The sequence below is a fragment of the Cherax quadricarinatus genome, chromosome 18 (assembly GCF_038502225.1).
Source record: "Cherax quadricarinatus isolate ZL_2023a chromosome 18, ASM3850222v1, whole genome shotgun sequence".
NCBI lineage: Eukaryota > Metazoa > Arthropoda > Malacostraca > Decapoda > Parastacidae > Cherax > Cherax quadricarinatus.
In genome coordinates, this window is record NC_091309.1 from 14,307,471 (window position 1) to 14,429,785 (window position 122,315).

The window sequence follows — 122,315 nt, forward strand, 5'->3', positions numbered from 1 at the left end:
TAATGTTTTATCACTGATTACATCATTGCTTAGTTAATCTTAAGTTAATTTTAAGCCAGCCCGTAATGCTATGCATATAAGTGGCTTTGGCATGCTGCTCTTACCTGTATTTTTTTGTACCTCTGTATGTATGTTCAAATTACTAAAATAAATAAATAAATAAATAAATAAATGTTATGTGGCATGGTTATTGTCCTGTCCAACATTTAGAACTTTGCATTTGTCTATATTAAACTGCATCTGCCACTTCTCCGACTGCTGCATCAGTCTATTCAAATCTTCCTAGAGTGCTCTAATGTCCTCGTCAGAATGAATTCGACGGCCTCTTTTGGTGTCATCGGCAAACTTGCTTATGTCGCTCTTTATGCCCTCATCTATGTCGTTTATGTAGATTGTGAACAACAGGGGGCCCAACACTGACCCCTGTGGAATATCACTCGTGACGCTTCCCCACTCTGATTTCTCCCCATTTATTCAAACTCTCTGCTGCCTATTTGTCAACCATGCCTCTATCCAGGAAAAAATTTCTCCTCCTATTCCATGTGCCTTAATTTTCCTCAATAGTCTCTGATGTGGGACCCTGTCAAAAGCCTTACTGAAGTCCATATACACAATATCATATTCATTACCATGATCTACCTCCTCAAATACCTTAGTGAAAAAAGTTAATAAATTCGTAAGGCAGGAACGCCCCTTTGTAAAACCATGCTGAGATTCGTTGATTAATTTATGCTTTTCAAGGTGGCTACGAACTACCTTGGCAATTATTGATTCCATAAATTTTCCCATTATGAAGGTTAGGCTTATTGGTCTATAGTTCGAAGCTAAGGACCTGTCACCTGCTTTGAAAACAGGTATCACATTTGCAATTTTCCACTTATTTGGCACCATAACAGTTTGTAGTGATATGTTGAAAAGATTAGCCAAAAGTTTGCTAAGCTCCTCTTTACATTCCTTGAGAACCCTTGCGCACAGTTCGTCAGGGCCTGGGGATTTGTAAGGTTTTAATTAATCTATTTGCCTAAGGAGCATGTCACTTGTGACCCTAATCGTGCATAGTTTTTTATCATCCTGTTCTACATAATTTATTATTTCTGGAATATCAATAGTATCTTATTCTTATTCCCTTTTTTTATTTCTCTCTTAAACTGAATATATTGATTTCTTAATTGTACCTCTCCTCTTTTGATTTGCCTATATATGCCTCTCTTTTGACCAATGAGATGTTTTAATCTATTGTTCATCCATTCAGGATAATTTTTCTTTGATCTGATTTCCCTATTTGGAACATAAGTTGTCTGGGCAGCTAGAACTATGTCCTGGAAAACGTCATATCGGCAATCATTACCACCTACCTGACCCATAGTCAGGTCCTTCCAGTTCAGCCCACCTAAGTAATTTTTCAGTCCTATGAAATCAGCCAAGCAGAAGTCAGGGACAGAGACTTGATAGCCATTATTAGGGGAATTCCATGATATATTAAAACTGAGTGATTTGTGATCACTTTCCCCAAGCTCATCATTAACCTCAGGATTATTAATTAGCATATCCCTGCTGGCAAGAACCAAGTCAAACAGGTTATTTCCTCTAGTTGGTTCTGTCACAAACTGTTTTAAAAAACAATCCTGAATCGTATAAAAAAAATCACTTGACTCTAAATTTCCTGTCAAATTGCTCCAGTCAATCTGTCTGTAGTTGAAATCTCCCATTAGCACAACATTTTCGTATGTAGATGCCTTACGAATTTCGTCCCATAGAAGTTTACTGCACTCCCTATCAAGATTTGGGGCCCTGTAAATCACACCCAAAATTAGTTTTTCACGGCCCTCGAGAAGCTGTAACCAAACAGATTCAGTGGCTGACGCTGCTAATTTTATATCTTGTCTAACACAACAAATTAAACTGTCTCTGACATACATCGCTACTCCACCACCCTTCCTGTTGACCCTGTCAGTGTGGAATAATTTATAGCCTTGTATGTGACATTCAAAGGGCATCTCCCTATCTTTCAGATTGAGCCAGGTCTCTGTTATAGCGATAATATCTATGTTTCCTGCACTTGCAATTAATCTTAGCTCATCTATCTTATTTCTTACACTCCTGCTATTAGTATAGTAGACCTTAAGGGAGCTAGTCCCTTGCTGCCCTCTGCTGTCTACCTTTGTTTGCTGACCTAATCTATTGTCTTTATTTATAACTTCATGATGAATGTCTTTTATACATTTACTGTTGTCAACCCTAGTGTTTCAACCTGGCTATTTCTCACACACACCCATACCTCTATCTTCTATCAATTTAAAATCCTAGGTATTTCATCAATGGCCCTCTCAATCGAGTTTGCAAGTGCTACCATCCCTGCCCCAGAGAGATGTACCCCATCCCTTGCATACATATCATGTTTGCCACAAAAGTTGTCCCAGTCGTCAATGAATGGGATTGCAAGTTCCTTGCAGTATCTGTCTAGCCAGCAATTTACACCAATTGCCCTAGACAACCATTCACTGTCCACTCCCCTTCTAGGCAAAATGCTACATATGATTGGGACCCCTCCCTAGACTTAATTAAATCTATAGCTGACCTGTACTTATCTAGCAGCTCTTCTCTCCTACCCTTCCCAATATCATTTCCACCAGCACTGAGACAGACAATAGGCTTGTTCCCATTACCTGCCATAATATTATCCAACCTGTTGACTATATCACTAACACCAGCTCCAGAGAAGCACACTCTGTCTCTTACCTTCTTATTCCTATTACAGAAAGCACGGTCCATATATCTTACCTGTGAGTCACCAACCACAAGGATGTGCTTACCTCTATTTGCAGGGAAAGTAGTACCTTTACTTTCACTGGCCACTGAAGTACACTCCTCCTGAAGAACAGAGAAGCGATTTCCTATCTTCAAATCTTCTCTCTTAATTTTCCTTATTTTGATGCTCTTCCCATTACTGGGAACCACTTGCCACTTGTAGTAGGTGCTGGGCTGCACCTCACTGCTGGTAGCCGTTACTACCTCCCCACCTACAGCCTCCTCACAGCGAGAGACAGACTGCACCTCGCTGCTGGTAGCCTCGTTCCCCTCTACCATTCCAGCCACCTCCAACTCACTCCCAAACCCACTGAGGTGAACCCAGTGATGTTTCATTGTGTATGCACTGAAAGTGTTTATTAATAAATGCTGTGGGGATTAAAGTGGTCTCGTAAGTGTACAGATGAAGTGCAGTCTTATTGACAGACGAGTGACAGACAAGTTGCATATTTATGTAACACAAGTGATAACAGTGAAGGACCTCAGGCTCTAGACTGTGTCGGGTTACTTCCCCCTCCCCAACCCCATCCCCAACCCCCTTCCCAACCCACTCTCCAACCCCCTCCCCAACTCCCTCCACAACTCCCTCCCCAACCCCCTCCCCAGCAACCACCCCAACCCCCTCCCCAACTCCCTCCCCTGTCACTTAACACACTTCGACACCTACACATCCCCTGCTAGGCCTACACACACACACATACACACACACTTTACGAAGTACTTCTTCAGCCTTAGAGTTATCAAGAAGTGAAACAATCCGGAGAGTGAAGTAGTGAAGGCAGAATCCATACATAACTTTTAGAAGAAATATGATAAGTCTCTGGAAGCAGGGAGAGAGTGGCCCTGGAAGCGATCAGCGAAGAGGAAGGGGGCCAGGAACTAAGATTCGACCCATGCAACCACAAATAGATGGGTACAAATAGGTGAGTACACACACACACACACAAACACACACACACATACTGGAGAACGCAGCACCAATTTGGAACCCACACCTGGCCAAGCACGTCAGGAAATTAGAGAAAGTACTAAGGTTTGCAACAAGGCTAGTCCCGGAGCTAAGGGGCATGTCCGACAAGGAGAGGTTAAGGGAAATCGACCTGACGACACTGGAAGACAGGAGACATAGAGCGATATGATAACGACATATAAAATACTAAGAGGAATCGACAGGATGGACAGAGACAGGATGTTCTAGAGATGGGACACAGCAACAAGGGGTCAAAACTGGAAGCTAAAGACTAAGATGAGTCACAGGGATGTTAGGAAGTACTTCTTCAGTCATAGAGTTGTCAGGAAGTGGAATAGTCTGGAAAGTGATGTAGTAGAGGCAGGATCCATACACAGCTTTAAGAAGAGGTATGATAAAGCTCATGGAGCATTGAGAGAGTGACCTAGTAACTACCAGTGAAGAGGCGGGGCCAGGAGCTGGGACATGGCCCCTGCAACCACAATTAGGTGAGTACACACACACACACACACACACACACACACACACACACACACACACACACACACACACACACACACACACACACACACACACGCGCGCGCACGCACGCATATACAACAGGCCTAGTGTCGAATCGACATGTGCCTAGGACAAAATGGTAACACACACACACACACACACACACACACACACACACACACACACACACACACACACACACACACACACACACACACACACACACACACACACACACACTAGACTGCAGGAAGGCCTTTGACACAGTTCCCCACAAGAGATTAGTGCAGAAGCTGGAGAATCAGGCGCATATAACAGGGAGGGCACTGCAATGGATCAGGGAATACTTGACAGGGAGGCAGCAACGAGTCATGGTACGCGAAGAGGTATCACAGTGGGCGCCTGTGACGAGCGGGGTCCCACAGGGGTCAGTTCTAAGACCAGTGCTATTTTTGATATATGCGAACGACATGATGGAAGGAATAGACTCTGAAGTGTCCCTATTCGCAGATGATGTGAAGCTGATGAGAAGAATTAAATCGGATGAGGATGAGGCAGGACTGCAAAGAGACTTGGACAGGCTGGACATGTGGTCCAGAAACTGGCTTCTCGAATTCAGTCCTGCCAAATGCAAAGTCATGAAGATTGGGGAGGGGCAAAGAAGACCGCAGACAGAGTATAGGCTAGGTGGACAAAGACTACAGACCTCACTCAGGGAGAAAGACCTCAGGGTGACCATAACACCGAGCACGTCACCGGAGCCACACATCAACCAAATAACCGCTGCAGCATACGGGCGCCTGGCAAACCTGAGAATAGCGTTCCGATACCTTAATAAGGAATCGTTCAAGATACTGTACACTGTGTATGTCAGGCCCATACTGGAGTATGCAGCACCAGTCTGGAACCCACACCTGGTCAAGCACGTCAAGAAGTTAGAGAAAGTACAAAGGTTTGCAACAAGGCTAGTCCCAGAGCTCAGGGGAATGTCGTACGAGGAAAGGTTGAGGGAAATCGGACTGACGACACTGGAGGGCAGAAGGGTCAGGGGAGAGATGATAACGACATACAAGATACTGCGGGGAATAGACAAGGTGGACAGAGATAGGATGTTCCAGAGAGGGGACACAGAAACAAGGGGTCACAACTGGAAGATGAAGACTCAGACGAGTCACAGGGACGTTAGGAAGTATTTCTTCAGTCATAGAGTCGTCAGGAAGTGGAATAGCCTAGCAAGTGAAGTAGTGGAGACAGGAACCATACATAGTTTTAAGAAGAGGTATGACAAAGCTCAGGAAGCAGAGAGGGAGAGGACCTAGTAGCGATCAGTGAAGAGGCGGGGGCCAGGAGCTGAGTCTCGACCCCTGCAACCACAATTAGGTGAGTACAATTAGGTGAGTACACACACACACACACACACACACACACACACACACACACACACACACTCACCTACACCACCAGACCTGTGACCACAACCGCAGCGGCCGGAAGCCACCTGCTTCCGGCCAGACACCACATTGGCACTCAGCAGGCAAGGGTGCCACGGCACTAGTGACGTCACCATGGTAACTACTACACCAGTAGGTGGGTCCTAGTGGTTATTGTTGTTGTTCTTGTGGTGGTGGTTATGGTGGTTGTGGTGGTGGTGGTTGTGGTGGTTGTGGTGGTGGTGGTTGTGGTGGTGGTAGTTGTGGTAGTTGTGGTTGTGGTGGTTGTGGTTGTGGTGGTGGTTGTGGTGGTGGTGGTTGTGGTTGTGGTGGTGGTTGTGATAGTGGTGGTTGTGGTGGTTGTGGTGGTGGTGGTTGTGGTGGTTGTGGTGGTGGTGGTTGTGGTGGTTGTGGTGGTGGTGGTTGTGGTGGTTGTGGTGGTGGTGGTTGTGGTGGTGGTTGTGGTGGTGGTTGTGGTGGTGGTTGTGGTGGTGGTGGTTGTGGTGGTGGTTGTGGTGGTGGTTGTGGTTGTGGTGGTTGTTGTGGTGGTTGTTGTGGTTGTGGTGGTGGTGGGTGTGGTGGTGATAGTTGTGGTGACGGTGGTGGTTGTGGTGGTTGTGGTGGTTGTGGTGGTTGTGGTGGTTGTGGTGGTTGTGGTGGTGGTGGTGGTGGTTGTGGTGGTGATGGTTGTGATGGCGGTGGTGGTTGTGGTTGTGGTGGTTGTGGTTGTGATGGTTGTGGTGGTTGTGGTGGTGGTGATGGTTGTGGTGGTTGTGGTGGTGGTGGTAGTGGTGGTGGTAGTGGTGGTTGTGGTGGTGGTAGTGGTGGTTGTGGTGGTGGTTGTGGTGGTGGTTGTGGTGGTGGTGATGGTTGTGATGCTGGTGGCAGTTGTGGTGGTGGTGGTTGTGGTGGTGATGGTTGTGGTGGCGGTGGTGGTTGTGGTTGTGGTGGTTGTGGTGGTTGTGGTGGTGGTGGTTGTGGTGGTTGTGGTGGTTGTGGTGGTTGTGGTGGTTGTGGTGGTGGTGGTAGTGGTGGTGGTAGTGGTGGTTGTTGTGGTGGTAGTGGTGGTTGTGGTGGTGGATGTGGTGGTGGTTGTGGTGGTGATGGTTGTGATGGTGGTGGCAGTTGTGGTGGTGATGGTTGTGGTGGTTGTGGTGGTGGTGTGGCGGCAGTGGTGGTAGTGATGGTGGTGCTTGTTGTTATTGTTGAGTTGTAGTGGTGATGGTTGTGGTGGTTTTGGTGGTGGTGGTTGTGGTGGTGGTGGTGGTGGTTGTGGTGGTGGTGGTTGTGGTGGTTGTGGTGGTTGTGGTTCAAGTGGTGGTGGTGGTGGTTGTGGTGGTGGTGGTTGTGGTGGTGGTGGTTGTGGTGGTTGTGGTGGTGGTAGTGATGGTGGTGCTTGTTGTTGTTGTTGTTTGGTTATCTGAGAGATCGTTCCTCCGTCCTACAACTCCATCGTAAAACATTATATCATAAGGTAAGATATACTTGTACTTAGGGTTTTCCCACCGATGATGCAGTCAAGGATCAACTTTTGTGTTCTCAGAAGCAGCCAAACTTGCTTTATGTTACACTGTACACGCCTCACCCCGCCCTCCAGCACCTCACCCTGCCCTCCAGCACCTCACCCCACCCTCAAGCACCTCACCCCACCCTCCAGCACCTCACCCCACCCTCAAGCACCTCACCCTGCCCTCCAGCACCTCACCCTGCCCTCAAGCACCTCACCCTGCCCTCCAGCACCTCACCCTGCCCTCAAACACCACCTACTTTGTCCCTATTATCGAACTCGCCCCTATTTTCGAACTGCCGGGTACCGGACCTGTCCAGCAGCCCGCTCTGTCCGCGTCCTCACGCAGGCAGGCGCCGTGAGTCAGTCTGGTTTTGTTGATGCTTGAGTGAACACTAACCTGCGCTCTCATTCAAACATTTTACGATTATTTCATTGTGTTTAGTGCTTGTGGGACTGTGAAATAAGCTACAATGGGAGCAAAGAAACTTGCTAGTGGTACCCCTGTGGTAAAGAAAGTGAGAAACACCAAAGATGTGAAATAATACGAAGTGGAAATAATACGAAGTGGAATGATGTCCAAGTGGAATGATGTCCAAATGTTTGTGGAGAAGTACCACCCTGAGCAAGCTGAAACAAGCCATCTTTGCAACTAGTTCAGTGACAGAACCATGTCCCATTTTAGGGAAATCTTAAAGAGGCACCAGCAACAGAGGACTGTGGACTCTGTCTAGGAACACCCTCTTGTACTCTTCCGAGTATTTCAACCGTGGTTTCTCTTGGAGGATCCTGTTCCGCACTGTTTCTGTTCTGAGAATCAGCTTGACCGGTCGTTTTCTCCCCTTCAAGTACCCCCCTATTCTCTGAAAATTTACAATCTCGTCCATGTCTTCTCCACCTATTTCTGTGATGTGTATGTGTGTGTGTGTACTCACCTAGTTGTGATTGCAGGGGTCGAGTCATAGCTCCTGGCCCCTCCTCTTCACTGGCCGCTACTGGGTCACTCTCCCTGCACCATGAGCTTTATCATACCTCTTCTTAAAGCTGTGTATGGATCCTGCCTCCACTACATCACTTCCTAAACTATTCCACTTCCTGACTACTCTGTGACTGAAGAAATACTTCCTAATATCTCTGTGATTCATCTGTGTCTTCAACTGTGTCCCCTTGTTGCTGTGTCCCATCTCTGGAACATTCTGTCTCTGTCCACTTTGTCACTTCCTCTCAGTATTTTATATGTCGTTATCATGTCCCCCTTATCTCCTGTCCTCCAGTGTCGTCAGGTCGATTTCCCTTAACCTCTCCTCGTAGAACATACCTCTTAGCTCTGGGACTAGTCTTGCTGTAAACCTTTGCACTTTCTCTAGTTTCTTTACGTGCTTGACTAGATGTAGGTTCCAAACTGGTGCTGCATACTCCAATATGAGCCCAACGTACACAATGTACAGGGTCCTGAACGATTCCTTATTAAGATGGCGGAATGCTGTTCTTAGGTTTGCTAGGCGCCCATATGCTGCAGCAGTTATTTGGTTGATGTGCGCCTCAGGATATGTGCCTGGTGTTACACTCACCCCAAGATCTTTTTCCTTGAGTGAGGTTTGTAGTCTCTGGCCCCCTAGACTGTACTCCGTCTGCGGTCTTCTTTGCCCTGTGTGTGCGTGTGTGTGTGTGTACTCACCTATTTGTGGTTGCAGGGGTCGAGTCACAGCTTCTGGCCCCGCCTCTTCACTGATTGCTACTAGGTCCTCTCTTTCCCTGCTCCATGAGCTTTATCATACCTCGCCTTAAAACTATGTATGATTCCCGCCTCCACTACGTCACTTTCTAGGCTATTCCACGGCCTGACTACTCTATGACTGAAGAAATACTTCCTAACATCCCTTTGATTCATCTGAGTCTTCAAACTTCCAATTGTGACCTCTTGTTTTTGTGTCCCATCTCTGGAACATCCTGTCTTTGTCCACCTTATCTATTCTGCGCAGTATTTTATATGTCGTTATCATGTCTCCCCTGACCCTCCTGTCCTCCAGTGTCGTCAGGCCTATTTCCCTCAACCTTTCTTCGTAGGACAATCCCCTTAGCTCTGGGACTGTATGTGTGTGTGTGTGTGTGTGTGTGTGTGTGTGTGTGTGTGTGTGTGTGTGTGTGTGTGTGTAGACAGATATTAGGTAAGTTTAAGCCCTGAAGTCTAGAAATTCAGTGGCTAGAGGCTAAGCGGCGGGGTTATGAACTGTGGATCGACCCCCATAAACACAACTGGGTGAGTACATACTCATTTGTTTACTTCCCACTCACAACAAACAGTAATGTGAGGTAGAGTGTGTCAAGCAGGAAGTGTTCTGGCCTGGCCTCACTGCTCAGAGGTAGGACAAGCCTCACGGGTGAGAAACACTAAATGACGGTAAAATGGTGTCTTTTTACACACATTATTCAATTTTCCAATTAGTCCCATAGTTGCCTTTCATGTCAGTCACTTGATGACCCTCACTTAGATTTTCTGTACACAAAATACAAGAGTGAAGGAATGCTGCAGTAAGCCTACTGGTCCATGCTAAGCAGGACTAACTTACACCTACTCATATACCCGTCCAACCTATGTTTAATTAAAGCTACCCAATTTTCTCGCCTCAGAGACGTTACCTGGGCGTTGGTTCCACTCATCTACAATTCTATTACCAAGCCACAGAGATAAAAAGTTATACCTATTGGTAAAAAAGAATGAAAAGATGGGGTGGTAGGGGAAGTGGAATATTCAAGCGGCTTTAGGAAGAAATCCAAATATTATTCCTTGAAACCTTTTTATCCACTTCTCTGAGGCTGTGGGTCCCACAATTTGCACCAAAGATGGATCCCATTCTAAAAGTTATCTGTATATTTCCGCCTCAGTCAAAGACCCTATTCAGCAAAAAGGTCTTTGACTGAGACCAAAATATGTAGTTCTCATTTTACCCATGTTTCAGTTATCTTTTCAAGTGTTTTTTTTTTCACTTTCCATCAGTGTTTATGAGTCTGTAATCCAGATATTCTTAGAGAAACATTAACACAACTCTAAACAATCACAATTCAGTGTTTAACAACCTCCTCCATAAATCATCTAACTTAGCTAAAGAAACGAAATACAACTCTTGTAGTAACTCTGCAGAATTGCAAGATTGATCACCTTGTTTAGTTGATCACCTTGACGGATGGACGAGTGCTGTGCAATTATCATATTAGTGAGATAAGTGCATACCTCCAGTGTCTGTCCAAGGTCATGTCACTCTGTGTTGAAAGTGATGTCACTGTGTTCAAGGTGATGTCATTCTGTGCTGAAGATGATGTCTTTCTGTCCAAGATAATGTCACTGTGTTGAAGGTTATGTCACTCTGTGTTGAAGGTGATGTCACGTCATAATGTTGATATAAACCATGGAGCGGGTGAGGGTTTGAATCCATGGCGAGTAAGGTTGATAAATCTGCGACCAGTGAGCCAGCTAGTAACGCTCACTTATAGCGATGAAGAATGAGAGAGTTCCCTAAGGGTTACACCTCACACACACTTCATTCACGATGCGTTTGAATAGTCTACCACTGACACAGCTTCTCTTATATCGATATTTGCAAACGATACAAAACTGACGAGGATACGAATGAAAAAAAAAAGTATAAGGATTTATTTAGAGAGAGCTCACGCCTGCAGGCTATGAACTGTTACCCTACCTCAGCTCGTTTCAAAGTCTGATACTGGTCATGATATACTACTACCTACACTCCAGGGTGCGACCCACAACAGGTGAGTAACATCCAGGTACCTATTTACTGCTAGATGAATATGAGCGGAGCATGCAAGAAGGCTTAAGCATCACCTTGCCGGGGATCAAACTCAGGATCCTCGAAGAATAAGAGTCACAATACCTTGGTTTAAACACTTTATCAGTAATTCATATGCTTAAAGTGAAAACCAGAAGACGTTATGAACTGGTACCTTTGAACGAAGTCCTTCGATTGTGAGCCAAGCGCTCTTTTTGGCACATGGGTAATTCAGCTCATTGCTTCCAAGTGCAAACTAATGGAGGTGAGACGTGGAGAGGAGCAACTGTAAGCAACGCACCGGCTAGGAAGAACAGGTCCAGGACTCAAAGTAAAAGACCTGGTGGTAGACACCCCATCTCGACCTCTTGAGGAACAAAGATAACATCATCATCGTGTGCAAGGCAGGCTGCCTTCACCCGCCTCAATCATATAAAACATTGTATATCATAAAACCGTGTATATGCAACACCAGTTCTTGAGTGCGAGGCACCAGTGTGAACACTCTCCACCACACACCCAAGTCATATATACATGAAGAATATTGAGAAAATAAAGTAAAAGAAGCTGGTCGTGGAGTTAGAAAGACCGAGAGAACATTACATTTTACAGAACACAAGAAGATATAAATCAAAGGACCCAGATGATAGCTGATTGAAATGCTGAGGTAGTAGGAGCTGAGGCTCAACCCCAGTAAGTACAGACTGAACAGGAGTCTTAATATTCTCACATAATCCCTACTTCAAGGACGCTCTGCCTAATTTACTCTGTACCACGATATTATTTATTTATTTATTATTATTATTATAAAATTCACGGTGAAGTGCTTAACCGCAAGGGTCATACAGCGCCTTGGGAATGGGAGGCAATCAGATTTTGCCCAAGAAAGGGAAAGGTAGCTTCGTTGTATCAAGAGTCTTTCCTCAACATTAACGTAACCCTCCCCTTTCCCCATCCCAGGAAAGGTCTGCACCTGCAGGAAAAGTTAACTGCTTAAACCAGTGTTATTATTCTCGTTTAACCAAATGAATAACAACAAGATTCTCGACATAAACCCCAACGAAGAGAGTTCTATACAAAATGTAAAGACAACTACACCAACTTATACACACGTAAAAAAATGAAGTCATTATATAATTAAACACCGGAGAAGCATTGTTCCAGCGGGCTCAAGGCCTCACTCTGTAATTATAACTTTATGTCAGGAGTCCTTGCTCAGCACTGCGTTTTTATATTATGTTTGCTATCTTGGAGGACTCGACGACAGCCACCTCCACTTAGTTCTTGGTAGGTAGACAATCAATATTGTAAAATAAGAATATAAGAACGGAGGAACACTGCAACAGACCTACTGGTCCATACTTAGCATGTCCTTGTGGGTAGTTTGGATGACTGTAGGTAGATAACCATTCATGCGAAACATGTAGTTTGAATGACTATAGGTAGGTAACCAGTCATCATCCAAAATGAGAGTTGTTCACAGTCCATATACTATTATCTATGTCTGGACAATATATATGTATGATGACTAAGACACGTGTGCAGCAATTGGGTATTTGTAGTGTTGAAACGTTGTGCCTACACAGTAGGCTTCTTCAGTCAAATACAGAGGTAACTAAATATGGAGACAGGAGAAGTAGTGGGTAGGCAAAGTTGATGTGATCAGTCCGTCAACGTTCAATTAGTAGCTTTTGAGGTGGTCAGTTCCTCAGGCTGTAGAATATAGTTCAGTGCCACAGACTGAAGCAATGTGAAGGTGAAGCATAAGGATGGAGTCTTATATATTAGGGAAGGTGAGGCACGGAGAATCTTGACCGATCACATCACTCGCCACTGCTTCTGCCCGCTTCATAACTGAAGAATTGATTCCGAAGCCGTTATCTACACTGACTGAAGAAGCCTATTGTGTAGGTGAAACGTTTCAACAATATACCCAATTGTTGCACATGATAATTGTTGCACATGATAATTGTTGCACATGATAATTGTTGCACATGATAATTGTTGCACATGATAATTGTTGCACATGTGTCTTAGTCATCAACCTGTCAGTACTGCATAAAATTTTCACAATTACTGGGGCTCTCAGTACTTCTTTCATCATGCTATAAGCATCTTTATTTATGCATGTTTCTTCCTTGTGTGTGTACGTTCCTCTCACTTATGTTTATTGTCTCCCTTTGTTTTCAAACGCAGGAACACATCTTATGTGTTAAGCGTGTAAGGCAGCCTCCATGTTCTCTGTTCCACACACACATTCACACACACACACACACACACACACACACACACACACACACACACACACACACACACACACACACACACACACACACACACCAGTGAAGAGGCGGAGCCAGGAGCTATGAATCGACTCCTGCAACCACAATTAGGTGAGTACACACATCAGATGGATGTTAAACTGAGGCTGTGAGGGAGGCTTCACGCTCAGTGTTGATGCATAAGTCTGCTCATGTTGGGTGCACAAACAGGCGGGGACGCGGGTTCCTCTTAGCACTGCGGCTCAGACAATAGCTAGGGGCGCTGAGCACGGCCAGGAGGTAGAGGAAGAGGAGGAAAAGGAGGAGGAGGAGGAGGAGGAGGAGGAGGAGGAGGAGGAGGAGGAGGAGGCGGTTGTAACCAACAAGGGGCCCAGCACTGAACCCTGTAGGAGGCCACTTGTAACTGCTCCCCATTCTGATTTCATCCCATTTATACAAACTGTTCCAGATAAGCGATTCTGGCGACGTATACCTTTTGATTACATATTTATGTTAAGGGCTAAACCTGTGTGAGAAATTCAGAGCAGGGAGTGGAGGCTCGATCCTCCGCCTATTAAGCCCGGGGCCAACCCCGGCACAGGTCTTCTTCAGATGGTGACTCGTCTCTGGTAACAAAAACACAGGGTCCATACACAGCTTTAAGAAAATGTACGATATGGTTCTTGGAGCAGGGTGAGGGTGGACCTAGTAGCGATCAGCGAAGAGCCGGCCAGGAGTCGCACTACTGTGCGTAATATAGCCTACGTATACCTTGGGAGGTTGAGTCCTAAGTGTCACTGTTTGCTGACGGCGTAAAACTATTGAAACGAATGAGAACAGGAGAGGACAATGATAAACTACAGACTGCAGATGTGGTCAAACAAGTGCCTTTACGAGCTTAACTCAAGCACAGAACGAGCCGAGAAGTTGCATACATCAGAAACTTATACACGGCATATGTTAGGCTAATCACTGCTTACGCGAAGCAAACATGGAGTCCACACCTGGCCAAGCACGTGAAGAAACTGGAAAAAATCCAAACGGTTTGTAACCAGGCTAGTAGTGGAATACAGATGAATATCCTATGAGGATAGGTTGAAAGAACTGAACGTAACCTCCTTAGTGGAAAATATCAAGGATAGGGGAAAATGATTAATTTGTACAAAATCTTAAGAGAAATTGATAGGGACAGACAGTATGAATTAAAAAGACCAGGTTCAAGGGGATATAGGTAGAAGGCGAAGACATGGATGAGCTAAAGGAATATATGAAAGTATTCCTTAGTCTCAGGGTGGTTGACAAGTTGAATAACTTAGATGAGATAGTGGTGGTGGCAACCTCAATACATAGTTTTAAGAGTACAGTAGATACGATAAGCATATCAAAGTGATCTAGAAGGCGGGAACAGGAGCTAAATCTCTATCCCCGCAAACATAATTCGGTGAGCACACATACACACGTGCTGTGAATCGACCCCTGCAACCACATACAGGTGAGTACACATCTACCACGAAGCAGACACTCATCCCCCTCCCGGCGGACCAAGCCAGCCCAATACACTGCCGCCGCCGCTACAAGAAACACAGCGATTACCTAACAAATATGGCAAGCTGGGGAATAGGGGGGGGGGGTAAGGTCGAGCTCAGCTGAAAGGTCAGCCACTGGTTCTCTAGCTGAGGTCATTTGGGGTCACACGCACATATGACCAGTACAAAATTCTTCCTTAGACCCCACACGACTCTTTATATTAGATATTCCCAAAATGGTAGCTTTAAGAGGTTGTTTTTCTTTTCTTCCTCCAAGGTTTTCCTTCATGGCTTGAGAAAGCATTTATCTACCGGCTGCAAACTTTCAACACTGATATATCCCACTAAGATAATAGGTTGGTCTTGTTACTGGAGCGTGCAGGCGTCAATTTGCCGATCATACTTTAAAAAATGTGATATTTTCTTTCCGTGATATATCTTGTAGTTATGTGGTTCAGAGATCCGATAAGCTGATAAGTTAGACACATGTGCAACACTTCGGTATCTTTAATGAGGAAACGTTTCGCCACACAGTGGCTTCATCAGTCCTATACAAAGAAGACTGGTGAATATCAGGAGTTGGAGGTAATCAGCCCCTCAGTCTGGAGTCGATGTAATCAGTCCATCAAGTTTGAGGTAATAAGTCTATTAATCTTGATTGATGGATTGATTACCTCAAACTCCTGATCTTCACCATTCTTCTTTGTATTGGACTGATGAAGCCACTGTGTGGCGAAAAGTGTTGCACATGTGTCATGATACATCTTAAGCCTCATGTGTACGACTTTAATTGTTACTGGCTGATACATCTTATAAGAAGAAAATTGTATAAATTTAGGCTCTGTTGGTAGAAACTTGCCAATTTACTAACATTATTTAAAAAGCCGAATTGTATGATTCCGCATTGTAACTGGAGAATGACTCTTCTGGTCGTCTTCAAACTTTCAGCACTGGTGTGTTTTCCTCAAGGGATGATTCACCTTGTTATTCAGCTGCGTAAAACCTAATTTGCGCTGCATGACCTCTACGGGTTTAGCTCTTTCCACGAAAACAACAATACTACTACTACTAATAATAATAATAATGTAATGGGAAAATAAACAATATATATATTTACACAGGAACTGCTATACCTGTGACATGCCTGACGCCGCTTTCCAGAGTTCTCTCGCACCTCGATCTGAGGTCAGGCTTTCTTGTTGACTACCTGGTTAACCAGACTATTACTGCTAATTGACTGCAGGGCTACTTAGCTATCACAACCTGTCTCATTTGCCAGTTGAAGGTATGATCGCACAACCTGCCTGACCCGGGTTCGAGCCCTCGTTATCCCTTGTTCCTTTTATGTCGCATTTTAAGTAAAACAGTTGCTGAAAAACGTTCGTGGTGCGGCGACTCAATGAAACGGAAGCTAAAAAACGATCGTGGCGAAGCAGCTCAATAAAATGGTGGCTGAAAAACGTTCGTGGCGAAGCGGCACAATAAAATGTTCGTGGTGCAGCGACTCAGTAAAACGGTCGCTGAAAAACGGTCATAGTGAAAGTTAAGGATTTTTTTTTTTATACGCTGAAGGCGGAAAAGCCAGAAGAAGTTTAATTTAATCTCACCTTGATGACTTCCTTCAACAACTGAAAAGATTAAGTTCCTGGTAACATGCAATAAAAACCAGACAATGCCGACGCCATTCCCTAACATCTAGCACACGACTGAAAAAAATCCGTGCAAGGAGAAAGTTCTCACAAATATACAGTTACAATGGTCTGGAATTTGCAGTTTTTGTGTAAAGAGCAAGAATACCTTCATGAAATACCCGATAATTACATAACCCATCATGTCTCGGGAGGTCCGCGTCTTAATTAAGGGGCCAAGGTACAGTCCAGTCGCTTATAAAGCTCCTCTATATAGTAAAGATTTTTTTGTAAATGCGCCTACTATGATGGCTTTTCCACGTGATATTCAACTCTGGATGTATTTTTTCAATCACAGTTACCAAAACACGCACTACATAAGAGAGCTTACTGGAGCTCACCAAACAGTAAATCGATGATTTTTTGCAGTTCCCAGTCGTCGAATCTTTTATATGTTAAATAGTATTTATATTCGACACCACTGAGCAGGTCATCGTATGACTAGGCTCTGCATACCTGTAGTTATCTGAAATTACTTTCGCAGCCCGGTCCCAGACCAGTCCACCTGGTTGCTGGCCTAATCGATCAGGTTGTTGGTACCCGCCACTCGCAGTCCGATGTATGCACCACAACACAGCTAATTAGGAACTAATTTGAGGAATTTGTCGAGTTCCTTCTTGGAAACAGTCAGGGGGTCAGTTGGTAATCCCCACTTATGTATGAAGGAAAGATGTGACGAAGAGTCGTGGTCACTTTACACTTATTGATTTCTCTCCCTCTCTCTCAGTGCACTCATCCCTTCACTGCTTTTCACCAGAAGTATCCTGCATTTCTGCCAAGCCTCTATATTCATATGTAGTAATTTCAGTGTAGATTTGGGACCAATACATCCAATCCTGACAAAATAAAAAAAATCATCGCTTTCCTTTGGGTAAGTATCATCCTTATTAAACAACCAAAGTGAACAATATCAGTGAGCCATGGAAGGTTGAAAAAAAATAAGAACTGAAATCAGGAACCTGAACACAAAATCATTCACAAAATTGTAAACCACGAACTTGAGACCAATTAATGGGCACGCAACACCAGCATGGAGGTCTTGCCTAGTCAGGCTCATAATGAAGCTTGAGAAAGTTTAAAGATATGCCACTAAACAGGTCTGGAAACTGAGACATGAAATGCAAAAAAACGATGAAGGAGTTTCACCTCGCGTTACTAAAGGAAATATAATAGAGATGCGATAACAACGTTGAACATCCTCAGCGTCAATGCTAAAGCAGAGAGAAACTAGGAGGATGACCGGTGCGAGAAGACCCGGGGAAAGTTAAATGCCAAAGTGAGTCAAATGAATATTAGAAATAATGATAAGTAAGAGACATGTGCAACAGTTAGGTATCCTTATTCCGAAACGTTTCGCCTACACAGTAGGCTTCTACAGTCGAGTAAGAACATAAGAACATAAGAACGAAGGAACACTGCAGAAGGCCTACTGGCCCATGCGAGGCAGGTCCAAGTCCCTACCGGCTTAAGCCAATGCACCCAACCTAGTCAGGTCAGGTCACATTGACTTAAGGGAGGAACACGGCAACCGACCTGTTAGCACAAGCTATCAGGTCTAACTCACACCCACCCACATCTACTCATGTATTTATCCAACCTATTTTTAAAGCTACACAACGTTCTGGCCTCTATAACGGTACTTGGGAGTTTGTTCCACTCATCCACAACTCTATTACCAAACCAGTACTTTCCTATATCCCTCCTGAATCTGAATTTTTCCAACTTAAAACCATTGCTGCGAGTCCTGTCTAGGCTAGATATTTTCAGCACACTATTTACATCCCCTTTATTTATTCCTGTCTTCCACTTATAAACCTCAATCATATCCCCCCTAATTCTACGTCTTTCTAGAGAGTGCAGTTTCAGGGCCCTTAGTCTATCCTCATAGGGAAGGTTTCTGATACATGGGATCATCTTTGTCATCCTCCTTTGTACATTTTCCAGAGAATTTATATCCATTCTGTAATACGGTGACCAAAACTGTGCAGCATAATCTAAATGAGGCCTAACCAAGGATGTATAGAGTTGAAGAACAACCTGAGGACTCCTATTATTTATGCTTCTTGATATGAAGCCAAGGATTCTATTAGCTTTATTGCGAACACTTATGCACTGTTGTCTTGGTTTCAGATTACTGCTAACCAGAACTCCTAAATCTTTTTCGCAATCCGTAATATTAAGATCTACATTATTTAGTTTATATGTGGCATGGTTATTGTCCTGTCCAACATTTAGAACTTTGCATTTGTCTATATTAAACTGCATCTGCCACTTCTCCGACCACTGCATCAGTCTATTCAAATCTTCCTGGAGTGCTCGAATGTCCTCGTCAGAATGAATTCGACGGCCTATTTTGGTGTCATCGGCAAACTTGCCGATGTCGCTCTTTATGCCCTCATCTATGTCGTTTATGTAGATTGTGAACAGCAGGGGGCCCAACACTGACCCCTGTGGAACACCGCTCGTGACGCTTCCCCACTCTGATTTCTCCCCATTTATGCAAACTCTCTGCTGCCTATTTGTCAACCATGCCTCTATCCAGGAAAAAATTTCTCCTCCTATTCCATGTGCTTTAATTTTCCTCAATAGTCTCTGATGTGGGACCCTGTCAAAAGCCTTACTGAAGTCCATATACACAATATCATATTCATTACCATGATCTACCTCCTCAAATACCTTAGTGAAAAAAGTTAATAAATTCGTAAGGCAGGAACGCCCCTTTGTAAAACCATGCTGAGATTCGTTGATTAATTTATGCTTTTCAAGGTGGCTACGAACTGCCTCGGCAATTATTGATTCCATAAATTTTCCCACTATGGAGGTTAGGCTTATTGGTCTATAGTTCGAAGCTAAGGACCTGTCACCTGTTTTGAAAATAGGTATCACATTTGCCATTTTCCACTTATCTGGCACCATGCCAGTTTGTAGTGATATGTTGAAAAGATTAGCCAAAGGTGTGCTAAGCTCCTCTTTACATTCCTTTAGAACCTTGCATACAGTTCATCAGGGCCTGGGGATTTGTTAGGTTTTAATTTATCTATTTGCCTAAGGACCATGTCACTTGTGACCCTAATAGTGCACAGTTTATTATCGTCCTGTTCTACATAATTTATCATTACTGGAATATCGCTGGTATCCTCCTGTGTAAAAACTGAGAGGAAGTATGTGTTAAAAATTCTACACATTTCCTTATCACTGTCAGTGAGCTGACCCGAGGAACTTTTGAGTGGGCCTATCTTGTCCCTGATCTTACTTCTGTATACCTGAAAGAATCCTTTTGGGTTAGTCTTCGATTCTCTTGCAACTTTAACCTCATAATCTCTTTTTGCTTTTCTAATTCCCTTTTTTATTTCTCTCTTTAACTGAATATATCGATTTCTTAATTGCCCCTCTCCTCTTTTGATTTGCCTATATATGCCTCTCTTTTGACCAATCAGATATTTTAATCTATTGTTCATCCATTTAGGATCATTTTTGTTTGATCTGATTTCCCTATTTGGAACATAATTTGACTGAGCAGCTAGAACTATGCCCTGGAAAGCATCATATCGGCAACCATCACCACCTACCTGACCCCTAGTCAGGTCATTCCAGTTCACCCCACCTAAGTAATTTTTCAGTCCTATGAAATCAGCCAAGCGAAAGTCAGGGACGGAGACTTGATTGCCATTATTAGGGGAATTCCATGATATGTTAAAACTGAGTGATTTGTGATCACTCTCCCCAAGCTCATCATTAACCTCAAGATTATTAATTAGTGTTTCCCTACTGGCAAGAACCAAGTCAAGGAGGTTATTTCCCCTAGTTGGCTCTGTCACAAACTGTTTTAAAAAACAATCCTGGATCGTATCAAGAAAGTCACCCGACTCTAAATTTCCTGTCAAATTGCTCCAGTCAATCTGTCTATAGTTGAAATCTCCCATTAGCACAACATTTTCGTATGTAGATGCCTTACGAATTTCGTCCCATAGAAGTTTACTGCACTCCCTATCAAGATTTGGGGCCCTGTAAATCACACCCAAAATTAGTTTTTCTCGGCCCTCGAGAAGCTGTAACCAAACAGATTCAGTGGCTGACGCTTCTAATTTAATATCTTGTCTAACACAACAATTTAAATTGTCTCTGACATACATCGCTACTCCACCACCTTTCCTGTTGACCCTGTCAGTGTGGAATAATTTATAGCCTTGTATGTGACATTCAGAGGGCATCTCTCTATCTTTCAGATTGAGCCAGGTCTCTGTTATAGCAATAATATCTATGTTTCCTGCACTTGCAATTAATCTTAGCTCATCTATCTTATTTCTAACACTCCTGCTATTAGTATAGTAAACCTTAAGGGAGCTAGTCCCTTGCTGCCCTCTGCTGTCCCCCTTTGTTTGCTGACCTGTTCTATTGTCTTTATTTATAACTTCATGCTGAATGCCTTTTATACATTTACTGTTTCCAACCCTAGTGTTGCAACCTGCTTGTTTCCCACACACACCCATACCTCTATCTTCCATCAGTTTAAAATCATAGGCATTTCACCAATGGCCTTCTCAATCGAGTCTGCAAGTGCTACCACCCCTGCCCCAGAGAGATGAACCCCATCCCTTGCATACATATCATGTTTGCCATAAAAGTTGTTCCAGTTGTCAATGAATGGGATTGCAAGTTCCTTGCAGTATCTGTCTAGCCAGCAATTTACACCAATTGCCCTAGACAACCATTCATTTCCTACTCCCCTTCTAGGCAAGATGCTACATATGATTGGGATCCCTCCCTTAGACTTAATGAAATCTATAGCTGACCTGTACTTATCTAGCAGCTCTTCTCTCCTACCCTTCCCAATATCATTTCCACCAGCACTGAGACAGATAATGGGCTTGTTCCCATTACCTGACATGATATTATCCAGTCTGTTGACAATGTCCCCAACACCAGCTCCAGGGAAGCACACTCTATCTCTCATCTTCTTATTCCTATTACAAAAAGCACGGTCAACATATCTTACCTGAGAGTCACCAACCACAAGAATGCGCTTACCTTCATTAGCAGGGGCAGTAGTACCCTTACCTTCACTGGCCACTGAAGTACATTCATCCTGGAGAACAGAGAAGCGATTTCCTACCTTCAGATCTTCACTCTTAACTTTCCTTACTCTGATGCGCCTCCCATTACTGTGAACAACTCGCCACTTGTAGCAGGTGCTGGGCTGCACCTCACTGCTGGTAGCCGTTGCTACCTCCCCACCTACAGCCTCCTCACAGTGAGAGACAGACTGCACCTCACTGCTAGAAGCCTCATTCCCCACATCTCCAACCACCTCACACTCTCTCCCAGGCCCATTGAGGTGGACCTTCAGCCTCCTAATCTCCTCCTGGAGAAGCAAGACCTCCTCCTTCAACTCTCCAACCTCAGTTTTTAAAACACTGCAGAAGCAAGCCATGCTTTGTAACCGTCCACGCTAATCCCCAAAGCAGCTCAGGGTCTGTGACCTCACGTGACGACTGACCACTGAACACTGAACAGAAGAGTCAGCAGAAGCAGATGTGAAGACGATGTAATCAGTCCATCACTGATAGACTGATTACATCGTCTTTACATTTCCACTGCTTCTGCTGCCTCTATACTCGACTGAAGAAGCCTACTGTGTAGGTGAAACATTTCGGAGTAAAGTTATCTAACTGTTGCAAATGTCTCTTACTTATCAACCTGTCGGTACTGTATACCATTTTCAAATTCATTAGAAATAATGCCGTCAGTACAAGGAAGTGAGGTAGTGGAACTCAACGGAGGTAGAGGAAGTAGATTCCATACGAAGGGATGTAGGAAAAAACTTCTTGAGTGCTGGGAACTCATTAGAGTGATTAGACGACGAAATGGTGGTGTCAAACTCCATACTTGATTTCAGTGTAACTATAATACAACCCATGAGTTTAGGAAGGTCATCACACCAGTAGACTATCGGTTACTAGGCGGGTCTCAAGAGGTGAAGCTTTTTCCTGGCAGTCTCACACAGGTAAGTACGTACGTACACACACACGCACACACACACACACACACACACACACACACACACACGCACGCACGCACGCACGCACGCACGCACGCACGCACGCACGCACACACACACACACACACACACACACACACACACACACACACACACACACACACACACACACACACACACATATATCAGGCCTAGTGTCTAATCGACATGTGCCTAGGACAAAATGGTAACTAACACAGGCGGGTGAGGATCATCCTCATCATCAGCGAGGCTGCAACAAGGAAGCAGGCTGGCAGGGAGGTGAGGACAAGATACAAGGGAAGGAGAACGGGGGGGGAGGGGGGTCCCAGGACTCGCTTGCCACCTGACGGAGGGATTATATGACACTGCAGGAGATAGTAAGATCTGAGGGATAAGAGTAAAAGAGGATATTCAAGAAGAGGGGTAAGGGAGAAAAGAAGAGACTCTGGAGGGATACGGGAGTGGAAGATGGGGTAAGGGCTCAAGGGAAACAGTGTGGAAAATTGCATTTAGCTGAATGTATCATTATATACATAACAGTAAATGAACAAAGATAATTATTATTTATCAGTTAGACAAGTAGGAATTTGGGACACCTAGGTCGCAAAAAATGTCCCCCCTCGATACCTACCACTGTCATATCCACAAGTTGCTCTGGACCTATTAATCATAAATGAAATATACATCACCAGGAATGCTGGTAAATATATAAATTTGTGGACTGTATATTAAATTAAAAAATGATTATATATAAATACACATTTATATAACAGAAGAATATATCTTAATCATAACACTCACCAATTTGACTGGAGATTAAGTTGTATCATACTCAGAAAACCTCTGTCTATACATGAAAATAACAACTGGCCAGAGTTATAACATAACAGACTTATCTGAGGTTCCTGGAGCTGTCTTGTCCAGTCGCCTGATATCTCAAGTTATGCAGGAATGCACATCCAACAACTTCGCCTCCTATTTGAGAGGTGTCAGCCCAATTTTAACCTCTAGAGCACGAAAATTCCTTCCCATTACACCAACGTTTACTTGGCTCATTCAAACCAAAATGGCGACTCTCCTTCTGCCCAGGTGCAGAAAATTTCCATTTTCTATGACAAATTTTTATTAAATACAATATAGGCCATCTATTTACCTATAAATTACCGTATTTTCGGAAAATATATACAGTATTTTCCACACACAGGAAAATGAAAGAAGGGATTCAAGACAACAGATCAGTCTGAAGTCTGGTAGGGATGGCAAGGAGGAAGAGGAAGTCGAGGGGGAGTCTGAGTTTCAGGAGATTAGCATTTGGGATGGGAGGGAGGGGGAAGACAGAAGTAGTCAGGAGGGGAGGCAGAAAGCTCGTGCCTAGAAGAATACACGATAAAAAACTGTCTGTATATTTTTTGTTGAAAAGTACAATTAAGCACTTGGATGCAATGGAGACCTTCAATAACGACGTACTCCCTCGCAGGAGCTTTATCAAGTCAATGACTGACTTGATAAAGCCTTTGCGTAAAAAATTTTTTGTGACTAATAAAGTTGTATTACTACTAGACATAAGATACGAACAAAACAGTTGTAACTAAGGGAGTAGGGACTCGGGGCCTTCTACGAATGACGCAACCTGTACAAAGAAAGCAACAAATTATTTGATGATGTAATATTTCAAAGCTTTCAAAAGTAGCGAAGATATATCATCTGCAGGATGTTGTCAATACACAAATATACATTCGTGAAATGTATAATTCATATATACGTACATACATGTGTATACATGACTCGGTACATGTGTGCATGTATGACTTATGCAAGTGTATGTACAATTCGATCATAATAAATGAGAAATAAATTCCATAAGTATTCTTGTTGTATGAATCACATTCTTCCCAGAGAATGACACTGATATCACGAAAACACTGGCATTTTTTTTTTTCTTCCAGTGTGGTTAAATTACGTACAAAAGCACCACATTTTTTGTAGATGCATATATGTACTCACCTAATTGTGGTTGCAGGGGTCGAGACTCAGCTCCTGTGTGTATGCATATATAAATGTATTCTTTATTGTTTATGGATGGTTGTCCTTTCTTTCCCATCTTCTTCCTGGATTCTTTCTTTGTCCTCAGTGATTTAACGTAAAGGATATAAATCACAATACCATGGCTGGAACAATTCACAAACAACCCGCATTTCCGAGAAGAAACTTTAAATGACGTTTGGGTCTGTCCTAGACCATTATCAAGTGATATTCTTTACATAATACTTGGCTAATAGCCCCACACAAGCCGCGGGCAAGTAATGACAACATTCCGTGACTTGAGTGTTCTCTGTTTATCCCTTTCAACTCAACTGAGGAAGTTACCTCTGCTGCCTTGTGTCTGTCGTGTTCACCTGCTCTACTTATCCTCATTACAACCGGAAAGGCTTTCTGCTCCACCAACATGTTACAAGGGTTCTATTGAAAGACTGTTCCGGGAGGACAAAAACGCATAGGATTGCAGGCACGAATGTAATTTTAGTCCAAATTTGATTATACCGAGGGGAATGCGATATTGTTTCGCATCACGCATCTCTGTGTACGACATACGACCTGATCTACATTGAAGCATGTAAACATCTTCTGACGCACAGTACTGCTGGCAAACACTTCTCTTGCAAACTTTGGAAGTGCAAAGCAACATAATCTTTTGGTGGACACAAACTGGTTCACCACAGTAGAGCCCAGCATTTTAAACGTGATTTTGACATTTATGTATACTATATTTTACTTAATTAGATCCAGCAATCACATGTTTCTATATTTAATAAACAGCTAACTTGATTATTTCACTAATATAAATACAAATTATACTGATCCATAATCAGTGAGATATTCAAAAAATATGTGTACAATTAATACAAATTTTATGTGTAAATGTTGTTTACCCAGGGAGTAAAGTACCAAAAAGTGTCTGTGCTGCTGTAGGCCTTCATCGTTTTTTCCTTGTATTGTAAAGGGTTCTCCAATACTAGTGTGGAAAATTTAGGATTTTCCTAAATACAACATGTGTGAAATTTAATACAATAATTGTGGAATAAAATGTGATACTGACTTGACTCTTTCGAGAAATTTCGAGAGGGGGGTGGGGGTGTAGAACAGCGGCAGAGGGACACAGGGAAGAGACGCCATAATGAATTTGATGTGTGAACACTTTACTGAACTGTGCAATGTAATCAGGCGCTCTCGAACGTCAATTGGTGTATATCAGCCTCAATCTGTGATTTAGAAACTGCTGACACGTTCCTGCTGAAGAATTGGGATAGTGTGGTAAACCCCTACATTTTGGCAACAAGAACGAAAAAAAGAGAATGCCATTTGTAATTTGTGTAAGTTGATTGTCGTGGGAAATTCTGCTATAATTCAGCGTCTTCCAAGCCAAATTGGGGGGTGCCGGCCTGAATTTGTAATAGGAACCCGCGTTAACGTCCCCTGCTGAAGAATTGGGACAGGAATTTTGCGGGACCTCAAGAATTACGTGTGGATGGCGGAAGATAAGGGATATGACCATCATTCACAGGGAAGTGTGCCACTAGTCCTTGCATTTAGATCTCTAGCTGGCCAGTGTAGGGTCTAGGTGTCAGGCAGGTGTGGTGTGATCCACCTACAGTAATTAAGTGGTAAGTGGTAATACAAATTTCTTTCGTGTACCCAGCAAGCCTAATCATATGCAGTCCACAACTTTAATTTACCACAGTAGCTGGTTTTAATACTGTAATTATTAATTTAATATTAGGTCTAACTTTTTTGTATGAGAGTGGTAGGGAATGGGCATCGAGGGCGTGACAGTTTGGTGACCTACTGTGACTAGGTCCCACTTATCTCACCCAAATTACTTGCACGTAATAATTCAGGTAATACCCTGTAAACAGGTAATTTGTAAGCAGGTAATTTGCTCACATAATAATAATAATTCATAACTAGACATATATATCATGATTATTATTATTATTATTATAATAAAAAAAAGAAGCGCTAAGCCACAAGGGCTATACAGCGCTGATATATATCATGAAACTCTAGACTAAGGCGCTTCGCTGCCATCTTCAAGCATATAAACAACACTTAGGGCTCCTGTGTACGGATTACATGCACCTAAAATTGCCACGTTTTTTTCATATGTATCTCACAAATTCTTGTTCTGTCAGATGTCTTGTGTGTTTGGTGACCACAATGAAAGTTTGTGACACGTTTGTCCCACACAACTGCGTTATCATACACGGTATCTAGTGAATGAAAACGGTGTTAGACTCAAGTTTAGTGGACGCAATTGCTCGAGTTACGTGGCTGCTCACTCTACATCCGTTACCCCTCAAGGAAGGTTCCTTGATGTTGGTGAGGGGCTCTTGATTTAGGGAATTGGATCTGTGCTCCAGTTCCCCGAATTAAGCCTGAATGCCTTCCACATCCCCCCCCCCAGGTGCTGTATAATCCTCCGGGTTTAGCGCTTCCCCCTTGATTATAATAATAATCTACATCCGTTGCTCACAGCATTGTCTATAAATTCTTTTTATAAGAGTGTGCTGCCTTTTTTTTTTTTTTGCTCTTCTTTTTTTTATTGGCATTTGTTTCATAAATAACCCACACTTAATTTAATTGGAGAGAAAATTTAAGACAATTTCGGTTCGTCCTGGACCAACATTAAGTTGTGAATTGATAATGATCCAGGACGGACCGAAATAATAATAATAATAATAATAATAATAATAATAATAATAATAATAATTATTATTATTTCTCCAAGTACGTACATGGTATACAGGAATAGCAGACATCAATGACATACTACTGTATGGAAAGCCTCTTGTTATACAGAGCATTTCGGGCAAATTAGGCCAATTTTGTCCCAGGATGCGACCCACACTAATCGACTAACACCCAGGTACCTATTTTACTGATAGGTGAACAAGGACAGCAAGTGTATTAAGGAAACACGCCCTAATGTTTTCAACCGTACCGGGGATCGACCCCCTGACCTCAGTGTGTAAGCCGAGTGCGATAGCATCAAGCTACGTCGTCTAAGCTTCCTCTCCAAGGTGCTGGTTATTTGAGAAATGTTTCAGCCACAGTACTGTAACTTATATACTTCGTTGACTTATTTTTCGAGTGTTAATTACAAATTAGTTTTGGCTACAAAGATTGGCTATACCCAAGGTGAATGCTACCTTACCTGGATCTCATCTGGGAGTTCGGAGATCACCACCTCCACACCATGACCAGTCCTTGTTGATGGCTAGATTAGTTAGCTAGATTGTCTGTGCTTGCAGCTTGTGGTATGACTTAGGCATCACTGCCTAACTGATGAGGTAAAGTTTTCAGAAACATAAGCTCCCTTTTGAAGATAAGAGTCCAATGTTCAAAAGGACGATGTTGAAAACTTTTGACCCTTAATGCTTATTGAGTTCTCTACTGTATCTCAATTTTTCACTGAGGCTACATTGTCTTCCCGAGCATGCCACTCTCAAGTGGCCTCCACACAGAATGACACCTTATGATTGTTTTTTTTTTTCCTATGCCAGGAATGAGAATGAGAGATAAGGTCGTCTGATATTTATATGCGTATTATACAAAAGACAAATACGTAAAAAACATTGTAAACCTCGCTGAAACACAGAAACGGGATATAAAAACAAGCTTTTCGACCCGAGTAAAGGAAGGTAATTTCTAATGTTTTGGATCAAATGCTGTTCACCAGCAGCAAGTAACCTCCCTTGAGGGGAGAATATAAACAAAGAACGAATTTAGCAAATTACATATAAAAAACTGGATTCGGTTTGGTAAGTGGCTGTTGGAGTTAACAACTTATCATGCAGATAAGTGAAAGTTTATATATACTGTGGAACCTCGGTGTTTGAACATAATTGGTTCCTAGGTGGTCAAAATCAAAATCAAAATGTTTATTTCCTTGTAAAGTTTACTATGTGTGGTTTACATGTTATAAGATATTAATTACAAAGGAGACTAGCATGCCTAGGCATTTCGGGCAGACTAATAATAATTCTTACTCTATATTGATATAGGTTAAGGAGCAGTGCATTTTAACATACATTATTAGATACATACATAATTAGATAGATACATAATTAGATTTATAATAGTGAGGTAGAAGTGGTAGAAGTGTTCGAATTGCGAAAAGTTCAATGTCCGAAACAGTGTTTCCCAGGCTTTAATTTTCAGCTTCACTGGATGTTGAAGTGACTACCAGAAGTCTCCGAGAGTTAGGTCAGCTTCAAAGGTCATTTCAAAGCACTTTTGAAACAGAACTCGTGTAAAGATAGATAAGATATGAGGTATCTCATGCTATCTTATCTTACCCAAAGGTGTGACTCCAAAAAAAAAAAAAAAAAAAAAAAGTAACTAACATTCATGGGTTATCCTGGGTTATTAATTCTCTGGGTTATCCTGAGTTGCTAACCATCTGGGTTAACAACCTAAATAGTGTTCTTCAAATTACGTAGATTTAAAAGTAGGATAACACAAAAGCAGTTTGACTTGTCAAATGGAGTCCTCATATTTCGTCACCAAAACGATCTTCAGCGCACGCTGAAACGCTGAAAGAAGTCGCGTTGTTTGACTTTATTGGGTTATCCTAGGTGAAATCTACATGTACTGTCGCAAACGTACTTCACGCAAACATAAGTAAATAATTACGTACATGTGGCCCACCGTATAAGTAAGTGAGAGCAGCAACAGTGACGCAGGAAGCAGAGATTCATAGATCCCGCCCACCATTGTCCAACTCATTGTCTCTCATTCACTGGGAAATAATTACTACTCGCATCTCAAATGAGTCTGTCATCCCGTTACTAGGACATCCGTTTTCTATGAGCGAATATAGAAAACTCTGCATATTGACTCGACCTTCTGCTGCTCTTCTGGCAGGAGGGTTATAAGTAAGTAAGTTTATTCAGGTATACACAAATACAGAATTATCATACACAAATACAGAATTATCATACATAGCAGCATGTGTGTAGAGAACCTATTATAACCCAAAACAGTCAGACAGAGTGACTTATTTCCATTGGGGTCCTTTTACCTTATTATTATAATATAAAGGTTATAATATTTTCTTATTATTCTACAATGAAGATAACATCTTATTATCATACTAAAAAGACTATCTACTACACCAAGGTCATTAAGACTATCTACAATACGAGGGTTAGTTGAAATAATTGCTAATCCAAGACATATTTACGGGGAAATAGAGCGTTCGACCCGGAGGACGTTCTTGTTACTTTGTAGACCAGGTGACACACAGATGGTTGGTTCGTTTATTAGGTGAAACCCTTTATGCACCATAAGGGTCATTAAGGCACCACCACTAATCAAGAATGCTTAAATCCCTAAACAGGAATTAAAGTAGACTTTCAGTGTATATGTACTAAGAGATACACACCTCTTGATATATATATATATATATATATATATATATATATATATATATATATATATAACAACACTGCGACTGGCCGGGGGCTCGAACCCGTGTTCTTTTAGCCGCCTCATGGTGAGCGTAAATTCACGACGCTCTAACCCACTGGACCATACAATCTTGCAAAGATCAGCAGAGCTGGGTGTTGTACCGTGATCCAAGGACATACTATGGTGTGGGTGCCTCAGAGCTAATTTCATTATACTCCCCGTTTGGTGTACTAGCCTCCACAAGCAGTATGAAAAATTTTATAGGGACTACCTGTATGTACCTCAACATTACATTCATACAAGTAATCTCAATGGGAGACAACAACCATATTGTTTACCGTAGTCACCCCGTGTAGCCATGTGAGAAAACTTAGCCGCCCCTGGTCACTGCAGGTGGCTCCTTCGACCTCACAATCTTATCCATATCTATCCGAGACCAGTATGAATTGGATAGCACCCGCAAGTACGGAGCTACTAATTAATTGTGGACTGTATAGATTATATTAGTTTAACTGAATGAAGGGGGGGGGTAAGTTACACATGGATATATCCATCAAGGAAAAAACACTTGTATATAATACCACCACTTACCAGATATTCTCTGGTGGTCACTTGATGTAGCTGGATCACCCACAACCTATCCAATTAAAACATACCTAACTGGCCAGTATCAGTTGCTATAACTAGAAGGGTTACTTAACTGTGGGTGATTGATGCTCCTTATTTCCTCCAGTCACCATCTCATTTCGATGTCCTGCTACACCAACACAGTTCTTATTCCAGCAGGACGAGGTATCCATTGGTTTGTCCTGGTTTAGAAGTCGTGACTCCATAAAAACTTCACTATCCTCAGGACAGGAACCACGAGGTCTACACGTGTTCACTTGGAGAACAGCGACTTATTTCCCTTCAACATTCTCCTAACTTAGTGTTATTATCACCGATTATATTACAATTCACACGATGATTTAACGCCTCGTAAATTTTACACACGTTGAAGGTCGACACATTAAGATTTGAGACCGATGAGTAAGGATTAAATCACGGGCATTTTCCCCTGAACACTCCATGGCATCTACCATTATTCACTCATTTTACCACTTATTACAGCGGTCCCATAAACCATGTTCCCTCTCTTCACCAGGAACTGTTACGACACTTCCTATTATGAAGTGAGGCCTAGATTAATCCTTAGGCCGCCATGAATGCCAATTTCCTGGTCCCATGGTTTCCCAGCCTCTTAACTCCATTCAAAACACTCCCGCTCCCTGATGCCCTGTCTCGACGTCTCCCCTGCCCATCAGCGCAGGTGCAGAGCTTCCCTGTTGGTTCTATTCCATTTTCAAATACATTTTTTGACCCATATCAACACATTAAACACCTATTAGGCACTATAGCTTTGGAAAATTAAAATATTTTCCACAAGCATTATATATAGTATTGTAACCACGAACGAGTGGTATTGATCAATAACAGCACTGCGACTAGCCAAGGAGTCGAACTCATTCTGCTTTGGCCTGTCTCATGGTGTGTGAAAGACAGATGACGCTCTAGTCCACGGGACCACACAATTCTCAAAAATGGCGCATCCAGCCTCTGTCTTTCGCTCACCATGAGGCGGGCCAAAGCAGCATGGGTTCGACTCTTTGCTATATATATATATATATATATATATATATATATATATATATATATATATATATATATATATATATATATATATATATATATATATATATATATATATACACATACAATATAGGGAAGTACCACCTGTATGGCTGGAATGGGGACCCTCATCCTTAGAGAAGATAATAAACGTGCCTAAGGGAAAACTCAAGGTTCTCCCCGGAGCTGTTTGAATATTTTCTTCTCCTACCACCCCTTATATTTGATTTTCTATGTGAACATTTATTAATAAACAGAATACATTTACAGAAAAGCATAAACATGAATACAATGGTACAATGTATTAAAGATCGTGAATTTCCTCCAGCTCCTCTGAGGCCGGACGCGAGCCAAATATGCAGCAAGCATTTCCCCTTTGAATGGCCACGCTGAGGCGCTGGAACATGAAAGTGGCTGCCCTTGGGTCCCTGGTGGTGTCGATGAGTATATATATATATATATATATATATATATATATATATATATATATATATATATATATATATATATATATATATATATATATATATACATATATATATATATATATATATATATATATATATATATATATATATATATATATATATATATATATATATATATATATATATATATATATATATATATAACTACAACTGTTGGTATAGTTATTCTGGAAATCCGTCACCGATTTTGGGGAGTTTTTCAATCTTATCCTTGTGTATTTTTTATTGTAACTATTATATAATTTTATAAGTCTGTAAAGTTATATGCAGATAAGTAAAACTCATCTTATCTAGGCTAGACTTACATAATTTACTACCAGTGTGGCGATCGTGCTTGTGGAAATCAATGAATGCGTAGTGGAGTGTATAACCACACATATAGTTGTATTATTGTATTACGAAACAAATAAGGAATCTACTTTGTAGTGATCTTTTGTTATTTAAATGTGGTGAAAACCTAACTGGTGTAGACCAGAAGATGTTTAACTACTTAACAGGTCATGTTCTTATAAGACCGAGTTTCAGTCGGATGTTTCATTACTTGACGCACAAAACACCACCATCTTTGTGTGAACCTTAAAAGATGTACCTTTTAAAAATTCTTCCCCCATTCTTACGTAACCAATGTATTTTCTCACAGGTACCTGCGCATGTTCATTTTAGCGTCCACCAAATCTGTTTTTCCTTTTCAGTCCTCCTCGCCACGCCAGTCTCTGACCCACGATCGTATTAGCTAATGGGTTAAATATTCTCTTGATCTTGATCCACCATCACTATATTTAGTTCAGTGACTGATCTGTGTTTATCTTGGTTTAAATTATTATTACATAAGTTTTACAAATAAGAGAATTTTGACTTGATGCAGCCTACACAAAACCAACTAGATTTAAATAAGGCGTCAATGAGGCTTCCTATATACCGAGAAGTGTTCTTACCTATTTGTGGTTGCAGGGGTCGATTCATAGCTCCTGGCCCCGCCTCTTCGCTGAGTGTACTCACCTATTTGTGGTTGCAGGGGTTGATTCATAGTTCCTGGCCAGTGCGTAGTGTGTATATAATAAAAGTTTACTTTAATCACTGTTTTTGTTACTGAAACAGTCTTGTATGGTGGTGTACAGGTGAAATGCAACGTTATAATCCTCGTGAAGTCGATATGATTTATGCTTAAGAAATTAACGAGACATGATAATGCAGTTTAAAACATTAGCCATCTCAAGTTATCTGATGTGGGACGTGCGACTGACAAATTCATAGTTACTTTTATTAAAACCATGAGAAACTAATAACTACCATCACCCGAGTTCAGGTTCAACACATTAGAACACTGCTAAATAAGTATAAGGAATTATATTCTGAGTGGTTCGACCACTGTGCATCGTACCTTTGTTATACATGACACCTGTTCTACACACACACACACTCCTCTAAATCATTCCACACACCAACACACACTTTTTCGTCATAAGAGTAGATTATTATTATATACACAAAATGGCTAAATATGATTGAAGCAAATAAGAGAAGGAAATATCAGAAGACGTATTCTTACGGTTGTTTTTTTCATGACATATGCGAGAATATATTTTTACATATTTTACAAAATTAGTACAACTACCTTGTGCGACTGCCCTGATCCACACGACCTTTTACAAGGCTAGTGTAAGAACCATCTATGTACACTTAATTAACACCCATCACGCTAACTGGTCTTCAGGTCATACTCATCACACAGAATAAGTTTAAAGACTAATGAAATTTGGAATGCAATAAGTTTACTATATAACTGGACGCAAATGTATTCGGACACTAGATTAAATAGCTTGAATTACAGTAATTTATGCTTTTGCAATGCGGGGGTCAAGTGGATAACGGCATTGCCTGTGTGTATCAGATGTTAGTTAGCATCCCAGAATCTCGGGCAATGTATTGCTGTGGAACAAATCAAGTTGACTAACATACATATACGTGTAAAAGAAATTACACACTTTTTACTGCGTTATAACACTCATTTTCCAGAGACAAGGCATCACAGTGGATCATACAAACCATTTGTAATTTTTATCACTGGCCATCGCCATATGTGCATGAAATCATTTGGGTAGCAGATACCCTCGATAATTTTTATAATCTCAGTTTGTGTCAGGTTATATAAGAAACAACAGCGCAAGAAAAAATTAGTCAATGTCTTACCTGAAGTGGCCTCAATCCTCATGTGAAGATTCACTCTCTACCACTGATGGCATTGTCACCTCACTTCATTATTAAAACACTGTTGTATTACATCAAGAGAGCGGCGAATACACCGTCTGTGTCACGTCCAAACATTTTGCAGGAAGACAGCAGCCACATAAGAAAGAGAAAAGCAGAGTGAAGTCTGTGCAGAGTGCATGACCCGTGGGCCGGTACTAAAGCGTTTGGCTGCTACCTGGAGCCTTCACTACAATGGAACAAATCCAATCAATACTGGTGCATTATTTGTATCTTTATATCCCTTATATAATTTTATTAACATTCTCGTAATTTCTGTGTAGTGTAAGGGTCTGTGGTAGCTTTGTGTAGGGCTGGGAAAGAAGTGGTTACTACCCATCCTTGGGCCACTTTACCTGCGAGGAGTTTGCTAACATGCAGAAGCTAATGCTCCCGTGGCAGTGATTATCGGTGTGCGCAAAATTACTCGATCAATAATTTCCAGGCAGAGGCCATGGCACTCATGACTCCAGTATAAACCTCGCCTGATTGCTAAATATTTCCTTAAATGTAGCAACAACATATCGTTTAACACATTATTCTTGTTTTATTGATTTAAAATACAGATATGCCTAAATATAATAATGATTGGTGCCGGGTCATCAGCTCCAGATTATTTTCATTATAATCATAATCAAGCAGCTCCAGAGCATGGTTTGACTGGCAAAATGGTGCCACTATTATTATTATTATTATTGCATTCATGAGACAAGAGCTAAACCCATAGGAGTCATACAGCGCTTGAAGGAAGAGAATTATTATTATAATTAAAACTAAGCGCTAAACCACCAGGGTCATACAGCTTATGGAAGGGAAATAAATCAAGATCGATTCAAGGAAGGTCAGATCCAGTTCACTAGATGAAAAGCCTCTCACAGGCATCGAGGAACCTCTCTTAAGTGGACTAGAGCTAAATAAAGCCTAATGAAGGAAGCTGTAGTTAATAAGGCACTATGGCATAATGCAATCCTTGCTTACAAGTTTCTCTAGACTTGAGAAAGCTTAGTAGCAAATTTCAGCTTTAGGTTGAAGGCCATTTCTTTCACCAAAAATTCATACTTAGGGAAGTCACGACAACGTTTTGGTCCTTCCTGGATCATTTTCAAATCACATGTATTGTGATTTTTTTTATTCTTCCTTGTTCTCGTAGTTGGAAGTTGCTTTAATTCCTACTACACATCTGTTGCATCAACACTAGTAAGTAAACTACCAGCTGCATCAAATACCTTTAACACAGACTCTGATAAGTTTCAAACATACTATACCAATAAAGGGGTAACCCCAAACAGTTGTCAACTAGTAAGTGTATCTCATGCCTTTATTCAAAAAGAACTAAGCAGGTTAAACCCAACTAAGAGCACAGGCCCTGATAACATCCCGTCTAAGTTCCTAAAAGATGGTGCTTCTGAACTGTCAATCCCTATTGCTCACATAATAAATATATCAATCACCACTAATACCGTACCGGAGGGGTTCAAGGAGGCCAGAGTTATTCCTGTCTTCCAGAAAAATAGTAGGTCTGATGTCAGCAACTATAGGCCTGTTAGTATACTCCGTATAATATCCAAAATTCTAGAGAGGGCGGTGTACTCTCAAGTAGTTAAGTACTTTAATGACAACAACATTCTCCATAGTTATCAATCGGGCTTTAGATCTTACTCAACCGACACCTCCCTAATTAATCTGATGGATTACCTGAGAATTGAAATGTCAAAGGGTAACCTCATAGGTGTGGTAACCTTAGACCTGCAAAAGGCCTTCGATACTGTCAACCACAATATATTATGTAAGAAACTTCAAGCTATCGGTATAGGTTCTGTAGACTGGTTTAAGTCCTACCTTAGCAACAGGAGACAAATTGTCAAAATCAACAAAACGGAATCAGAACCCCTGCCGATAACATGTGGAGTTCCCAAGATTTAGATTTTTTAGATTTTGCCACCGAAGTGGCTAGTTTATTGTTGGTTTAGAAAGACACGTAAGCAAACACTATAACATATTTATTAGAAAACGTTTCGGTCCTGGAACCTTGATCACTTCTAACATACAGAGGTAGATAGACATTATATATATAGGCGGAGAGTGAGATGTGACGCACGTGACCTGAGGAATGTCATAAGAACATAAGAATGGAGGAACACTGTAGAAGGCCTACTGGCCCATGCGAGGCGAGGGTAGACGATGAAATCACGTGACTCCTGTGTTGTTGGGTTGGTGCTGCTTAAGTATCATGTATGCCAATGTTTTTGAAATTTTGTAGTTTCCAGTGTTGCGTTCTATAGTGTCGGTGACGGTGATTAGTGAGGCTTCTAGGCACCGTCGGCGTCTGAGGTCTGGTTCGGTGAGAACGAGTTGGGCCTCGTTCCATTTCATCAAATGCCCCGTGGAGTCTCTGTGGAGGACACAGGCGTACCTTACATCGTCTCTGTTAGAGGCATTTCGATGCTCATTCAGGCGGACTGCAAGATCTCTGCCTGTCTCGCCTACATATCTCTTGGGACAGAACCCACAGGGGATAGTGTAGACGCCTGCTGTAGAAGTTAGAGGTGTGGGGCTGCGTTTAGTAGTGAGGTCTTTGATAGAGGATGTGTTTATGGTGGAAACGTTGATGTTACTCATACCAAGTGCCCGGCGAGTATTCGTGGCAACATCGCCACATGGGAGTACTATGAACTGTTTAGAGGGCTGTTCCATGGGCGGTTTGTTGAGGATAGCTTGTGCCTTGAGTCTGCAATCTCGGATGAAGAAAGATGGGAACTGAAGACGTGTAAAGGCTTGTGTTATGTAAGCGCAAGAGATATGTAGGCGAGACAGGCAGAGATCTTGCAGTCCGCCTGAATGAGCATCGAAATGCCTCTAACAGAGACGATGTAAGGTACGCCTGTGTCCTCCACAGAGACTCCACGGGGCATTTGATGAAATGGAACGAGGCCCAACTCGTTCTCACCGAACCAGACCTCAGACGCCGACGGTGCCTAGAAGCCTCACTAATCACCGTCACCGACACTATAGAACGCAACACTGGAAACTACAAAATTTCAAAAACATTGGCATACATGATACTTAAGCAGCACCAACCCAACAACACAGGAGTCACGTGATTTCATCGTCTACCCTCGCCTCGCATGGGCCAGTAGGCCTTCTACAGTGTTCCTCCATTCTTATGTTCTTATGACATTCCTCAGGTCACGTGCGTCACATCTCACTCTCCGCCTATATATATAATGTCTATCTACCTCTGTATGTTAGAAGTGATCAAGGTTCCAGGACCGAAACGTTTTCTAATAAATATGTTATAGTGTTTGCTTACGTGTCTTTCTAAACCAACTTGTCGGTATTTATTACCAAGGTTTATACCAACTAGTTTATTGTGCACCCCATATCCATCCTGTGGACGGTAGCGCGAGAGCATATGGATACACAAAAGGCCTAGGAACTAGGCCCCAAAGGGTTAACAGGAATACATATGGATTTATATCTACATATCTATAGTTCACTTATCTGTTACAAGCAAATTTAGGAAATTTGCTTAGTATATCTGGTATCTTATTTTCATTAATAAGATATCTTGACATGTCACATAGGTTATTATACTGTCTCTGTATTCTTCAATAAGTGGACAATTAAGCACATAGTGTTCAATTATTATTATTATTATAATCAAAGGGGAAGCGCTAAACCCGGCGGATTATACAGCGCCTGGGGGGGGATGTGGAAGGCATTCAGGCTTAATTCGGGGAACTGGAGCACAGATCCAATTCCCTAAATCAAGAGCCCCTCACCAACATCAAGGAACCTTCCTTGAGGGACATAGTGTTCAAGACAGTGACCATATGCCTGATCACATAATTTACATTTAGTTTGATCATCATCTGTGTGTCTCCCAAACTGCCAGAAGTACTTGTAACCAAGCCTAAGCTTGGCCACTACAACATCAGTCAGTCTGTTCACGATGGAAATAAATGGTATAAAATACCGACACAATGGCAATATAAACACAAATGCAGTATAATGTGATCCTTTATTGACTACGTTTCGCCCACACAGTGGGCTTTTTCAAGTCACAAACAGAACTACCTGGGGTGGAAGGAACGCGAGTATTTATAGTCCGGCTGAGGTCAGGTGAAGAATGCTGCATCTGATGATGTACCGAGTTGGGTTGTAGAGTCTAAAAACTTGGGTAGCTTGGAAAGGAGACTGGACAAGTTTGTGAGCAGACCTTCTACAGTGTTCTTATGTGGGATAGCGATGAAGAAGTTTCTTGGCAAGTGGTTCAGCTATGTTATAGAAGCCACTATTCTGGTTGAAGTTGTCGGATATAGAATCCTGGAATCCTGGAATCATCACTTATTTCTATATCCGACAACTTCAACCAGAATAGTGGCTTCTATAACATAGCTGAACCACTTGCCAAGAAACTTCTTCATCGCTATCCCACATAAGAACACTGTAGAAGGTCTGCTCACAAACTTGTCCAGTCTCCTTTCCAAGCTACCCAAGTTTTTAGACTCTACAACCCAACTCGGTACATCATCAGATGCAGCATTCTTCACCTGACCTCAGCCGGACTATAAATACTCGCGTTCCTTCCACCCCAGGTAGTTCTGTTTGTGACTTGAAAAAGCCCACTGTGTGGGCGAAACGTAGTCAATAAAGGATCACATTATACTGCATTTGTGTTTATATTGCCAGTCTGTTCACATTGCAAGTTGCTCCATAAACATACTTATCTACGTTCATGTTATCATAGTGGGTTATAGATCTACTCAGGCTTCTAACTGCATTCCTATAACAATCATTTTCATTATTTACTTCTCTCCTAATATTATTCCTAATGCTAGACACAGTTATACCAAAGTTATATTCTACATTCTCCTTCTGGGTACTCTTCTTGGCTAACATATCAACTTTATCATGAAGGAGTAATCCAATGTGTGATGGGATCCATAGCAATTGTACATTAATTCCTTTAGGTAGTATTCTGGGTCCCTTATTATTCTTATGTTATGTCAATGACATGCCTATCAGTGTCAAGTGCAAACTCCTACTGTATGCAAATGATAAATTAGACACGTGCAACTCTTGGGTATCTTTATTGAGGAAACGTTTCGCTTGCCTAATTCTTGGGCACGACCTACTTCAACATTGAACAAATGTTACACGACCTATGACTGCTGCACCTCTCCTGCCAACGGTTTATAAGCTCCTTCTCAGCACGTATGCCGTATTATTATTATTATAATCAAAAAGAAGCGCTAAGCCACAAGGGCTATACAGCTCGTATGCCGTATTCTATTCAAGATTGATGGACTGACCACATCGACTCAAGGTTGAGGGACTGATTACCTCATTCTCCTCCTGTTCTTCAAGATTCTCCTTTGTATGGACTGATGAAGCCACTGTGTGGCGAAACGTTTCCTCAATAAAGATACCCAAGAGTTGCACGTGTCTAATTTATCAACATGTCGGTTCTCTGAACCATTCATCTACAAACCTGTCAGACACAGCAACTTCTTGGGATCTTAATACTTGGGAATTCTTCGCTTGCCTAATTCTTGGGCACGACCTACTTCAACATTGAACAAATGTTACACGACCTATGACTGCTGCACCTCTCCTGCCAACGGTTTATAAGCTCCTTCTCAGCACGTATGCCGTATTCTATTCAAGATTGATGGACTGACCACATCGACTCAAGGTTGAGGGACTGATTACCTCATTCTCCTCCTGTTCTTCAAGATTCTCCTTTGTATGGACTGATGAAGCCACTGTGTGGCGAAACGTTTCCTCAATAAAGATACCCAAGAGTTGCACGTGTCTAATTTATCAACATGTCGGTTCTCTGAACCATTCATCTACAAAACTGTATGCAGATGACAGTGCCCTGTTAGTGTCAGGTAAAGACCCACAAGATATAGCTAATGTTTTAACTCTGGAACTGGAGTCCTGCAGCAAATGGTTAGTAGACAGCAAACTATCATTACACCTCGGGAAAACTGAAGCCATTCTCTTTAGCACGAAACATAAACTGAGAAGGGTAAATAATTTTAATGTCCAGTGTAATGGGGAGCCCGTCACTTTGGTTTCATCAGTAAAATATTTGGGAATCCCCTTTGACCCATGCATGTCAGGAGAATTGATAGGGAACAGTGTAGTAAAGAAAGCGAATGCCAGACTGAAGTTCCTGTATAGACAAGCACAGTGTCCACCTACTGAGGCTCGCAGGACCCTATGTCTAGCCCTTATACAATGTCATATGGATTACGCTTGCTCTTCATGGTACTCTGCCTTGACAAAAAAACTAAAAGATAGACTGCAAATCACCCAGAACAAAATCGTAAGATTCATCCTGGACCTGGGACCAAGAGAACATGTAGGCCAGGATGAATTACAGCAGTTGGATATGCTGAATGTTGAAGACAGAGTAAAACAACTGAAGCTAAATCATGTTTATAAAATTGCTCACAAACAATATCCAGAATATCTTGCTGTCAATTTTGTCAAGGTTGGGAACCAAAGCAATCATAGTACTAGGGGGAGAGAGCACAACTTTGTAGTACCCACAGTCAGTGGCCAGGCTTCAAACACCTTTTATTGTACAGCAATAAAGGAATGGAACATTACCCGCACATGTCAAAGCCAGTCATAGCATGAACCAGTTCAAAAAGAGTGCCAAAAGGTGTCTGATGAATGTAGCTACAGAAAGGGAGGGGAATGATTTTCTATTTTTTAGCTAACATACGCGTAAATTTTACCTTATTTATAGTAATGACCCTCGTATTGTAGATAGTCTTTTTAGTATGATAGTAAGATATCTTCATTATAGAATAATAAGAAAATATTATAACCTTTATATTATAATAATAAGGTAAAAGGACCCCAATGGAAATAAGTCACTGTCTGACTTTTTTGGGTTATCCTAGGCTCTCTACACATATGCTGCTATGTTATGATAATTCTATGTAACTGTATTTGTGTATACCTGAATAAACTTACTTACTTACTGGAGACGTGGTTTATTATGTCAGCTCTTTATTATTTTCTTCCAAGTGCTGTGTGAGCAGAATCGGTCAAATTTCTGCACTGGGTTTACCTCTTCTGGCATTCATTGGCTCTGGAAACTATCATTGTGATGTCCTGCCATACATTCACTGGCAGAAGCTGAGTGTCATGTTCTAGCCTCATAAGGTTCCTTCATTGGAGTGAGGGATCTCTTTATTATATTAATTGGGGAGAAGACTGCTAAACCCATAGAGATTATATAGCACCTGGGAAATGGGAGGCATTCAAGCTCAATTCAAGGAGAGAATAAGACATGGTCATTAGATCAAGAGACCCTCACCAGCATCCAGATACTTTCCTTGAGAGTACTGGATTATTATTATAATAAAAAAGAAGCGCTAAGCCACAAGGGCTATACAGCTGAGAGTACTGGAGTAAAAGAGGAAAGGGGCATTCCATTTGTGCGAGATGGGAAGACGTGCAGTAGAAACAATAGATACACTTTCACCAACATGGACATCTTCGTATTATTATTATGTTAATCAAAACTAAGAGCTAAAACCAAATATATCTTTGTAAAACAGAATACTTGTTACAAAGACTGTTTTATGAGTAACATAGTGTTCATGATTAAAGATTTCATGTTGCTGCAGTGTCTGACAAGTTGGATGCAACTGTTAAGACATCATCTGCATCTCCAGCAGAGCACTATCCACCACAGAATAAGGCCTTGAACCTATGACTAAAGTTTGCTACAGGCATCCACAACCTAAATACAGGGGTACTATGAACGTAATTACTGGTACAAAATCTTTCCAGATTATTATTATAATCATGGGGAAGCGCTAAACCCGTAGGATTATACAGTGCCTGTGGGGGGGGGGGGGGATGTGGAAGGTATTCAGGCTTAATTCTGGGAAGTGGAGCAGATTCAATTCCCTAAATCAAGATCCCCTCACCAGCATCAAGGAACCTTCTTTGAGGGGAAGACTTTCCAGAAAGGTATCATAAAGGGTATGCTCACATCTGAACCTGTGATATATCACAGGCACGTTTTAAGCCAAACCAGCAAACACCATATTACAGATACATTCTTGGCAACAGAGGTACTCAAAAATAGGATTAGAGCAAACATGCTGACCAGAAAACAGGAAGCATTTCAACATAATTGTTCAGTGTACCACTTGCTAACTCCATAGACCCACGTTTTCATTCACCTCGCCTCTCTTTCGTCCAGGGTACACTCTGCACATACATATAACAGGTACATTGAAGAGCCCATAGTATGCACAACTCAACCCATAATGGTCATATAATATTCAGGGAAGAGGTTGCCATCAGGTTCAATCCAAAGAAAGGTAGGATAGGAATACAGTGGACCCTCGACCAACGATATTAATCCGTTCCTGAGGGCTCATCGTTAGTCAAAATTATCGTTACTCGAGTTAATTTTCCCCATAAGAAATAATGGAAATCAAATTAATCCGTGCAAGACACTCAAATGTATGAAAAAAAAAATTTTACGTGAAATATTAAGTTTAATGCAATAGAATAATTACAATAACAATAGATTAATAACAATAGAATAATTGACACTTACCTTTAATGAAGATCTGGTGATGATTGATGGGATGGGAGGAGGGGAGTGTGTGGATGGTGTTAGTGTTTAGAAGGGGAATCCCCTTCCATTAGGACTTGAGGTGTCAAGTCCTTGAGGACATTGTTTTTCCTGAACACTCTGGGAGTTTCAGAGTGATACACCAATAAAGGCTTCACTTTGCAATCACCACTAGCATTAGCACACATCAACAGAGTAAGCCTGTCTTTCATAGGCTTATGTCCTGGGAGTGCCTTTTCCTCCTGAGTAATGTAGGTCCTGCTTGGCATTTTCTTCCAAAACAGGCCTGTTTTGTCACAATTAAACACTTGTTCAGGTTTCAATTCTTCAGTGTCTATGTACTCCTTGAATTCCTGCACATATTTTTCAGCTGCTTTTTGGTCCGAACTGGCAGCCTCACCACACTATGTATGCCACTATGACTCTTAAATCTCTCAAACCAGCCTTTGCTGGCCTTAAATTCACTCACATCACCACTAGTTGCAGGCATTTTTCTAATTAAATCGTCATGCAACTTCCTAGCCTTTTCACATATGATCGCTTGAGAGATGCTATCTCCTGCTATCTGTTTTTCGTTTATCCACGCCAATAAGTCTCAACATCTTCTATCACTTGCGATCTGGGTTTTGAAAACATAGTTGCACCTTTGGCAAAAACAGCTTCCTTGATTGCAGTTTTCTTGCCTAAAATAGTAGCGATGGTTGATTGGGGTTTTGTGTACAACCTGGCCAGCTCGGAGACACCCACTCCACTTTCATACTTAGCAATGATCTCTTTCTTCATATCCATAGTAATTCTCACCCTTTTTGCTGTAGGGTTGGCACTAGAAGCTTTCTTGGGGCCCATGGTGACTTATTTTACAGGTGCAATCACTAAAAACGCTGTGATAATACGAAATGTTCCAATTGTATGTTTGGATGGGACCGCGGTGGCTGGCTGACTTGTAAACACTGGCCACAAGTGGATGCATCTCAGACGGAACGAATCTCGTTGGTCGAGTTTTTTAGAGCTAGTTGAGGCAAAATTTTTGTGTTAAAATGTATCGCTAGTTGGATTTAACGTTAGACGATGCCAGCGTTGGTCGAGGGTCCACTGTAATATTTTCAATGAAGAGAGGTTTACCACTGTCAAAGCACCTACCTCCCTTGAGAGGTGGATGTATGTAGGGACAACAGTCAAAAGGGGGGATAAAATTAAACACCGGTGTGATTTAGTTGATTTATTTGGTAGAAAATGGTCATTCGTGGGATTGTACATATAGTACCACAGAAGTTTCTGCATAAATGCTTCAAGATAAGAATTTTTAAGGAGTGCAAGTTACACAGCTTCGAATCCTGCACTTTTTTTGCCATTAGCAGACTGAAATTAATTAGCTACACATTGCACAACTCCAAAATTAAAAAAAAAAAAAAAAAAAAAGTGGTATTATTTGAAGCTACTACTGTGTAATGTTTATAAATTGTTCAGGGGAAGCTCTAAGCTGTAGGGGTGACAGTGCCTAGGGAATGGGAAGCAATCAGATTTGACCCTTGGATGGGAAGGACAAGTCCAAATTCTTCAGATCAAGAGCTCCTCATCAGCATTAAGGAACCTCCCTTGAGAGGTCAATATTATTATTTTCATGAAAGTGCTAGGCCCATCAGGGTCATGCATGGCAGAAGTGATTGCCATTTCAAAATCATTAGGTACACAAATACCTTTTACCCAACACTTACCGGTAAATGCTTCCAGTGGCTGCTGGAGTTTCTTAAAGAAATGGAGTTTTTTTTTTTTTTTACAAAGATGATATTCCAGCAGGACTGGAGTTTTCCAACAAGTTTTTCAATGGATGCAACCCACAATAATCAGCTAATACACAGGTGCTTATTTCTACTGCAGGAAGGGGCAGCTGGAGTGTAAGAAAATTTTCCTAAATGTTTCTCCATGCTAGAGAAATTGAGCCCGGGACATTGACATTCCGAGTAATACTCTAATCAGTAAGCTATGTGAAGGTGAGAGAGATGGTGAAGGGAGGGGATGGGAAAAAGAGTTGGTGTTGAGGTTAAAGCATTGGCTGAAAGACTGGTGGTCACATCTGAAGAAGCAAATCAGTGTCAGTTGAGAAATAACCTGCAGCAAAAATTAAACCATCTGAGTGGAAGGCAGGCAAAGTAAGTATGCCTGAGCATTATAGGGGGCAAATGAATAACTTATAATACTGAAACTGTTTTATGACAAAATTAATTAATTGTAAGAGTATGTATTGTTACCCTACTTTGAATTTTGACTAGTTTTTAATACTGATTTATATATTTATCTTCGAACTCTGAAATTCAGTCATCAGATGAACTTTACTCACTATTTGCAGATCTTTAATACGGTGGGAGACGACCGACTTTTTGAAAAAAAAAAAAAAATATATATTTGTTTATTTATAAACACATCAGCTGTTTCCCACCAAGGCAGGGTGGCCCGAAAATAAAATAACTTTCATCATTCACTCCTTCACTGTCTTGCCAGAGGCATGCTTACACTGATTATAAAACTGTAACATTAACACCCCTCATTCATAGTACAGGCACTGTATGTATACTTCCCATCTCCATCTCTAATAAATTTTGCTTTAATAGTTGGCATTCCCTACACTTCTGATTAGCTACAGTCACCACTGCTATTGAAATATATCCATTTCATAATACAAATCCCTTCATACCATTCCTTTCATGGTATGATCAGAATTGGTTTAGCACTTCAAATAAATACTTCAAATGTACATAGCTGGTAATGCATCAACAAGTGTGACAGAAAAAGTATGAGATGTACAGCCATTATTGTATTTCATTAAGCACTGTATCCAGGGGGTCATTCACTACAGAAACAGGTGGAGACTATCAGGCATCTTAACTAGCCCATTCTCCTATTAGTCAGGTTTGTTGATAGTTGCTTTCCAGAGGAAGCATGCAGTCCTTCGGAGAGAATAAGTATTTCATTCCTAGGTTATGAAACTCATTCTCGTCTTCATTCTAGAAAGTACATATATTCAGGGCTTTAAGCAAGTTCATATAGTTAAGATGGTTTACCACTTACATATATGGAAGCTGTAAATTACCATATCCCTATTTTCTATCTATACTAGAATGGCATGACAAAACAGGTTCTCGGAGTTACTACATATGGCTGGAGTCAACTTATGGCTGCTGTAGATTACTTATTCATGGTAAAGTACTGTACAGGATATAAGTAGCATTCTGTTCAAGTAACCAATTTTTATTTTATTATCCAGCCAATGTCAGATCCAATGGTAGTTAGATAACATGTCCTATACTGTATGTCATTAAAGTCTAATATTTAATCATTTCAGTGTTTTGTTCATGTATTATATAAAAGTATGAAACTTGCACAGCACACATGAATGCAAATAGAATATTACCTCCTGAGAGTGTGCCTGATCAACCAGGATGTGATGACTATGTGGGCATGCAGGCCACAAATAACAACAGCCTAGTTGACCAAGCAGTCAACACAGAAGCCTGACATCAGCTCAGGCTGCATGGGTAGAACCCATGGTCATGGGCAGGTGATATCATAGTTAGAAGATACAAGATGCAGCTTGGAACACAAGCAAAATGTTTAGTAAAAGATAAAATATAAGTACAGTATGGCATAGAAATGACTGAAAATTTATAGTTATTATTATTCATGATTATTCATGGAGAGGCACTAGACCTATGGGAGTCATATAGTGATCCAAGAAGATGGAAGCTCCAATTCCTTGAATCAAAAGCCCTTTACCAGCATAAAGTCACTTCCAAGAAGGGGAAAAATTTCCATGAATTTCCTGAAGTGCAAGGATGAAAAAAGAGAGGAATGTGACCATATAGATAAGAAAGACACAAGCTCAGTATGCAAAATGCAGAAGACTGGTAGAAATAATTAACAGAATGTCTTAATATAGTAAACGAGTGTTAGTCTTATGAAAGAAAAAAATACACATAAAGAAACCAAAAGTTTTCCCTTCAAGGAGAGTGCCTTAAAGCTGATGAAGGGCTCTTGATCCAAAGAACTGGAGTTACCCTCCTCTTCCTCAGCTCAACCCTGAATGCCTCCCATTCCCTAGGTGATGTATGGCCCTTATAGGTTTAGCACTTATATTTGATATAATAATTATGTAAAGCCTAGGTAGTAGGCAGGTAGACAGCAACCACCCAGGGAGGTACTACCATCCTGCCAAGTGAGTGTAAAACGGAAGCCTGTAATTGTTTTACATGATGGTAGGATTGCTAGTGTCTTTTTTGTCTCATAAACATGCAATATTTCAGGTATGTCTTGCTACTTCTACTTACACTTAGGTCACACTACACATAAATGTACAAGCATATACAGTGGACCCTCAACTAACGGTGGCATTAAGTAATGGCAATTTCGTCTAACGGCGCTTTTTGACGTAAAAAAAGTCTTAACCAACGGCGAAAAACTCTACCAACAACGTTCGTCCGGAACATGTCCATGTGCCCGGAGCGCGGCCTGAGTGGGCCCAGCCACTCCATGACTCTGTGTGCCATTGTTTACAAGCTGTTGCTGTCGGTTTTCACGTGTGCCTCCCATATATTTTGGATTATTCCACTGTTTTTAGTGCTTGTAACTGCTAAATAAGCCACCCTGGGCCCCAAGAAAGCTTCTAGTGCCAAGTCTGTGTTAAAAAGGGTGAGAATTACGATGGAAATGAAGATCACTGAAAAATACGACAGCGGAGTCCGTATGGCTGAGTTGGAAAGGCAACACAACAAATCACATTCAACCATCAGTACTATCTTGGCGAACAGACAGGCAATCAAGGAAGCTGTTGTTGTGAAAGGTTCAAGTATGTTTTCAAAACGGAGACCGCAAATAACTGAAGAGGTAGAGAGACTGTTATTGGTATGGATAAACGAAAAACAATTATCAGGTGATAGTGTTTCTCAGTCTATAATTTGTGAAAAGGCAAGGAAGTTGCCTGATGATCTCATTAAGAAAATGCCTCAAAATAGTGCTGCTGCTGATGAATTTAAGGCCAGTAAAGGCTGGTTTGAGAGATTTAAGATTTGCAGTGGCATACACAGTGTAGTAAAGCATGGTGAGGCAGCCAGTTCAGACAAAAATGTGGCTGAAAAATATGTGAAGAAATTTAAGGAATACATAGAGACTGAAAACTTAAAACCTGAACAAGTGTTTAATTGTGACGAAACAGGACTGTTTTGGAAGAAAATGCCAAACAGGACCTACATTACTCAGGAGGAAAAGGCACTCCCAGGACCTAAGCCTATAAAAGACAGGCTGACATTAATGTTGTGTAGTAATGCTAGTGGTGATTGCAAAGTGAAGCCTTTATTGGTGTATCACTCTGATACTCCCAGAGTGTTCAAGAAAAACATTATCATCAAGGGTAATTTGTGTGTGCTGTGGAGATGAAACAGTAAGGCATGGGTCACTAGGGAATTTTTCTTGGACTGGTTTTATGGTGTGTTTGGCTCCACTGTAAAAAATTACCTCCAGGAAAAGAAATTGTCACTCAAGTGCCTCCTGGTAATGGACAATGCTCCTGCTCATCCTCACGACTTGCAAGAGGAAATTACAGGGGAGTTTGGTTTCGTTAAGATGAAGCTTTTGCCTCCTAATACAACTCCTCTCCTCCAGCCCACGGACCAGCAGGTCATTTCAAACTTCAAACAACTCTACACAAAAGCAGTGTTTCAAAAGTGCTTTGAAGTGACCTCAGACACTCAACTGACCCTAAGAGAGTTTTGGAAAGATCACTTCAATATCCTCAGTTGTGTAAACTGTGGCCAGAATGTGTAGAACAGAGGGATTTTGAAGGGTTTGGGGCTAACCCTCAGGAGGCTATGCCAGTAGTGGAAGCTATTGTGTCATTGGGGAAGTCCTTGGGGTTGGAGGTTTGTGACGAGGATGTGGAAGAGTTGGTGCAGAATGACGAGGAAGAACTAACCACTGCAGACCTGCAAGAGCTTCAGGTGCAACAGCAACAGATCACATCTCAGAAATGTTCTTCAGAGCAGGATGAAGAGAGACAGAGGAAGATGACTTCGTCAAGAATTAGGGAAATGTGTTCAATGTTTACAAAGGTGCAAGCATTTATCGATGAATTTTATTCTGTCACAGAAGTTGCAAGCCACATTGGCAACATGTACAATGACACTCTTGTGTCCCATTTTAGGGAAATCCTAAGGGCACATGAGAAACAGAGCTCTCTGGACATATATTTTGTGCAACAGGAGTCCAGTGACTCAAGCTGGTCCTAGTGGCATTAAAAAACCAAGAAGGGAGGTAACCCCACCAAAGGACTTGGTACCTGAAGTCTTTATGGAAGGGGATTCTCCTTCCAAGCAATAGACAATCCTGAATCTACCTTGCTCCTGGCACATCACTCATCAACAACCCCACAATAAATGTAAGTGGGATTTAATTATAGTTTATTTTGCTTGTCCCATTCGTTTTGGTGTCAGGAAATGTATATTTCATGCAAATTTTTTTTTTTTCAGACTTTGGGGCGTCAGGAACGGATTAATTCTATTTCCATTATTTCTTATGGAGAAAATTAATTCGACCAATGGCAAATTCGACTAAAGGCAAGCTCTATGGAACAGATTAATGCCGTTGGTTGAGGGTCCACTGTATATACACACCCCTCTGGGTTTTCTTCTATTTTCTTACTAGTTCTTGTTTATTTCCTCTTATCTCCATGGGGAAGTGGAACAGAATTCTTCCTCCGTAAGCCATGCATGGTGTAAGAAGCGACTAAAATGCCGGGGCCAAGGGGCTAGTAACCACTTCTCTTGTATAAATTACTAAATTTAAAAAGAGAAACTTTCGTTTTTCTTTTTGGGCCACCCTGTCTTGGTGGGATACGGCTGGTTTGTTGAAAAAAAAAAAATATATATATACAGTGGACCCCCGGTTAACGATATTTTTTCACTCCAGAAGTATGTTCAGGTGCCAGTACTGACCGAATTTGTTCCCATAAGAAATATTGTGAAGTAGATTAGTCCATTTCAGACCCCCAAACATACACGTACAAACGCACTTACATAAATACACTTACATAATTGGTCACATTCGGAGGTAATCGTTATGCGGGGGTCCACTGTATAGCAATGAAATCATGAAACAAGCGATTTTACATCATTTACCAAACTGCGGCAGGCCAGGACTCGACCCTACGAACATTATACCGCCTCCAGAGACAGCACAATGTACACATCGCCTTACCACTTGAGCCAGCGATCCTACAAAAATCATGCATGCAGCTGAGCTACATATTTTTCTCATGATCCGAGGACACTCGTGGCAGTGGTATCTCGAGGATTAATTTCAGCCTCCTCCTGTTTGAATACCCACCTCAACAAGCAGTCTATATAGCAATGAAATCACGAAACAAGTGATTTTAAATAATTTACCAAACTGCGGCAGGCCAGGACTCGACCCTACGAACCTTATACCGCCTCCAGAGACAGGACAATGTACGCATCACCTTACCACTTTACACATATGCTGGTATGTATGATGATCTATATAAATGTATTTGTGTATACCTGAATAAACTTACTTACTTGGTGACATACTCATGACTCAAGCTTATGACGGGCTATCTCACCAGTATGCATAACTAAATAATGTATATTAGAGCTGATTTCCTCTATTCTGTTTATTACAATATACAGTACACTACTGTATAAACATTAAAAAATATACTGAAAATATTATAATTAGTACAAAGGTGACTTTAAAACAATATCAAATATAATTACACAAACCCACTACCATTATAGTATGCTCCTTGTTTAGCAATGAATTCGTTTACCAACGTGGCCTTAGGAACAGAACTCTGTTGTTCAGTGAGGAGAGGCTGTATTCATAACTTCTTGAGTGCCCACACAACTGGTGCTTGAAAATTAAAATTTGCTCCTTTATCACTCAAATACTTTTTTTAACATACCGGCCATCTCCAGTGAGGTAGGGTGTCCCGAAAAAGAAGAAACACTTTCACCACTATTCACACCATCGCTGTCTTGCCAGAGGTGCGTCAACATTACAGCTTAGATGCCCCTCCAAACTGCACCATCTCCATCCCTCCTTATGTGCTAAAATATAACCTATGTATAAAATTACATCAAAAACATATACATATGAGGGCACTTATATTTCATTTAGGAATCTCATATAATTTCAGTGCTCAATATATAGATGCTAATCATCATGGTCTGCTCTTGTAACTCCTGGGCAATTCTGCTTAAGGTCTCGTTCATCATCGTAAACAGTACCACACCATATACAGTAGCAGTAAGTAGAGCGTAGGTAGGCAGTAAGAATATTCAGCTGCTCTTCAGGCTGAAAATATAAATAAAACAAGATAAAACATATTTTAAAAAGAGCCAATATAATGCTTTTAGAACAGTTTTATTTATGCAACTAAAAGGCTCTGTAAAATAAAGTACGTTAATGAAGGTTTTGGTAGTTCTACATTCTGATGATGAAAACAGAAACACTGGGGATGTAAAACACTTGAATATATTAAAGGTTAGATAGTTAAAGAGATCACCTATAATGGTTAAAGTTTAAAAATGTAGAATAAGCTTATTGAAAAGCATGAGGACTATAAATAAAATTACAAAACATTGTCAACATCTATGGTTCATAACTCTTTAATCCCCAACATCCAGATATGAGAAGTATCACTGGAACTAAGGTGGAAATTTTTTCATTAGAAGTCTAGACTGATTTACAAACAGTACCAAATCAGCTAGGCTGTGACAACTATGCTGGCCTGTGGGCTGCTTGCAGCAGCAGCCTAGTTGACCAATCAACAATGTAATCTGGACTAATCTTGAAACTGGTCACAGGTATCACAGGTGAGCCCTGTACTGGATTAGGTGGGTGGCTCTCTACTACAGACAGTGCCAAATATAATGGACAAGCACAGTACAGGAGGGACTCCATTTGTATGACTCTTGAGTTCCCGACCCCGTGTGATAAGTGAAAAATCACCGGTGGTTGGAAAAGAGCAGTTTTTTCCAATATTGAATGCATCTAAAATGCCTAATAATGTTTCCACTACCATATATGTATTAAGAGTTCAATACAGCTAAGTATAAAAAAACAGACAAAAAAGTAAATACACAGTACGTACAGTGGTACCTCGGGATACGAACAGCTCAAAACTCAAACAATTATGTAAGTGTATTTATGTAAGTGCTTTTGTAAGTGTATTTCTGGGGGTCTGAAACGGATTAATCTAATTTACATTATTCCTTATGGGAACAAATTAGTTTGGTATCGGCACTCGAACAGCCTTCAGGAATGAATTAAGTTCATATCCCGAGGTACCACCATACATACAATACTTACCTTAAAATATGGCACCTGTCACCCTTCCCTTATGCAACTGTTGTGCAAAAACAGCAGTAAAAGCACTGAACACAATGAACAATGGCTCAGTTAATTAAAAAACCAATGAAAATGTGGAACACCGAAAAGAGGATGCTGAACATGCAGGACCCTCCTGTATGTACATGTACAGTAAATTATAGGTAAAGTCTGATGGCAGCTCAAGAGCCAGTGCCTGTTTGACCAACCAACTGGTTCATGAAGGCTGCACTGAACCTCTCATTTTACTCCTGTTTTATCTCAAAGAAGTGTGGTATTACAACATCTTTACTATACTCCAGGGGAAGTGTTAAACCCATAAGGATCATAAAACATCTCGTGAATGGAGGGGGTTAAGGTAATCAGGTTTAATCTAAAAGGGAGAACTACTTCAATTCCTTGGATCAAGAGCCATTCACCAGCATATAGATATTTATCTTAGAAAAGAAAAAAAAAGAGAAGTGTGTTGCCTTCCCAGGAAGTTAAAGGGAAATGTGAAAGATACAAAAAATGAGAAAACATTGTTTTTACTTCATGTTTAGATATTTAACAATAGTTTTTCAGAATTTCTGATATACAGCCTCTCCTCACTTAATGACAGAGTTCCATTCCAGAGACCACGTTGGTAAACGAATTCGTTGCTAAGCAAACAGCATACTATAATGATAGTGGGTTTGTGTCAACCATCTTTGATACTGTTTTAATGTCACCTTTGTACCATTATAAAACTTTTAGTATATTTTTAAATGTTTATGCAGTACTGTACTGTATATTTTAATAAACAGACTACAGGAAATCAGCTGTAATATGCATTATTTAGGTAAGCATACTGGGCAGAGAGCCATTCATAAGTCTGACTCGTCAGTAAACAGGTACGTTGCTAGATGAGGAGAGGCTGTAATTGAAATTTAAGATACATGATCAATATTCCATGACCAATTTCCATGTCAGCTTCTCAGGCTTTCCTCTCTCTACTAAGTCTAGCCCCAGCTAGTATGGCCATTGTCATCAATTCAGAATGCATACCCACAAAACAAAAATATAGCTGCCGTCATGCAGTCATATTTTCTCTTATGCATTCATTATGCATAAATTTTTTTTGCATAAACAGAGTAGGCATCATAAATATGCACATCCATAAGCAAGCCTTTAGCAGACTATTTACTTGACAGATTCGAGAAGTGTCAGCAACTTCTGTATGGAAGACAGTGTCTCTTGCCATATCACCAAAGACAAAGAAATGCCTCAATTAATATGATTTTTACCATACTTTAATGGCTGACCTGGAAACTCATTGGACTTGAATCTGAAAATGATTTTTTAGAAATTTATTAAATGTAAGCTTTGTGATATGGTGTCCTCTAACCTCATAATCTTGAGTGCTATTAAGCAGGCGAGGGAGGGTAATGACTTTTTCTATCCTCCATAAGTTAGCCTTATCAGTACATAGGAGACTTGGAGTGCATCATAAGAACATAAGAAAGGAGGAACACTGCAGGAGGCCTGTTGGCCCATACTAGGCAGGTCCTTTACAATTCATCCCACTAACAAAACATTTGCCCAACCCAATTTTCAATGCCACCCAAGAAATAAGCTCTGATGTGAAAGTCCCACTCACACCCAACCCCTCCCACTCATGTACTTATCCAACCTAAATTTGAAACTACCCAAAGTCCCAGCCTCAATAACCCAACTAGGTAAACTGTTCCACTCATCAACTACCCTATTTCCAAACCAATACTTTCCTATGTCCTTTCTAAATCTAAACTTATCTAATTTAAATCCATTACTGCGGGTTCTCTCTTGGAGAGACATCCTCAAGACCTTATTAATATCCCCTTTATTAATACCTATCTTCCACTTATACACTTCGATCAGGTCTCCCCTCATTCTTTGTCTAACAAGTGAATGTAACTTAAGAGTCTTCAATCTTTCTTCATAAGGAAGATTTCTAATGCTATGTATTAATTTAGCCATCCTACACTGAATGTTTTCTAACGAATTTATGTCCATTCTGTAATATGGAGACCAGAACTGAGCTGCATAATCTAGGTGAGGCCTTACTAATGATGTATAAAGCTGCAGTATGACCTCTGGACTTCTGTTGCTTACACTTCTTGATATAAATCCCAGTAATCTATTTGCCTTATTACGTACGCTTAGGCATTGCTGTCTTGGTTTAAGGTTGCTGCTTACCATAACCCCCAAGTCCTTTTCGCAATCTGTATGGCTAAGTTCTACATCATTTAACTTATAAGTACTAGGGTTATGGGCACTCCCAAGCTTCAGAACCTTGCATTTATCTACATTGAACTGCATCTGCCACTTTTCTGACCAAGAATAGAGTTTGTTTAAATCCTCCTGAAGTTCCATAACATCTACGTTTGAATCAATTATCCTACCTATCTTTGTGTCATCGGCGAATCTGCTCATATCACTAGTAATTCCCTCATCAAGATCATTGATATATATTATAAACAACAACAGGCCCAAGACTGATCCCTGTGGAATGCCACTTGTTACAAAAGGAAGGGTTATTCCATGAAATACTCAGTATTATAAATAGTGAGCAGTCTCACTGCTTGTGATCTGTTTGTGTGTGTGCATAAAAAGAGATGAAAGAGTGTACAAAAAAATTAAGAGTAAGAGACAGCAGGATTGCAGATGAGCAAGGTTTTAGGAAAAGGTTTCAGATGTGTAGATTAAATGTTTACATTGAGATATGTAATTGAACAATATTTAGATAAAGGAAAGGAAGTTTTTGTTGCATTTATGAATTTAGAAAGAGGATCTAATAAAGTGGACTGGGAGCAATGTGGCACATGATGTAAAGAATAGGTGGTAAATTGGTTAAAGCAGGTAAAAGAATTTTTATGAGGATAGTGAGACTAAGATTAGGGTATGGAGAAGAGAGGGAGAATATTTTCCAGTAAAAGTAGGCCTTAAATAAGGATGTGGGATGTTACCATGGGTGATTAACATACATATTTATAAATGGAGTTGTAAAGATGTGAATGCTAGGGTGTTGGGGAGAAGTGTGGGATAAAAAAAAAAAGAACTTAATACAAAGTGAAAGTTGTCACAGTTGCTTTCTGCTAATGACACTGTACTTTTGGAAGATTCTGAAGAGAAGTTGCAAAGACTAGTAGAGGAATTTGGGAGGGTATGTAAAAGAAAGGAATTTAAAGTGAGCACAGAAAAAAGCAAGGTGATAAGAGTAACAAACAGTTTATATAATGAAAGACTGGATATCAGACTGAAGGGAGGACAGCTATTGAACGAAAAATGGTAAGATTATTTCCTTTCTAGGTCACCCTACCTTGGTAGAAGGCAGATTGTAGCCAATATCACTTCTTTACTTACCTCAAATTCAGTATAGTCTTCCTCCTCCTCTTCACAATCATCCTCCTCCTCTTCAGTGTTAAAAACATAGCTCGGCCAAAACCATGGTTCTACTGGCTCCTCCAGGTCCTGTTTAAGAAAAATAACTACATATATGAATATAGCCCAATTTAAGACACTGGCCTTGGGCACCAGTTAACTTGAAATAGTACCTGTTTGCTATTTCTCTGACCAGTGACTCCCTACGCATTTCAGATATATTGGCCTCTTTTAGCCGCTCTGTTATTCTTTTCCGTCGCCTGTAAAGGGAGCGCCTGTCTCTTTCTATTTTACATCTACTCTTCCTTTTTCTTAAAGGAATAAGCCTTGTTTAGTTATTACACAGAAATAAAATCCAGGAATACTCTATATAGCAGACTAGAGGGTATCTGAACCTGTCAGTAGTTCCCTGACTCTTTCTTTAGTTACAGTAGACCACTGTTGGAACTTTAAAGCCAATCATATGAGGCATTCTTAAATCATTAACAAAAAAAAATTGGAGAAATAAAATTAAAATAAGGCAACCATTTAATTCCTTTACTGGGCAAGTCTACAAAAAAACACAAATCCAAATGCCTTTACTATGGGTCAATAGAGGATCTCAGTGTAAATGAAATGAGCCTATATTAATTCATCCTGCCAGCCCCGCATGGGTGGCTTCTCATTTTCTATTTCTAGTTAATCACAGGGCTTCTAAGTGGGAGTTTCGTCCTCTCATTTCTCTTTGTTTGGGAAATAAAAGTGTAAACACTTTCAGCAAGCAAACCTGTTTTTTAACCCATAAACGGTCCAAACGTATATATACGCTTTTTCAACATTTGAAAGTATGTAAAAAAATTAGATCTTCTTTTTGTTTTTCTTCATCTGAAAATGTGTAAAAAACTTAGATCTACTTTTGTAGCACTACACATGTGAACGTAGATCTGCTTGGATCGTTTACGGGTTAAAGGTACCCCTTTGGGAATAGATAATAAACAAATTGTACATGTTTCACCTGCTTTGAATCCATTTGATAACATACACGCTGGCTCTTCATCAAGTCCTGTTGTAGATATTTTTCTTGTCTTTGACTACGCATTCTTGCCCTGTTATGGAAGAAGAAAATTTTTACCCATTACTACTGCAATAGTGAAACATGAGATGGTTCTCCTATCTCAAAAGATTGTCACGATTCAAATTATTATTATTTTTGTTTAAAGTGCTAAAACTGTGTGGGTTATTTAGCAAAAGGGATGGTGGAGGCTCAATCCTCCATCAGCTAAGTTATAACATTACCTTTGAACCATTAAAACCAGCAATAAAATATTTAATTATGAAAAAGCAGTCTTGAAAAATGTTGCACTATAAATTACTGCAAATAAAAACACTAAAATTTGTGTTTAAAAATATTCTCATCCTCTTCCAAAACTTTCATATTTGTGAGAGAAGATATACCGCTGGAAAGCCTGTCATGATGTGAACTGGAATATGTAATTCCTTTATTTTGTACCAGATTAATTTTCACCTAACATCTGACAGCCCACACAAGGAAACATTTTAGAAATGGTCCTAATAGTCATAAATAGAACAGTTTACCAAATTCATGTTGATGAAAAGTTCTTGGTAAACTGTCCTCTACAGTTTATGACTGGACAAATCTCAAAACTCAAGCAACGCTAAAACAAATAAAGCATTGATTAAGTCAATGACAATACACCCATGCACAAATGAAATACAGTACTACAAAGTAATGGGGTAATATAATAGTACTGTATAACACAAGAAGATAACAGACAAAGTTATACAACAAAACTTTTGGAAAGTCAGTGATACAGCAGTGCAAGAATGCACATCCCTAAATGGGAGAGATAAAGACAAAGATTTACTTTGAATTATTAACCACAGAGGCCTATCACCCAGGACAACCCAAGAAAGCCAGGCAGTGTGCCTTATTCCACTGATCCTCTTTCCCAGGATGATATCACTGTACAAAAGTTAGCTAACACCCAGGTACCTATTTCCTATTATACTGCTGGTGAACAGAAGCAGTTGTAAGGGTACTTATTCATACATCTCAGCTCTCCTGGGATTGAGCTCATGTCCTAGAAACTTATTATGAGAGTACAAATTATCACCTGGATATCCCAGTCTCTTCCTCCTATAGGAAACAGTATTATGAAGAACACACTCAATGTACATTCAAACCTACCACTGTACTCAAATTTCAAACTATCACCATTACTTTACTGTTCACTGACCGATATTTTTCTGGATCTGCATCATCCTTATTTTTGTTTCTCTTCTTTTGTTTTCTTTCTTCACATTTTTTGCGATGCTCAGCGATCATTTCCTGCCATCCCAAGCCTACTCTGTCAGATTTCACCTCAACAGATACTGGCTCTAATCTTCCCTGATCTGTGAATATGTGATACCTGTACTTTAACAGGAAAAGCAATGAAAAGGATTATTATCGTTATGTTCATAAAAAACATTAATTAAACCAATATGGGTCAAACAACTCTAGCAATGAATATTACCTTCTTCAATAAACAACTGAGTGTAAACTTTTCATGTTAGAATTAATAATGTATAATCAAAACACTACCTGTATTATTTATTTGAGTATTAACCTACATATATTTTTTCATTGCTATCTTCCTCATGACAAACACATTTCTTAAATGCTTCTAGACCTATAACCTTTACATATACAGTGGAACCTCAGTTTTTGTGATTAATCTGTTCGAAAAAGTCTGACGAAAACCGAATCGTACGAAAACTGAAGCAATATTTCCCATAAGAAATAATGTAAATCCAAATAATCTGTTCCAGACACCCAAAAAATACATTATGTACAGAATAACAATGAAAAATATATATAAATAACTAATGAATTGGATAAATGAACATTTAACATCACTTTTACCTTTACTGAAAACTCTTGTTGGCGTATGGAAGATGGCGAGGAGGGGAGAGGGAAGAGGAGATGTTATTGTTTGGAAGGGAAATCCCCATCCATAAGGAAATTAGGTATCAAGGCCCTATCCGGAGTTACTTCCCTTCTTTGTCTTTTACTGGCACTAGGACCAGCTTGAGAGTCACTGGACCTCTGTCACACAAAAAATCTGTCCAGAGAGGTTTGTTTCTGGTGTCTCTTTAAGATTTGCCTAAAATGGGACAAGGTATTGTCATTGAACATGTTGCAGACACAGCTTGCAACATCTTTGTTAGGGTGATATTTCTCCACAAAACTTTGCAACTCATTCCACTTTGCACACATCTTAATCATTGAAGAAGACACATTCTTCCCTCTCTCTTCCTCCTCCTCTGAAGCAATTTCCTCAGCTGCAGTCTGTTGCTGTTCCTGTTGAAGGTCTTGCAGCTCATCAGTGGTTATCTTTTTCCTGTGGTCATCCACCAACTCTTCCACATCCTGGCCACTCACATCCAACCCCATGGACTTTCCCAAAGACACAATAGATTCCACAACAGACATAGGATCATCAGGGTCAGCCTCAAACTCTTCAAAATCCTCCTCAAGGACACATTCTAGCCACAATTTTCTCCAAGCAGAGTTCATTGTCCTGGAAGTCACTCCCTGCCAAGCCTTATCTATAAGGCTTATGCAACTGAGGATACTGAAGTGATTCCTCCAGAACTCTCTTAGGGTCAATTCAGTGTCTGAGGTCACTTCAAAACACCTTTGAAACAGTGCTTTGGTGTAGAGTTTTTTGAAGTTTAAAATTACCTGCTGGTCCATAGGCTGGATGAGAGAAGTGGTATTAGGGGGCAAGAACTTCACTGTGATGAAACTAAACTACTCCAACAATTGGTCTTCCAAGCAGGAGCATTGTCTATTACCAGGAGGCACTTGAGTGGCAACTGATTTTCCAGGAAGTATTTCTTCACACTCAGGCCAAATACTTCATTGACCCACTCAATGAAAATTTGCTTCATGACCCATGCCTTATTGTTAGCCTTCCACATCACACACAATTTACTCTTGATGACACTGTTTTTCATGAACACTCAGGGATTTTCAGTGATACACCAGTAAAGGCTGCATTTTGAAATCCCCACAAGCAGGGTGATACTCAACGATAAACAAAGGCAGACTGAGTCACAAACACATGGGATGCTTTGTGTGGGCGCTCGATTCCGGGTAACAAGTGGCCGAGTCACTCGGGCAGGCAGACGAGTTTGGTACAGACCATTTTTAACTGTATGAAAACCAAGCAGAAGTACGAAAACTGGGACAAAATTTCAATGAAAAAAGTCGCTGAAAACTGAATCATTGAAAACTAGGGCATATGAAAACCGAGGTTTGACTGTACATATAACAGTGAGGCAAATCCTCACTATAATGGACCTTGATATAAAGGACTTAAAATAATAAGGAAAATTTCCAATGGGTAAATTGTATTTTTAACTTCTTTATTTTCAATGTTTATTGCAATAAAACTTAATTGTGTACCAAATTATATTAGGCATACAGTAAAACCTTGAATTAACGGACCACCATTTCACGGAATTTGGAAACTACGGAAAAAATTAGCAGGACAAAGATTGAAATCAGTGGACAAAAATCAGAAAGTCCACAAATTCTGGATTTTGTCCATAGCAATTATGTTGATGGTGCCTGGTAGTCTTCTGAATCAAGAGACCAAATCTGGAGATTTCAATGTTTGTCCAGTACAAGTTGGAGTTTCCTAATTCAGGACCTGTCTGTTTTCACTGTTTCCAGAGTCAGAGACTGCCCACATCAGTTTATTGTCTAGCTTGCATACAAATACACTTGTCATTCTGTCTCCAATTTTCCCAGGATTTACAGTGTTTTGTTTGATTTTATTAACTTCTTCTTTCAACAAACTGTCCATATCCCACCAGGGCAGGGTGACCCAAAAATAAAAACATGTTTCTCTTTTTAACTTTGGTAATGTATACAGGAGAAGGGGTTACTAGGCCCTTGCTCCCGGCATTTTATTACCTCTTATGACATACATGGCTTATGGAGGAAGAATTCTGTTCCACTTCCCCATGGAGATAAGAGGAAATAAACAAGAACAAGAACAAGAACTAACTAACTAAATAAATATATATACATGTATATATATATATATATATATATATATATATATATATATATATATATATATATATATATATATATATATATTTTTTTATATATATATATATATATATATATATATATATATATATATATATATATATATATATATATATATATTATTTTATTTTTTCATTTTTATTATCACACTGGCCGACTCCCACCAAGGCAGGGTGGCCCGAAAAAGAAAAACTTTCACCATCATTCACTCCATCACTGTCTTGCCAGAATGCTTTACACTACAGTTTTTAAACTGCAACATTAACACCCCTCCTTCAGAGTGCAGGCACTGTACTTCCCATCTCCAGGACTCAAGTCCGGCCTGCCGGTTTCCCTGAATCCCTTCATAAATGTTACTTTGCTCACACTCCAACAGCACGTCAAGTATTAAAAACCATTTGTCTCCATTCACTCCTATCAAACACGCTCACGCATGCCTGCTGGAAGTCCAAGCCCCTCGCACACAAAACCTCCTTTACCCCCTCCCTCCAACCCTTCCTAGGCCGACCCCTACCCCGCCTTCCTTCCACTACAGACTGATACACTCTTGAAGTCATTCTGTTTCGCTCCATTCTCTCTACATGTCCGAACCACCTCAACAACCCTTCCTCAGCCCTCTGGACAACAGTTTTGGTAATCCCGCACCTCCTCCTAACTTCCAAACTACGAATTCTCTGCATTATATTCACACCACACATTGCCCTCAGACATGACATCTCCACTGCCTCCAGCCTTCTCCTCGCTGCAACATTCATCACCCACGCTTCACACCCATATAAGAGCGTTGGTAAAACTATACTCTCATACATTCCCCTCTTTGCCTCCAAGGACAAAGTTCTTTGTCTCCACAGACTCCTAAGTGCACCACTCACTCTTTTTCCCTCATCAATTCTATGATTCACCTCATCTTTCATAGACCCATCTGCTGACACGTCCACTCCCAAATATCTGAATACGTTCACCTCCTCCATACTCTCTCCCTCCAATCTGATATTCAATCTTTCATCACCTAATCTTTTTGTTATCCTCATAACCTTACTCTTTCCTGTATTCACCTTTAATTTTCTTCTTTTGCACACCCTACCAAATTCATCCACCAATCTCTGCAACTTCTCTTCAGAATCTCCCAAGAGCACAGTGTCATCAGCAAAGAGCAGCTGTGACAACTCCCACTTTGTGTGTGATTCTTTATCTTTTAACTCCACGCCTCTTGCCAAGACCCTCGCATTTACTTCTCTTACAACCCCATCTATAAATATATTAAACAACCACGGTGACATCACACATCCTTGTCTAAGGCCTACTTTTACTGGGAAAAAATTTCCCTCTTTCCTACATACTCTAACTTGAGCCTCACTATCCTCGTAAAAACTCTTCACTGCTTTCAGTAACCTACCTCCTACACCATACACTTGCAACATCTGCCACATTGCCCCCCTATCCACCCTGTCATACGCCTTTTCCAAATCCATAAATGCCACAAAGACCTCTTTAGCCTTATCTAAATACTGTTCACTTATATGTTTCACTGTAAACACCTGGTCCACACACCCCCTACCTTTCCTAAAGCCTCCTTGTTCATCTGCTATCCTATTCTCCGTCTTACTCTTAATTCTTTCAATTATAACTCTACCATACACTTTACCAGGTACACTCAACAGACTTATCCCCCTATAATTTTTGCACTCTCTTTTATCCCCTTTGCCTTTATACAAAGGAACTATGCATGCTCTCTGCCAATCCCTAGGTACCTTACCTTCTTCCATACATTTATTAAATAATTGCACCAACCACTCCAAAACTATATCCCCACCTGCTTTTAACATTTCTATCTTTATCCCATCAATCCCGGCTGCCTTACCCCCTTTCATTTTACCTACTGCCTCACGAACTTCCCCCACACTCACAACTGGCTCTTCCTCACTCCTACAAGATGTTATTCCTCCTTGCCCTATACACGAAATCACAGCTTCCCTATCTTCATCAACATTTAACAATTCCTCAAAATATTCCTTCCATCTTCCCAATACCTCTAACTCTCCATTTAATAACTCTCCTCTCCTATTTTTAACTGACAAATCCATTTGTTCTCTAGGCTTTCTTAACTTGTTAATCTCACTCCAAAACTTTTTCTTATTTTCAACAAAATTTGTTGATAACATCTCACCCACTCTCTCATTTGCTCTCTTTTTACATTGCTTCACCACTCTCTTAACTTCTCTCTTTTTCTCCATATACTCTTCCCTCCTTGCATCACTTCTACTTTGTAAAAACTTCTCATATGCTAACTTTTTCTCCCTTACTACTCTCTTTACATCATCATTCCACCAATCGCTCCTCTTCCCTCCTGCACCCACTTTCCTGTAACCACAAACTTCTGCTGAACACTCTAACACTACATTTTTAAACCTACCCCATACCTCTTCGACCCCATTGCCTATGCTCTCATTAGCCCATCTATCCTCCAATAGCTGTTTATATCTTACCCTAACTGCCTCCTCTTTTAGTTTATAAACCTTCACCTCTCTCTTCCCTGATGCTTCTATTCTCCTTGTATCCCATCTACCTTTTACTCTCAGTGTAGCTACAACTAGAAAGTGATCTGATATATCTGTGGCCCCTCTATAAACATGTACATCCTGAAGTCTACTCAACAGTCTTTTATCTACCAATACATAATCCATGTATATATATTTATTTAGTTAGTTAGTTCTTGTTCTTGTTCTTGTTTATTTCCTCTTATCTCCATGGGGAAGTGGAACAGAATTCTTCCTCCGTAAGCCATGCGTGTTGTAAGAGGCGACTAAAATGCCGGGAGCAAGGGGCTAGTAACCTCTTCTCCTGTATATATTACTAAATGTAAAAGGAGAAACTTTCGTTTTTCCTTTTGGGCCACCCCGCCTCGGTGGGATACGGCCGGTGTGTTGAAAGAAGAAGAATATATATATATATATATATATATATAAATATATATATATATATATATACACTATATATATATATATATACACTATATATATATATATATATATATTTTTTCAACAAGTCGGTCGTCTCCCACCGAGGCAGGGTGACCCAAAAAAAAAAGAAAGAAAATCCCCAAAAAGAAAATACTTTCATCATCATTCAACACTTTCACCACACTCACACATTATCACTGCTTTTGCAGAGGTGCTCAGAATACAACAGTTTAGAAGCATATACGTATAGAGATACACAACATATCCCTCCAAACTGCCAATATCCCAAACCCCTCCTTTAAAGTGCAGGCATTGTACTTCCCATTTCCAGGACTCAAGTCCGACTATATGAAAATAACCGTATACTTTTCCTGGTATACTCAGTAAACTTATTCCTCTATAATTTTTACAATCTCTTTTGTCCCCTTTCCCTTTATATAAAGGGACTATACATGCTCTCTGCCAATCCCTAGGTACCTTCCCCTCTTTCATACATTTATTAAACAAAAGTACCAACCACTCCAACACTATATCCCCCCCTGCTTTTAACATTTCTGTCATGATCCCATCAGTTCCAGCTGCTTTACCCCCTTTCATTCTACGTAATGCCTCACGTACCTCCACCACACTTACATTCTGCTCTTCTTCACTCCTAAAAGATGGTATACCTCCCTGGCCAGTGCATGAAATTACCGCCTCCCTTTCTTCCTTAACATTTAAAAGTTCCTCAAAATATTCTTGCCATCTACCTAATACCTCCCTCTCCTCAACTACTAACTCCCCTACTCTGTTTTTAACTGACAAATCCATACTTTCCCTAGGCTTTTTTAACTTGTTTAACTCACTCCAAAATTTTTTCTTATTTTCATTAAAATTTCTTGACAGTGCCTCTCCCACTCTTTCATCTGCTCTCCTTTTGCACTCTCTCACCACTCTCTTCACCTTTCTTTTACTCTCTATATACTCTGCTCTTCTTATAACACTTCTGCTTTGTAAAAACCTCTCGTAAGCTACCTTTTTCTCTTTTATCACACCCTTTACTTCATCATTCCACCAATCACTCCTATATATATATATATATATTTTTTTTTTTTCCAACAAGTCGGCCGTTTCCCACCGAGGCAGGGTGACCCAAAAAAAAAGAAAGAAAATCCCCAAAAAGAAAATACTTTCATCATCATTCAACACTTTCACCACACTCGCACTTTTTCACTGTTTTTGCAGAGGTGCTCAGAATACAACAGTCTAGAAGCATACACATATAAAGATACACAACATATCCCTCCAAACTGCCAATATCCCAAACCCCTCCTTTAAAGTGCAGGCATTGTACTTCCCATTTCCAAGACTCAAGTCCGACTATATGAAAATAACCGGTTTCCCTGAATCCCTTCACTAAATATTACCCTGCTCACACTCCAACAGATCGTCAGGTCCCAAGTACGATTCGTCTCCATTCACTCCTATCTAACACGCTCACGCACGCTTGCTGGAAGTCCAAGCCCTTTGCCCACAAAACCTCCTTTACCCCCTCTCTCCAACCTTTTCGAGGACGACCCCTACCCCGCCTTCCTTCCCCTATAGATTTATATGCTTTCCATGTCATTCTACTTTGATCCATTCTCTCTAAATGACCAAACCACCTCAACAACCCCTCTTCTGCCCTCTGACTAATACTTTTATTAACTCCACACCTTCTCCTAATTTCCACACTCCGAATTTTCTGCATAATATTTACACCACACATTGCCCTTAAACAGGACATCTCCACTGCCTCCAACCGTCTCCTCGCTGCTGCATTTACCACCCAAGCTTCACACCCATATAAGAGTGTTGGTACTACTATACTTTCATACATTCCCTTCTTTGCCTCCATAGATAACGTTTTTTGACTCCACATATACCTCAACGCACCACTCACCTTTTTTCCCTCATCAATTCTATGATTAACCTCATCCTTCATAAATCCATCCGCCGACACGTCAACTCCCAAGTATCTGAAAACATTCACTTCTTCCATACTCCTCCTCCCCAATTTGATAACCAATTTTTCTTTATCTAAATCATTTGACACCCTCATCACCTTACTCTTTTCTATGTTCACTTTCAACTTTCTACCTTTACACACATTCCCAAACTCATCCACTAACCTTTGCAATTTTTCTTTAGAATCTCCCATAAGCACAGTATCATCAGCAAAAAGTAACTGTGTCAATTCCCATTTTGAATTTGATTCCCCAAAATTTAATCCCACCCCTCTCCCGAACACCCTAGCATTTACTTCCTTTACAACCCCATCTATAAATATATTAAACAACCATGGTGACATTACACATCCCTGTGTAAGACCTACTTTTACCGGGAAGTAGTCTCCCTCTCTTCTACACACCCTAACCTGAGCCTCACTATCCTCATAAAAACTCTTTACAGCGTTTAATAACTTACCACCTATTCCATATACTTGCAACATCTGCCACATTGCTCCTCTATCCACTCTATCATATGCCTTTTCTAAATCCATAAATGCAATAAAAACTTCCCTATCTTTATCTAAATACTGTTCACATATATGCTTCAATGTAAACACCTGATCTACACATCCCCTACCCACTCTGAAACCTCCTTGCTCATATATATATATATATATATATATATATATATATATATATATATATATATATATATATATATATATATATATATATATATATATATCTTTTTCTGTCTCATAAACACGCTAAGATAACAGGGATATCTTGCTACTCCTACTTACACTTTGGTCACACTTCACAGACACGCACATGCATATATATATATATATATACATCTAGGTTTTTCTCCTTTTTCTAAATAGCTCTTGTTCTTTTTTATTTCTTCTATTGTCCATGGGGAAGTGGAAAAGAATCTTTCCTCCGTAAGCCATGCGTGTCGTATGAGGCGACTAAAATGCCGGGAGCAATGGGCTAGTAACCCCTTCTCCTGTATACAATTACTAAAAAAGAGAAGAAGAAAAACTTTATAAAACTGGGTTGCTTAAATGTGCGTGGATGTAGTGCGGATGACAAGAAACAGATGATTGCTGATGTTATGAATGGAAAGAAGTTGGATGTCCTGGCCCTAAGCGAAACAAAGCTGAAGGGGGTAGGAGAGTTTCAGTTGGGGGAAATAAATGGGATTAAATCTGGAGTATCTGAGAGAGTTAGAGCAAAGGAAGGGGTAGCAGTAATGTTAAATGATCAGTTATGGAAGGAGAAAAGAGAATATGAATGTGTAAATTCAAGAATTATGTGGATTAAAGTAAAGGTTGGATGCGAGAAGTGGGTCATAATAAGCGTGTATGCACCTGGAGAAGAGAGGAATGCAGAGGAGAGAGAGAGATTTTGGGAGATGTTAAGTGAATGTATAGGAGCCTTTGAACCAAGTGAGAGAGTAATTGTGGTAGGGGACTTGAATGCTAAAGTAGGAGAAACTTTTAGAGAGGGTGTGGTAGGTAAGTTTGGGGTGCCAGGTGTAAATGATAATGGGAGCCCTTTGATTGAACTTTGTATAGAAAGGGGTTTAGTTATAGGTAATACATATTTTAAGAAAAAGAGGATAAATAAGTATACACGATATGATGTAGGGCGAAATGACAGTAGTTTGTTGGATTATGTATTGGTAGATAAAAGACTGTTGAGTAGACTTCAGGATGTACATGTTTATAGAGGGGCCACAGATATATCAGATCACTTTCTAGTTGTAGCTACACTGAGAGTAAAAGGTAGATGGGATACAAGGAGAATAGAAGCATCAGGGAAGAGAGAGGTGAAGGTTTATAAACTAAAAGAGGAGGCAGTTAGGGTAAGATATAAACAGCTATTGGAGGATAGATGGGCTAATGAGAGCATAGGCAATGGGGTCGAAGAGGTATGGGGTAGGTTTAAAAATGTAGTGTTAGAGTGTTCAGCAGAAGTTTGTGGTTACAGGAAAGTGGGTGCAGGAGGGAAGAGGAGCGATTGGTGGAATGATGATGTGAAGAGAGTAGTAAGGGAGAAAAAGTTAGCGTATGAGAAGTTTTTACAAAGTAGAAGTGATGCAAGGAGGGAGGAGTATATGGAGAAAAAGAGAGAAGTTAAGAGAGTGGTGAAGCAATGTAAAAAGAGAGCAAATGAGAGAGTGGGTGAGATGTTATCAACAAATTTTGTTGAAAATAAGAAAAAGTTTTGGAGTGAGATTAACAAGTTAAGAAAGCCTAGAGAACAAATGGATTTGTCAGTTAAAAATAGGAGAGGAGAGTTATTAAATGGAGAGTTAGAGGTATTGGGAAGATGGAAGGAATATTTTGAGGAATTGTTAAATGTTGATGAAGATAGGGAAGCTGTGATTTCGTGTATAGGGCAAGGAGGAATAACATCTTGTAGGAGTGAGGAAGAGCCAGTTGTGAGTGTGGGGGAAGTTCGTGAGGCAGTAGGTAAAATGAAAGGGGGTAAGGCAGCCGGGATTGATGGGATAAAGATAGAAATGTTAAAAGCAGGTGGGGATATAGTTTTGGAGTGGTTGGTGCAATTATTTAATAAATGTATGGAAGAGGGTAAGGTACCTAGGGATTGGCAGAGAGCATGCATAGTTCCTTTGTATAAAGGCAAAGGGGATAAAAGAGAGTGCAAAAATTATAGGGGGATAAGTCTGTTGAGTGTACCTGGTAAAGTGTATGGTAGAGTTATAATTGAAAGAATTAAGAGTAAGACGGAGAATAGGATAGCAGATGAACAAGGAGGCTTTAGGAAAGGTAGGGGGTGTGTGGACCAGGTGTTTACAGTGAAACATATAAGTGAACAGTATTTAGATAAGGCTAAAGAGGTCTTTGTGGCATTTATGGATTTGGAAAAGGTGTATGACAGGGTGGATAGGGGGGCAATGTGGCAGATGTTGCAAGTGTATGGTGTAGGAGGTAGGTTACTGAAAGCAGTGAAGAGTTTTTACGAGGATAGTGAGGCTCAAGTTAGAGTATGTAGGAAAGAGGGAAATTTTTTCCCAGTAAAAGTAGGCCTTAGACAAGGATGTGTGATGTCACCGTGGTTGTTTAATATATTTATAGATGGGGTTGTAAGAGAAGTAAATGCGAGGGTCTTGGCAAGAGGCGTGGAGTTAAAAGATAAAGAATCACACACAAAGTGGGAGTTGTCACAGCTGCTCTTTGCTGATGACACTGTGCTCTTGGGAGATTCTGAAGAGAAGTTGCAGAGATTGGTGGATGAATTTGGTAGGGTGTGCAAAAGAAGAAAATTAAAGGTGAATACAGGAAAGAGTAAGGTTATGAGGATAACAAAAAGATTAGGTGATGAAAGATTGAATATCAGATTGGAGGGAGAGAGTATGGAGGAGGTGAACGTATTCAGATATTTGGGAGTGGACGTGTCAGCGGATGGGTCTATGAAAGATGAGGTGAATCATAGAATTGATGAGGGAAAAAGAGTGAGTGGTGCACTTAGGAGTCTGTGGAGACAAAGAACTTTGTCCTTGGAGGCAAAGAGGGGAATGTATGAGAGTATAGTTTTACCAACGCTCTTATATGGGTGTGAAGCATGGGTGATGAATGTTGCAGCGAGGAGAAGGCTGGAGGCAGTGGAGATGTCATGTCTGAGGGCAATGTGTGGTGTGAATATAATGCAGAGAATTCGTAGTTTGGAAGTTAGGAGGAGGTGCGGGATTACCAAAACTGTTGTCCAGAGGGCTGAGGAAGGGTTGTTGAGGTGGTTCGGACATGTAGAGAGAATGGAGCGAAACAGAATGACTTCAGGAGTGTATCAGTCTGTAGTGGAAGGAAGGCGGGGTAGGGGTCGGCCTAGGAAGGGTTGGAGGGAGGGGGTAAAGGAGGTTTTGTGTGCGAGGGGCTTGGACTTCCAGCAGGCATGCGTGAGCGTGTTTGATAGGAGTGAATGGAGACAAATGGTTTTTAATACTTGACGTGCTGTTGGAGTGTGAGCAAAGTAACATTTATGAAGGGATTCAGGGAAACCGGCAGGCCGGACTTGAGTCCTGGAGATGGGAAGTACAGTGCCTGCACTCTGAAGGAGGGGTGTTAATGTTGCAGTTTAAAAACTGTAGTGTAAAGCACCCTTCTGGCAAGACAGTGATGGAGTGAATGATGGTGAAAGTCTTTCTTTTTCGGGCCACCCTGCCTTGGTGGGAATCGGCCGGTGTGATAATAAATAAAAATAAATATATATATATATATATATATATATATCAAGAAATTTTAATGAAAATAAGAAATTTTTTTGGAGTGAGTTAAACAAGTTAAGAAAGCCTAGGGAACAAATTGATGTCACTTAAAAACAGAGTAGGAGAGTTAGTAGATGGGGAGATGGAGGTACTGGGTAGATGGCGAGAATACTTTGAGGAACTTTTAAATGTCGACGAAGAAAGGGAGGCTGTAATTTCATGCACTGGCCAGGGAGGTATACCATCTTTTAGGAGTGAAGTAGAGCAGGATGAAAGTATGGGGGAGGTGCGTGAGGCATTACGTAGAATGAAAGGGGGTAAAGCAGCTGGAACTGACAGGATCATGACAGAAATGTTAAAAGCAGGGGGGGATATAGTGTTGGAGTGGTTGGTATTTTTGTTTAACAAATGTATGAAAGAGGGGAAGGTACCTAGGGATTGGCGGAGAGCATGTATAGTCCCTTTATATAAAGTGAAGGGGGACAAAAGAGATTGTAAAAATTATAGAGGAATTAGTTTACTGAGTATACCAGGAAAAGTGTACGGTAGGGTTATTATTGAAAGAATTAGAGGTAAGACAGAATGTAGAATTGCGGATGAGCAAGGAGGTTTAAGAGTGGGTAGGGGATGTGTAGATAAGGTGTTTACATTGAAGCATATATGTGAACAATATTTAGATAAAGGTAGGAAAGTTTTTATTGCATTTATGGATTTAGAAAAGGCATATGACAGAGTGGATAGGGGAGCAATGTGGCAGAAGTTGCAAGTACAGTGGACCCCCGCAAAACGATCACCTCCGAATGCGACCAATTATATAAGTGTATTTATGCAAGTGCGTTTGTACGTTTATGTTTGGGGGTCTGAAATGGACTAATCTACTTCACAATATTCCTTATGGGAACAAATTCGGTCAGTACTGACACCTGAACATACTTCTGGAGTGAAAAAATATTGTTAACCGGGGGTCCACTGTATATGTAATAGGTGGTAAGTTACTAAATGCTGTAAAGAGTTTGTATGAGGACAGTGAGGCTCAGGTTAGGGTGTGTAGAAGAGAGGGAGACTACTTCCTGGTAAAAGTAGGTCTTAGACAGGGATGTGTAATGTCACTATGGTTGTTTAATATATATTTATAGATGGGGTTGTAAAAGAAGTAAATGCTAGGTTGTTCGGGAGAGGGGTGGGATTAAATTATGGGGAATCAAATACAAAATGGTAAGTGACACAGTTACTTTTTGCTATTGATACTGTGCTTATGGGTGATTCTAAAGAAAAATTTCAGAGGTTAGTAGACGAATTTGGGAGTGTGTGTAAAGGTAGAAAGTTGAAAGTGAACATAGAAAAGAGTAAGGTGATGAGGGTATCAAATGATTTAGATAAAGAAAAATTGGATATTAAATTGGGGAGTTGATGTATCAGCGGATGGATTTATGAAGGATGAGTTGAATCACAGAATTGATGAGGGAAAAAAGGTGAGTGGTGCGTTGAGGTATATGTGGAGACAAAGAACGTTATCTATGGAGGCAAAGAAGGGAATGTATGAAAGTATAGTGGTACCAACACTCTTATATGGGTGTGAAGCTTGGGTTGTAAATACTGCAGTGAGGAGGTGGTTGGAGGCAGTGGAGATGTCCTAAGGGCAATGTGTGGTGTAAATATTATGCAGAAAATTCAGAGTGTGGAAATTAGGAGAAGGTGTGGAGTTAATAAAAGTATTAGTCAAAGGGCTGAAGAGGGGTTGTTGAGGTGGTTTCGTCATTTAGAGAGAATGGATCAAAGTAGAATGACATGGAGAGCATTTAAATCTAAAGGGGAAGGAAGGCAGGGTAGGGGTCATCCTCGAAAGGGTTGGAGGGAGGAGGTAAAGGAGGTTTTGTGGGCGAGGGACTTGGACTTCCAGCAAGCGTGCGTGAGTGTGTTAAATAGGAGTGAATGGAGACGAATGGTATTTGGGACCTGACGAGCTGTTGAGTGTGAGCAGGGTAATATTTAGTGAAGGGATTCAGGGAAACCGGTTATTTTATATAGCCGGACTTGAATCCTGGAAATGGGAAGTACAATGCCTGCACTTTAAAGGAGGGGTTTGGGATATTGGCAGTTTGGAGAGATATGTTGTGTATCTTTATACGTATATACTTCTAAACTGTTGTATTCTGAGCACCTCTGCAAAAACAGTGATTATGTGTGAGTGAGGTGAGTGTTGAATGATGATGAAAATGCTTTCTTTTTTGGGATTTTCTTTCTTTTTGGGTCACCCTGCCTCGGTGGGAGACGGCCGACTTGTTAAAAAAAAAAAATGCATGTGTAGTGTGACCCAAGTCTACGTAGAAGTAGCAAGACGTACCTGAAATTTTGCATGTTTATGACAGAAAAAAGACACTAGCAATCCTACCATCATGTAAAACAATTACATACAGGCTTTCATTTTATGCCCACTTGGCAGGATGGTAGTACCTCCCTGGGCGGATGCCATCTACCAACCTACTACCTATTAACTTTATTAACATACTAAGTATGTAATATGAAATAAGCATTGGCTTCCAAAGCCAGTGGTGAAGCCGAGAGGAAACATGTGATTCTCAGTGTTAAGCAGAAACTAATAAGGAAGGCTGAGTGTGGCGTCTCATTGGCATGGGTATGTGAGGAATGTGGTGTTAAGAAACAGTGTTTGATATCCAGAGAGGCAAGGACAAATATAGACTATGCAACGTAGCCCATGTTTCTCCGATTAAACATACCTGGGGTCAATGCCTCCATGGCCCGGTCTGAGACCAGGCCTCATGGTGGATCAGGGTCTGATCAACCAGGCTGTTACTGCTGGCTGCATGCAAACTGACGTATGAACCACAGCCTGGTTGGTCAGGTACTGACTATAGGTGCCTGTCCAGTGCCTTCTTGAAGACAGCCAGGGGTCCACTGTACAGTGGACCCTCAGCTAATGATATTAATCCGTTCCTGAGAGCTCATCGTTAGACGAAATTATCGTTAGCCGAATTAATTTTCCCCATAAGAAATAATGGAAATCCAATTAATCCGTTCCAGACAGCCAAAAGTATTAAAAACAATAATTATTTTTTTCATGAAATATACATTTCCCTACAAACAAAAGAGTGAGACACGCACAATAACTATATAAATAAATGTTAAAATGACACTTACCTTTATTGAAGAGTATTGATGAGTGATGAGACACTGTTTTTCTTGAACACTCTGGGATTTTCAGAGTGATACATGAGTAAAGGCTTCACTTTGCAATCCCCACTAGCATTACAACAAAATAAGAAAGTTAGCATGTCTTTCATAAGCTTGTGTCCTGGGAGTGCCTTTTCCTCCTGAGTAATGTAGGTTCTGTTTGGCATTTTCTTCCAGGACAGGCCTGTTTCGTCACAACTGAGCACTTGTTGGGGTTGGAATTTTTCAGCTTCGCCATGCCTTATCACACTGTGTATGCCACTATGATTCTTAAATCTCTCAAACCAACCTTTGCTGGCCTTAAATTCACTAATATGAGCACTAGTTCCAGGCATTTTTTCCTGTTCACCTGGGTGTTAGTCAACTGGTGTGGGTCGCATCCTGGGGTACAAGATTAAGGACTCCAATGGAAACAGGTTAGACAGACCTTGATGACTCACTGACTTTCTTGGGCTATCCTGGGTGGCTAACCCTCTGGGGTTAATTGTTTCTCGGTAATTGTTTCTTGTTAAGCCACACCAACAAAAGTCTCCTCCACATCTTCGAGGAGTACAGCTGACGGTGGTACAGCAGCAGCTGACGGTGGTACAGCAGCAGCTGACCGTGGTACAACAGTATTTCGATAGTATTTCTCACCCTTATTACCACAAGGTTGGCACTAGATGCTTTCTTTGGGTCCATGGTGGCTTATTTAGCAGTTACAAGTACTATAAACAATGGAATAATACAAAATGTATTGAATGTATGTATGAAACCGGCCACCCTGGCTTGTAAAGAATGACGGCAGGGCAGCTGAGGCGCTCAAACTGGACGGACAGGTTCAGGATGAATCACGTTGGGCGAGTTTTTTATCATTAGCCTGGCCAAAATTTTTACGCTCATACGCTTCGTTGGGTGGATTTAACGTTATGTGATGCATTCGTTAGCCGAGGGTCCACTGTACAGTTATTGTAAATTACAGTGGACCCCCGCATAACGATGGCATCACATAGCGATTATTTCGCATACCGCTTACTTTAATTGCAAAAATTTTGCCTCACATACCGCTTAAAAACCCGCTTACCGATTTTCGTCCGAGACGCGTCCAATGTGCGGCCTGAGCCACGCTCACATGTTCCGCCGGTGGCATTGTTTACCAGCCAGCCTCCGCGGTAACATCCAAGCATACAATCGGAATATTTCGTATTATTACAGTGTTTTCGGTGCTTTTTCTGGAAAATAAGTGACCATGGGCCCCAAGAAAGCTTCTAGTGCCAACCCTACAGCAATAAGGGTGAGAATTACAATAGAGATGAAGAAAAAGATCATTGATAAGTATCGCTACTATTGGTGGTACAGCTGCTGCTGCTGCTGCTGTTGCTGCACTGTCAGCTGCTGCTGCTGCTGTAGCATCGTCTGCTGCTGCTGCTGCTGTAGCATCGTCTGCTGCTGCTGTAGCATTGTCTGCTGCTGCTGCTGCTGCTGTAGCATCGTCTGCTGCTGCTGTAGCATCGTCTGCTGCTGCTGCTGCTGTAGCATCGTCTGCTGCTGCTGTAGCATTGTCTGCTGCTGCTGCTGCTGCTGTAGCATCGTCTGCTGCTGCTGTAGCATCGTCTGCTGCTGCTGTAGCATCGTCTGCTGCTGCTGTAGCATCGTCTGCTGCTGCTGCTGCTGTAGCATCGTCTGCTGCTGCTGCTGCTGTAGCATCGTCTGCTGCTGCTGTAGCATCGTCTGCTGCTGCTGTAGCATCGTCTGCTGCTGCTGCTGCTGTAGCATCGTCTGCTGCTGCTGTAGCATCGTCTGCTGCTGCTGTAGCATCGTCTGCTGCTGCTGTAGCATTGTTGCTGCTGTACCACCGTCTGTTGCTGCTGTACCACCGTCAGCTGCTGCTGCTGCTGTAGCACCGTTGTTGGTGTGGCTTATTGAGAATACCAAGAAACAATTAACCCCAGAGGATTTGCCACCCAGGATAACCCAAAAAAGTCAGTGTCATCGAAGACTGTCTAACTTATTTCCATTGGGGTCCTTAATCTTGTCTCCCAGGATGCAACCCACACAAGTCGACTAACACCCAGGTGAACAGGGAAAAATGCCTGGAACTAGTGCTCATATTGGTGAATTTAAAGCCAGCAAAGGTTGGTTTGAGAGATTTAAGAATCGTAGTGGCATACACAGTGTGATAAGGCCTGTTCTGGAAGAAAATGCCAAACAGGACCTACAGTACTCAGGAGGAAAAGGCACTCCCAGGACACAGTGTCTCATCAGTCATTGCTGCATCTTCAATAAAGGTAAGTGTCATTTATTCTTCATTTAGTAGACTAGTACATGCACAATATATACTGTGCATGTACTACTCTACTATTGTGCATGTATCCTTCTCTTTGTGTGTGGGAAAATGTATATTTCATGTGGTAAAATTTTTTTTTTCATACTTTTGGGTGTCTTGCACGGATTAATTTTATTTCCATTATTTCTTATGGGGAAAATTCATTCACATAACGATTATTTCGCATAACAATTACCCCTCTTGCACGGATTAAAATCGTTAACTGTAAAAATTAGTATACTGTTATCTACTGCACATGACAGTACGTACTACTGTACTTTCAACTTCATTATACTGTATATTTAATTTCTGTATAGTACTGTGCTGTTTTACAGGTTACAGTATTTTCAGTGTCTGGTAGACTTCTGAATTAATGGACCAAGACAGTTGATTCCGAGCATTCTTCATTTGTTATAATCATGAAAAGTATATTTTATAATTCAGAATCTATGGACAAACAGCAGTAACATATATTCCCTTCTCACTATTAGTCTATTAATTTGATGGTTCACTGTAGAATACTTAAAGTCTTTTTATTGCTATTTTTAACAATTCTGATTTAATGGACAGTGACAATGAATGCCTTTACAACAAGGTTCTACTGTACTTTTATATACTTTTTTTTTTTTTACCAAACTGTCCATTTCACATCAAAGTATGGTGAAACTGTCTTGACAAAAATCCATGGACATTGCAATTCAAATAACCCTCAAAGCTGCAACGTCCCCAACTCCTTCATCAGGATGCAGGCACTGCATTTCCCACGTCTAGAACTCAAATCTGGATAAATTTCTGAAAACACTATTAAATCCACAAACAAAACTTACTTTGTTTTCCTAAACTTGTTCCAGGCTTGTATCCCATTTTCTGAAGCATAGAGAAACCTATGTTGGAGGAGCTAATAGCAGTGCTGAGGCCTTCCTCTAAGCGTTCTTTCTGCACCTCCTTCACTGGTTTAAATCTGGCTCGTTGCTCATTATCCTTTTTTTTCTTTTTCTTCTCCATTTCTGCCTGACGTTTAGAGGAATGTGAAAACATAAGCCCTGGTCTGACGTCATCCTTACCAACACTGAAATGCAAATTCCAATCATCAGGAACAGGAAATATAATGGATGGATGCAGTCTTATATAAAAAAGTAGAGTGACAAAATTATATTAAAAAATGAATGCTAAACCCATATGGTCAAACAGCACTATGATGTGTTTTGTAAGGGTAGGGATTAGTGGAGATGGAACTTAGTACAGGTGGCAAATTAATGTCAAAGTCATTCCAATAGGCTTGTTTCTTTCAAAAGGCCAAAGAATGAGGCTGCATTGAAGTTAGGACTTTTGGTAAGGTCAGAATGAGTGGGACAGAGTGCTGCAAATGTCAAAAACGAATTTTGCCTACTCTCTGATAGATAGGGCAATCTATTAACATATGAATGAAAAGACGATGGCCAGGAACTCTATTCCAGTTTCTCGTTTGAAGTTAAATAGGTTGGATAATAAAAAGAAATAAATCTGTTACTTGAGCAGAATGTAATACATCAGATATATGGTGTCCTATAGCTCAATCGGCAGCGCACTCGGCTCACACACTGAGGTCCGGAGTTCAAATCTCCAGTATGGCTGGAAAACATTAGGGACACGTTTCCATAAGACACCTGTTGTCCCTGTTCATCCATCAGTATAAAATGGATACTTGGGCGTTAGTCAACTGGTGTGCGTCACATCCTGGGACAAAACTGACCTAATTTACCTGAAATGTTCAGCATAACAAGCGGCTTTCTATATATGCAGCAGAATGTCATTGATGTCAGCTAGGCCTGTATACCATGTACATGTACTTGTAGTAAATAAAGATATTTATTTATACTGTACACCAAAAACAAAACCAAAATTATTTATGGTAGTATAGTATCATATTTAGATCTGCTGATAACTTACCAAAACTGGTAATAAAATTTACACACTGTAGATTGTTTTACCTAAATTTGAACTTTTTTTTTTTATCACACTGGCTATCTCCCACTGAGGCAGGGTTACCCAAAGAAGAAAAAACACTTTTACCATCACTCAATCTTTCACTGCCTTGCCAGAAGAATGCCGATGCCACAGTTTCCCCACCCCTCCTTCAGCACACAGGCATTGTACTATCCCCCCTCCAGGACTAAAGTCTGGCTAACCAGTTTCCCTGAATCCCTTCATAAAAGTTACCTTGCTCACACTCTAACAGTACATCAAGTTATAAAAACCAATTGCCTCCAACTAATATGCTCACACACACACACTTGCTACATGTACCAAGCTCCTTGCATACAAAACCTCCTTTACCCTCTCCTTCCAACCTTTCATAGGGTGACCCCTATTCAGCCTTCTGTCTTTACATATTTATACACCCTCCAAGTCATCCCATTTTTCTCCATCCTCCCTAAATGTCCAAACCAGCTCAAAAACCCTTCCTCAGTCCTCTGGATAATACTTTAAGGAACCCAGTACCTCCTCCTAATCTTTAAGCTTTGAATTCTCTGCATAATATTTACACCATACATTGCCCTCAGATACATTATCATCTCCACTGCCTCCAGCTTCTTCCTTGCTTCAACAATCACAACCCAGATAAGAGGGTTAGTACCAATATCCCCTTTATACTTTCCCTTTTTTAGCCTCCATGGATAACATTCTTTGTCTCCACAGATGCCTCAATGCATCACTCATCTTTTGAACTTACCTAACCAAATGCTCTTCAACTTGGGGTAGTTTAGACTTGGTAAAATATATCCTTTGACATTCACCCACGACTTTAAAAATTGTGTGGAAAAAGACACTTATGTACAGTTCAGGACATTTATTAAAGGAAACGTTTCGCCACGAGTGGCTTCTTCAGTCCTAATACAGAGAAAACTAAGAAAACACACATATATATAGTGGTGGGAGTCAGGTGAGGTGAAGCGTGGGTAGAGGTGGTAATAGTAGTAGTAGTAATGGAACTAAGGAGGTGAGGTTAGAGAGGGACCTGCTGGCATCAAGTAACACCAGTTCCCAGGATGGGTAATATCCTCTTGCTTAGTAATTTTGAAATATTGTAACTACCGGATTTTTGCTTTATAGTGTTACTGACAGAAATTAGTGCAGCTTCAATGCATTTTCTCCGTCTTAAGTCGTCTTCTTTAATAACTAGTTTAGCTTCATTGAATTTCATGAGGTGTCCAACATCGTCTCTATGTTGAACACATGCGTTTTTGCGGTCATCATTTCTGCAAGCATTTTTGTGTTCTGCTATTCTAATGTCCAGAGTTCTGGCTGTTTCCCCTACATATACTTTGTCACACCCCCCACATGGTATAGTGTAGATTCCTGCACTTGTGCCAGAATCATGCTTGGGTTTTTGTATCAGGTTCCTAATAGTAGTTGAAGAGCTGGTAGATATTTTAGCCAGTTTTCTGTCAAACATTTTTGAAACATTAGTGGCAACGTTGCTGACCGGTAAAACGATGTAACTTGGAGGCTTTTCTTCAATTTGATAGGTGTTGGTCTTGCTGAGGATACGTGTTGCACGTTTCCTGCAGTCACGTATGAAGTGTAGGGGAAAGTGTAGTGAACTAAAAGAGTTGGTGATGTATGTACATTCTTCTTCGAGGAACTGCATACATCACCAACTCTTTTAGTTCACTACACTTTCCCCTACACTTCATACGTGACTGCAGGAAACGTGCAACACGTATCCTCAGCAAGACCAACACCTATCAAATTGAAGAAAAGCCTCCAAGTTACATCGTTTTACCGGTCAGCAACGTTGCCACTAATGTTTCAAAAATGTTTGACAGAAAACTGGCTAAAATATCTACCAGCTCTTCAACTACTATTAGGAACCTGATACAAAAACCCAAGCATGATTCTGGCACAAGTGCAGGAATCTACACTATACCATGTGGGGGGTGTGACAAAGTATATGTAGGGGAAACAGCCAGAACTCTGGACATTAGAATAGCAGAACACAAAAATGCTTGCAGAAATGATGACCGCAAAAACGCATGTGTTCAACATAGAGACGATGTTGGACACCTCATGAAATTCAATGAAGCTAAACTAGTTATTAAAGAAGACGACTTAAGACGGAGAAAATGCATTGAAGCTGCACTAATTTCTGTCAGTAACACTATAAAGCAAAAATCCGGTAGTTACAATATTTCAAAATTACTAAGCAAGAGGATATTACCCATCCTGGGAACTGGTGTTACTTGATGCCAGCAGGTCCCTCTCTAACCTCACCTCCTTAGTTCCATTACTACTACTACTATTACCACCTCTACCCACGCTTCACCTCACCTGACTCCCACCACTATATATATGTGTGTTTTCTTAGTTTTCTCTGTATTAGGACTGAAGAAGCCACTCGTGGCGAAACGTTTCCTTTAATAAATGTCCTGAACTGTACATAAGTGTCTTTTTCCACATCTTGTCGGTATCACCATACCATTTCCTCTTTAAAAATTGTGTTAGAGAATAAAACATACTTAAAACAGATTATCTTACCTGGAGTATACGGAAAACAATAGTGCAATGCACATCTGCACTTTGTAACAACTTGCTTGATCTGTTTTATAATTCTAAGTTTCTACTCACTTACAAGACTAAATATGTACTTTCTCCATTTAGAGTTGTTTCACAACACACCTTGTTGTGGGGATCTACATCATTCTTTATGAGAATACAATAAACCTGTTGGACATTATCATATGAAGTTAGAAACATGTACCTTACACCACACAACAGACAATGCATGTGTAAATTCATCCACTGTCACAGCTTAGAACAATGCTAAGTTCATCACTAAGGAAGACCTACAGAGTACAAAGTTCTTAAAGGCAAATGTGATTCAAAGTTTCGATACCATAAAACAGTATCAAGAATGTTAATATATCACTTTGTCTCTGGAAAAACTAAGCACAGCATCAGCAAAAATTTTATCACCCCATCCCTGCTTCCAACCTATGTATATCATGAAGTAATAATTTCTTGTGCAAATTGTTATTTTTGGCGATAGATACATGTATAAGTAAAATGAATGCATTTTTTAGGTCAGGCAGTACACTGAGACATGTCTCATACCGGGCCACATGTAAACGAAGATGGGTAGCATTTTCAGGCTGTTACGTAACCTAAAAAAATGTAGCACCCTAACCATACCTAATCTTGACTAAATGTTATCTACCATAAACCTAGCTGATTTTTGTTAACATCAACCAAAACAAAAAAAATGCACAAGAAATATATAATCATTCCATGATGTACATAGGATGTAGACACATAAGAACATAAGAAAGAAGGAACACTGCAACAGGTCTACCGGCCCATGCGAGGCAGGTCCAAGTTTCCTACTGGCTTAAGCCAATGATCCAACCTAGTCAGGTCAGGTCGCATCCACTTAAGGAGCACGGCATCAGACCTATTAGCACAAGCTAGTCAGGTCCAATTCACACTGAAGAGTGCAAATTAATGTCAAAGTTCAGCCAAATAGTTATCAGCAACTATGGCCAACAATTGTTGCTGGGGTATATATATTTCAAAAATAAAATGATGGACAAGTTCACACAAGAACCTATTCTCAATATTAGCATTATTAGTCATCATAATGAACGCCAAACCCGTAAGGTCATAGTATCTGGCTAAATGAAGGTAATCAGGTTTAATCCATGGACAGGGAAGGGGTAGTTCTATTTCCTTGGATCAAGGGTTTTCCATCGTCATAAAATTAACCCCTTTATTATTATTATAATTATGGGGGAGCGCTAAACCCGTAGGATTATACAGCGCATGGGGGATGTGGAAGGTATTCAGGCTCAGTTCAGGGAACCGGAGCATAGATCCAATTCCCTAGATCAAGAGCCCCTCACCAGCGTCAAAGAACCTCCCTTAAGGGGTTTACCACCTTTAGAACCATAAATTATGAGCCCTCCACCAGCATTGAGGTACTTCCCTCCCCCTCTACCCTAGAAGGAACCTTTGCCCTAAAATTACCATGTAAATGACAGGAACAATGCCTACCACTGGGCTAAAAAGTCAGCCGACATATAATCAACCTCTTCTTCTGATTCTGCCATTTATTCTGCGAGTTATTGTTCCTCTGAATACGTGTTTTTGGGTCTTCCTTTGTTGGGGGTGTATAGGGCCACAACACTTCACGTCGTACTAAGTTCTACTCTCCAGTGTCTGGGGAAGAAATATTGGCTAAACTTGGGAAGGAAATAGTTTTTTTCCGAGAGCAGAAAAAGGGAACAAAAAGCTCTCAATGAGATCATGTGGAACCCAGGCCTAAATCCTGGCAGATCTAGGTAGATGCCCATATGTCATTGAGTCCGCCGTAAAAACCCACACAGCCGAAAAGAGGAAGCTGATATATGGCGCTAAGACCAATTACTCAAGAGACAGAAAGTTCTTATTTGCGTCTCGTACAAAATTAGATAGTAAATTATACAGGATTTAAGGTAATAACACGACTGCTCCCCAGAGGATTACGGCCATTAATTATAACTTTAAATATGCATTATTAAGTTGGTTTTATAATTGAGATATTATTTTGCTGTGCAAATGGTAAAAAAAAAGAACCTAGCCTAACGAAACCCAAAATAACAATTTACACAAGATATACTTATTCTGTGGTGTATATTAGGTGCATGTAGTGTAATATGTAAATAATGTCAGATTTCCGCTTTGCAGTAGTCGTAACCTATCAATGAATCAATCAAATTTTATTTCTTTGTGTAGTATAGGAAATGTAGTTTACTTGTACTAAAATATTATTAAGAACAAAGAAAGCCACTATCATGCATGTGCCTTTCGGGCATTTACTATGGCTGAATTTAACCTACGGTAACCCAACAGAGCAAAAAAGTGGCCCGTATACTGGTGGCAAAGCTCTCGCTTCACATGCTGAAGATCCGGGTTCGCTTCCCGACAAGGTGGATTATTGTTATTATTATTATAATCAAGGGGGAAGCGCTAAACCCGGAGGATTATACAGCGCCTGGGGGGGAGGATGTTTAAGGCATTCAGGCTTAATTCGGGGAACTGGAGCACAGATCCAATTCCCTAAATCAAGAGCCCCTCACCAACATCAAGGAACCTTCCTTGAGGGGACCGACAAGGTGGAAACACTGAGCGTTTCCATACACCGGTTGTCCATGTTTAGGCCTGTATACCTTGTACATATACTTGTAGAAATAAAGATATATATTATTAAGTGTCCCGGAGACAGAATGGAGAAATTTATCGCCGCTGCTCAGAGTTGGATAGAGATTAATGTCTGCTTTACCAGGGTTAACGCTGGTGTCATTTCCCTACTCAATGCAAGACTACAAATCATTTATTTTAATTGTGGTTAAGGGTTGTGTCACCCCGAAGAGCCCTTGTTTTTTTTTCAAATTGTTAATGATGGGGTGAAGAATTGCAACGGCTCCAAGACCTTATGAACTAAAGTTTCGGAGTTGCGTTTTACAGGACGACCCACGGCACAGCTGTGACCATCAGAAAGGAGGGACGACCCACGGCACAGCTGTGACCATCAGAAAGGAGGGACGACCCACGGCACAGCTGTGACCATCAGAAAGGAGGGACGACCCACAGCACAGCTGTGACCATCAGAAAGGAGGGACGACCCACGGCACAACTGTGACCATCAGAAAGGAGGGACGACCCACGGCACAGCTGTGACCATCAGAAAGGAGGGACGACCCACGGCACAGCTGTGACCATCAGAAAGGAGGGACGACCCACAGCACAGCTGTGACCATCAGAAAGGAGGGACGACCCACGGCACAGCTGTGACCATCAGAAAGGAGGGACGACCCACAGCACAGCTGTGACCATCAGAAAGGAGGGACGACCCACGGCACAGCTGTGACCATCAGAAAGGAGGGACGACCCACAGCACAGCTGTGACCATCAGAAAGGAGGGACGACCCACGGCACAGCTGTGACCATCAGAAAGGAGGGACGACCCACAGCACAGCTGTGACCATCAGAAAGGAGGGACGACCCACGGCACAGCTGTGACCATCAGAAAGGAGGGACGACCCACAGCACAGCTGTGACCATCAGAAAGGAGGGACGACCCACGGCACAGCTGTGACCATCAGAAAGGAGCAACGACCTCGTCACAATTCACGGTCTGTGGCCCTAAGGAAGGTGAAATGACCCCCGTCACAGCTCACGACCTTCCTGAGGACTACGGGTCGTGCAAAATAAAAGGAATGTGGGGTTAATAATAGACCCATGGTTTATATTCTTATATTCTTATGCTGATGTAATTGCTGATTTTTCATTAACAAAATAACTTGAGGCTTAAAAAAAATATACTTTTTTCTGTTTTCCTTTTGCTACAGATAATCTTATTGCAACATTAACTAGCCAAAATGTGTGACATTTCATAATTTTCAATTTATCTAGACATCTTTCTGGTCTTTGAATGTGATAATAACATCAGAAGATTTAAATATACAACCATAGAAACATGATAATTATGGTAATTTTTATATCTATAAGACATAGTATGCAATTGGTATAATATTAATTGACATTACTGCAATATTTTAGACATCTTCTAGTTACGCAGAACATTTCGGGCAGCCTTAAAATTAACTTATAACTACTGAACAGCTATTTAATATCTCACTCACATAAAAATATATGAAGTCACTTAAATAACATACTCGCATCACATCTTTATTTAAATTTCAGAGAAAGTAGAAATTTCAGTAAATATTTTAACCGGTAGTCTTACAAAGTTTCCCGCCAGAGTTAACAGCTGAGTGGAGGCGGCGCCACCCGGACACTGACACAAATCGGTCAGTATTTACTGGATATTACGTGCCTCTGTTTCTTTTTTTGTTATTTTGATATGAACTTTGGCGTGTTAGATCAATATACTGTAAGATTTAAAGTGAAATATAGGCGTGGAGTAAAACACGAAGAACCTGGCTAATGATTAGGTTAGGTAAGATTCGTCAGGAAACACGATGGATGTTTCCTGACTCGGGTCTTAGTCATATGATGACCCACCATTAGAAGTTCTGGTCATCTGACCGAGGCCTTCTGCTGGCATGCATGTCCATTCCTTTAAAAAATTAAGTTACTATTTCCTCTGGCTAGTGACGGGATGGTCACACCATTAATGAGGTACACGAGGCAGACACTGGTCTTTGCTGTGACTCATAACCCTCAGGGGTATCATGCTGGTGAGGGGTCCTTGATCCAAGGAATATGCGGTATCCTCTCTCCTTGGATCTGACTTGATTCCCCAGGCTTTTTTTTAATGCAGTGTCAGGGGCCCAAGACTGTTCAACTGCCTCCCAGCATACATAAGGGGGATTACCAATAGACCCCTGGCTGTCTTCAAACAGGCACTGGACAAGCACCTGAAGTCGGTACCTGACCAGCCGGGCTGTGGCTCGTACGTTGGACTGCGTGCAGCCAGCAGTAACAGCCTGGTTGATCAGGCTCTGATCCACCATGAGGCCTGGTCACAGACCGGGCCTCGGGGGCGTTGACCCCCGGAACTCACTCTCCAGGTAAAATCCAGGTAGGTGAAAGCGCTAAGCCCGTAAGGGTCATAATGCCTGAGAAATGGGACTCATTCAGATTCGATCCCAGGAAGGAGAAGGGAGATCCAATTCCTTAGATCAAGAGCTCATGAGTATTGAGGAGCCCAGGTGGTGTAAAAATGTTTCTATAAAAGGTCGGTTCTAATCCCATGGAGAATAGTCATTTATATATGCAGACTTTCCTAATATTGACAGAATATTAAAATAAACATGAATAAAACAGTATGGCGTTTACTTAGGCTTCCATAAATGTACCCAGCCTAATACAAAAGTTTTATCATTCCTTTGAATTTAAAGGCTAAGAGCTGCAAACCTTTAGCTAATTTCAGAACGCAGTCTTACCTAATGTATACTACCAGCCCCCAGGATGCCACCCATTACAGTCAGCTAACACCCAAATATTCACTGACAGGTGAACAGAGGTAACATGTGCAAGGAGGCTTGTTCATACGTTTCCACCCTCCCGGGATTTACAGTGTTACACCCCTCAAGGAAGGTTCCTTGATGTTGGTGAGGGGCTCTTGATTTAGGGAATTGGATCTGCTCCAGTTCCCCGAATTAAGCCTGAATGCCTTCCACATCCCCTTCCCCCAGGCGCTGTATAATCCTCCGGGTTTAGCGCTTCCCCCTTTATAATAATAATAATAATAATAATAATAATACAGTGTTACAGTTATAAATTTAGACTTTTGTTTAAACACTTCTAGTTGAATTGTGATCGCTGTGACTATAGTAACTGGCAGTAGTCAGTAGGTTACAGACACTAATAAGTAAAGAGACCAGTCATAAGCGCTCTATCGTTAAATCCCCTCAAGGGAGGTTCCTTGACGCTGGTGAGGGGCTCTTGATCTAGGGAATTGGATCTGTGCTCCAGTTCCCTGAATTGAGCCTGAATACCTTCCATCCCTCCCCCCCCCCACATGCGTTGTATAATCCTAAGGGTTTAGCGCTCCCACATGATTATAATAATTATAATAATCTATCGTTAAATAAAAATTACAATAGAAGAGTTATCTAAAACAAGCAGAGTGAACATATTTGGGTTAAGAGCATATTTCTTTTAACATTTGTAAGGCAGTTCTCCAAATCCTTGGAATTTGAAAATAGGCCAGAAAAAATGAGTACAGTAGTTCACCAAAGTAGGGATAAAAATATTTAAGATTTATTTTATATATTTTGAAAGTGGATTCCCTGAGGGATTTACAAGAGTAATCTCACGTTTATTAATTCTAACAGTCGAATATTACAATATATGATAACGTAACTTCATTCCTCATCCAACAGAATAGTTCTTCCAAAAGTGAACATGAGTAGACAAGAACAACCTGATAATCTGTGGAAGAAGGGCCAAGATGGAAGAAATAGTCATTGTCCCTTAGCTGCTTGGGTAAATGCTTCCCAAGTTAGTGGTTCACCTCAGCAAACACAAGAAGACTCAGGCATGTTTTGAGATATATATTTTTTCTTTAGACAATTACTTAAAACAACCGCTGCAATGGTATTAAGGTCAGATGTCTAGGGTATAAATTCTTGGAATGTCTATGATAAATTTTCTGCTTTATCTGTTCTTTCAGCAAAACAACTTACTGATATTAAAAAAAAAAATCGGCTTAAGGAAGATAGATTACATAAAATAATTCAAATTTATCGTATATTCTTTAACTTAATTTGATTCAATCTCATTTTCTTCATTTTTAATCATTCTGAGCTCTATGTGTAATGCAGAGTACTGCAAGATGAAATGGTAATCTCTTTATGCTATATATAAAATTTAGTTTTTCTTTTCGTATGATTAAGACCTTACATTTGTACAAAAGATTAGTAGTATACAGTGTCGACAAGTTGATGAATAACACGAATGTGTAACACCTGCATATGTTTACAGTGAAGACGTTTCGCCAACCAGTGGCACTGAATAACATCTGACTCTTCTCCGACTACAACAGTTCATTCATGCCATCCTGTATTTATCTGAGTTCTCATAAAATATGTTTCATTCAGAGAATGGGATGGGTGAGGTAGTATTACCCTTTAGGGAAAGGCGGGTATATTGACGTTGCTGAGGGTCACTTGGTTCAAGGAATTTCATCTTCCTCTTTCTTAATCAAATATGATTACCTTTAGTTCTGTAGGTCCTGTAAGAATTGAAATTCAAATATAATATATGTTGAGACGCCAGTAAATTTACAATACTTGAAATGAAGAAGGCCTTTATATATAACAGTCACTTAGATGTCAATTAATATATAAGTATTATAAATTTCAGAGGTCTCAATGATTATTACCGTAAAGGACAAAAATGTTATTTTAGAAGATAAGATGAAACGTTTGCATGTCACTGAAGAGTTAACTGACAAGAAGGCATCACATCAAACTGCTGCCGGAGTTGTGTATTATAGGTATGAATATTAAATCAGCAACGTGTTAGTAGAAAGAAGGCATTCAGTGAAAGTTTTACTAGGATTAAATTATCTTCTTGTTCCTAAAAAATCTTTTCACTTACTATTGTAATTGTAAAGCCTTTTTTTTTTCACGGCATAATTTGATACCTTTCTTTACTAAAATAGTAAATCAGTTAATTCATTGTATCCATAGTTCGCAGAGCATCATATTCCTCAGGAAATTTATACCTTATGTTTTACATACGCTTTCTCCAGCTCCACAGTCAGTTTCACTGATCCTCCCAACCTATCCGCCAGAAAAATTCAACATGTCGCTAATCATTTTCTGTTTTTATATATCCTTTAAATAACTCTTCTACCATATACTTCTCTCATAATACTTAGAAGACTAAAGTCTGTGTAGTTGGTGCACTCACAGCATTCACACTTGCTTTTATATCACTTTACCACATTATTAGTGAAGCGTCTCTTGATCAAATTAATTTGAGCTGTGTTAGCTGTTTAGCTATTCTTGCAATGCAGACACAGTAAGTTATATCTCTTTATCCCTAAGAGATTCAGCTGATTAAACATACTGTCTAATAAATCAGACATCAAATTCTGTAGTTCTTATCTACACTTAATCCTTCAGGAGCTACCTTTTAATTTCCTCAGGTGCTGTATAACCCTTACGAGTTTAGCACTTCTTTCCCTGTTACTCTAAGAATGATAATTCTCGCGCAGTTCATGATAGCTCCAGTATATGACGCTTGCCAATGTTCATTTGAAACGAGTTGCTAATGGGTTTTCCTAGACACTCTGAGCCCTACTGGACCTAAGGTAAAAACAGACGGGTGCATATTTTTATACTGGATATCTTTTTCATCCTGTAAATTTACATTCCGTCCCAATATGCCCCAATCTAACATTCTGGAAGGAGAATCCATTTCAGTGGGTTGTCTTTATGCTGGTAAAATAGCTCTTGATTTAAGGAATTAAGGCTACCCACCCTTTCCGTATATTATAGCCTAATTACCCCCAATTTCCCAGCTCTGCGACCCATGCAAATTTAGCGCTTTTTCATGAATATAATAATAATGAAGGGACAATGAGCACTTGTTTTTCTGTAATGCACCTTCCTTTACTTCCTCGTTGGAAATGAGAGACAACTTTTGCCACCAGATCCGAAAAAAATAAGATGGACCCAAATAAATGTAGAAAATCACTTTGCTGAAGAACTGAAACCACTGAACAAATGTTTTACTACACATCCGATTGTGTAATGCTTCATTTCCCTTTTAAACTCACTTTATGCAGATATCTTGACGTCATGGAAATGGATACATATTTCTCGACGTCATGGTTATGGATACTGATAAGTCGTTTTTAAAAGACACGTAAGCAAACACAAGGATATGTTAGAAGTGATCATGGTCCCGGGCAAAAATGGGGATGGGCGCAAGAATTCCCGCCTTGTGACCAGCAGACACACAAGAACATAAGAAAGGAACACTGCAACAGGCCTACTGAGCCATGCGGAGCAGGTCCATGTCTCCCCCGGATTAGCCCAATGACCCACCCAGTCCGGTCACCTCCACTCAAGGAAGGAGCACGGCACCAGACCCAGCAGCACAAGCTAGTCGGGTCCAACTCACACCCACCCACACCCACTCATGTATTTATCTAACCTATTTTTAAAACTACACAACATTTTAGCCTGAAAAACTGTACTCGGGAGTTTGTTTCACTCATCCACAACTCTATTACCAAACCAGTGCTTTCCTATATCCTTCCTGAATCTAAATTTTTCCAACTTGAAACTATTGTTGCGAGTCCTGTCTTGGCTGGAAATTTTGGTCAGTTTTAATCTTCTAAAATGTTCATCAGCAATTAAAATTATAAAATATCTTAATTCTCAAGTTAGCTTAAATCGCATATTGATATATTTATAATGATTGTAAATCTTTATGTTTGCTACTTGTGCATAATTGCTTAGTTTTTTTCAGCTCACAAACTGAACAAGATATACACAAGAGAAAAAGGATGAAATACCCCTTACAGAAATATGGTTCAGGATCTCCTTATTTTCACGATAGTGAGCCTGTGTTTACTGGTCACGCGAGTTTCACTCGCCGCCCACAGCAAGGCTCCAATAATAGAGGTCCTGCAGACACCAGTGCTCTAAGTGAACTGCATGACGCTCAAGATTAAACGTTGAGCACCGCAGATCAACACAAGTGGATGAAAATTCAGTTTTTTTTTGGTTTATTAATGATTAAAAACACCAATTATAATATAAGACACTGGCACACGCATGCGTGTCAGTATCTTATTACTAATAATAATTTGATATTCAGCTTATATTAAGATTAGGTTCTTATAATTGATGTTCGTTGATTTTATACAGTGACTGATGGAGTAAAGTTAACATTGAAACTAGCGAATGAATAATGTTTCTTTTTCGGGTCACCCTGTCTCGGGGAGACTGCCCATTAATGTTATAACACTGGTTTCAAGTTGGAAAAATTCAGATTCAGGAAGGATATAGGAAAGCACTGGTTTGGTAATAGAGTTGTGGATGAGTGGAACAAGCTCCCGAGTACAGTTATTGAGGCTAAAATGTTGTGTAGTTTTAAAAATAGGTTAGATAAATACATGAGTGGGTGTGGGTGGGTGTGAGTTGGACCTGACTAGCTTTGCTGCTGACCCACCAGACTGGGTGGGTCATTGGTCTAATCGGGGGGGACATGGACCTGCTCCGCGTGGGTCAGTAGGCCTGTTGCAGTGTTCCTTCTTTCTTATGTTCTTATACATACATACATATATATATATATATATATATATATATATATATATATATATATATATATATATATATATATATATATATATATATATATATGTCGTGCCGAATAGGCAGAACTTGCGATCTTGGCATAAATAGCAACACTCATCTTGCCATATAGGACAAGCGAAAATTTGTTTATGCAATAATTTCGCCAAAATCATTCTGAACCTAACGAAAAAAATATATTTCACTGTGTTTGTTTAGTATTAAATTACTGTAATCAAATCTAAAATGTATTTAGTTTGGTTAGGCTAAAATAAATTGCGCTTCTTATAATAAGGTTAGGTAAGTTTTCTAAGATACTTTTGGTGCAAAATTATAAATTTTTACATCAACATTAATGAAAAATATATATGTTTAAACGTATAAGAGAAATTTTTTAGAAAGGAATTAATTTTAAATGAGTTGTTGCTAATTGACCAGTTTTACATATTCGGCACGACATATATATATATATAAAATGAAAGGGGGTAAAGCAGCTGGAACTGATGGGATCATGACAGAAATGTTAAAAGCAGGGGGGGATATAGTGTTGGAGTGGTTGGTACTTTTGTTTAATAAATGTATGAAAGAGGGGAAGGTACCTAGGGATTGGCAGAGAGCATGTATAGTCCCTTTATATAAAGGGAAAGGGGACAAAAGAGACTGTAAAAATTATAGAGGAATAAGCTTACTGAGTATACCAGGAAAAGTGTACGGTAGGGTTATAATTGAAAGAATTAGAGGTAAGACAGAATGTAGGATTGCGGATGAGCAAGGAGGTTTTAGAGTGGGTAGGGGATGTGTAGATCAGGTGTTTACATTGAAGCATATATGTGAACAGTATTTAGATAAAGATAGGGAAGTTTTTATTGCATTTATGGATTTAGAAAAGGCATATGATAGAGTGGATAGAGGAGCAATGTGGCAGATGTTGCAAGTATATGGAATAGGTGGTAAGTTATTAAATGCTGTAAAGAGTTTTTATGAGGATAGTGAGGCTCAGGTTAGGGTGTGTAGAAGAGAGGGAGACTACTTCCCGGTAAAAGTAGGTCTTAGACAGGGATGTGTAATGTCACCATGGTTGTTTAATATATTTATAGATGGGGTTGTAAAGGAAGTAAATGCTAGGGTGTTTGGGAGAGGGGTGGGATTAAATTATGGGGAATCAAATTCAAAATGGGAATTGACACAGTTACTTTTTGCTGATGATACTGTGCTTATGGGAGATTCTAAAGAAAAATTGCAAAGGTTAGTGGATGAGTTTGGGAATGTGTGTAAAGGTAGAAAGTTGAAAGTGAACATAGAAAAGAGTAAGGTGATGAGGGTGTCAAATGATTTAGATAAAGAAAAATTGGATATCAAATTGGGGAGGAGGAGTATGGAAGAAGTGAATGTTTTCAGATACTTGGGAGTTGACGTGTCGGCGGATGGATTTATGAAGGATGAGGTTAATCATAGAATTGATGAGGGAAAAAAGGTGAGTGGTGCGTTGAGGTATATGTGGAGTCAAAAAACGTTATCTATGGAGGCAAAGAAGGGAATGTATGAAAGTATAGTAGTACCAACACTCTTATATGGGTGTGAAGCTTGGGTGGTAAATGCAGCAGCGAGGAGACGGTTGGAGGCAGCGGAGATGTCCTGTTTAAGGGCAATGTGTGGTGTAAATATTATGCAGAAAATTCGGAGTGTGGAAATTAGGAGAAGGTGTGGAGTTAATAAAAGTATTAGTCAGAGGGCAGAAGAGGGGTTGTTGAGGTGGTTTGGTCATTTAGAGAGAATGGATCACAGTAGAATGACATGGAAAGCATATAAATCTATAGGGGAAGGAAGGCGGGGTAGGGGTCGTCCTCGAAAGGGTTGGAGAGAGGGGGTAAAGGAGGTTTTGTGGGTAAGGGGCTTGGACTTCCAGCAAGCGTGCGTGAGCGTGTTAGATAGGAGTGAATGGAGACGAATGGTACTTGGGACCTGACGATCTGTTGGAGTGTGAGCAGGGTAATATTTAGTGAAGGGATTCAGGGAAACCGGTTATTTTCATATAGTCGGACTTGAGTCCTGGAAATGGGAAGTACAATGCCTGCACTTTAAAGGAGGGGTTTGGGATATTGGCAGTTTGGAGGGATATGTTGTGTATCTTTATATGTTTATGCTTCTAGACTGTTGTATTCTGAGCACCTCTGCAAAAACAGTGATAATGTGCGAGTGTGGTGAAAGTGTTGAATGATGATGAAAGTATTTTCTTTTTGGGGATTTTCTTTCTTTTTTGGGTCACCCTGCCTCGGTGGGAGACGGCCGACTTGTTGAAAAAAAAAAAAAAAAAAAAAAAAAAATATATATATATATATATATATATATATATATATATATATATATATATATATATATATATATATATATATATTCAACAAGTCGGCCGTCTCCCACCGAGGCAGGGTGACCCAAAAAAGAAAGAAAATCCCCAAAAAGAAAATACTTTCATCATCAACCAACACTTTCACCACACTCACACATTATCACTACTTTTGCAGAGGTGCTCAGAATACAACAGTTTAGAAGCATATACGTATAAAGATACACAACATATCCCTCTAAACTGCCAATATCCCAAACCCCTCCTTTAAAGTGCAGGCATTGTACTTCCCATTTCCAGGACTCAAGTCCGACTATATGAAAATAACCGGTTTCCCTGAATCCCTTCACTAAATATTACCCTGCTCACCGTCCAACAGATCGTCAGGTCCCAAGTATCATTCGTCTCCATTCACTCCTATCTAACACGCTCATGCACGCTTGCTGGAAGTCCAAGCCCCTTGCCCACAGAACCTCCTTTACCCCCTCTTTCCAACCCTTTCGAGGACGACCCCTACCCTGCCTTCCTTCCCCTATAGATTTATATGCTTTCCATGTCATTCTACTTTGATCCATTCTCTCTAAATGACCAAACCACCTCAACAACCCCTCTTCTGCCCTCTGACCAATGCTTTTATTAACTCCACACCTTCTCCTAATTTCCACACTCCGAATTTTCTGCATAATATTTACACCACACATTGCCCTTAGACAGGACATCTCCACTGCCTCCAACCGTCTCCTCGCTGCTGCATTTACCACCCAAGCTTCACATCCATATAAGAGTGTTGGTACTACTATACTTTCATACATTCCCTTCTTTGCCTCCATAGATAACGTTTTTTGACTCCACATATACCTCAACGCACCACTCACTTTTTTTCCCTCATCAATTCTATGATTAACCTCATCCTTCATAAACCCATCCGCCGACACGTCAACTCCCAAGTATCTGAAAACATTCACTTCTTCCATACTCCTCCTCCCCAATTTGATATCCAATTTTTCTTTATCTAAATCATTTGATACCCTCATCACCTTACTCTTTTCTATGTTCACTTTCAACTTTCTACCTTTACACACATTCTCAAGCTCATCCACTAAGCTTTGCAATTTTTCTTTAGAATCTCCCATAAGCACAGTATCATCAGCAAAAAGTAACTGTGTCAGTTCCCATTTTGAATTTGATTCCCCATAATTTAATCCCACCCCTCTCCCGAACACCCTAGCATTTACTTCCTTTACAACCCCATCTATAAATATATTAAACGACCATGGTGACATTACACATCCCTGTCTAAGACCTACTTTTACCGGGAAGTATTCTCCCTCTCTTCTACATACCCTAACCTGAGCCTTACTATCCTCATAAAAGCTCTTTACAGCATTTAGTAACTTACCACCTTTTCCATATACTTGCAACATTTGCCACATTGCTCCTCTATCCACTCTATCATATGCCTTTTCTAAATCCATAAATGCAATAAAAACTTCTCTACCTTTATCTAAATACTGTTCATATATATGCTTCAATGTAAACACTTGATCTACACATCCCCTACCCACTCTGAAGCCTCCTTGCTCATCCGCAATCCTACATTCTGTCTTACCTCTAATTCTTTCAATAATAACCCTACTGTATACTTTTCCTGGTATACCCCTTCCCTTTATATAAAAGGACTATATATGCTCTCCGCCAATCCCTAGGTACCTTCCCCTCTTTCATACATTTATTAAACATTTATTATTATTATTATTATTATTTATAACGGGAAGGGGGTAATTACGGTTTTGTTAGCTAGCTGAAAGGGCAACAACGCCAGAAAAATATTAAATACCACAGCTCTAGGAAATACTAGTGAATTACCAGCATTTTATTTTTTGTCATGTCTGGTCACAAGCATGTGTCTTCCATAACTGCAGGTTTACTGAGAAATCATTGTAATTTACAAGAACAGATGGAAGAAACGCATAACAGAATAATGTATATTTTTTATTTATCTAATCCTATGCATGCAATTCAGTATTTTGTTGCTTTAATTCACTAGATTAATAATATTTATATTATTTTTTTGTTATAAATTCTTATTTGATGTGTATTATACAGTGAAAAACTTTTTTTTTATAAATATATAAATTACAATATATCTCATCTTTATACTCATCATTGCATTTATTCTATCTGAATACTTATTTAATGCTGTATTAAAATATGACTGCTTACAATTTTTTGGAAGAATTTAATTTTATACGTTCTGCCGTGTCCCCTAAATATGTTGTTGCAGACTCCAAAGCTTTCTCTGGATAATTCATCTGGTGCTTAAAACGAAAATTATATTTTCATCGCAAATACGTCGAGGGTTTAGTTTAGTCCCTAATTTAGGGATTAAAGTATCTTAACCATTTTGAAGGTCATTTTTCTCACCTGACTCATATTATTCTTGACTGCACGGACACTTCCCTGAATAAAGCATACCTTAATTTTGCTTCCCAAACATACCTCCCAAGGTACACGATTGTTGATACGTTGTTGTTGTACACACCTCCAGAGGTGCAGCCAGGATTTTAAACTTGGGGACAGGGGGGGGGGGGAAGCTTAAAAATCATATGCAGGAAAAATCTAAGAAATATTTATTTTTAAAAACTTATGTTTTTCATTATGTATGTGAAATTACTTTAGTGGTCACTGGTCAATATAATACCATAAAAAATGGCCATTAATTGAAAAATAAAATAAAAGGTTTTACATCTGTAGAGGCTTTAGCTCTCTCCCATGGCTGCGCCATTATATACCTCCACCAACTATCCTTCAAGGTTGTACCTTGATGTTGGTAAAAGGCTCTTCGTTAAGGAATTGGAGCTACTCTCTCCTTCCTCGTATCAGACCGGATTACTTTCCATTTCCTAGGAGCTTTATGATCCCTACAACAGGATATATACACAGGCATGTGTCTCCTTTAACAGCCTTAATGATCTTCGTGTAGTCGACAGTCTTTAAATCCCATTTGTGACCCCTACAGGTTTAGAATTTTCCCCTGATTTTCATAATAAATGAACGAATCTGATGCCTGCACGGGACTCTCAGCACATAGTTTATTCAGGTATACACAAATACAGTTACATAGATTATCATACATAGAAACATATGTGTAGAGAACCTAGGATAACCCAAAAAAGTCAGACAAAATTACTTATTTCCAAGTGTTCTGAGTAATGCTCTTTTTAAGGTGGGTGTTGAGGCTAGTGAAGGGTTCTTGAACCAAGAAATTAGAGATACCCCTGATTGTCTTCCGTATCCCTGGTGCTGCAAGACTCCCACAGGTTTGATGTTTTTTTCATGAATATAGGGTGGCTGTATATCACAGTACACCACGAACCAAGATATTCGAGTATACACCGTAAGGTATGCATCTATCATTGTATACAGTTTATTTCAATCCCCTGTATACGGATTAAAGTATTCTTGAATGGTAGTATAAAGGCTACAGGCAATATTAATAAATTTTAAACAACAACCAGGCAACAACCCAATCAGCATATATATTTACACTAAGAGATAACACACCTCTAGGCGTATACACATTGAGAAATACATACATCAGTGTATATACATGCTACTTTCTTTTCCATGCCTTACGTAACTAAAGTATTCCTTCCCCTCCGTCTTAGTAACCCACTGTTTACTAGCTCGGGGTGAGCGGGTGCGAGCAGACGAGCTCAGTGTTTCATCTTCTCTAGCAATGAATTGTGATTATTTCTGCCAGAAATGTTCTCCATAAAGTGTATGTTCCTTCATGCTGTGTGATTGTTGCTGGTGAAGGGTTTTTCACCTAAGGACTTATAGCTTCCTTCCTATCCCTAAGATCAAAACCTGATAAACTCCCTCTCCTCAGTGTTGTGATCCACACAGGACTGGTACTTTTAATAATAATAAAGCGTATGTAACGTTTAAGGCTGTTGAATGTACACGCTAACTTGTCTTACCTAAGCTCATTTAAATGCCTAACCTGATATAACGCTTACTACTACCTCCAGGATGCCACTTATAACAATGACTAACACTAATCATTCGGTTGCAAGTCGAAAGCGCTACCACCGAGTTATTCCCAAAATTACTGTAATAACAAATGTCATGTACTTTCTGTAAACAGATTTTTTTTAATGGAGTTGACGTTTCGAGGTGTGAATTATTAATTCTTCACGAAACCTTCACCAACATCAACGGGGTACCTTGATATTGGTGAAGGGATCTTGAGCCAATTCATTGCAACTGACTTCCTCCAGAATTAAAATCTGATTACCTCATTCCCAAGCCGCTGACTGACACGAGTTCTGCGTGTCCCATTAATAAGATCCTTTGCGTGTCAAACTGTTTATCCGTAACTATAGTTCACCAGTCCTTTCAAGGATACCAGAATGTTGGTGAATGATCTTGATCCTAGGAAATTGAGCTACATTTCCCTTGGATTAAAACATGATTACCTTCCATTCCCAGGCTCTCTATAACTCCTTATGGGTTTGGGTCTAGAACTTCCCTATGAATATAAAAAAATATAGTTTACCGGCAGTAATTTTGAGCAATCGTAACATTTATCATCATGATATCTAAAAATGGGACAGTGTTGTGTTCCCTATAGATTCTGTATACATCTGGGCGTGTGGTATGTTTGATTCCACTAAATGTGCGTCTTCAGGCTGTAGGGATAAGGTGTTCGAATAACTATCTCAAGGTTATACACAGAGAGGTGTATATGTCTGTATATACACTTGAGTTTATATAATTTGTTTTCGGGATTAAAATGTCTGACTAGTATAGGTGGCATGCAGCCTTAATGACCCCCGTGTTGCAACAGGCTTTACACGGCTTTACACGTAATATACCAACTAGCACAGTCTGCTTGTGCTCAGTTCTTTAATTTACACTATTCGTTAAATTTGCGATATTGTGCCCCCTCAAGGAAGGTTCTTTGATGTTGGTGAGGGGCTCTTGATTTAGGGAATTGGATCTGTGCTCCAGTTCCCCGAATTAAGCCTGAATGCCTTCCACATCCCCCCTTTAGGCGCTGTATAATCCTCCGGGTTTAGGGCTTCCCCTTGATTATAATAATAATAATAATGCGATATTGTGCAATCACAGTTTCCTGGAGAAAGAAATCTAGCATATAGGAAATAAACATTACAGTAAAATAATAGCCCGATATGCCAGATACTAGTACCGGAAAAAAAAGCTCCCCCTCAGTACCACCAATACCACCAGTCCGATGACATTCTTCTTTGCAAATATACAGGGTCTAAAGCCAGCAACGAACAACAAAATACCTTTCATCCGTGGACTGCTTGCGGAGGCAAGCTTGCTTGCTTGCGGCTTTCACAGAGACCAACATAAAGGATCACTTGGACGACGAAATATGGATCCCAGGTTACAACCTATACAGATGCGACAGAGTGAACAGGCAAAAGGGCGGGGGGATTGGCCTGCATATCGCAGAGTCACTTATTTGCACAGAACTGCTTAATGCCTCAATGCTCCTGGAGGATTTAAACTTGAGGCACCTAAAATGGAGGAATATAGCAAATAATGTTGTTGCAGTGATAACACCAGGAGGCAGCTCTGACGAGAACTCACACACATACGAGCTCTATTATTTGCTGGTTTAAGGCTCTATTATTTGCTGGTTTAAGTTAAATTTTGTGCAGAGATTTAATCTCTGCACAAAATTCAACTTAAACCAGCAAATAATAGAGCCTACTAGACTGGAGAATACACTAAACCTCATCTTCACTAACAATGATGATCTGATTCGAAATGTTACCATATCAAAAACAATATACTCAGATCACAACATAATAGAGGTTCAGACTTGTATGCGCGGAGCCCCAGACCGACAAAATGAGATTAGTCACGAGGGAGCCTTCACCAAATTCAACTTCAGTAACAAGAACATAAAGTGGGACCAAGTAAACCAAGTCCTAAACGATATAAGCTGGGAAGATAGACTAAGCAACACAGACCCCAACTTATGCCTAGAACAGGTTAACTCGGTGGCACTCGATGTATGCTCAAGGCTTATTCCTTTAAGAAAAAGGAGGAGTAGATGTAAAATAGAAAGAGACAGGCGCTCCCTTTACAGGCGACGGAAAAGAATAACAGAGCGGTTAAAAGAGGCCAATATATCTGAAATGCGTAAGGAGTCACTGGTCAGAGAAATAGCAAACATCGAACTTAAGCTAAAGGAATCTTATAGGAGTCAGGAATCGCGGGAAGAACTAAAAGCCATAAATGAAATCGAAAGAAACCCAAAGTATTTCTTTTCTTATGCCAAATCAAAGTCGAGAACAACATCCAGTATTGGGTCCCTACTTAAACAAGATGGGTCCTACACAGATGCCAGCAAGGAAATGAGTGAGCTACTCAAGTCCCAATATGACTCAGTTTTTAGCAAGCCGCTAACCAGACTGAGGGTCGAAGATCAAAATTAAGTTTTTATGAGAGAGCCACAGAATTTGGTTAACACAAGCCAATCTGATGTTATCCTGATGCCAAATGAATTTGAACAGGCGATAAATGACATGCCCATGCACCCTGCCCCAGGGCCAGACTCCTGGAACTCCGTGTTCATCAAGAACTGCAAGAAGCCCCTATCACGAGCTTTTACCATCCTATGGAGAGGGAGCATGGACAGTTACTAAAAACAACAGACATAGCCCCAGTCCACAAAGGGGGCAGTAAAGCTATAGTAAAGAACTACAGACCGATAGCACTAATATCCCATATCATAAAAATCTTTGAAAGGGTCCTAAGAAGCAAGATCGCCACCCATCTAGATACCCATCAATTACACAACCCAGGGCAACATGGGTTTAGAGCAGGTTGCTCCTGTCTGTCCCAACTACTGGATCACTACGACAAGGTCCTAGATGCACTAGAAGACAAAAAGAATGCAGATGTAATATATACAGACTGCAAAAACCTTCGACAAGTGTGATCATGGCGTAATAGCGCACAAAATGCGTGCTAAAGGAATAATAGGAAAAGTTGGTAGATGAACCTATAATTTCCTCACAAACAGAACACAAAGTGTAGTAAACAGAGTAAAGTCTGAGGCGGCTACGGTGAAAAGCTCTGTTCCACAAGGCACAGTACTCGCTCCCATCTTGTTTCTCATCCTCATATCTGACATAGACAAGGATGTCAGCCACAGCACCGTGTCTTCCTTTGCAGATGACACCCGAATCTGCATGACAGTGTCTTCCAATGCAGACACTGCAAGGCTCCAGGCGGACATCAACCAAATCTTTCAGTGGGCAGCAGAAAAAATATGAAGTTCAACAATGAGAAATTTCAATTACTCCGATATGGTAAACATGAGGAAATTAAAACTTCATCAGAGTACAAAACAAATTCCGGCCACACAATAGAGCGAAAAACCAACGTCAAAGACCTGGGAGTGATCATGTCGGAGGATCTCACCTTCAAGGACCAGAACATTGTATCAATCGCATCTGCTAGAAAAATGACAGGATGGATAATGAGAACCTTCAAAACTAGGGATGCCAAGCCCATGATGACACTCTTCAGGTCACTTGTTTTATCTAGGCTGGAATATTGCTGCACACTAACAGCATCTTTCAAGGTAGGTGAAATTGCTGACCTAGAAAATGTACAGAGAACCTTCACGGCGCGCAAAACGGAGATAAAACACCTAAATTACTGGGAGCGCTTGAGGTTCCTGAACCTGTATTCCCTGGAACGCAGGCGGGAGAGATACATGACTATATACACCTGGAAAATCCTAGAGGGACTAGTACCGAACTTGCACACGAAAATCACTCACAACGAAAGCAAAAGACTCGGCAGACGATGCAACATCCCCCCAATGAAAAGCAGGGGTGTCACTAGCACGTTAAGAGACAATACAATAATTGTCAGGGGCCCGAGACTGTTCAACTGCCTCCCAGCATACATAAGGGGGATTACCAATAGACCCCTGGCTGTCTTCAAGCAGGCGCTGGACAAGCACCTAAAGTCGGTACCTGACCAGCCGGGCTGTGGCTCGTACATTGGATTGCGTGCAGCCAGCAGTAACAGCCTGGTTGATCAGGTTCTGATCCACCATGAGTCCTGGTCACAGACCGGGCCACGGGGGCGCTGACTCCCGGAACTCTCTCCAGGTAATATGTCGGCCGGGTTACACTTTCCAACTTGCAAGTTTCTTGTAATAAACAACATATTTTTCTTCAAAGGAAGTAAAGGGGTCATGTGACATGGCCTCTTCAGCTGGAATGGTCATTCCAGCTTAAGACGTCATGTAATGATAGTAATTCTGCCTTGTTAATACTGGATTTTAATAATATACCTTAGTGATAGTCGGCTGTTGTGGGTATAACCCTGGATACAGCCGGGATTTGACGTAGGATAACAGCTCTAAATTTCCCTAAGCTGAATAACCTTGTTATTCAGCTGGGGTTGCCAGGAGATGACTTGCTCACCCTACAATCTTGGTCAATCAGTTGACAGCTATCGCTTGCTCCATGAGGGCGTCACTTGTGCTGCATTGCATCTCAGAGGTAATGAACATTGCTTTTATTTATTTTCTAATTGTAAACATTCCTTTAACAGGCATGCTTTGATGCCCGTACAGGGTCCTTGGGCCAAGTAATTAGAGCTATCCTTTCCTTATTGGATCAAAATCTGAATACCTCCCCAGGCTTTGTATGAGTGTAGCACCTCCATAATTATAATAATATTAAGCCAGTTTAAACATAATCGATGAGCACACCCAACCACCAAGAGTATAATAATTAAGGACCACTAATGCAACGTCATTTCTCTTGACCATTGCTTATGGAATAATAACCAACAGAATGGGTAGTCAACAATAATGCTTGCTCCTACAACTTTGTCATCACTTGAAGGCAGAGTTGAAAGTTTAGGAGGGAGCTTTTAAGAGGAAATTATGATATTCAGCTGCTTCCACGTCAACAGGGAAGTCATAACGAGACTTTTGGTCATTGGTGGAAATGTAGAGTGAAGGCAGTGTGGTGGGAAGTGTTAATTAAATCGTTTGCGGTGCTTCAGGACTAGTGCAAAGAGATAATCAGGACCAGTGTGAACCAGCTGGCTCACTTGTGAACGTGAATATTGGTAATGAAAGTCAGAGGAAAAATACAGGTAAGTGTATTGTTGAGGATTCTGGGGCACTCGATAAGCGTCTTGTTTAACGGATGACACCATTTAATACTGGGAGTCAATGCTGTGGCTGTTTCTTAGTGGTGGACAGTGACCTATCTGGGGGTTAAATTAATTTGTAACTGTAGTGTGGAAAAAATCAACAATTTTTAAATTACGGAAGGGATTGGAAATTTTGTGGAATAAATATGAAAGGAAAGTTAAGACTAACAGGAGATGAAGATATGGTCGTAGATGAGAATGGAGGAGGTGATGGAATCAGCTGGAAGCGATAAACATCCCGAAATTCCTGAGGTGTATAATAATAATAAAATATGGAAAATAAGTAGAAAAAGAGATACATTTTTTTCAAGATTATTATTTCAAGATTAAATTCTATTCAACCTATATCGAGCTCTGCGTGCTCGTCCAAGGCTAGACACGTACACCGGTTATATCCCACATCCTTTCAAGGTAATGCGATCATGCCATTGAAGGACTGTTGATCAAAGGAATTGGAAGCACCCAATTTATCAAACTTGACTGCCTCCTATTCCTCAGGTGCTGTATGACCCCTATGGATTTAGCGCTTTTCCGTGGTTATAATAGTAATAATAATTATATATAACCATTTATCTGCTCCTTACTGTATACTTACCTCAGTCACGAAATTTGCAACTTCACTTCCCTCCACTTACACGATCTTTCAGAATCCACGTTGATTGTCACTTAACATTTCCGTGCAGGAAAGATTCTTGATCCACTGGACTAACTTTATCATCCCTCTCTGCACACTCTCTGGTGTGCTCAAGTTTGGTAGTTAATTCCGCTTATCTATAAGCGCTGCAAATTATTTAAAGTTAAATCCCCTGTTATGACTACATTTTTTTCTCTTAATTAAGCGTCTACATTTTCGTCCCAAAATAATTTTATTTTAATTTTTTTTTTCAAGTTCGCGGTCGATGTAACACGCTTAGTATGAGCTTATGATGTCCCCCAAGAAATTACGATCAAATAGCCCGCGTCAGCTTTTAATGTCACGAGAAATTTCCATCAAATAGATTATATCTATTCTTTCAGCCCTTATATCTTTGTTTTACGCAGCAGATTTCGCTAGCTCAACGCATATTTTGTTTTCATTAGGGGAAGGAGAGAGAACCTCCTCCAAGGAATTCAGCTTAAAATGATCCACACTGCAACTTGGCTTTCTTGGATTATCCTGGGTTATTATCTTTTCGGGATTATTAATTCGAAGTGTCTTCTGGGTTATTAACTTTTCAGGATTAATAATGCCAAGTCTTCATCTTCTCAGTCGACAGCGTAATTAATCGTCCAAACATCCACTAACCACATATTTGCAAGCATCATGCGATGTTCTTACTGATAAGACGAGAGAGATATCTTCAAGATTAAATTAGATATGACACCGAGTAGCTAGCTGATTGTGCACCTATATATATCCTGCGGACGGTACCAATAGCATATGGTGGAAAAATTAAGATTCTCCTAAATTCAGCATGTGTAAATTTGAATAATACAATAACTGTGTAATAAAAATGTAATGCTGATTTGACCCTTCGAGAAATTTTAAGTGAGGGGTGTGTGTGTGGAAGAGCCGGAGAATGACGTGGATGGAGAACGCCATATGGAATTTAATGTGTGAGCAGTGGGCTTAACTCTGCTAATAATCCGGCGTCTTCTGAGACAAGTTGGGATTTTTCGGCCTAAATTTGTAATTAGGAACCCATGTTAATGTCCCTTGCCGAAGAATTGGGGCAGGAAATTTGCGGGATCTCAAGAATTACGTGTGGATGGCGAAAAATAAGGGATGCAACATCACTCACAGGGAAGTGCACCATTAGTCCTTGCATTTAGATCACTAGCTGGCCAGTGTAGGGTCTAGGTGTTAGGCAGGTGTTATGGTGTGATCCATCTACAGTAATTAATACAGTAATACAAACTTCTGTTCTAATAGCACTATTGTATTTTATGTATTGTACTAATGGTTATATTTTTGTGTACCCAGCAAGTAAACCAAAATAACATACAAACCACAAAATTTTAATTACCAAAGTAGCTGGTTTTAATATTACAATTATTAATTTAATGTCAGGTCTAGCTTTTTGTGAGTGGTGATGAAGTAGGGAGTCGAAGGAGTTGCAGTTCAGCGACCTACTGAGACTAAGTCCCACTTACCTCACCCAAATTACTTGCAGGTGATGCTCTATAAGCCTCCTGCAGATGATTTGCTCAAATAATAGTAATAATTTTATACACACATAAGGACCAGGAACTAGGCCCTAAAAGGGTTAACAGGAGTGCATTTGGCTATAATTTACAATTTAATATTTGATCTGTTACCGCGGGTTCAAATCCCGCCCGTGGTATGGTTTTTTTTAGGATAATTGTTGAACATTCCTGGTACTCTATCTGAGCACTAAAATATCTTAATGGACTCTGAAATAATGGAGGAAATTTAAGAATAAAAGAATTAAGGAACTCCGCAGAAAGCAAACTGACCCATTCTAGGCATTTTTTTTCTCACAATCATTCCCACTCGTGTGTCTAGCCTAATTTTGAAACACTGAGACCAGAACTGCCTTGCATAATCTAAATTAGGCTTTATCAAAGAAATGTTTTGTTTTAATGCTTCGTATTTTTTTTTCTCCTTTGAACAGAGAACAAATAATGGATGTAGATAATAAGTGCATCCGGGCTTTTGTGAGTAATGTTGTTGTGTTCCCTGACGAAACCTGCCAGGCTGTTATTCAGGTCAAGAATTCTAAGATTCACTCCATCCAGAGGCACAGCACAGACGTCTCAGCCTTCACGGAGGACCAGGTACTTACGGCAGATATAGTGTTTTCTGCAACAATTGAAAGTAATCTAATAACCAGAACTTATGAAAGTGCATTTTGAATGAATGCAACAATGTTAGAATACTGTTACAATAACACTGAATATAAAGGATAATGAATATATAGTTAGGTACCCCTCCCTCCCAAAATTAGATACCAATAATTCAGTTTCTTTCTATGGTGATTAATTTTCCCCTATCATTTTTTGCTTCGTTTCAATGCATATAGTTTCTCTCGTATCAATTTTATATTTTTAACTCATGTTTTTATGGTTAAAGAGCAGTGTAGCTGTATATTTGTCAAATTTAAAATTATTTTGGGAGGGGATTATTTTTTTGAGACTTCTGGATTGTAACAAATGTTCGGTGGTGTTACGACTTTGATGTCGTAACTTAAATAAAAAGATCCTGGCTCCTAAATGGCTGCACCATCTGCTGTCTAGGGGCATTAAAAATTACACTAAAAAACATAGCCAATCTGGGATCAGCATGCACTCGTATTAAATAATGAAGCATGAGTGCAGATAATTAATATAGTATATGCGAGGACAAACAAACGCACCTAATACAAAAATATACATATTAATAATAGTAACTTATATACAACTTACAAACTACTACAAAAAACCACCACACTCCAGTTCACGTTACCTCACCGCTACTAATGAGTTAAACAAAAATCATCAGGGAGGCACCATGACATACACACCCCCGTCTTCACTTCTGCCTGGTAGATTATTTACCAGCAGGCAAAACACCATACAGTACTCTTGCATAAACAGGCCTCTGCATACTAGCACTAAAAAAAACTTACCAAAATTACCTACTCAAACTACCACCTAAACCATGATGACTTCTCCCCGTCACCACCCGTCTCGTACTGAACTAAACACATCTGCTCCTGTGTTTTCCACACTAACCGACCGGGAATAATATGCGTTCGGATTCAGTACACACCCGGAAATGACATACGGAGCGTTATTTCTTATATAATTTTGTACAGTATTTTAAATGCAGCATAGTAGGTGGTGGTGGTGTTTTATTCGTCAGGTAATAAGACTGTCTTCGAGCACAGGTCTTATTCAGATGATAACTCATTAAACATACACTTTCATTCTCCTTGATTATTATCATAATCAGGGGAAGCGTTAAATCCGTAAGGGTTACATAACATCTGGGGAAATGGACGGCAGTCACATTCGAGCCTATGAAGGGGAGGAAGGGTTTGGTTCCTTGGTTGAAGAGCTTTACCTGTATCAAGGTATCTAACTTGAGAGGTCTATTTAAAAAAAAAGAAAAAGAAGGATCACTACAGGATAGAATAACCCATTCAGGTTCAGTGTTTTTTTTTTTAACTCGGTAATAATACATTGAAAATTCCTCCATTAAACCAGACTACACATTTTCTGTAGTCATAATCCCTTCAAGGATTGGGGAAAATGCCTTGATGCTGACGAAGAGCTTTTGAGACAAGGAATTGGAGTTACGCTTCTCTCAGATTACTTCCCATTCCCCAGGCACTGTGTGACCCTCATGGATTTAGCTCATAGCCATGATAATAATCAGCAAAACTTTTTCAATACTTCCTATTTGGAATAATGGTACCTGAGGCACCTCATAGGGCGTTCGGCTCACAGCAGGATCCGGGATCAGTCCTAGGGGAGGAGGGACGTTTGGGCAAATCTCTTAACACCTAGGAGTAAGCAGATGCCTAGAAATTGGTCAACTGCTGTAGGTTGCATCCTGGGGGCAGAACTGAGGCTAATCTCTTGGGTTATCAATCCCAATTAATAATAAAGCATAAGCTATTGTTTTTCCAACCAGATATTCTAGTATGGGTCAGTAAACGTACTACAGTGATACTCTCTTATTTGTGTACAGGTTGTAGACTGTGGTGATCTTGTGTTGATGTCAGGCCTGGTAGACTCACACGTGCATATTAATGAACCTGGACGTACAGCTTGGGAAGGCTTCAGCTCAGCCACACAAGCAGCAGCAGCCGGAGGCATTACTACCTTAGTGGATATGCCTTTGTTAGTAGTAGCTTCTCTTCCCTATTTAATATTTCATTTCCTAAGCGATTTATGACATTTTCAGTTTAGTGCTACCCTAATAATAATAATATTTTTTCCTTACATTAAAGCCATGAAAATAAAGCTCGTAAAATAAGTAGTATAGAATATACTCTGTTTTTCCTTTAACTGTTATTTTTTATGTATGTAATTTAAATTGTTTTCGAAAGTAGGCATCAGTGAGGAGACATAAAGCGGTGATCAAATAAAATCTCAGAAGTAAAACTGCAAGAGGTGACTGAGGTGGCAATTCTTTTCTAAGTGATTATATTTGTTAATATGATTTTTGAGAAGCAAGTTACAGTCAGCTTCATAGTGCCATCTCCGCATAATTCTTCACGACTGTGTCAAAAGATATATATTTTAAATTAATATTTTAATTCAGCTCGTCTGTGTGGAATAAACGAAAATGTGTGTATGTGTTTGCTTTTGATGATGAGTTGACGTGTCAGCGGATGGATTTATGAAGGATGAGGTTAATTATAGAACTGATGAAGGAAAGAGGGTGAATGGTGCATTGAGGTATATGTGGAGACAAAAAACGTAATCTATGGAGGCAAAGAAGGGAATGTATGAAAGTATAGTAGTACCAACACTCTTATATGGGTGTGAAGCTTGGGCTGTGAATGCAGCAGCGAGGAGACGGTTGGAGGCAGTGGAGATGTCCTGTCTAAGGGCAGTGTGTGGTGTAAATATTATGCAGAAAATTCGGAGTGTGGAAATTATGAGAGGTTGTGGAGTTAATAAAAGTATTAGTCAGAGGGCTGAAGAGGGGTTGTTGAGATGGTTTGGTCATTTAGAGAGAATGGATCTAAGAAGAATGACATGGAGAGCGTATAAATCTGTAGGGGAAAGAAGGAGGGGTAGGGGTCGTCCTCGAAAAGGTTGGAGGGAGGGGGTAAAGGAGGTTTTGTGGGAGAGGGGCTTGGACTTCCAGCAAGCGTGCGTGAGCGTGTTAGATAGGAGTGAATGGAGATGAATGGTATTTGGGACCTGACGAGCTGTTGGAGTGTGAGCAGGGTAATATTTAGTGAAGGGATTCAGGGAAACCGGTTATTTTATATAGCCGGACTTGAGTCCTGGAAATGGGAAGTACAATGCCTGCACTTTAAAGGAGGGGTTTAAGATATTGGCAGTTTGGAGGGATATGTTGTGTATATTTATATGTATGTGCTTCTAAACTGTTGTATTTTGAGCACCTCTGCAAAAACAGTGATTATTGTGAGTGAGGTGAAAGTGTTGAATGATGATGAAAGTATTTTCCTTTTGGGGATTTTATTTCTTTTTGGGTCACCCTGCCTCGGTGGGAGACGGCCGACTTGATATATATATATATATATATATATATATATATATATATATATATATATATATATATATATATATATATATATATATATATATATATATATATATATGAACATCAAAATGGTATTCAGATAGTTCCTGACTATGGAACTAAACTTATCCAGGCTGAGGGACTGATAACCTCAAATTCTACGACTTCAAGGGTGGTGGACTGATTACATCGTCTTCACATCTTTACTGTTCCTGCCTTCTTTCTGTATTCGACTGAAGAAGCCTACTGTGTAGGCGAAACGTTTCGAAATAAAGTTGCCTAACTGTTGCCCATGTGTCTTACATATATATATATATATATATATATATATATATATATATATATATATATATATATATATATATATATATATATTATATCGTGCCGAATAGGTAAAACAAGTCAGTTAGCAAGAACTCCTTTAAAATTTAGTCCTTTTGAAAATTTTCTCTTATACGTTTAAAGATATATGTTTTCATTTGTGTTTATGTAAGAAAATTAATAATTTTGTACCAAAGGACCTTAGAAAACTTACCTAACTTTATTATAACAAACGCAATTTAATTTAGCCTAATCCATCTAACTACATTTTAAATAAGTTTACAGTAATTTAATAACAAACAAACGCAATAAAATATGTTTTTTCGTTAGGGTCAGAACGATTTTTTGCGAAATTATTGCATACACAAATTTTCGCTTGTCTTATTCGGGGAGAAGAGCGTTGATATTTATGCTTATCGTATATTCTCCGAGGGGTGCCTTGATGCCATTGAAAGACTAAATTATTCGTGAAGATGCAGTTACCTTCCCTTTCCTTGGTCCAAACCTGATTACTTCCCATTCTCTCCAGCACTGCTTTGACCCCTACGGGTTTGGCGCACCACCCATGAATATAGTAACGTAGACACTGTGGTTACAGGAACTGCATCCCAGCCACAACATCAGTGAAGGCTTGGGAAGTCAAGATGGCTGCCGCTGAGAGTCGGTGCTGGGTCGATGTTGGCTTCTGGGGAGGAGTCGTGCCAGGTACTGTACATTCTGCCATTTTGTTTATAGTTTTAATTTATATAAGAATGATTAAATATTCATGACCTACACGGGCTCAAAGCTTTTGATAATCTGAATCCCAGAGTGATAACGTCCTCTAATGCTCATTGAAACATCCTAGTTGTTGGCTATCGGTCATTAATTTACAAAATTATTTTTTTTATATTTGTATGACTCGTCAAACCCGTGTGGGTCATTCGTAGTTTTCCAGCCTTTCTTGACCTTCACCAAATGACTGTTTATTTGACATTCGTCATGCATACACAAGACCTACGTCACTTGGTCTCCTTATCTCTACACACCTTGAAGACTCCACCAGGGCAAGGATACCACCATCATGACATAAAATATTCTTTAATATTTGCATTATCTCAAACTGAAACACTTATGTCAGCTTATCTGTCAATTCCGCCAGGAAACTCAGCGGAACTTCTCAAGATGGTTGCTCATGGTATCTGTGGCTTCAAGTGTTTTCTTGTAAACAGCGGTGTTGATGAGTTTCCTTGTGTCACCTTTGACGATGTAAGAGAAGCTCTTCAAGAACTTGTTGGCAGTAAATCTATTTTACTGGTATGTTATTTTTTTTATTTTACTGTTGTAATTTCTGATGTTGATATTATTACATTATTATTATTATTATGATTGTGGAAAACCGATAAACCTATACTGTGCCTAGGTAATGAGAGGTAAACAGCCATGATCAAGGAAAGGGGAGGACAGGCTCAGTAAATTGGGACAAGAGTTCTATAACAGCATCAAGGAATTTTCTCACTGAAGAGATATTATTACTGAAGGTATTTTGTTGAAGGTGAAATCTCACTTAATTTTAATACTCTGTTTAATTTTGGGGTTGGGCGAAGGAAAATTGACTCATCTTCATGCACTATTGAAACGTAAGAAATATTTCTCCAAATTTGCTACAAATATTTTCAAGGCGCACACAAAGACTTATTTTCTAAGGTGAAAAATAAATACCCTCAAATTTTGTTGATGTAAGGTATAATTTTTTTTGGCTTTGTATGATCTCTGCGGGTTTCGCTCTTCCCTATGAATATAATAATAGTGGGGGTCGGAGTACCTTGTTCTATCACACGGGGATCACAATGCTTTTAACTTACACTTTTTGTCTGTATTTCCAGTTAATAACTAGAGAAACCCCCTTCGAATTAATTTCAAAAACAGTGGAACCCCGGTGTTTGAACTTAATTGGTTCCTAGGAGGTGTTCGAAAAGTTCAGTGTCCGAATCAGTATTTCTCAAATGTAAATGTATTTCAGTGAGAAATACTGATTTTGGACCACGAAAAGTTACTCAAAAAACAAAAAACAGTCCACAATATACTGTAATAATTTTTTATGCTATAAAAACACTTATGTAATATATATAGACAAGGGCAGCTTCCAATTTCCTTCCACATATTAGGTGAGGTGTTAATACATCTGCTTCAGGTGCATCACTCACGTACGAGAGAGGCCGGTTATTTATCCGATTCTCCGCCTCCACCAACAGAGAAACTAGAGCTGTACCTTTGCTGAATTGAGTTGACTGGCACAGGTGGGAGTTACAGAGGAAGTAGGCTACTGTTTGGAGAGGGAGTCACCTTCCATAAAAACATCCAGTAATTCCACCTCTGAAGTGATGTAGTCTTGTTTCTGTCTCTGCATTAATACTGGAAGATTCTGGGGACTCAGAACTGGCAGGTGCATTCGTTTTTTTTTTCTGTTTTAAAAGGAATCTGTCTAATGTGGTCTGTCTGCCTAACCCTCATAATCTTCCTAAAGTTTTCAACCACATCATCACTGAAGGAATTGATGTGGCTCTCCAGAGTAATGTCAGAGTACCATTTCTCCACTATGCTCTGCGTTTTTGACCAATAAAAAAAAACAATTTTTCAAGTTCATCAGTGGAAATTTTGGCATTGCTAACTTCCTACGGTGCCCCGCGGCCTGATTGCTAAAGTTCTCGCTTCACATGGCGAGGGTCTGCGTTCGATTCCCAGTGCGGGTAGAAACATTGGGCGTGTTTCTTTACACCGGTTGTCTTTGTTAACCCATCAGTAAAATGCGTGGCTAGGAGTTAGTCGACTGGTGTGGGTAGCATACTGGGACAAGAACCTAATTTGCCCGAAATGCTCTGCATAACAAGGGGCTTTCTATATAGTAGTATGTCATTGATGTCAGCTAGGCCTGTATACCTTGTACATGTACTTATTATTATTATTATTATTATTATTATTATTATTATTATTATTATTATTATTATTATTATTATTATTATTATTATTATTATTATTATTATTTTTATTATAGTATATTATTATTATCATTCGGTGGAGAAAATTCCTCTGCTAGTTCCTCAGTTCCTCTTCCTGAGAAGATCTTACAGTTCTTCCGTTTTGAGTTCCCTGCTATGGACATTTATCAACTCCACATCCTCCTGGTTCACCTCTAACCCCATAGACCCACCTGGGGAGATGATTTCTTGAACCACTGGCTCTTCCTCAGTCTCTGCTTGCCACAGAGTCAGGCCACAACTTCCTCCAAGCAGAGTTAATTGTCCTTTGGGGAACATCTCCCAAGGCTTTAATTATCACTCACACACTGGAAGATGTTGTGAACTGAGTCTTCCAAGTCTCTGAGAGTTAGGTCAGTGTCAGAGATCACTTAAAGCACTTTTGAAACAGGGCTTTCGACGCTAACTGAACTGTAAACAAGCCGGTGTGTTCGGACTCCAGAAAAACGTTCAAAGACCGGGTCAGTATTTTCTGAACAAAATTGTAAGGACTCTGGTTTGTTCGAGGTCCGGTACATTCGCACACCGGGGTTCAGCTGTATGAAACACTTTGTTTTGATATTCTTCATTGAATAATTTCGTCATTGGATGGGAAGTATACTTCCGAAATTTATTTCTGATATCTAGATAACAACCTTTGTCTCCGAAAAATTAATCTTGGCTTGATAACGGTCCATGACTGACTGAAGTGTCACATATGTTTACTTACAATTTATGGGTTACCTGTAAATTCATTATGCAAAGTGATTTGTACCAACGCTGGTACACATTTTCGAATATCAGGCAGTTATCAAGAGAGTTTAACAACAAAACAGTTTTGCTCATTACGTTTAATATGATTATACCAACCCAGCAATAATTTTTAATAAATTATATGTCCTTAAATCATTTATCTTTCGTAAGTTTTGTATTAATGTAGATTATTTTTTTCTATTAACAGTTCCACGCTGAGTGTGAGATTGAAGACACTATATCTGATGAAGGTAATGAACATGTAAATATTTTTTAGTTTCTATGCATCAGGAAAGATTCAAAATGCGTGTTTTTATTACCTGACCATAGGTGTAAACAGTCCATCTGGGGAAGGGTTAATGTTGATGATCTCTATTCCATGATAGCTATTTTATCTGTCGGGGGTTGGGGAGGGGGATAATATGAGTGCCCTTATTCTCCGCAAGGACTATTTTATATGGGGGGGGGGGGAAGTGAAGTGGGTGCTACTTTCTCCACGATGTCTTTTATTTAGCTATCCTTACAACAGACCCACTTTAGCCTTGCCACTTTGCTCTTTTTTTATTATTCATGTACTTACTCACTTGGTCGCTATTGATGCGAGTGAAGGGCTCTTAATATGAGGAATTGGTGCTTCCCCATGAATAAAATATAATAATGTCAACAGTATTACTTGTATAGGTATGGGTAGGTATATTATGTGTAAGTATACGTGACTTAAGGCCAAACCTTAGGTCACGTGACTTAAGGCTTGGCCAGGGAGCCTGTCTAAAAATGTTGCTAGGAAATATACGCTAGGAAGTATACTACACAAGTAATATTGTTGACAATAATAACAATAATAAGAAGAATGGTATTCTTTTGTTATAAAAAAAAATGCGAATCCACAGAGCTTGTCTCTTGCAGATCTTTTATACAGTATTAAGTGGTAATTTAGTTAATTTCCAGTTTTGCATAATCTGCACTAATTAGTCTTGATACACTTCAGGTTATTAGTTAAGATCTCATGACTTCTGTTATCAATATACTCTGTTTATACCTATAATAATTGCATATACATTTTTCCAAACATGTTTTGTAAGTCGAGTGTACTTTCAGACCATCCGGATTTTATAGCACTTGCAAATTGTGTACTTTCAGACCCTCTAGGGTGTTACAGTACTTTTTTAAGTTGTGTATACTTTTAGACCCTTTCCCCAGGATGTTACAATACTTATGTAAGGCTTGTACTTCCAAACCCTCCAGGGTGTTACAACACTTTTGTAAGTCGAGTGTACTTTCAGATCCCCCTGGGCGTTACAGCACTTTCTTGAAGTCTCGACCGCAGAAGATGGAGGCATTGGCCATACAGAGAATCATCAGTCTTTGTGAAGAGACTAAAGTTTGTATAAAGTATTCTTTGTAGTTACATTGTACAGTTGTAGTCAGTAAGCCACTATACCTCAAAACACCTGATGATCCGTTATACAACTGTAGTCCTTTTCAAAGGAGCGCCTTGATGCTGGTGAAGGGCTCTTGATTCAAGGAGTTACCCTCCTATTTTCTCAAGCCTGATTACCTGCCATTCCACAAGCGTCCAATGATGCTTACATGTTTAGTGGGTGTTACGCAGGATTAGCCACAGAGATCAAATTAATAAACAAAAGACAGCGATATCCAAACATAATGTTTGAAACGAAACGCATCTGAAATAAAACATGATTAAACTATACAATTTTGGAAAAAATACCACATCTGAACTTTAACGTATTTCAAAAAGAACATAACAGAAAAAGAAAATGTTTGAAATATAACGTTTTTAGATCATTATTTTGTTTAATTACAGGTGCGTTGCCACATAGTTCACCTGTCAGGAAGTAAGAATCTTCCCATGATAAGAAGGGCCCAGGAGAGAGGTGTTCCTCTCAGTGTGGAAACCTGCTATCACTACCTTACACTCTCTGCTGAGGAGATCCCTGATCATGCTACTCAGTACAAGTGCTGTCCTCCTATAAGAGAGGCTGAAAATCAAGTAAGATTATTATTATTATTATTATTATTATTATTATTATTATTATTATTATTATTACGATTGTCATTCTTAGTATTATTATCATCATGGAAAAGCGATGAAGTTGTAGAGGTCATACAACGTGTGAGGACTGAAAGGTAATCAGCTTTGATCCAAAGATAGGGAGGACAGTTACAGTTCCCTGATCAAGAAGCTAAGAAGATGAAAAGTTGATCATCAGTTTTGCACACTATCTTAGCGTTCAGAAGATCTGTTCTGTGGAAATCTCTCTTCCTTCAAGGAAGATGGGATGGCGGGAACGGGGTGCCTTGATGTTGGTGAGCAACCCTTGATTAAAGGCATTAATACTACCCTTCCGTCCCTCGGGTCACCTGATTACATTTCGTTCCCCAGGCACTATGGCTTATGGGCTTAGCGCTTCTACAACAATATTTAATTGACTGGACATAACCATTATATATTTACTGGATATATCCCCCAGAGAGGAGACATTAATTATAGCTGGTCAGTTGGGTTTAAAGCCTATTGATTACACGAGGGTCATTAATACTGCATGTAACCTGTTTACTGCCATTCAAAAATCCCAAATGAGGACATATGGGGATTAAAGTAAACTAAGTATTTCTATATATTGAGACGTAGAACTTTCCACTTGTACCTTTGTCCTCAGTGCACACACATACGTTAATCAGAAACAGATGCAGCCTAGTGAATATATTATTGCATTCCCATGCATTATAGTTTATATTATATTATAGTTTTTCTTATATATTATCGTTTTACTATATTAATTATTGTTTTTCCTTTACTTTATTTTATAGTTTTTATTATACATTAATTATAGTTTCGTTATCCATTAATTACGGTATCCCAATGTTGCTCAGGTCTCCCTTGAAGAGGGATACCTTATCGAGTTTATTTTTTAGAGAGTAATTCCCATGTGATAATTTAAGCTTGCCTATTTAAAAATCTCAGGAATTTCACAGTTAAGAGTATCTACGTACAGGTAAGTAGCGTGTGTCTATCTCGCTGGGATAATCGCGTTGAATAATTCATGGTCTTACCGGTTCACATTTTGTTATAGGGAAGAGTAGTTATCCATTTGCAGATTTCTTGTTGAGCATATCTGTTTTTTTTTCTTATCAAAGTGTTGAAATTACAGAATAAGAACTGTTATTCTACCTCAGTTCATGTGGAATCCCAGCCCTGTGTAAAGTACATACACTACCACCCCCATTCTTCCTCTCAAGGATCTCGCCCGCAATAATTGAATAACACCAAAGTATCATCCATTTATGGCTAACAGCAGGTACTATTTATTCCCTGGTGAACAGGGGTAGAACAGATATATAGAAACGTTGCCCATAGGTCTTGTACTGCCTGGGAATCGAGCCCGGTTTCTTTTAGATGTGAGCTGTAGGCGCTACCACTGAGCTACGAGCTACTTTTCTCTCTCTGCTTCAGTGCTAGTTTTAGGAAGCACTGAGCAGTGCCAGCTCTGGGAAGCACTGATCAGTGCCAGCTCTGGGAAGCACTGATCAGTGCCAGCTCTGGGAAGCACTGAGCAGTGCCAGCTCTGGGAAGCACTGAGCAGTGCCAGCTCTGGGAAGCACTGATCAGTGCCAGCTCTGGGAAGCACTGAGGGGATGGTATATTACCTAACTTCCTTCTGCAGTGCCAGCTCTGAGAGGCACTGGGGTATGGCACTACCTAACCTTCTGTAATGCCAACTCTGGAGAACACTGAGGGATAGTATTACCCAACTTCTTTCTGCATTACTAGCTCTGGGAGGTGCTGAGGGATAGCATTACCTAACTTCTTTCCTTTCGCAGTACCAGCTCTGGAAGGCACTGAGGGATATCACTACCTAACTTCCTTTATTCTGCAGTGCCAGCTCTGGGAGGCGCTGAGGGACGGCACTATCCAGCAAGTTGTGAGTGACCATTCTCCCTGCACCCCTGATCTCAAACAACCAGGGAAGATGAATTTCAAGGACGCCTGGGGTGGAATCTCCTCACTTCAGTTTGGTGAGTTTTTTTTTTATTGTGAGGAATCTTGTGTATTCGTCTTCTTGTGTTTGCAGGGGTCGGTTTACAGCTCTGGCCCCACCTCTTTAGCTCTTAATGACTGGTGTTCACGTGCTTGTGTTTGTTGAGCTCTATGTTTCGGGCCACGCCTTTAACCACTAATCATCCGTGTAGTTAATGTGCCGAAAGTCCCGATAATAATAATCGTGATTATGAAAACGAATGCTAATAACAGTGACTAACAGTAATAGTAACAAAAATTAAAGTAGCAAAAACGAAACGACAGTAACAGCAACGACAATAACATCAACAGCAAGAACAACGACAATAACGGCTATGATAATAATATTAATTCTATTTCAGGCCTCTCTGTTTTCTGGACTGGAGCCCAGGCGCGCGGGTTCACCTTACAAGATGTTGTTAAGTGTATGAGTCTAGCACCAGCCACACAAGCTTCTCTTCAACAAAGGAAGGGAGCTCTCAGAGTTGGTCTAGACGCAGATTTTGTTATCTGGGATCCGACTGAGACATTTACGGTAAGACGTATAAAATTATAAGAATATAAAAAGGAATGAACACTGCAGCAGGCCTACTAACCTATGGACCAGACACGCCCTTCTCAAATCTTATTAGAATTTTTTTTAACAAGTCGGCCGTCTCCCACCGAGGCAGGATGACCCAAAAAGAAAGAAAATCCCCAAGAAGAAGATACTTTCATCATTCAACACTTTCACCTCACTCACACATAATCACTGTTTTTGCAGAGGTGCTCAGAACACAACAGTTTAGAAGCATATACGTATAAAGATACACAACTTATCCCTCCAAACTGCTAATATCCCTAACCCCTCCTTTAGAGTGCAGGCTTTGTACTTCCCATTTCCAGGACTCAAGTCCGGCTATACAAGAATAACCGGTTTCCCTGAATCCCTTCACTAAATATTACCCTGCTCACACTCCAACAGATCGTCAGGTCCCAAATACCATTCGTCTCCATTCACTCCTATTGAACACGCTCATTAGAAATAGCTTTCATACATTTGAGTGTTTATACAAAAAAGTTATATTGTTTAATGAATTACATGATTTTTGGTTTTGGCTTCGTCTCATTTGATTAAACTACTTAGTGCTGAAGCCTTCCACAATATTATTGGGAATAAGGGCTATGAATATATATTTCACTTGCTTTAGTAATCACCTAATGTTAAACGTTATTCTTTCACAGATTAATGAATCCATGATACTTCACAGGAATAAAGTGAGTATTACTGTACAGATTGTATATTGTTTTGCCGCTAAGCTTTCTTATGTTTTAATTTCTGATGATGTTTATTTGTATTGTGTGTTATGGTTATGTCACTTAGTTTTACTTTAGATGTCCTGTATATTTTATCATTTTATTATTGCAACAGTGCTGAGTGATGCATCAGGTCAATGCTCTTCTTAAATCTCACATCCCTCCTTCCGTCCTTGTGAGATACATATTCTACTTGTGGAATAATTTTAATAGCAAATTTATTTTGTATACATTGGAAAAGGCAGATTAAATAGTAACATAAGGCTGCCATAATAAAGCAAATATTTATAATCATTTTCCATTTGACTATGAAACGCCAGCATTTAGTAATGGTGTGGCACAAACAGCTCACATAGAGATCATAAAGGAGAAGACATGTACTCTGTATATTTCGCCCTGCTACTGAAGCTCACTCCATAAAACAAAGTGTTAAGTCAATATATATACAGTAGTCATCATCTGTTTTATTGTCACCGTGGGGGAGTTATATCTCACTGGTGTGTCTGCTACAATTTATGTTCAGAACTGATGTATTTCAAGTCTAGCACTGCTACTCGGAAAGGTTTGCGCAAGAGTGGACTGTCAGTTACTTATGCACTTTGTAAGCATGAAAGAAGCGTAGTGAAAGTGAAGGATTACATTACAACCATATAGAAAAAGTGAACAGAATGACATCATAGTACAGCATAATGTTCTATGCTACCATGAATTATTAATAATTAGAAGGAAGGAAATAAAGACAGATGATTGTTTTATGCTGTTATTTATATTATTATTAGGCCAAACAGGTCTCCAATAGGATAGACTGTCCTTCACAGGACAATTCTGGCAATCCTGGTTTAAACCTACTAAAGGATGCTGATATATGTATAACCTGTTTGACATTACAACTGCCTTAAATGTGTATGAAAGACTTGAAGTAACCAGATTCCACTGTACGATACCAATGTAGGGAAGTAGAATCACGGAGGATTGAACCTCCGTCCTATTAGTCATATGATGAACATTCTAACCAATTTCATTGATTTTGTAATAATATTGTAATATAATTTTTTTTATTTTCACAGCTCACGCCTTACTTGGGCAAGACTGTGAGAGGTAAAGTATACAAAACAGTTTTACGTGGAAATGTCATATATGACAGAGGAAATTTCTGCACAGCTGTACCAAGAGGAAAATTTGTATTTGCACCAAATTTAATATAAGATCAGACGTGTAGTTATAGGACTGAGATTATTTTTTTGCAACCTCATCAATGTAACTTTTATGTAGGATGTGGCACCTGAACAATCATGATTAATAATACTAATAATATATTCAAGGGGAAAAATGAACTTGTAGAACCATGAAACCAGAAGAACTAATAGGAGAGATTAATAATAATATAATGATAATAATAATAATAATAATAATATATTCAATGGGAAGATCTAAACTTGTATGGATCGCAAAGTGCGATTGTGAGGCAATCAAGTTGGATCCGAGGAAGGGGAGTGTAGCTCCGGTTCCATGGGTCGAAAGCCTTTCACAAACGTCAAGGCGTCCTTAGTGAAGGATGTCAAGAATAATCAGCCAGGAATTGGTTGGAACATCATTATACTGTGAACGAATTTAGTATAAACACATCTTAGTTCATGTGTGTGGAGGGAAAAAAATGTTATAATGTGTGAATAAGGTCAAGTTTCTTCACCATTGTGTTAAATATAGCCTTTGAAGATTATCCAATAGGCCTCTGTAGAGAGTCGCAACAGACCTTTGGAAATGGTTTTAGCATTTTTGGGAAATGCTCTGAACAGGTCTCTGGAGATGGTATAAAAAAAAAAAACTCCAGCTGGCTTTTGGAGATGGGTTCAACAGACTTCCGGAGATAAGTTCAAAAGACCCTTAGACATGAGATTATTTTATTTTTTTGTACGTTAAATATGACACTCTTCACTAGTATGCTTTCGGATTAAGTATTTTCCTTAAGAAGCTTAATATTACTCTGTACCTCAGGTTATTTCAAGTCTGGCACTGTGTGTGATGATGGAGAAAATACACATTGCAGAACAACCTTTTGTTAGGCGAACGTTTCGATTTGTAAAACTTTAACAAGTCACAAATTTCACCAATTTCTGGTCCTGTCTATAGTGTAGGCTACTCCCACCCGTCTTTAGTGGAGGCGACTAACTCGATTTACTGTTAGGTGAAAAGGGTCAGCATGTGGAAGATTTGCCCATACGTTTCGAACCTGGTTTCCTTTGGTTGGGAGCCAAGCGATCCACCAGGGAACTTTAGGAACGCTTGAAATAGTGAAAAAATTTTTAAGTATTAGGTCTCCTGAAGATGTGTCCTCACCAATTTGTACTGACGGATTTCTGTTTGAGTAAGCCGAGACTCAGCTCTTGGCCCCGCCTTGCATATAACTAATCAGCATCACCGATCTCTTCCATTCTTGGTCTATATCATATCTACTTTTCTGTATGTGTGTGTGTGTGTGTGTTTTAGTTACCATTTTCTCAGGCACTTGTCACTAAGACACTTGGCCTGTTGTGTGTGTGTGTGTGTGTGTGTGTGTGTGTGTGTGTGTGTGTGATCAAATTATTAGAGAAACATTGCTGAAGCAGTAATTACATCTGTTACAACTGTTGAAGTAGCAGTAATATAAGTTTATCACTGTTGAAACAGTATCAGTATTTTAACTATTAATATCTCTTGTCATTAAATGTTCACAAGATACAGTTCCTCCGTCACCGTCACCTAGAGACAATATCTTCATCAGTATATTTATCTCTTAGTTCCGAAGATGGTGCTTTTCTGTGGCCAATGAAATTGTCTTATATTTTTTAGCTTAAATGTAAAAAAAAATAATTGATGGATTACTGTACATAATATGTTATATCTTTTGTGCTCAATGTGTTTTTAAAATGCAAAATGGGAAACTCCCTCAAGGGAGGCGCTTTGGACCTGTACTCATTTTCTTTGGACCAAACCTGAATGTCTCCCATTCTCCCAGGCGCTGTGACTCCTACGGGTTTAACGCTCTCCCATGAATGTACTAATAATGTAAAGCAGGAAAAGGTTAGAAATTATTATTAACACAGAATGTCGTTAGTCTGAAATGTTTGTATCATGGAGCCTAATTCTATACGAGTCTTGTAGCTCAAGCCTATAATTTTTGTTCTTGACCGAAATTATTTTGGTTTAATTTACTGCTTGTTGAATAAACATTAAAAGTGAACTGCTATATCATTCTGTTCACAGAGGTGGCCTACATAGAGATCAGTGAAGGCATGCAAAAATTCTCTTACCTCTACACGGTGGGGAAGGGATCCTTCAGACTGTGCTGGTGTGACTAAATCTTACTCAAGCCAGGGTTCTTTCACAAATTAAAAATGCCTCTCCCCACGGCGTCACTCAGCAGCTCTTCTACCCCCTTGCTGCTAGCGAAAGGCTCGTGATATAAGGAATCTGAGGTACCCTCCCCTTGCATCAAACGCTAAACCGGGTTTAGCGTTTCACGAAATAAAACTAAATAACATCTTCATGCCGATGGTCACAAATAATTCAAACATGGCCTACTAGACCCGTAGATTTATAAGACCATCCATACTTTGAAGGTATATTTATACAAATAACTAACATGTTGAAGAAAAACTCATTACGACGTTTCGGTCCAACTTGGATCATTGTGTATTGTCTCAGTCACGGTATTGTGTATTTTTGTTGTTTTTGAAGGTATAGTTGTAGCGTCTGGAGTTATCCCGACCTCCCACACACACCAGGTGTAAATATCTGGATAATTTTAGCTTGCATGCAGCTAGCACTAGGTTTATTATGACTTAGTATGTGATATTGACTCAGCAACAGCTACGTGCTTGCTAATAGTGGGCGTAAACAGAGAATCAGTAATGATGAATAAAGCTGTTGTTAGGTAAGACATATGCAACAGTTAGGTATCTTTATTTCGAAACGTTTCGCCTACACAGTAGGATTCTTCAGTCGAGTGCAGAAAAGTTGATAAAAGAGGCGAAACGTTTCGAAATAAAGATACCTAACTGTTGCATATGTGTCTTACCTAACAATCTGTCAGTATTTTATACCATTTTAACATAAATAAAGCTAACTAAAACGTGCAGAGAATAATTCACGAGAACAGTTCAAGACTTTATTTTAATACTTAACTACTGGTTGTAAAAATGAATATCATATTTCACTTGTGGCGAACGATTAAAAATTTGCTGCGGTTGTAACTAAACCCAAGATAGTACGGAAAGTAATGCCATTACAGGAGACTGATGAAGCGGTGTATGACCCTTATGGGTTTAGCGCTTATTTATGATTATAATAATGTTAAGAGGAGATTGATACCCACTGGAAAACATTGAAAGCATTTATTATTATTTCTGACTCTTAACATGTTGTGCAGGTGGTCGTGAAATATGGACCCCCCCCCCCCGGGATCAACAGGTTTGGTTGAAACAAATCCAGCCTAGATTTATGACAAGATATAAATTCGATCTACTATGAAGAGTGATCCTGAATAAAATGTACAAATTAAGAAAATATCTTCTACACCACTAAATAATTCCTGTTAAATAAACTATGAAAAATAAGAAACTGTGAAAATGAAAAGTGAACGCACACCTGGTAAATAACTACTCCCACACTTAATAAGTTGGACAGTCTCGTGTTATTCTTGGTGGTGAGTGGCTATAATTTTTTTTATGAACAAAATAGGCGTTGATTTTTACGGTAAAAACTAGACTACAAAGCATCTAATAAATTCAGTAGGACATCATAGTAGGATAGATTCA

At 40.1% G+C, this 122,315-nt stretch overlaps 3 protein-coding genes across 8 annotated transcripts; 2 read left to right on the forward strand and 1 right to left on the reverse strand.

The window, feature by feature from the left end:
• Positions 1–44,195: 44,195 nt before the first annotated feature.
• Positions 44,196–81,827, reverse strand: LOC128689403 (G patch domain-containing protein 11). 5 transcript variants are annotated; one of them, XR_008407167.2, is made up of 8 exons: positions 81,567–81,820; positions 76,364–76,605; positions 58,006–58,162; positions 56,763–56,853; positions 55,751–55,858; positions 50,961–51,352; positions 46,401–46,516; positions 44,196–45,993 (listed from the first exon to the last, which is right to left on the reverse strand). XR_008407167.2 is itself a non-coding variant. In XM_053777633.2 (6 exons), the coding sequence occupies exons 2-6, from the start codon at positions 76,572–76,574 to the stop codon at positions 51,212–51,214; spliced, it is 708 nt and encodes a 235-aa protein (XP_053633608.2). In that variant the 5' UTR covers positions 76,575–76,605; positions 81,540–81,827; the 3' UTR covers positions 44,196–51,211. The 5 variants fall into 5 exon arrangements, 2 of the variants coding, with proteins under 2 accessions (XP_053633608.2, XP_053633607.2); XR_008407166.2 differs by having other exon boundaries at positions 44,196–46,516; XR_008407165.2 differs by having other exon boundaries at positions 46,401–51,352.
• Positions 81,828–82,423: 596 nt separating this feature from the next.
• Positions 82,424–91,526, forward strand: LOC138852867 (uncharacterized). The gene is made up of 4 exons (XM_070086213.1): positions 82,424–84,364; positions 86,405–86,559; positions 87,387–87,519; positions 89,508–91,526. Exons 2-4 carry the CDS (start codon positions 86,427–86,429, stop codon positions 89,710–89,712), a joined length of 471 nt encoding a protein of 156 aa, XP_069942314.1. The 5' UTR covers positions 82,424–84,364; positions 86,405–86,426; the 3' UTR covers positions 89,713–91,526.
• Positions 91,527–101,132: 9,606 nt separating this feature from the next.
• On the forward strand, positions 101,133–120,739 carry LOC128689404 (allantoinase). Of its 2 annotated transcripts, none has more exons than XM_053777634.1 (12): positions 101,133–101,245; positions 104,525–104,687; positions 106,585–106,736; positions 109,034–109,140; positions 109,577–109,731; positions 112,393–112,435; positions 113,468–113,565; positions 114,010–114,195; positions 116,084–116,222; positions 116,586–116,758; positions 117,448–117,480; positions 118,587–120,739. In XM_053777634.1, the coding sequence occupies exons 2-12, from the start codon at positions 104,535–104,537 to the stop codon at positions 118,722–118,724; spliced, it is 1,377 nt and encodes a 458-aa protein (XP_053633609.1). In that variant the 5' UTR covers positions 101,133–101,245; positions 104,525–104,534; the 3' UTR covers positions 118,725–120,739. The 2 variants fall into 2 exon arrangements, with proteins under 2 accessions (XP_053633609.1, XP_053633610.1); XM_053777635.2 differs by lacking the exon at positions 101,133–101,245 and adding an exon at positions 101,606–101,849.
• Positions 120,740–122,315: the final 1,576 nt, after the last annotated feature.

Excerpts from the sequence above, each read along its gene's own strand:
- LOC128689404 (XM_053777634.1), top strand. The coding sequence starts at position 104,535 with ATGGATGTAGATAATAAGTGCATCCGGGCTTTTGTGAGTAATGTTGTT. Across the intron at positions 109,141-109,576 it reads CTGGGGAGGAGTCGTGCCAG|GAAACTCAGCGGAACTTCTC; the intron begins GTACTGTACATT and ends CAATTCCGCCAG. Across the intron at positions 116,223-116,585 it reads AATCTCCTCACTTCAGTTTG|GCCTCTCTGTTTTCTGGACT; the intron begins GTGAGTTTTTTT and ends ATTCTATTTCAG.
- LOC128689403 (XM_053777632.2), bottom strand. The coding sequence starts at position 81,622 with ATGGCAGAATCAGAAGAAGAGGTTGATTATATGTCGGCTGACTTTTTA. Across the intron at positions 58,163-76,363 it reads AACAAGTTTAGGAAAACAAA|ATCAGGGAAGATTAGAGCCA; the intron begins GTAAGTTTTGTT and ends ACATATTCACAG. Across the intron at positions 56,854-58,005 it reads GCAGATCCAGAAAAATATCG|GGCAAGAATGCGTAGTCAAA; the intron begins GTCAGTGAACAG and ends CTTCCATAACAG.
- LOC138852867 (XM_070086213.1), top strand. The coding sequence starts at position 86,427 with ATGAGTAGACAAGAACAACCTGATAATCTGTGGAAGAAGGGCCAAGAT. Across the intron at positions 86,560-87,386 it reads GCAAACACAAGAAGACTCAG|AGGTCTCAATGATTATTACC; the intron begins GCATGTTTTGAG and ends TATAAATTTCAG. Across the intron at positions 87,520-89,507 it reads GCCGGAGTTGTGTATTATAG|CTCACAAACTGAACAAGATA; the intron begins GTATGAATATTA and ends AGTTTTTTTCAG.